The sequence below is a fragment of the Globicephala melas genome, chromosome 19, assembly GCF_963455315.2.
Source record: "Globicephala melas chromosome 19, mGloMel1.2, whole genome shotgun sequence".
NCBI classification, from domain to species: Eukaryota; Metazoa; Chordata; class Mammalia; order Artiodactyla; family Delphinidae; genus Globicephala; species Globicephala melas.
The window spans coordinates 10,462,232-10,606,410 of NC_083332.1; the positions used below are offsets into that span (position 1 = coordinate 10,462,232).

The 144,179-nt window shown below is 42.1% G+C and overlaps 4 protein-coding genes and 1 pseudogene across 20 annotated transcripts; all 5 read right to left on the reverse strand.

The window, feature by feature from the left end:
- Positions 1-47,207: 47,207 nt before the first annotated feature.
- LOC115862346 (recombining binding protein suppressor of hairless-like) lies at positions 47,208-48,904 on the reverse strand (annotated as a pseudogene).
- Positions 48,905-56,842: 7,938 nt separating this feature from the next.
- On the reverse strand, positions 56,843-72,434 carry ZNF233 (zinc finger protein 233). The gene is given in 6 exon segments (XM_030874023.2): positions 56,843-57,511; positions 57,514-59,253; positions 60,603-60,698; positions 61,237-61,363; positions 64,183-64,244; positions 72,355-72,434. Coding segments are annotated over 5 exon segments (2,007 nt in total). The 5' UTR covers positions 64,198-64,244; positions 72,355-72,434; the 3' UTR covers positions 56,843-57,482.
- A 2,955-nt stretch (positions 72,435-75,389) lies between these two features.
- Positions 75,390-89,944, reverse strand: ZNF227 (zinc finger protein 227). 6 transcript variants are annotated; one of them, XM_030873995.2, is made up of 6 exons: positions 89,814-89,879; positions 86,972-87,045; positions 84,255-84,316; positions 82,764-82,890; positions 81,722-81,844; positions 75,390-77,876 (listed from the first exon to the last, which is right to left on the reverse strand). In XM_030873995.2, the coding sequence occupies exons 3-6, from the start codon at positions 84,312-84,314 to the stop codon at positions 75,814-75,816; spliced, it is 2,373 nt and encodes a 790-aa protein (XP_030729855.1). In that variant the 5' UTR covers positions 84,315-84,316; positions 86,972-87,045; positions 89,814-89,879; the 3' UTR covers positions 75,390-75,813. The 6 variants fall into 6 exon arrangements, with proteins under 6 accessions (XP_030729855.1, XP_030729854.1, XP_060144966.1 ...); XM_030873994.2 differs by having other exon boundaries at positions 86,944-87,045; positions 89,814-89,877; XM_060288983.1 differs by having other exon boundaries at positions 86,968-87,045; positions 89,814-89,857.
- Positions 86,495-117,327, reverse strand: LOC115862336 (zinc finger protein 226). Of its 7 annotated transcripts, none has more exons than XM_060288986.1 (7): positions 116,869-117,327; positions 116,288-116,338; positions 113,880-113,922; positions 112,101-112,227; positions 105,491-108,791; positions 89,814-90,792; positions 86,495-87,045 (listed from the first exon to the last, which is right to left on the reverse strand). In XM_060288986.1, the coding sequence occupies exons 3-5, from the start codon at positions 113,892-113,894 to the stop codon at positions 106,603-106,605; spliced, it is 2,331 nt and encodes a 776-aa protein (XP_060144969.1). In that variant the 5' UTR covers positions 113,895-113,922; positions 116,288-116,338; positions 116,869-117,327; the 3' UTR covers positions 86,495-87,045; positions 89,814-90,792; positions 105,491-106,602. The 7 variants fall into 7 exon arrangements, with proteins under 7 accessions (XP_060144969.1, XP_060144971.1, XP_030729863.2 ...); XM_060288988.1 differs by having other exon boundaries at positions 112,101-112,224; positions 116,813-116,950; XM_030874003.2 differs by having other exon boundaries at positions 106,734-108,791; positions 116,813-116,950.
- Positions 117,328-125,091: 7,764 nt separating this feature from the next.
- LOC138842426 (zinc finger protein 234-like) lies at positions 125,092-143,226 on the reverse strand. Of its 6 annotated transcripts, XM_070044186.1 has the most exons (7): positions 143,136-143,226; positions 139,387-142,216; positions 138,742-138,812; positions 136,322-136,453; positions 135,457-135,551; positions 131,730-131,856; positions 125,092-126,980 (listed from the first exon to the last, which is right to left on the reverse strand). In XM_070044186.1, the coding sequence occupies exons 5-7, from the start codon at positions 135,469-135,471 to the stop codon at positions 125,113-125,115; spliced, it is 2,010 nt and encodes a 669-aa protein (XP_069900287.1). In that variant the 5' UTR covers positions 135,472-135,551; positions 136,322-136,453; positions 138,742-138,812; positions 139,387-142,216; positions 143,136-143,226; the 3' UTR covers positions 125,092-125,112. The 6 variants fall into 6 exon arrangements, with proteins under 6 accessions (XP_069900287.1, XP_069900288.1, XP_069900290.1 ...); XM_070044187.1 differs by lacking the exon at positions 136,322-136,453; XM_070044189.1 differs by lacking the exons at positions 136,322-136,453; positions 139,387-142,216 and having other exon boundaries at positions 143,136-143,195.
- Between the last annotated feature and the right edge of the window lie 953 nt (positions 143,227-144,179).

The window sequence follows — 144,179 nt, forward strand, 5'->3', positions numbered from 1 at the left end:
TTATCAAATCTGAAGAACACAGAGGAAAAAAAATCGCAGAAAAATTGGAGAGAACCTCTGAAATCTGAAGGATAATAAAAAGGTATAATGTGTGTGTATTTTGTTTTTGTTTTTGTGGTACGCGGGCCGCTCACTGTTGTGGCCTCTCCCGTTGCGGAGCACAGGCTCCGGATGCGCAGGCTTAGCGGCCATGGCTCACGGGCCCAGCCACTCCGCGGCATGTGGGATCTTCCCGGACCAGGGCACGAACCCATGTCCCCTGCATCGACAGGCAGACCCTCAACCACTGCACCACCAGGGAAGCCCCAATGTGTGTGTATTTATAGTCCCAGAAAGAGGGGTGAGGGGAGGGAGGCAGAAAAGACTTTGAAAACATAAAGACCAAAATTTTGCCCCATTTGGTGAAAGACATAACTTTACAGATTCAAGAAGCTCAGTGTAAAATGAACTTACCTACAAAACAGAAACAGACAGAGAGAGGACAGACTTGTGGTTACCAAAGTTTGGGGGAAGGGATGGATTGGGAGTTTGGGATTAGCAGATACAAACTCATATATAGAATGGATAAACAACAAGGTCTTAACTGTATAGCACAGGGAACTATATTCAATATCCTATGATACACCATAATGGGAAAGAATATGAAAAAGAATGTAAATATATATGTATAACTGAATCACTTTGCTGTACAGCAGAAATTAATACAACATTGTAAATCAACTATACTTCAATAAAATAAATTTTTTAAAAAGCTCAGTGTACTCCAAATAGGAAAGACAGACCTATATACAACTGTAGTCAAACTGATGAAAATCAAAGATAAAAGTCAAATCATGAAAGCAGCTAAAGAAAAATGATATTGCAGAGGGAAACAATGATTCAAATGACAGCGGATATTTGAAAAAAAAATGCACCAGAAAAAAAATCTAGGGCAGAAAAAAAGAGGAGCAATGTCTTTAAAGTGTTGCAAGAAAAAAAAAAATCAACCCAATCCTATTTTCAAAGAAAATGTTCTTTCAAAATAAAGGCAAAGTAAAGATATTTTCAAATAAAGGCAAACAGAGAATTCACTGCCAGCAGAACTGCACCATAATAAATGCTCAAGGAGTTTTTCAGTATGATCAGAAATGACACTGGAAACACGGATCTCCAGGAAGTAAGGGAGAAAGACAGAAATGGTAAATATGTAAACATAATATACTGTATTTCTTCTTCACTCACTAATATACATATGACTGATGATGCAAAATATATAATGTATGGTGATGCAATACATATACATTATTCACTTTACATGAAATGACACTTTAACTGTGAAAAATTATGAAGAACGTTGTAATCACTAAAACAACTGTTAGTTAAATGATGCAGCAGTACAGCCAAAAAGCCAATAGATAATTAAAATAGAACGCATAAAGATACTTAATTAGGACTTCCCTGGTGGCACAGTGGTTAAGAATCCGCCTGCCAATGCAGGAGACACGGGTTCGAGCCCTGGTTTGGGAAGATCCCACATGCCGCAGAGCAACTAAGCCCATGTGCCACAACTACTGAGCCTGTGCTCTAGAGCCTGTGAGGCACAACTGCTGAGCCCGCATGCCACAACTACTGAAGCCCACACACCTAGAGCCTATACTCTGCAACAAGAGAAGCCACTGCAATGAGAAGCCCATGCACCACAATGAAGAGTAGCCCCCACTCTCCACAACTAGAGAAAGCCCGCACTCAGCAACGAAGACCCAATGCAGCCAAAAACAAACAAATAAATAAATATATATATATATTTTAAAAGATACTTAATTAGTCCCAAAGAGAGAAGGAAGGGGAAGACAGAGGAACAAAAAAACAAGAGGGTAAAACGTAAATAGTAAAACAGTAGCCCTAAATATAACCACATAAATAATTACATTAAATCTTAACTATACAAAGGCAAGGGTTGAATGGATTAAAAAGTAACTATATGCTCTCTTCGAGAAATGTACCTTAACCATCAAGAGCCAGATGGGTTGAAAGTACACAGATGGAAGAGTCCATATGACTTTTCCCATAAGCATGAGAAGGCTGGAGCAGTTATATTAATATTAGATAAAGTAGATTTCTTTACAAAGACTCCTACAGAGCTGAAACAGGGACGTTCTTTCAGTGATAAAAAGGTCAGTACATCAGTAACATAAAAAAAAATCTTAAAAAAATTATGTGGACCATTTTTAAAGTCTTTATTGAATTTGTTACAATATTGCTTCTGTTTTATGTTTTGGTTTTTTTGGCCACGAGGCATGTGGGATTTTAGCTCCCGACCAGGGAATGAACCTGCACCCCCTGCATTGGAAGGTGAACTCTTTACCACCGGACCACCAGGGAAGTCCCAATAACATAATTTTTAAACGTTTATGGGACAGATCACAAAGTTTTAAAACACATGAAGCAAAACTTATAAAACTAAAGGGAAAAAAATAGGAAAACCCACCAGAGGTAAAGATTTTTAGCCTCTCTCCCAGAAACTGTTAGTACAACTACACAAAATCAGTGAAGACAGATATTGACAACATCAACCACCTTGATCTAATTGATATTTACAGAACCCTTCACCCAAGAACAGCAGAACGCTGTTGACTGTTAACTGAGAGTTTAAGAGAATAATTTGGTGACAGAAAAGGAACCTATATTAATTTGGGTATGAATTAACTTAGTCACTTCATATAAGAAGACCCAAATCATATTCTTTTGATAAATATGTAATAATTTGCAGTTTAATAACATTTCTTTCTTTTAAATCATTTTGACAGTTTATCTTGACTGAAGTGTGTGAATAACAGCTGAATGATTTTTGGGACTTCGCTGGTGGTCCAATGGTTAGGATTCTGTGCTCCCACTGCAGGGGACATGGGTTCGATTCCTGGTTGGGGAACTAAGATCCTGCATGCTGTGTGGCACACACACCCCCAAAAAACCTGATTTTTTAAATAATAAATCTCAAAAGTTTCACAAGGGTGGGGTGGATAAAAAGGAACTGGAACAGGAAAAATAAAAAGGGATCCAACTTCAGACAATTATGCAATTATACTGTAAAAGGCTAATAATGTTCTCTCTTCAAGAAGAGGGAAGAAAGTTTAGATGTAGAAAAAGATTTGGACATAGAATTATGTCCTTTGGGTGGGTCTATGTACATAGAATTATGTCCTTTGAGTGGTTGACCCAGTATATGTTTGGGTATAATTAATCTTATGTACCAGTAGAAAGAGAGAAAACAAGACCAAGGCTAAAGGTATTATTGGTTAAAAAAAAAAAAAAGCAGCAGTCACTCAGATCAGCCAGGAGAGGGGGAGGGTTGGTCATTTTTGTTTGGATAATCATGTATTGTCCCTGTTGAGACATGATTGCAGAATGGTCTTGTCTTTGCCTTGATGTATCATGGTAACAAAGTGGCCTTCTCTGACGTTGATTTTCTGTGAAACTGTTTATGTCAAAAAGACTCAGCCCGGGCTTCCCTGGTGGCGCAGTGGTTGAGAGTCCGCCTGCCGATGCAGGGGACGCGGGTTCGTGCCCCGGTCCGGGAAGATCCCACATGCCGCGGAGTGGCTGGGCCCGTGAGCCATGGCCGCTGAGCCTGCGCATCCGGAGCCTGTGCTCCGCTACGGGAGGGGCCACAACAGTGAGAGACCCGCGTACGGCAAAAAAAAAAAAAAAAAGACTCAGCCCGTCTTGCCCCTCCTCCTCAGGCCAGATGCTCTATATCCTAAGAATGTCTCCAACAACTAGAAACAAAGTGTGCCCACCCCTTGGGAAGTCCACCTAGGCAAACAGTGTTAGGGCAAGAATTTTGTTTTTTAAGTGCATACATAATATCTGAAATTTTGCCTCTTGGCCCACAAAGCCTAAAATGTTTGCTCTCTGATCCTTTTCAGAAAAAGTTTTCCAATATTGGTCTCAGGAAGAAAACACTTTATCTTTTTTTTTAAATAAATTTACTTATTTATTTATTTTTGGCTGCATTGGGTCTTTGCTGCTCACGTGGGCTTTCTCTAGTTGTGTCAAGCAGGGGCTACTCTTCATTGCGGTGCACTGGTTTCTCATTGCGGTGGTTTCTCTTGTTTGCGGAGCACGGTCTCTAGGCGTGTGGGCTTCAGTAGTTGTGGCACATGGGCTCAGTAGCTGTAGCTCACGGGCTCTAGACCGCAGGCTCAATAGTTGTGGTGCATGGGCTTAGTTGCTCCGCAGCATGTGGGATCTTCCCAGACCAGGGCTCAAACCCATGTCCCTTGCATTGGCAGGCGGATTCTTAACCACTGCGCCACCAGGGAAGTCCCTATCATATCATTTCAATTGACACAGAAAAGGCGTTTGACAAAATAAAACATCCAGTAATGATAAAACATCTCAGCAAACTAGGGAAAGAAGAGAACTTCCTCAACTTGATAAAAGGCACCTAGCAAAAACCAGCAGGTGACATCATACTTAATAAAGACTGAATGCTTTCCCCATGTGACTGGAAACAAAGCAAGGATGTCCACTCTCACTACTTCTATTCAAAATTGTACTAGAAGTCTTAGCCAGTGCACCAAAGCAAGAAAAAAAGTATACAGATTGGAAAGGAAGAAATAATTTTCTACCCAAGAAAATTCTAAGGAATCTACAAAAAGCTAGAATTTTAAGTAGTTTATCAAGGTCATTCGATATGAAGGCAGTACACACACACACAAAAATCATTTTTCAATATCCTACCAATGTACAATTTTTAATAACCCTAGTAATGTATAATATTTCTATGCCCTAGCAATGTACAAAATTTAAAAACAATGCCATTTACAAGTGTGGAGCCCTATATCGAGGGCACGGGACAAAAATCTCCGGAATTAACCAAGCCCCCATAGCAACCGTTGCCATGGGCTCTCCTGACCTAAACCGGACAGCCCCCAACTCCGTATCAGGTACAATATTCACCTTGTAGCATCCTGACCGATCACCTAATGCCATCCTGCCAGCAGGAGTTTTCCTTGTCTTGAGACTATAAAAGTTGGCTTCTAGCCCACAAAGGGGGTCGGCTCTCCCTGGTCTATCAGGAAGTGGGCCCGGTGTATTTGCAGCACCCCTCACTAACTCTTCTCTTTGTTCTCAATAAACTCACTCCCATCTAAAACACTTTGTGTCTGGAAATTCTTCTTCCAACCCGCACACGGACCACAGTATTTTGGTGGCCTGTACGGGGACGCTCAGGGGGCCCCCCTCCACACTCTCGTTTCTTTTTTCGAACCCTCTGTGAACAGGCGAGAGGCACCCTCTGGTGTGTTCTGAAGGCCTCACAACCCATTACGCCCCAGTAGCTGCCACCCAAGCGGGTGAGGCCTCTCCTTTCCTCTTTCTCTCTTGGGCTCAGGACCAGGCCAATTAATATCGTACGGGCACGGGTCAGGCACTTAAAAGCCATTAGGGCGCCTGCCGCGTGAAGACTCCCGTGAAAGGGAAAGGGGGTCACGGAACAGACCAGGCTGTTAGAGTGTCTGCCCCCAGCAAGACAACTTCCGTGCACTGTGAGGCGCGTATTGGTTCAAGCAGAACACTGAGCCCCCTCCCCTTGGCCGCCGCCTTTCCGGCAGGACTACAAGGCCGATTCCTCAGCCTGTCTTCTCTGTTACTTTCACCTTTTTCTCGGGCCAGATTGATTTACAGGAGCCTCGGTGTTGCCTCTGAGCCGTCCCAGGAGTGCTTTCCATGTTTCAGGGAATCGCCAAACAGGGAGTCACCCGGTGGGTCCTGGGAATCTCTGTCTCTTTTCTTTCTTTCTCTGCCTGAGCCACGCGATGCCTTAGTGGCATGGTTTGTGCCTGTCTCACGCTCAGGGGTCACCTCTCATGGTCGGACGCGATTGTTGGGACGGTCGGCCCATTTTGTGCCTTCGTCGCACGGAGAGATCACTGGGACAAAGGGGACGCCTGTCTGTCAGCCGGTGACTCTCAGTACCCCCCCCCCCTTTCTGTGGCATACAGGCTAAGAACGGGTTCTGGTATGTCTCAGGAGCCTCCCTCAGACTCACCCCTCGGCTGTATCCTCAGGAACTGGAAAACATTTGACCCTGAAAATCTCAAAAAGAAGAGGCTCATTTTCTTTTGTAACACAGCGTGGCCCCAGTATAAACTGGGGGACCGAGGACAATGGCCTGTTCATGGCACACGATCCTCCAACATGATCTCTTTTGCTGGAAACAAGGAAAGAACTCAGAGGTCCCTTATGTCCAGACCTTTATGGCCCTTAGTCAGAATCCAGATCTGAGGGGCTCATGCCGCATGTGTCTCTCCGTTGCCACCTTCTCCCCCTGCCCCCTCTGTCTGCCTCTCCATCAGATATCCTAGGCGACCCTCCACCTGACCTTTCCTGTCCCCCACCCCATCAACCCTGCCCCTGCCTCAACCCACAGCTTGCCATCAGCCACCCCCTTTATCAGGGTGAAAGCCCCCTCTCCCCTCCCCACACAAGATCAAGGACTGCCCAACGCCAGGAATTAGATTCTAATATGCTTCCCTTAAGGGAAGTAGCAAATGGAGACATGGGCACTATTTGAGTCCATGTTCCCTCCCATGTCTGACATTTCCCGAATTCAAAACAAGTTAGGTTCCCTCAGTCAGGATCCCACCACCTTTATTAAGGAATTTCAGGCCCTCACCATAGCCTTTGACCTGACCTGGCAAGACATGCATGTAGTCCTGACCACTTCTTGTACTCAGGAAGAGAAAAAACAGGATACGGGCATCAACCCAAGCTTGGGCAGACGAGGCACATGCTCGAAAATCCCAATGAAAATCCAATGGGAGCAGATGGGGTCCTGAGAGCGGATCCCAGACGGAGATACCAGGCAAATGATAATGGACCAGCAGGGGGACGAACCAGGAAAGACTACATGATCACCTGCCTTCTAGAGGGCATGAGGAAAGCAGTCATTAAACCTGTCAATTACAATCAGCTTAGGGAAGTCACTCGAGACCCTTCTGAGAACCCAGCCCTTTTTCAGGCCCGGCTAGCAGAAGCCATGAGAAAATATACCAACTTAGATCTGGATACTAACAAAGGAAGAGCAATATTTGCGGTCCACTTCATAAGCAAGTCAACCCCAGACATTAGGCAAAAGCTACAAAAACTAGACCAGGGCCCCCAGACCCCATTTCCTGTGCTACGTGATATGGCTTTTAAGGTTTTTTAACAACAGGGAGGAAGCCTCCAGGAACAGGAGGGAACAGAGAGAGAAGGAGAAATTAAGAAAGCATGCTCAATACTTTGCTCTTGATCTCCCCCAGTCCCGCTCTGGCAGGGTACAACGGGAGCTCTTCCTACCGGTCAAAAGCCACCGATGACCTGCTACCAATGAGGTCAGCCAGGGCACACCGTCAGAAACTGTCACGCCCCACCGCCTAATACCCCTTGTCCTATTTGCCAGCAGATGGGCCACTGGAGAAGGAGCTGTCCCTCCCGCCCTCAAGCCAGTGGGCCGGCACCCAAGGCTCCCGGTAACAAGGGTATGATGGGGCTCAATGCCCCAGGCAAAGTTCAGACCCAGCTGCCATTATCGGTGGTCGCTGATTACCAAGAACGGGAGCCAGACAGTCTCCCGGGTCTCGACATCCTAGAGGCGGACGATTGACGGTGCCCGGGGCTTAATATAGAGGCCCCTATGGTTCCCGTAAGACTGGAGGAGCCCCAGGTAACCCTGGATGTGGCAGGGGCTGCCATAACCTTTCTGATTGGCACTGGGGCCACTTATTCAGCCCTAACTTCCTTCTCTGGTCCTACCCGCTGTTCCTCGATCCTTCTAACAGGAATAGATGGACAACTTAGCCTTGGCCGATTTACACCTCCACTACCATGTTCCCTTGAAAATACCCTACTCTCACATTCTCTGTTGGTTCTTCCGGCCTGCCCCGTTCCTCTGCTAGGCAGAGACCTCCGACAAGACTCAGAGCCACCCTATCTCTCGCCGCAACCACTATGGCTTTAAACATTGAATCCATTCCGGACAATATTCCACCCGTATTTACCAACAGGCACCTCCAATAATATGGGACACTTCTACTGCTGGCAAATCTACCACCGCCCCCCACCCCGGTAGTTATTAAAAGACCCGAACTCCTTTCCCAGGGTCCCACAATACCCTCTTAAAGAGGCAGCTTTAAAGGGACCACAGCCCCTAATTTCTAAGTTTCTCAAAAACGGCCTTTTAATTCCCTGCAACTCCCCACGCAATACTCCGATTCTCACAGTAAAAAAAAAATCTGATAGCACGTACCGTTTGGTCCAAGATCTAAGGGCAATCAACCAGGCTGTGGTCCCCATCCACCCTCTAGTCCCAAACTGTCACATCCTCCTGAGTCACATTCCACCGGGGGACCCAATGGTATTCAGTCCTGGATCTAAAAGATGCCTTATTCTGCAGCCAGCCCAGTCCATTCTGACTCCCAATTCTTATTTGCCTTCGAATGGAGTGACCCAGACACTAAACATTCCCAACAACTCACATGCACGGTGTTACCCCAGGGGTTCAGAGACAGCCGTCACCTATTTGGCCAAGCATGAGCAAAAGACCTCTTCCCTCTACGATTGGAAGGCGAAGGCTGCCTGCCCCGACAGGCAAACCTCAGACAACAACACTGTTTTAGTCCTTAAACATTTAGCAGAAAGGGGATACCAAGTGTCCCCAACCGAAGCTCAGATTACTTCCCAGCAGGTTACCTTCCTAGGGTTAATATTAACCCCGCGGAGGAGAAGTATTTCTCCACGCCCAAGGACTCTAATCCTAAGTATGGCCCCGCCAGCCACTGAACAACAGCTCAGAACCTTCCTGGGTGGGGCTGGCTTTTGCTGGATCTGAATCCCCACCTACGGCCTGTTGGCAAAGCCACTCTATGAGGCCCTTAAAGGACCAGAAAATCTCCCTCTTGAGTGGACCACTGAGATGGACAGATGGCTTTTAGACAGATGAAGGAGGCTCTTGTTATGGCCCCAGCCTTAGGCCTACCAGACTTAACCAAGCCGTTTTCTCTTTTCACTCACAAGAGGAGAGGAATAACCCTTGGAGCGCTAACTCCATCTCTGGGGCCATCTCAGCGCCCTGTGGCGTATCCATCTAAAACATTAGATGCGACATCCCAGGGGTGGCCTCCCTGTCTTAGGGCACTGGCCGCCACAGCATTACTAACAGAAGAGGCTTCCAAACTCTCTATGGGACAACCCCTTACAGTTTATACTCCACATCAGGTCCTAGGTGTTCTCAACTCCAAAGCTTACCACTGGGTTTCAGACAACAGAATTCAAAAATACCAAGCTTTATTTCTGGAAAGCTCTGAGACATCAATTAAACCTTGTAATATATTAAATCCTGCTACCTTTCTGCCTAGCCCGAATCCTGACACCCTATTACACTCTTGTCTAGAAACACTAGACCAGAATGACAGCACTAGGGCAGATCTCTGGGATGCACCTCTGCCCAACCCAGATGCAGAATGGTTCACAGACGGCAGTAGTTTCATGAAGGACGGGACACAGGGTCTCAGGCTATCCCACTGTCAGTCAAGAAAATGTCAGAGTCGGGCCCACTCTATGGGGCTACCACTTCTGCCCAAAGGGCAAAACTCATTGCCTTAATTAGAGCCTTAAAACTAGGAGAGGGACTCCGAATAGATATTTACACAGACTCAACTTATGCCTTCCATGTAGTCCATGCTCATGCCTCCATCTGGGAAGAAAGGGGACTGTTAATAACACCCCAATTAAACATGGGCCAGACATTCTAGACTTGCTAGAGGCAATAAAATTCCCTAAGGAAGTGACCATTATCCATTGCAAGGCACACCAAAGGGACTCCTCAGAGATAACCAAGGGTAACAAGAAAGCAGACAGGGAAGCAAAGAAAGCCGCTCAAAGACTCGTACAAGCTCCCTTGACCCCAAATTTAAAGCCTCCCCACCCCAGTATTGTGATCTAGAGCTAAAGGAAGGGAAGAGGCGGAGATTCACCTTAACTCCTGAAGGACGGTTACAAGGCCCAGACAATACGCTCCTTCTACCAGCAGCATCTCAATGGAAGGTCTTAAACCATTCTCCACCAGGCCACCCACCTAGGGGCCAAATCTCTCTTTAAATTAGCCGAGACTGTCTTCTCTGGAAGAGGAATTCTCTCAGCACTTCAGTCCACATCACAGGCTCACCCGGTATGTCACCAGGTTAACACAGAGGGTGCCATAAGACCCCCCAACGCTGCTCAAGCCAGTCCAAAGGTGGGGGAACCAACCAGGGGAAGACTGGCAGGTAGATTTCACTCACATGCACACCTGCAAGGATTACAAATATCTCTTGGTTATGGTAGACACTTTCACAGGGTGGAGAGAGGCATTCCCGACTAAGACAGAAAGAGCCTCAGAAGTCACCGCGGCCTTAGTGGAACATATCATACCTAGATTCAGACTCCCAAGGTCTCTACAATCCGATAATGGGCCCACTTTTATTTCCAGCTTAACTCAGGGCAGAAGCAAAGCATTACAGATTAAATACTTTCTCCATTCAGCCTGGCACCCCCACGCGTCCAGAAAAGCACAGAGAGCTAATCAAACCCTCAAAAGGTATTTAACTAAACTGGCTATGGAGACCCATCAAACATGGGTTACACTTCTCCCCATCACGCTCTTGAGAGCCTGAAATAACCCCCAAATCTAAGACCCCTCTGAGCCCATATGAAATCCTATATGGAAGGTCCTTTTTAAACACAGATCTCCTGGTCAATCCAGAAACTCGCTACCTGGCTCAACACCTCCCAGTGTTAGGATTAACTCTCAAAAATATATGGGGAGGTGGAGTCAAGGTGGCGGTGTGGGAAGACGCGGAGTTAGCATCTGCCCACAACTAGGGCGCCTGCCGGCCACTGGTGGGGAACTCTGACCCCCAAGGAGACGGGAGGAACCCCAGAGTGAACCGGTAGGATGTAGGGGGGCCGAGGGGAGAGGAGAAGTGAAGGCCAGACAAGATCGGCACCCCTGAGGCCGGGGAGATCAGGAGAAGCAGGTGGGAGGGACTCTTCGGGAAGAGCGGGAGAGGAGCGGAGGGCGTTTGCCCCACCCACTTGGGCCCTGGGGAGCCTGCTGAGTTCGCAGGCGTATCCCCTGCCCTCCAGACCCCTCTCCAGGCCATGTGGGTCCTTGGGGGCATAGGAAGGAGGCCAAGGGGAGGACAGGAGAGGCAGGTGGGAGGAGCCCTCCAGGAGGAGGAGGAGAAGAGCGGAGGGCGATCGCCCAGCCCACTTAGGCATGGGGAGCCTGCTGAGCTCCCAGGCTGGTTCTCTGTCCTCCAAAGTGCCCACCCCTCCCCCCACCCCAGCCGCACTGGTCGTGGGGGCATAGGAGGGAGGCCGCGGAGATCAGGAGAGGCAGGAAGGAAGGGCTCTCCCAGACCCCAGACTGGAAGAGCAGGAGAGGAGAGGAGGGCGTTTGCCCTGCCCACTCGGGCCCAGGAAGCCTGCTGGGCTCTCAGGTGAGGTCCCCCGCCCTCTGAGACCAGGTTTGGGGGGTACGCCTGGGCCCCTTCTGTTCCTTGAGCCTAAGCCCCACCCCCCACAGTCCCCAGGGCCTTTCCCAGCCCTGTGGGTCCTGAGCATTGGCCCCGCCCACCACCGAAACTTGCCTTTGCTTAGGCCCCGCCCACCACAGCCAAGGCCTCCCCCCCCCACTTTGTTTTTCCTTTTTTTCTTTTCCCTCCTCTTCTTTACTATTGTGGTACTGATGTACCTTCTTGTTGTTAATTCATGTATATTTTTATTTTTACATTCTTTCTAACATATCTGTTAGTTTCCTAGTCTAGTATTATTTTTTACTTTTTTTTTTTTTTGCCACCCCACTCAGCTTGCAGGATCTTGGTTTGCGAGCCCGGAGTCAGGTGGAAGCTCCTGTGGTGGGAGCTCTGAGTCCAAACCACTGGACTAACAGAGAACTTCAGACCCCAGGTAATATTCATTGGAGTGAGGTCTCACAGAGGTCCTCATCTCAGCACCAAGACCCAGCTCCTCTACGCGATAGCCTACAAACTCCAGTGTTGGAAGCCTCAGGCCAAACAACCAGTAAAACAGGAACACAATCCCACTCATTAAAAAAAAAAAGAGAGAGAGACAGCAAAAAAAATATGTCACAGATGAAGGAGCAAGTTAAAAACCTACAAGACCAAATAAATGAAGAGGAAATAGGCAATCTACCTGAAAAAGAATTCAGAGTAATGATAGTAAAGATGATCCACAATCTTAGAAATAGAATGGAAGCACGGATTGAGAAAATACAAGAAATGTTTAACAAAGATCTAGAAGAACTAAAGAACAAACAGAGATGAACAACACAATAAGTGAAATGAAAAATACACTAGAAGGAATCAATAACAGAATAACTGAGGCAGAAGAACGAATAAGTGAGCTGGAAGATAAAACGGTGGAAATAACTGCCAAGGAGCAGAATAAAGAAAAGAATTGAAGACAACCTCAGAGACCTCTGGGACAACACTAAACGCACCAACATTCAAATTATAGGGGTCTCAGAAGAAGAGAAGAAAAACAAAGGGTCTGAGAAAATTATTGAAGAGATATAGTGGAAAACTTCCCTAACATGGGAGAGGAAATAGTCATCCAAGTCCAAGAAGCACAGAGAGTCCCATACAGGATAAACTCTAGGAAAAACACACCAATACACATATTAATCAAACTAACAAAAATTAAATGCAAAGAAAATATATTCAAAGCAGCAAGGGAAAAACAAAAAATAACCTTATGGGGATTCCTTTGTATGTTATCAGCTGATTTTTCAGCAGAAACTCTGCAGGCCAGAAGAGAGTGGCAGGATATACTTAAAGTGATGAAAGAGAAACACCTACAGCCAAGATTACTCTACCCAGCAAGGATCTCATTCAGATTCGATGGAGAAGTCAAAAGCTTTACCAACAAGCAAAAGCTAAGAGAATTCAGCACCACAAAACCAGCTTTACAACAAACGCTAAAGAAACCTCTCTAAGTGGGAAACACAAAAGAAGAAAAAGACCCACAAAAACAAACCCAAATCAATTAAGAAAATGGTAATAGGAACATACATATCAATAATAACCTTGAATGTAAATGGATTAAATGCCCCAACCAAAAGACACAGGCTGGCTGAATGGATACAAAAACAAGACCCATATATATGCTGTCTACAAGAGACCCACTTCAGACCTAGGGACACATACAGACTGAAAGTGAAGGGATGGAACAAAATACTCCATGCAAACAGAAATCAAAAGAAAGCTGGAGTAGCAATACTTATATCACATAAAATGACTTTAAAATAAAGACTGTTACAAGATATAAGGAGAGACACTACATAATGATCAAAGAATCAATCCAAGAAGAAGATATAAAAATTAGAAATGTTTATGCACCTAACATAGGAGCACCTGAATACATAAGGCAAATGCTAACAACCATGAAAGGAGAAGTCGACAGTAACACAATAGTAGGGGACTTTAACAACCCCACTTACAGCAATGGACAGATCATCCAAACAGAAAATAAATAAGGAAACAGAAGCTTTAAATGACACAATAGACCGGATAGATCTAATTGATATTTATAGAACATTCCACCCAAAAGTGGCAGGATACACTTTTTTCTCAAGTTCACGTGGAATATTCTCCAGGATAGGTTACATCTTGGGTCACAAATCAAGTCTTGGAAGATTTAAGAAAATTGAAATTGTATCAAGCATCTTTTCTAACCACAGTGCTATGAGATTGGAAATCAATTACATAAAATAAACTGTAGAAAACACAATACATGGAGGCTAAACAGTATGCTACTAAATAACCAAGAGTTCACTGAAGAAATCAAAGAAGAAATTTAATAAATATATAGAAACAAATGACAACGAAAACACAACGACCCAAAACCCATGGGACACAGCAAAAGCAGTTCTAAAAGGGAAGTTTATAGCAATTCAATCTCACCTCAAGAAACAAGAAAAGTCTCAAATAAACACTCTAATCCTACACTTAAAACAACTAGAGAAAGAAGAACAAAGAAAACTCAAAGTCAGTAGAAAGAAAGAAATCATGAAGATCAGAGCAGAAATAAATGAAATAGAAAAGAAGAAAACAATAGCAAAGATCAATAAAACTAAAAGCTGTTTTTTTGAGAAGATAAATGAAATTGATAAACCCTTAGCCAGATTCATCAAGAAAAAAAGGGAGAGGATGCAAATCAATAAAATTAGAAATGAAAAAGGAGAAATCACAACTGACACTGCAGAAATACAAAAGATTATAAGAGACTACTACAAACAACTATATACCAATAAAATGGACAACCACGAAGAAATGGACAAATTCTTGGAAAGGTACAATTTTCCAAGGCTGAACCAGGAAGAATTAGAAAATATTAACAAACCTATCACAAGTAATGAAATTGAAACCGTAATTAAAAATCTTCCAACAAACAAAAATCTAGGACCAGATGGCTTCACAGTCGAATTCTATCAAACATTTAGAGAAGAGCTAACACCCATTCTACTCAAACTCTTCCAAGAAATTGCAGAGGGAGGAACACTCCCAAATTCATTCTACAAAGCCACCATCACCCTGATACCAAAACCAGAAAAAGATATCACAAAAAAAGAAAACTACAGGGCTTCCCTGGTGGCGCAGTGGCTGAGAGTACGCCTGCCGATGCAGGGGACACGGGTTCATGCCCCGGTCCGGGAAGATCTCACATGCCGCGGAGTGGCTAGGCCCGTGAGCCATGGCTGCTGAGCCTGCGCATCTGGAGCCTGTGCTCCACAACAGGAGAGGCCACAACAGTGAGAGGCCCGTGTACCACACACAAAAAAAGAAAACTACAGACCAATATCACTGATGAACATAGATGCAAGAATCCTGAACAAAATACTAGCAAACAGAATCCAACAGCACATTAAAAGGATCATACACCATGACCAAGTGGGATTTATCCCAGGAATGCAAGGATTCTTCAATATACGCAAATCAATCAATGTGATACACCACATTAACAAATTAAGGAATAAAAACCATATGATCATCTCAATAGATGCAGAAAAAACTTCTGACAGAATTCAACACCGATTTATGATAAAAAGTCTCCAGATAATGGGCATAGAGGGAACCTACCTCAACATAATAAAGGCTATATATGACAACCCCACAGCAAGCATCATGCTCAATGGTGAAAAACTGAAAGCATGTCCACTAAGATCAGGAACAAGACAAGGATGTCCACTCTCACCACTCTTATTCAACATAGTTTTGGAAGTCCTAGCCACAGCGATCAGAGAAGAAAAAGAAATAAAAGGAATACAAATTGGAAAAGAAGAAGTAAAACTGTCACTGTTTGCCTATGCCATACTATACATAGAAAATCCTAAAGATGCCAACAGAAAACTACTAGAGCTAATCAATGAATGTGGTAAGGTTACAGGATACAAAATTAATGCACAGAAATCTCTGGCATTCCTACACACCAACAACGAAAAATCAGAAAGAGAAATTAAGGAAACACTCCCATTTACCATTGCAACAAAAAGAATAAAATACCTAGGAATAAACCTGCCTAAGGAGGAAAAAGACTTGTACTCAGAAAACTATAAAACACTGATGAAAGAAATCAAAGATGACATACACAGATGGAGAAATATACCATGTTCTTGGACTGGAAGAATCAATATTGTGAAAATGACTATACTGCCCAAAGCAATCTACAGATTCAGTGCAATCCCTATCAAACTACCAATGGCATTCTTCACAGAATTAGAACAAAAAATCTTGCAATTTGTATGGAAACACAAAAGACCCCGAACAGCCAAAGAAATCTTGAGAAAGAAAAACGTAGTTGGAGGAATCAGGCTCCCTGACTTCAAACTATACCACAAAGCTACAGTAATCAGGACAGTATGGTACTGGCACAAAAACAGAATGGTACAGGATAGAATGCCCAGAGATAAACCCATACACATATGGGCACCTAATTTATGACAAAGGAGGCAAGAACATACAATGGAGAAAAGACAGCCTCTTCAATAAGTGGTGCTGGGAAAACTGGACAGCTACATGTAAAAGAATGAAATTAACTACCTAACACCATACACAGAAATAAACTCCAAATGGATTAAAGCCTTAAATGTAAGACCAGACACTATAAAACTTTCATAGGAAAAACACTCTTTGACATAAACCATAGCAAGATCTTTTTTGACCCACCTCCTAGAGTAACAGAAATAAAAACAAAAATAAACAAATGGGACTTAATTAAACTTAAAAGCTTTTGCACACTGAAGGAAATCATGAACAAGACAAAAAGACAACCCTCAGAATGGGAGAAAATATTTGCAAATGAAACAACAGACAAAGGATTAATCTCCAAAATATACAAACATCTCATGGAGCTCAAATATCAAAAAAACCCAAATGATCCAGTTAAAAAATGGGCAGAAGAGCTAAATAGACATTTCACCAATGAAGACATACAGATGGCCAAGAGGCACATGAAAAGATGCTCAACATCACTAATTATTAGAGAAATGCAAATCAAAACTACAATGAGGTATCACCTCACGCTGGTCAGAATGGCCATTATCAAAAAAGCTAGAAACAATAAATGCTGGAAAGGGTGTGGTGAAAAGGGAACCCTCCTACACCGTTGATGGGAATGTAAATTGATACAACCACTATGGAAAACAGTATGGAGGTTCCTTAAAAAACTAAAAATAGGGCTTCCCTGGTGGCACAGTTGTTGAGAGTCTGCCTGCCGATGCAGGGGACGTGGGTTTGTGCCCCGGTCTGGGAGGATCCCACGTGCCGCAGAGCGGCTGGGTCCGTGGGCCATGGCCGCTGGGCCTGCGCTTCCAGAGCCTGTGGTCCGCGGAGGGAGAGGCCACAGCAGTGAGAGGCCCGCGTACCGCAAAACAAACAAACAAACAAACAAACAAAACACCTAAAAACTAAAAATAGAACTACCATATGACCCAGCAATGCCACTACTGGGCATATACCCCGAAAAAACCATAATTCAAAAAGGGACATGCACCACATTGTTCATTGCAGCCCTATTTACAATAGCCAGGACATGGAACCAACCTAAATTTCCATCAACAGATGAATGGATAAAGAAGATGTGGCACATATATACAATGGAATATAACTCAGCCATAAAAAGAAACAAAATTGAGTTATTTGTAGTGAGGTAGATGGACCTAGAGTCTGTCATACAGAGTGAAGTAAGTCAGAAAGAGAAAAACAAATACCATATGCTAACGCATCTATATGGAATTAAAAAATAATGGTACTGATGAACCTAGTGGCAGGGCAGGAATAAAGAGGTAGACATAGAGAATGGACTTGATGCCATGGGGTGGGAGGGCAAAGCTGGGGCAAGTGAGGGTAGCATCGATGTATATACACTACCGAATGTAAAATAGTTGGCTGGTGGGAAGCAGCAGCATAGCAGAGGGAGATTGACTTGGTGCTTTGTGATGACCTAGAGGGGTGGGATAGGGAGGCTGCGGAGGGAGGGGATATGGGGACATATGTATGCATATGGCTGATTCACTTTGTTGTGCAACAGAAACTAACACGGTATTGTGAAGCAATTATACTCCAATAATTATCCATTAAAAAAAATATATTGAAATATTAGGACCCAAATAGTCCCAAACCTGACCCTGACCTCACAGAAACATCTAAAAACTTACTACCGGGTAACTGAGTGTACGTTAAGACTCTCCCAAAGGACCGGAAGCCATTAAGTGGGATCTGGACGGGGCTACACCAAGTCCTGCTGACCAGCCCCATGGCGGCAAAAGTCCAAGGCTTCACCCCTTGGATTCGCATATCAAGACTGAAAGCAGCTCCTACCCCTGAAGAACGAAACCCCCAGGAGGTAGAAAAATTGCCGGACTCAACATATAGCTGCGAAACTCTGGAAGGTCTTCGCTTCCTTTTCAAAAAACAACCAGGCGATGTCTTCTCCTTGCTTTCTGGATCTTGAGAAACCGATTTACAACTTTTTCATTTTCCTTGTTATTTTCTGGGCCATTTCATTTCTGCTTGTACTTATCACCCTCCCTTGCAACGCGGTTCCCTAGTATTCCAGGGACTGCCTAGCTAGGATGGCATGGATCTAACGCCAATAACCTCACTTCCTTCTAATACTGATGTACACTTTAAGATAGCTACTAAATCTGCTCTTTCCATTGACCCCTATACACCAGCTTTCAATTTCCCCTTTTGGACTTGATTTTTACTGGGCATTGCTGAAAGACATAAATTCCCAAGAATCTCAGTTACACTTACGGCCCCCAAATTATCAGAGACAATACATATTACAATTATCGTGGGACAGAATCCTCCAAGGGGACTTCCAAGATTATGCACCACAACAGGTCCATTGCCTTTTAAACCTAGGCCCTCTGGGTACATGAACTCACCATTCCCACAGTTGGCAGAAGTAACAAGCCTACTGTACCTCCTGACTTTTCTCGTTGTGCTTGCCCTTCTCCTATTCTGCATATCGTCACAAAATGAATTCGCACAGTCTCTTACTTCCCTAATGTGGCATTTCTTCTTACAGTTACTGGACTTTGCTGTTTTCCCTTCATTTCTCTATATCCCCGTCACCCGCTGACACCATAAATCAAGTCGCAAAATTAACTAATAAAACCGACTGTTGGATATACCCCAGGGGAACTCAAAACTTAGAGGAACTCTACTTATTGGCCCTCCGTACCTCCATCGAACAGTTGTGTAATCTATAAGGCCAATATTATGGGATGGATTACCTTTTGTACAGAGGCCAAAGGCAGGTAGAACCTGACGCTTTTGGCACAGGTCTAGTTGTCTGTATAGGTACAGTTTCCAGGCTCTTAGGAAAGGCACAGCTCTGTTTCCAAAACCTAGATGGATGGGGACCCATTTTGGGCTGGCTAAATGACTCTCTGTAATTACACTCTTAGTTTTAATCAGACTAGCCTGGAATGGGATCCCTGGTCAGAGGAAGATGAATATAATGTACACGAAGGTAATTTCACTTTATGTTGGGGAAATTCAAGGAAAAATGTGACTAAGAAATATATTAATGAAGACCATACCCCCATAAACAGCTCGGCCCTGGGAACTAAATAGGTGGGGATTGGTGTGACCACGGGACACTTACTTAGTTTAACCTCCCCACAAGATTCTCCTCCAACATATAACATAATTCAGCTAATATTAAGAAATTTGTTATGCCAATTCCCCGGTCACACTCATAATCAGTCAGAGCCCGGATTCTCCCCTTCATGTATAGATGACTACTTCCGCAGAGTTTGGCCTTCCCAATATAATCCCAGGCCATGGGACCCCAGTCTATTTCCAGAGGAAAACTCCCAAAAGGTCAAGGCCTGGCTCTGGGGACCCACAACGGGGGTATGCTTGAGGTGCACTGGATTTTCGTTTCATTGTGGTAACGGGGTCTATCTAGATCTTCCCACACTTTGGAGGGGCTCCTGCACAATTATTGCTGCGGTCCCAGAGGTGACCATTACGACTACAAAGGATTTAGCTTCCTCAGGAGGCATTGCCAACCTTGGGTCCTTCCTCAAGGAGGCCTTAAGACCTGTCCTGGAGAGACAAAAATGAACCGCTGCTTGGTGGGGACATGCTTATGATAACCCAGTTCTTGATCAGCCTGAAGTAATACATAGCGACTTTAAAGGGCTCTTCCGGTTTGCAGGCACACCCCTCTTAGAGAGGAGCGTTCTCCATCTCACCATCACGGTCCAGGAATCTTGGAAGGCTACAGTAGCAGCCATTGAGGAACAGCAGTCAGCCCCAGGCTCTCTGGCTGCGGGGGTTTTTCAAAGTAGGAGGGCCCTTAATGTTATAACAGCTGAGGTGGGAGTGTCTGTGCCCAGCTAAATGAGACAGGCTGCTTCTATATTAATACCTCCGGCCAGGTTGAAGACAACCTTCAGATTCTAAAGAAAAACATCAAATTAATAGGAGATTTAAAAGAGACAGCAGGACAGGGCCCCAAGCTGGCTTTCCAACCTCCTCTCCTCTCTGGGGATCCAGATATGGACATGGCTATTGCCCTTGTTGGGACCATTAATCCTGATAGCCTTTGTTTTGTTGTATGGCTCCTGCATTATTAACACATTATCTAGGTTCATCTCCCGACAGGTTCAAAAGATTCAATTCCAGATGGTGCTACAACAAGGGTACCAGCCAGTTGGCACGTGGACTACGTTGGAACAAGCTGCCTTTTCATTCCGAGGGCTCTCATCTCCCTCCATAAATACACCCTGACAGAGAGTGGGCACTGGGACTCAGGGCCCCATGATGTCCCCGTCCAGCAGGAAGAAGCTAGGAATGGTCATCGCCCCTTTCCCCAGTGACCTGGGTTCCTATGGCCTGAGACAGGGATAGGTAGATAGTTAGTCATGAGTGGGGTGTTAAGGGGCCAAAGATTTGGTCCATAAATAAAAAGAGAGGGGAATGGGGATCCCTATGTTGAGGGCACAGGACAAAAATCTCCGGAATTAACCGAGCCCCCATAGCAACTATTGCCATAGGCTCTCCTGACCAAAACTGGACAGCCCCCGACTCCATATCAGGTACAATATTCACCATGTAGCATCCTGACCGATCACCTAATGCCATCCTGCCAGCAGGAGTTTTCTTGTCTTGAGGCTATAAAAGTTGGCTACCAGCCCACAAAGGAGGTCGGCTCTCCCTGGTCTATCAGGAAGTCGGCCGGCTGTATTTGCAGCACCCCTCACTAACTCTGCTCTTTGTTCTCCATAAACTCACTCCCATCTAAAACACTTTGTGTCTGGAAATTCTTCCAACCCACACACGGACCACAACAACAATCTCTAAAGAATGAAATGCTTAGGTATAAATCTAACAACATGTATAGAATTCGTGTGCCAAACATTACAAAGTACTGATAGAATGAAACCAAAGAACCCCTAAATAATTGAAGAGATATACAGTGTTCATGAATTAGAATATGAAACACAGTAAATGTGTCAATTATCCCCAAATTGATTTACAGATTTAATACAATATTAGTCAAAGTTCTAGAAGCATTTTATAGACTAGCTCATTCTAAAATTTATATGGAAAAGCAAAGGAACTTAAATAGACCCAAATTTTATTTTAAAAGTAGAATAAATTGGAAGAATCATAATACTTGATGTTAAGAGATACTCTAAAGCTACAGTAATCAAGATAGTGAAGGGACAGATACATAGATTAGTGGAAAATAGAAAGTCCAGAAATGTATGCATATAAATATGGCAAATTGACTTTGACAAAGATGCAAAAGGAAGGACATTCTTTCAACAAATGGTGTTTGAACAATTGACCCTCTGTGTGCAAAATGAAATGAGCCTTAACCTAAACATACACCTTATGAAAAAAATTAGCAGTTATTTATAGATCTGACTACAAAATGCAAAACTATAAAAATTTAAAAAGACATAAGAGGATATATGTATAACTGATTCACTTTGTTGTACACCTGAAACCAGCACAACATTGTAAATCAACTATACTCCAATATATTTTTTTTAATGAAGAAAAAATATAAAAAGAAAACATAAGAGAAAATCTTTGGAACCTGAAGTTAAGCAAAGAGTTCTTAGACTTGACACCAAAAGTGCAATCCATACAAAAACACATTAGTAAATTCAACCTTATCCAATTTTAAACCTTATGTAAAAGACGATATTAAGAGAATGAAAAAAACGAGATCTAGACAGGAATATTTGCAAATCACATATTCAAAAAAACTCTTCTCTCCATAATATATAAATAACTTTCAAAACTCAACAATAAGAACTTTAAAACTCAACAGTAACAAACAACCCAACTGAAAATTGGAGGGGGTAAGGGAGGGTGGGACAAATTGGGAGATTAGGATTGACATATATACACTACCATGTGTAAAGTAGATAGATAGTGGGAACATGCTATAAAGCACAGGAAGCTCAGCTCAGTGCTCTGTGATGACCTAGATGTGTGGGATGGCAGCAGGAAGGGAGGTCCAAGAGGGAGGAGATATAGGTATACATATAGCTGATTCACTTCATTTTACAGGAGAAACTAACAACATTGTAAAGAAATTACACTCCAATAATTTAAAAAAGACATCAACATACACTTCCCCAAGGCAGATATAATGATGACAAATAAGCACAAGAAAATATATACAACATCATTAGCAATTAAGGAAATTACAAGTTAAACTACAATTAGACTCTACTACACACCTATTAGAATGCCTTAAAAAATAGGAACAATATCAAGTTGTCATGAGGTCCCAGAGCAACTGGAACTCTCACATATTGCTGGTGGGTGGTGGGGGAATGCAAAAGGGTACAGACACTTTGGTGGAAAACAATTTGAAAATTTATAACAAAATTAAAAATACTCAAGTACTCTTCTCAGCAGTCTTCCCTAGAGAAATGAGAACTTATGCTCATACTAAAACCTGTACATGAATGTTTATACCAGCGTTATTCATAATTTTCATTAGCTGGAAATAACCCAAATGCCCTTCAATGGGAGGATGGATTAATAAACTGCAGTACATCCACACAATGGAATACCACTCAGCAATAAAAAGGAACCAACCATTAATATATACAACAACTCTGATGAATCTTAAAGACAGTATATTAAATGAAAGAACCCAGTCACATAGCACTAAGTACTATATGATTTCATTTATATGGCATGTTCTAAAAAGCAATACCAGGCTTCTCTGGTGGTGCAGTGGCTAAGAATCCACCTGCCAATGCACGGGACATGGGTTCGAGCCCTGGTCTGGGGAGATCCCACATGCCGTAGAGCAACTAAGCCCGTGCACCACAACTACTGAGCCTGCTCTCTAGAGCCCGCAAGCTACAACTACTGAGCCCACGTGCCACAACTACTGAAGCCCGCATGCCTAGAGCCCGTGCTCTGCAACAAGAGAAGCCACTGCAATGAGAAGCCCATGCACCGCAATGAAGAGTAGCCCCCACTTGCCTCAACTAGAGAAAGCCTGCACGCAGCATGAAGACCCAACACAGCAAAAACTAAATAAATAAAATTTAAAAATAATGCCATGGTGATAGAGAGCATATCATCGGTTTTGAGGGTTTATCAATGTGGTGAGGAGTGGCTATAAAGAGATAGTATAATGAAGTTTTTGGTGTGAAGGAACCGTTTTGTACACTGAAGTACAATGATGGCTACACAAATCTATACATGTGTTAAAATTCACAGAATTAAACACTAAAGTTAAAAAGGTCATTTTTATTGTATGATAATTTTTAAGTAAACTTTGAAGAAATGAATTGACTATTTGAAGCATAAATATTTTTTGAAATTTATTCAAAAAATTTTTTAATGAAGAAAAATATAAAAAGAAAACATGTAGGGTAAAATGTATAATGATAGCACAAAAGACAGAAGGCAGAAACTAGAAGTGTACAGTTGTAATGATGTGACATTGTACTTGAAGCAGTACAGTATTGCTTTAAGGTAGATTATAATGTTGCAAACTGTGTATTATAAAAAAAGTATAAAAGGAAAACAAGGGGGGTATAATAAGTCAATAATGGAGATAAAATGGAAACACAAAAATACTCAAGCCAACAGAAAACAGGAAAAAAGGAAAGAACACATAAAATATAAAGCAGGTAGGAAGATGATAGATTTAAATCCAAACATGTAAATAGTCATATTAAGTGTAAAAGGTCTAAACACCCAATTAAAAGGCAAAGATTCTAATACTATATTTAAAAACAAAGCAAGCCCCAACTGTATGTTGTATACAAAAACCTATTTTTAAATATAAAGATACAGGTAGGAAAAATAAAAGAATAGAAAGAGACATGTCATGCAAATGCTAGTCCAAAAAAGCTAGTGTGTCTATATTATTATAAGAGTAGACTTTAGAGCAAGAAATATTAACAGGTATAAATAAAGGTATTCTACAATGATAAAGGGGTAACTTTATCAAGAAGACATGACAATTGCAAATTTGTATACATCTAATAAGGGTGCTTCAAAATACATGAAGCAATAAGGACTTAAACATAAGACATGACACCATAAAATTCCTAGAAGAGAACATAGGCAAAACATTCTCTGACATAAATTGTACCAATGTTTTCTTAGGTCAGTCTTCCAAGGCAATAGAAATAAAAACAAAAATAAACAAATGGGACCTATCAAACTTACAAGATTTTACATAGCAAAGGAAACCATAAAAAAAAGATAACCTATGGAATAGGAGAAAATATTTGCAAATGACATGATTGACAAATGCTTACTCTCCAAAATATATAAACAGCTTACACAAGTCAACAACAACAACAACAAAACAACCCAATAGAAAAATGAGCAGAAGACCTTAATAGACATTTCTCCAAAGAAGATATACAGATGGACAGTAGGCACATGAAAATATGCTCAACATCAGTAATTATTAGAGAAATGCAAATCAAAACTACAATGAGGTACCACCTCACAAGGGTCAGAACGACCATCACTAAAAAGTCTACAGAGGGGATGGAGTCAAGATGGCAGACTAGGAGGACGTGAAGTTTGCATCTCTGCACAACTAGGGCACCTACCAGGCACTGGTGGGGGACTATGGACACCTAAGGGGATGGGAGAAACCCCCGAGGAACCAGGTAGGACATGACAGGGAGGAAGGGAGAGGAGTAGAGGCAGGACAGGAGTGGCACCCCTGAGGTATGGCTGGGGGAGTGGAGGGGTTCCCACGCCTAGAGGGACCCACCCATGGTTAGGGGATCAACTGGGACAGGGGAGACCCTCGGGAGAGCAGAGGATGGGAAGGGAACATGGCCAGTGTTTACCCTGTCCACTTGCGCCCCGGGAGCCTGCTGAGGTCCCAGGCAAATCCTCTGCCCTCTGAGGCTCCCTCCGGCTGTGCTGAACCTAAGCCCCACCCCCACACCCCACCCAGGGCCTTACCTCTAAACTCCACACTCCTGAGGCCTCCCATGGCTGTGCTGCCTTTCCTGGCCACAGGGGTCCTGAGCCTAAGCCCCGCCCCTGCCCTAAGCCCCGCCCCCTCCTAAGCCCTGTGTAAGCTCCACCCCACCCCACAGCCAAGGCCTTTTCCAGCCATTTTTTCTTTTAGATTGTGGTTGTTTTACCTTGTTGTTGTTTCATTTATGTATTTTTTCTAATACATTTTTTATTTTTGTAATTTTATTTTATACTTTGTTATTGTTCTGCTCCTTTTAGCTTGTTCCGCCCCCCCATTATTTTCTTTCTTTTTTCTGTTATGGCTCTATTTTACCTTGTTGTAGTTGTTTCACTTATATTTTTATTTTTCCTAATACATTTTAAATTTTCTAATTTTATTTCTTCTTCTTTGTTATTGGACTGCTCCTTTTTGTTTCTTTTCTTTTGCTGTGCCACATGGCTGGTGGGATCTTGGCTCCCAGGCTGGGGGTCAGGCCTGAGCTCCTGTGGTGGGAGCACCAAGTCCAAACCGCTGGACCAACAGAGAACCTCAGACCACAGGGAATGTTAATTGAAGTGAGGTCTCCCGGAGGTCCTCACCTCAGCACCAAGATTTGACTCAACTGTCTGCAAACTCCAGTGCTGGACACCTCAGGCCATACAACCAGTAAGACAGGAATACAGCCCCAATCATCAAAAAAAAATGAGACAACAAAAAAATATGTTACAGACGAAGGAGCAAGGTAAAAACCTACAAGACCAAACGAAGAGGAAATAGGCAACCTACCTGAAAAAGAATTCAGAGTAATGATAGTAAAGTTGATCCAAAATCTCAGAAATAGAATGGAGGCACGGATCGAGAAACTACAAGACATGTTTAACAAAGACCTAGAAGAAGTAAAGAGCAAGCAAACAGTGATAAACAACACAATAATTGAAATGAAAAATACACTAGAAGGAATCAATAGTAGAATACCTGAGGCAGAAGAACAAATAGATGAGCTGGAAGATAGAATGGTGGAAATTACTGCCAAGGAGCAGAATAAAGAAAAAAGAATGAAAAGAATCGAGGACAGTCTCAGAGACCTCTGGGGCAACACTAAATGCACCAACATTCTAATTATAGGGGTCCCAGGAGAAAAAGAAAGGGGCTGAGAAAATATTTGAAGAAATTATAGTCAAAAACTTCCCTAACATGGGAAAGGAAATAACCACCCAAGTCCAGGAAGCACAGAGAGTCCCATACAGGATAAACCCTAGGAGAAACACACCAAGACACATATCAATTAAACTAACAAAAATTAAATTCAAAGAAAAAAATATTCAAAGCAGCAAGGGAAAAATCAACAAATAACATACAAGGGAATCCCCACAAGGTTATCAGCTGATTTTTCAGCAGAAACTCTGCAGGCCAGAAGGAAGTGGCAGGATATATTTAAAGTGATGAAAGGGAAAAACCTACAACCAAGATTTCTCTACCCAGCAAGCATCTCATTCAGATTTGACAGAGAAATCAAAAGCTTTACAGACAAGCAAAAGCTAAGAGAATTCAGCACCACAAAACCAGCTTTACAACAAATGCTAAAGGAACTTCTCTAGGTGGGAAACACAAGAGAAGAAAAAGACCCACAAAAACAAACCCAAATCAATTAAGAAAATGGTAACAGGAACATACATTATCAACAATCATCTTGAATGTAAATGGATTAAATGCTTCACCCAAAAGACACAGTATGGCTGAATGGATACAAAAACAAGACCTGTATATATGCTGTCTACAAGAGACCCACTTCAGACCTAGGGACACACGCAGACTGAAAGGGAGGGGATGGAAAAATATATTCCATGCAAATGGAAGTCACAAGAAAACTGGAGTAGCAATACTTGTATCAGATAAAATAGACTTTAAAATAAAGACTGTTAGGGCTTCCCTGGTGGCTCAGTGGTTGAGAGTCCGCCTGCCGATGCAGGGGACACGGGTTCATGACCCGGTCTGGGAAGATCCCACATGCCGCGGAGCGGCTGGGCCCGTGAGCCATGGCCACTGAGCCTGCGCGTCTGGAGCCTTGCTTCGCAACTGGAGAGGCCCACGTACCGCAAAAAATAATAATAATAAAATAAAATAGAGACTGTTACAAGAGATAAGGAAGGATACTACATAATGATCAAGGGATCAATCCAAGAAGAAAACATAAAAATTATAAATATTGATGCACCAACATAAGAGCACCTCAATACATAAGGCAAATGCTAACAGCCATAAAAGGGGAAATCGACAGTATCACAATCATAGTAGGGGACTTTAACACCCCACTTTCACCAATGGACAGATCATCCAAAATGAAAATAAATAAGGAAACACAAGCTTTAAATGACACCACAGACCAGATAGACTTAATTAATATTTACAGGACATTCCACCTCAAAGTGGAAGAATACATTTTCTTTTCAAGTGCACATGGAAGATCCTCCAAGAAAGATCACATCTTGGGTCACAAATCAAGCCTCGGAAAATTTAAGAAAATTGAAATCATATCCAACATCTTTTCCAACCACAACACTATGAGATTAGAAATCAATCACAGGCAAAATACTGTAAAAAACACAAACACATGGAGGCTAAACAGTGCTCTGCTAAATAACCAAGAGATCACTGAGGAAATCAAAGAAGAAATTTTAAAAAATACTTAGAAACAAATGACAATGAAAACATGATGATCTAAAACCTATGGGACACAGCAAAAGCAATTCTAAGAGGGAAGTTTATAGCAATTCAACCTCACCCTAAGAAACAAGAAAAATCTCAATCTAACCTTACACCTAAAACAACTAGAAAAAGAACAAAGAAAACCCAAAGTTAGTAGAAGGAAAGAAATTATGAAGATCAGAGCAGAAATAAATGAAATACAAAAGAAGAAAACAGTAACAAAGATCAATAAAACTAAAAGTTGGTTCTTTGAGAAGATAAACAAAATTGATAAACCTTTAGCCAGACACATAAGAAAAAAAAAGACTCAAATCAATAAAATTAGAAATGACAAAGGAGAAATTGACACCGCAGAAATACAAAGGATCATAAGAGACTACTACAAGCAACTATATGCCAATACAACGGACAAACTGGAAGAAATGGACAAATTCTTGGAAAAGTACAACTTTCCAAGACTGAACCAGGAAGAATTAGAAAATATAAACAGACCAATGATATTGAAACTGTAATTAAAAATCTTCCAACAAACAAAAGTCCAGGACCAGATAGCATCACAGGTGAATTCTATCAAACATTTAGAGAAGAGTTAACACCTATCTTTCTCAAACTCTTGGAAAAAAGTGCAGAGGATGGAACACTCCCAAACTCGTTCTATGAGGCCACCATCACCCTGATACAAAAACCAGACAAAAATATCACTAAAAAAGAAAATTACAGACCAATATCACTGATGAACATAGACACAAAAAATCCTCAACAAAATACTAGCAAACTGAATCCAACAACACATTAAAAAGATCATACAGGGACTTCCCTGGTGGCACCATGGTTAAGAATCTGTCTACTAATGCAGGGGACACGGGTTCAATCCCTGGTCCGGGAAGATCCCACATGCCATGGAGCAACTAAGCCCATGCACCACAACTACTGAGCTCATGCTCTAGAGCTCACGAGCCACAACTACTGAGCCCATGTGTTCCAACTACTGAAGCCTGCACACCTAGAGCCTGTGCTCTGCAACAAGAGAAGCCACCACAATGAGAAGCCCATGCGCCACAAGGAAGAATAGTCCTGGCTCGCTGCATCTAGAGAAGCCTGTGCGCAGCAACAAAGACCAACACAGCCAAAAATAAAATTAATTAAAAAGAAATTTAGTAACCATTTCTCTCTTTAAAGTAATTCACCATGTTAATAAGAGACTAAAAAAAGACCATATGGCCATTTCAATAGCTATACAAAAAGTATTTGACAGAACTGAACAACCATTCATGATTAACACTCTCAATAGACTACGAATAGAAAGGCAACGTCCTCAAACTGATAAACCATATCTATAAGAACGCTACAGCTAGCATCATATTTAATATTGAAAGAATGAATGCTTTTATGATGTCCAATCTCACTACTTCTATTCAATATTGGACTGAAGGTCCAAGTTAGTGCAAAAACTAATAGGTGTACAAATTGGAAAGAAAGAAAACTACTTACAGATAACATGATCATGTTTTAAAATACAGTGTGTTAATAGAAAAGTTGAAGTACAGTAAGGCCAACAGATCAGGAGAAAATTGCCATTGAAAAAATATAGACAATTAACATCTTGGTGTGTTTCTTGGGTCAAGGTGGTAGGTATGGCAGGTGTGCTCTTGGAGGATATGAACTGATAGTTTGGTAAAGTATATGTAAAGATTCGAGATGTCTGTGTGTAACTGAGGAGGAGGTTTGTGTGCAACCTATTTCTGTTGCAAATAGGTTTTAAACCATATGGCCTGATTTGAGTGTATGTCGTTAACACATTATTGACCGGGGGATTTTTGCAGAAACTAACGCCGGTGGCCGTAATACGTCTCTGGTCAAAAATGTGTTAATGGGCTTCCCTGGTGGCGCAGTGGTTGAGAGTCTGCCTGCCGATGCAGGGGACACGGGTTCGTGCCCCAGTCCGGGAGGATCCCGCATGCCGCGGAGCCGCTGGGCCCATGAGCCATGGCTGTTGAGCCTCCGCGTCAGAGCCTGTGCTCCGCAACGGGAGAGGCCACAGCAGTGAGAGGCCTGCGTACCACAAAAAAAAAAAAAAAAAAAAAAAATGTCTTAATAGGGTGTCAGGTCATTTGCCAATTGAAATATCCAGCATTAGCCTGTAGGCAGGTCCTCTAATTTTGCCAGTTACTGTGGTCCCTTGACCTCAAGGGCAAAGGATTTGTTGGTGGTAGGCAAGCTTGCAAGGTCTTTGGATCATAGCGCCTGTATCAACAGAACTTGATGGCATGCAGGCCTCAGCATTTGTCACGTGTGGTTGAAACAATGGCTTCCTTGGAAGGTTTGAGTCTCTTGACTGCAAACCAATGAAAGCACCCAGACCCACAGTAACCAGACCCACAGTCAACAGTAGGGTGTGCAGCTGCACTCGATAGGCTTTGTCGTGTGATGTTGAGTTTCCTTGGCACATATAACTATCAAGGAAGGCTCATCTGGCTTCATCATTATCTGATATGGTGTTTTTATCGGTGTAATTGTGTTCACCCCCTTCCCAACAAATTCATATGTTGAAGTCCTAACATCCAGTACCTCAGAATGTGACCCTCTTTGGAGAGAAGGTCCTTAAAGAGGTTATTATGTTAAAATGAGGTCTTTGGTGTGGGAGGGGTCTGAATACAATATGACTGGTATCCTTATAAGGGGAGGAAATTTAGACACACACAGAGACACCAGGTATGCATCACACAAAGAAAAGGCCATGTGAGGACAGAGAAGAGGCCATCTGCAAGGCAGAGGGAGAGATCCCAGAAGCAGACAGACCTGCTGATACCTTGATCTCGGACTTCTAGCACCCGGAACTGGGGTAAGATAAATCCGTTGTTTAAGCCACCTGGTTTATAGAATTTTCTTAATGACAGCCACAGTAAATTAATAGTGTTGAATAAATTATGTCCAAACGTGTTTGTTTTTTTTTTTAAATGTACTAAGTGGAGTTTTCTATCTCCCTTTTTTGGTAGTCCACTCCGTCTGTGGGGATGGCCCTGGAATACTAATTTAATTTCCTGAAAAGGATCAGAGGGAGAACAAATATTATCTACCCCTTATAACCAGAACATTTAGCAAAGTTTTGGGGTGGTGGAATTTGAGGCTCAAATGGGTCCCAGGAGAGTATGCACCCTCAGTCTGGTTTCCAGCCCTTATTGGGTGGCAGGGCAAGATAAAACATTTATAAAGATGGGGGTGATATTATTAAAGGGCCTCATATATAATGAGCCTTTATATACATGGAGGTCAGACGTAACCCTTTTTTTTTTTTTTTTTTTTTTTTGGCCACACCACACAGCGTGTAGGATCTTAATTCCCAGACGACAGATTGAACCCATGCCCCCTGCAGTGGAAGCGTAGAGTCTTAACTACTGGACTGCCAGGGAAGTCCCCATAACCCACTTTAAACATGGGAAACGGCACTGAGAAAGGTGTTTAATGTTGGTGTGACCCAGCCAAGGAGCTCTGAATTAAGTAAGGTCTGGGGCGAGACAGAGACCCATTTAGGAATCCATTTGCTGAACTGGAATTTGAAAAGGAGTTGTCTGAGGTGACCTTTCTGTCTTTTAATTAAATGGGCTATCTGGGACCCATCAGGGACATGAGTTCCATTGAATGCCTTTTCCAAGAGCTAGCAATGCGTATTTCGGGAAGTGAAATACCTGTCTTGGTTTTTATCAGTAAGTTCTAGAATTCTGAAGATGAAGAGTACCCTGGCAAGGCCTCGTATCGTGGCTTTAGTGTATGTAGAGACACGTGTGATTCGATTTATGTCCTGGGCATCTGTAAGGCAAGAGATTCTCAGAGTCCTTTACCCTAGTGTGCAAACAATTTTTAGGCAGTGGTCCAGCGGTTTGATAAATGTGAAGACGGTTCCATTTGCTGGCCAGGGCATCCAGCACTGAGAAGACTGCCTGAGGTTTGACCAAGTGTGTTGATGCTTGGGTCCCATCCTTCATCACGGACTTCCTGGTTAAGGGATGGAAAGCAGCAGCATTCCCCTGAGCTCCGTCACATGGGTGGTGGCAGCACCCTCACGTAGTCCACCATCTCCCACTACTGTTCACTCAGTTTATCCCAAGGCAGCCAAGGGATCTGGCAGGTGATGGAGGATAGGGGAGGTCACCCCCTCCTGTAGGTGGCATACGACAGAACACTATGATCTATATTCTATGTAATACACCAACAGAACTTAAGACTAGACCTACGTAAATGGAGAGATGTCATTTTTCTGGGATAAGACAGATTGTTAAAACGTCAATTCTCCCTAGATTGATCTATAGCTGTGACACAGTCACCTTCAAAATCTCCTCAGGCTTTCCTGTAGATACTGACAAGTGGATTCTAGAATTTACATGGAAAAATTGGGACTTCCCTGGTGGTCCAGTGGTTAAGACTCTTCCCTTCCACTGCAGAGGGCACCGGTTCCATCCCTGTTCAGGGAACTAAGATCTCACATGTCGTGAGGTGTGGCCCCCCCAAAAAAGGTCATTGATTGTTGATTCATAAACACACAAGTCCAAGCTATGTAGGGGGCAACGTTGGGTGGCCCATTTATAGAAAAGACCACATCATTTACTAAATAAATAGGGCTTCCATGGTGGCACAGTGGATAAGAATCCACCTGCAAATGCAGGGGACACGGGTTCAAGCCCTGGTCCAGGAAGATCCCACATGCCACAGAGCAACTGAGCCCATGCGCCACAACTACTGAGCCTGCGCTCTAGAGCCTGTGAGCCACAACTACTGAGCCCGCATGCCACAACTACTGAAAACCATGCGCCTAGAGCCTGTGCTCCGCAACAAGAGAAGCCACTGCAATGAGAAGCCCGCACACCGCAACAAAGAGTAGCCCCCGCTTGCCGCAACTAGAGAAAAGCCCCTGTGCAGCAACGAAGACCCAACGCAGCCAAAAATAAATATTTTTTTTAAATAAATAAAAATTTATATGGAAAAATCATAGGGTTTAGAACATCTAACAATTTTTTAAAAGAAAATTAGAAGACACACTGCTTAATTTCAGGACTTACTGTAAAACTATGGCAATCAAGATAGGTTGATATTAGGATGGAAATAGACATATAGCTCAATGAAACAGAGTAGAAAATCCATAACTAGTATCACATATATACTGTCAGTTAATTTTTGACAAAAGTACCAAGGTAATTCAATGGAGAAAGTTGTTTTTCAACAAATGTTACTGCAATAATTGAACAACCTTAGGTTAAAATATATGAGCCTTGATCCTTTGTACCATATTCACAAATTTACTCAGAATGTATCATAGACCTACACGTAAAACGGGAGCTATAAAGCTTATAACATAGAAGAAAACCTTTATGAACATGGGTTAGTCAGATTTCTTATATTGGACACAGAAAGGATGAAATCAAAAGACACTCAATAAGCTTGTTAAATTCTATTTCATTAAAGATACTATTTCAAAGTTTAAAAGTTAAGATGCATAATGAGAGAAAATATTTATGAGACATAAATCTGATGAAGGACTTGTACCCAGAATATACAGGGAACTCTTGCAATTCAAGGAAGACAAATAATCCAACTTTTTCTTAATGGAAAAAATATTTGAACATTTTCAAAAGACACAGGAATAGGGCTTCCCTGGTGGCGCAGTGGTTGAGACTCCACCTGCCGATGCAGGGGACGTGGGTTCGTGCCCTGGTCCGGGAAGATCCCACATGCCGCGGAGCGGCTGGGCCCGTGAGTCATGGCCGCTGAGCCTGCGCGTCCGGAGCCTGTGCTCCGCAACGGGAGAGGCCACAACAGTGAGAGGCCCGCGTACCGCAAAAAAAAAAAAAAAAAAAAAAAAGACACAAGAATGGCCAATAAGCACATGAATGTGCTCAACGTCATTAGCCAATAAGGAAATGCAAATTAAAACCACAGTAGTATACTACTACACACCTATTAGAATGGATCAAATTGGAAGGGAGGGAGGACAGTTCATTATCAAGTTGAATAAAAAGTACCCTAAACCCCAGCAATCTCACTCCTAGGTAGTTACCCAAAAGAAATGAAAGCATACATCCAAACATCTGTATGCAATATTTATAGCAGCTTTATTCATAAGTGCCAACTGGAAGATCAGCTGGTGAATAAACAAATTGAGATAAATCCATACCATACTATAAAATAGAATTTTAAGAGGAATGAATATTAATGAAATATTGATGAATATCATTTGTTAAATGTAGTAAGTCATACTTGAAAGTATAATTCAATGATGACATTTCAATTGTATGACTCAGTTGATGTGACATTATAAAGATATGAATCATCTGGAAACCTCAAATGTTTGTATTGTAAATGGTACAACTTTGGGGGGAAAATGTCTGGCCGTTTTTAAAAAACCTTAATATACTATCTCTCCCGTGGCCCAGTGATTACCCTCCTGGGTGTTGATCTAGGACAAATGAAAAGATAAATCCACGAAAATACTTTTACAGAAACATTTGGCAAACATGGTAGGGTTAAGGACCTCTGAAAGTTCACTCTACGTAAAAGTAATGAAAAAATTGGCAGATACAGAATTGACTTTTTTCCCAGAACTCTGGAAATTAAACCAAAGGCTTGCAGCAGCCCAGGTGTATTTAGTCAAGAAAAAAACAGCTGAATCTCAGTAAGAAGAGCAAGGCCTGCGGTTTTAACTTAGCTTAGGTCCATCTCCCACTTCCCAGCTCAGCAGCAGCCTTGGAAGCTGAGAGGCTGCATTTCCATTCCTGGAGGAAGCAGAGTAGACCTAGGGCTCTTTCAAAGCCTCCTTCCCAAAGAATTATTATTGGGTCAATTGGTTGACTCCCTGGAAGGCCCAACCCGTGCAATGTTTTCACATCATGGTGGTCTGAGGCAGTTCAGCTGGGGCAGATAATGAACCAATCACAAAGCTTAAAAGGAAAAGCTGAGGAGTGAGATGTCCCTTAGGTGCTCCTGTCAACCAAAAAATAATGCAGGGGGCTTCCCTGGTGGCGCAGTGGTTGCGAGTCCACCTGCTGATGCGGGGGACGCGGGTTCGTGCCCCGGTCTGGGAGGATCCCACATGCTGCGGAGCGGCTGGGCCCGTGAGCCACGGCTGCTGAGTCTGCGCGTCCGGAGCCTGTGCTCCGCAACGGGAGAGACCACAACAGTGAGAGGCCCGCGTACCGGAAAAAGAAAATAATAATGCAGGAATCTGCAAATAAGTAAAGAGTTTATTTGGGGTCTTTAAGAACTGCAATGCGGGAGACATAGATTCAGGCAACCACGAAAGAGTGTTCCAAGGAAGAGAAAGAGTTATGGGCTTATAAAGACAAAAAGCCATGAAGGTTGTTAGAAGTTGCTGGGTGACTTGCAGCAACATGGATGGAACTAGAGATTTTCACACTAAGTGAAGTAAGTCAGAAAGAGAAAGACAAATACCATATGATATCACTTCTATGTGGAATCTAAAATATGACACAAATGAACTAATCTACAAAACAGAAACAGACTCACAGACATAGAGAACAGACTTGTGGTTGCCAAGGGGGATGTGGTTGAGGGAAGGAAAGATTGGGAGTTTGGGATTAGCAGATGCAAACGATTATATATAGGATGGATAAACAACAAGGTCCTACGGTAGAGCACAGAGAACTATTTTCAATATCCTATGATAAACCATAATGGAAAATATGAAAAAGAATGTATATATATGTATAGCTGATTCACTTTGCTGTACAGCAGAAACTAACGCAACTTTGTAAATCAAGTATACTTCAGTTTAAAAAAAATGGAGAAGAAAACGTTGCTGGGTGAGAACTGCAGTGGATTCTGACGTGAGCCAGAAAATATTTGTTCTTAGGAATCATGAGGGTTTTTTTTTTAATGTAAGCATTGGTAAGTCGACAGTCATGAATTTCTGGCAGAGGTTCTAGATAGCTGCATCAGATCAAAAGGTCAGATTCCAACCAGGCTGAGACGTGCTTATGACTTATGTCACTTCCTCAATGGCCTCCTGGCTCTATTTTAGCGAGTGCTCTTAGCAATACCAACTCCGTTTTTTGTTTTTTTGTTTTTTTTCTGGCTGCGTTGGGTCTTTGTTGCTGTACGTAGGCTTTCTCTAGTTGAGGCGAGCGGGGGCTACTCTTTGTTGCGGTGCATGGGCTTCTCATTGCAGTGGCTTCTCTTGTTGTGGAGCATGGGCTCTAGGCTCACAGGCTTCAGTAGTTGTGGCACATGGGCTCAGTAGTTGTGGCTCACGGGCTCTAGCACGCAGGCTCAGTAGTTGTGGCACACGGGCTTAGCTGCTCTCTGGCATGTGGGATCTTCCCGGACCAGGGCTCAAACCCGTGTCCCCCGCATTGGCAGGCAGATTCTTAACCACTGCACCACCAGGGAAGTCCCAAAGTCACTGTTTTCTGATATTAGTAATGAACACTCCAGCTCTCAGTTACTGTTTGCACGATGTCTTTTCACATCCTTTCACCTTCAGCCTATTTGTGTCTTTTGAAGTGTGAAAGGAAAATTAAAATGGAGTTGGGGGACTTCCCTCGTGGTGCAGTTGTTAAGAATCCGCCTGCCAATGCAGGGGACACGGGTTTGAGCCCTGGTCCGGGAAGATCCCACATGCCACAGAGCAACTAAGCTCATGCACCACAACTACTGAGCCTGCGCTCTAGAGCCTGTCAGCCACAACTATTGAGCCCATGTGCCACAACTACTGAAGCCCATGCACCTAGAGCCCATGCTCTGCAGTAAGAGAAGCCACCACAATGAGAAGCCCGCACACCTCAACGAAGAGTAGCCCCCACTCACTGCAACTAGAGAAAGCCCGCACACAGCAAAGACCCAATGCAGCCAAATTAATTAAAAAAAAAAAAGAAAACACCGGCTTTGACAAAAATTGTTACAAGACACAGAGAAGGACATTTTATAATGATAAAAGTGTCAATCCAACAGATTTTTCAACTTTACTGTTTGCAAACTGTAGTAAAATGAAAAGGGGAGACCCAAGAGACATAGAAAATAACAACAAAATCAAAGCGACATCACATCTAACTACAACAGCAAAAAAACAGAACAGGCAAATCTATTTTATGATAATACATCAGAACAGTGTTAATCTGGTTATGCAGGAGAGGAGCATGAGGGAGGAGCCTGGGAAGGGGCATTACAAACTCCCTGGGATAACCTTTATCCTGCTACAGGCTCCAATTAATTGCACACATATTCAGATTTTGGAACTCACTGAATAGTTCACTTAAGATATGTGCCTTTTGATGTATGTAAGTTTTACCTCCAAAGAAAAAATATCCATCCACAAATACTGAACTCTTGTTAATGATACGGACACTGAAATACTTGGGAGGAAATATCTTCAACTTACTTTGAAATGCATCAACGTAAGATGTTTGAAGGTTAGAAGACTCACACTTTCTAATCAAAACTTCAAAGCAACAGCAGTCAAGATAATGTGGTACTGGCATATGGATGGATATATAGATCAATGGGATGGAATTCAGAGTCCAGAGACAAAACCTTATGTCTGTGGTCAACTGGTTTTCAAACAAGGGCACCACAATCATTCAATGGGGAAAGAAGAATCTTTTCAACGAAGAGTGCTGGACAACTGGATAGCCACGTGTCAAAGAATGAAACTAGATACTTCCGATTTTATACAAAATTAGCTCAAAATTGACCTAAGACTTACACGTGAGAGTTAAAGCTAGAAATATTTCCAAAGAAAACAGGTGAATATGCATGACCTCGGATTTGGAAATGGATTCTTAGAACATGAGCAACAATGAAAAAGGATATCTTGGATTTCATCAAAATTAAACATTTTTGTGCAAAAGACATTATGAAGAAAATGGAAAGACAACATACAGAATGGGAGAAAATATTTGCAAATCATGTATCTGATAAGGGACCAGTATCTAGAACATAGGAGGTACTCTTACAAGTCAATAATACAAAGTCAAATAACTCAATTTTGAAATGAGCAGATTAGTTGTTAGGAAAAGGCAGATCGAAACCACAAATACCACTTCACACCCACTAGGATAGCTAGAATGAAAAAAAAATCAAGGAATAACCAGTGTTGGCAAAGATGTGGAGAAATGGGAAACATGGCTGGCAGGATTGTAAAATGGTGCAGACACTTTGGAAAAGAGTCTGGCAGCTTCTCAAACATTTAAACATAGTTACTACAATGTCAGGGACTATTTATGTCTATTCACTGTTCTAGTTTCAGCCCCTAGCAGCATTCTGGAAAATAGAGTAGGCAAATAATAAATATCTGTGGATGAAATAGCTAAAGGAATGAATCTCTCCGTATTTCCACATTCTTATTTTCTAAAAGTTTGGTTATCTTTGATCACCTTTTCATATGACAATGGTTTTATTATATTATTTTCTATATAGAGAATGAAAAAGTACTTTTTCTTTTCTGTAATCTAGTTATTCAATTTTTTTTCCTATTGCTAGTTTATGAAAAGTTTATTTCGGCTCCACAACTTGTCTTAGTAATGTCATATAAACTTTTAGGATCGTTGTCAAATTCAGGAAGTCCCCTACCAAGTTTCTTTCATGTATGAGGTGCAAGATTACAAGGCATCGGAAGGTCTCTTGTTCAGTGACAAGCCTTAAAAACTCTGCATTGTCAACATTCATTAACAGTTTGCAGAGGGAGAGTTCCTGGAAACCATTCCTGCACTGAGACAACAGGCAATAACTTAACTATGTATAAAAGTGATTGCAAACCACATAAATACATTTCACTAATCCATAAATAAATAAACAGAGTTACTAGATGACACAGCAACTCTACTTCTACCCAAGAGATATGTCCAAGACAAACGAAAACACATGCATGCAAAAACTTGTGTACAGAGGTTTACGGTAGCCTTATACATAGCAGCCAGAAGGCGGAAACAATCCAAACTGATGAATTAAGCAAAATGTGCTACATCCATAAATGGAATATTATTCAGTCATAAAAAGGGACGGAGTAGTGATACATGCCACACATGGATAAACCTTGAAAGCGTTACACCAAATCACAGTCATAAAAATCATAGCCAGTCATAAAGACTACATAGTATATGATTCCATTTTTACGAGTGGTGGAGGGGGTGTAGTAGCTAAAAGGTATAGTGTTAATTTGAGGCGATGAAAATGTTCTAAGATTAACTGTGGTGATAGTTGCACATATCTGTGCTTATATTAAAAACTTTTGGATTTTACACTTTAAGTGGGTGTATTATACAGTATGTGAATTGTATCTCAATCAAGCAGTTATAAAAAGTAAGTAAAGAAAGCACTATTCAAAATCATTTTCTATTATTGCAAATAGTTGTGAACACCTATTTTAAGAAGAGCATTGAAAACAACTGGTTTAGGAGAGGGATAAATTGGGAGTATGCGATTAACAGATGCACTCTACCATATATAAAATAGCTAAACAACAAGGATTTACTGTATAGCACAGGAAACTATATTCAGTATGTTGCAATAAACTATAACGAAAAAGAATTGAAAAAAGAATATAGATATATACATATGTATAACTGAGTCATTTTGCTGAACACCTGAAACACAATATTGTATATCAACTATACTTCAATAACAAATAAATAAAAATTCCAGTCAGAAAACAACTGGTTTGTAAGGCAAGTAGTAAATGTAGAAATTTTTAAATTCACTTCTACACTATTATTTGGGGAACAAACAAAACGAACAAATGAAAGTGCATCATAAAAGGCAAACGCCTGGGACATCACAAATAGTAAATATTGGGTGTCGTCTTTCACCCTCCAAGAAATCAGAAAAGACGCGGCCACTCACTGCAAAACAAGATACGAAAACGCAACTCACCTGGAACTTGGTTGTTTTCTCCTTTCTCTGGGGAAGGGCAGAGTCACGAGAAGACAGAGCTGGAGAAAGGAAATGAAGTCATAAGAAAAAGGCAGGAATCCCCTAGCCTGTTTGGCATCTTGGCGAAAGTTACAGGAAGGTTCCCCTTCCACCGAGCAGACACAGCCCCTGGTGAGCAGAGTGTGGGCTGGGGTCCTGCCGCCTCTAGTTCACCTCGGACAAGCACCGTCAGTGCCAACAGCTGGTCCTCAGAGCGCCCAGGCCAGCCATGCCACCCCAGGAAATGTGGGGCAGGGGAGGCAATAGAATATATTTTGGGGCTGGGGCAAAAATGTCCGTGTTCAGGGGACTTCCCTGGCTGTCCAGTGGTTAAAACTTTGCCTTCCAATGCAGGGGGTATGGGTTCGATCCCTGGTCAGGGAGCTAATATCCCACATGCCTCGTGGCCAAAAAAACAAAACGTAAAACAGAAGCAATATTGTAACAAATTCAATAAAGACTTTAAAAATGGTCCACATCGGGCTTCCCTGGTGGCGCAGTGGTTGGGAGTCCGCCTGCCGATGCAGGGGACACGGGTTCGTGCCCAGGTCCGGGAAGATCCCTCATGCCGCAGAGCGGGTGGGCCCGTGAGCCATGGCCGCTGGGCCTGCGCGTTTGGAGCCTGTGATCTGCAACGGGAGGGGCCGCAGTGGTGAGAGGCCCGCGTACAGCGGAAAATAAAAATAAAAATAAAAGGTCCACATCTTCAAAAAGAAAACAAGAAACAAAAACAAACCAAAAAACCCCCAAAAGGCCAAATCATGGCCGTGCTACTCACTGGTCAAGTAACTGGTTTATGTTAGTCATCTGCGTGTTGAGGATTCCAACAGAGGCACCTCTCAGGATAATTGTGGGGATTGACGTGTGGGCAGGTGCAAAGCTGTTCTAACTCTACTCGGGGGACCCTCTTTCCTGGTAGCTTCATAGAAGCAGATGCTATTCTGAATGGTAAAGCCGTCTTTGGCAATGTGCTTGTCAGACACCCGAGCATCAGACTGTAATCTTTGAAAAGTGTGAAATTCTGGTTGGCAGCTTTACTTATTTGTTGCCTAGTAAATGTTTTTATGTTCTTATTTGTTTTATAAAAAGGAATCATTGTGGGAATTCTCTGGCCGTCCAGTGGTTAGGACTCGGAGCTTTCACTGCCGAGGGCCTGGATTCGACCCCTGCTCGGTGCAAAGGAAAAAAAGAAGAATCATTGCTGGTGAACTTTCTTCCTGAAGCCAGAAGAGGCTCCATGACACATCCCTCTCCTATGTTCATGGACGAATGGACCTCTGACATATCCTAACTTGTGTTAGAACAAAACCTTTGCGAGTCTCTGTTTCATTTAATGGTACTTGAGTAGTGATGACAAAACCCAGCCCACATAGTTGTTTTGGAGATTTTGTGAGCTTATCTACGTGAGGCTCAGTGCCTGGCACATTAGATAAGTTCTCAATAACTAATGAGGAGCCGATGACTTTTGTTCCCATTTAATAGATAGGAAGGCTGAGGTTCAATGAGGATAAGGCACCCGGGTCACAGAGTTGACAATAGGCAGTGGCCGGGCCTGAATCCAGCTCTGACTCAAAAGCCGGTGCTCTTCTCCGTGTCTCCGTGCTGCTCTAAAGACAAATACAAGACAAGAAAGGGGGAATTCTCATGGAATCAGGAAAGGACAGTCGAGGAGTGGATTCATTTATCTATGGCTGCTGTGGAAAATTAGCACAAACTTAGCTTCAAACAACACAAACATATTCTCTTACAGTTCTGGAGGTCAGAGATCCAAAGCGAGTACGGCTAAAGTCAAGGTGCGGGCAGGGCTGATTCTTTCTGGGGGCGCCAGGGAAGGATCCATTCCTTGCCTCTTCCAGCTTCGAGAGGCGGCTTGTGACTCCTCCCACCATCCTCAAAGCCAGCTGCATGGAATGTTCTCTCTAACAGGCTGCCTTCCTTTTATAAGCCTCTTGTGATTACATTGGGTCCACCTGGGTCAGCTAAGATCATCTCCCCATCTCAAGACATTGATTACATCTGCAAAGTCCCTCTTGCCATATAAGGGAACACATGCATAGGTTCTGGGGATCAGGACGTGGGTGTCTTTGCGGGGGGCACTACTCAGCCATCCCCAGGGAGTGAAGGACAGACCCACGGAAGAGGGAGAAACCTCCTGCTGACATAGGGCCTGCTTGCCAGATAGTATAACGCAGGGAGGGGCGTGGTTTCAAGCCACATCGTTGAGGGTTTAACACGGACTCGTTACCTCTCTGTGCCTCATCTGTGTAAAAGGAAGATTGTAACCTCCTCGCAGGGTCATCGAGAGGCAGAACGCTGTGAATACACATAAAGCACAGCGCTAGGAGCCTGTGCTCCGCAACGCGAGAGGCCACAGCAGTGAGAGGCCCGCGTACCGCAAAACAAAACAAAACAAAACACAGCGCGCACACTGTAAGTATTTGAGACACGTTCCCTATTCTCGTTAGCATCTCCCCTTACTGGCAGAAGCATCCCCTCACAACTCCTAACTTCTCTGTGCCTCAGTGATCATCAGAAGCCTTCCTCCCAGTAACGGGGAGTTGCACGGAGGTCTGACAATTCTGGGGGTTTAGTGGGAAAACCTCACTGGACCAAATAAGGGTTTGGTTCACCTGGCTCGGTTTTGTCCGTGACGTCCAGCAGGGTCCCTTTTCTAGACCCGACTTTCCAGACTTGGCCTTTCCTGAGTGCTCGAGTCTTCACACCCCTTTATGTGGGCCATTGTTTCCACCTGGAAGACGCTCTTTCCCTTTATTTTCCTGGAAAACTTTCATGTGCCTTTAAAAACCTACTCAGCTGTGGCCTTCAGGAAGCCCTCCAGCACCCTCCAGGGATATTTTATTTTATTTATTTATTTTTAAATTTATTATCATTATTATTTTTTTGGTTGTGCCCCGAGGCATGTGGGATCTTAGTTCCCTGGCCAGGGATCCGACCCCCGCCCCCTGCAGTGGAAGCGTGGATTCTTAACCACTGGACCGCCAGGGAAGTCCCATCCAGGTATATTTGATTAATTAACCTCCTGTGTTGCCCGAGAGGCGATCAATTCTTACGCAGCTTCGTATCGCCAGTCCCTCAGATAAAAGGGTGGAATCCACAATGAATGGAGGAGTGAATGAACCCACAAGTGGACAGGGGAGCTGTGGCCCGGGTGAGAGTTGAGGTTTCCCGGTCAGAGGATTTGGAGAACCGCAGTTTTATTTTCTGGGTTTCTTACCGTATCTACTGTTCTCAAGCATCTTGAGGACATCCGTGGGATGTCTTTGAAGACAATAAACATTTCTCATTGAAGCCCTGATTTGGCCACCGGCTCCTACCTCACAACGTTCCTGCCAGCCTTTCTTACCCCGCCTTAGAAAAGCCCTTTTCTGTTTAAATTTGAGACACTTGCAGATTTCTGAAATCGGAGGGTTCTCCCTACGACAAGTGTTTTTTTTTTTTTAACATCTTTATTGGAGTATAATTGCTTTACATTGTTGTGTTAGTTTCTGCTTTATAGCAAAGTGAATCAGCTCTATGTATACATATATCCCCATATCTCTTCCCTCTTGCGTCTCCCTCCCACCCTCCCTATCCCACGCCTCTAGGTGGTCACAAAGCACCGAGCTGATCTCGCTGTGCTATGCAGCTGCTTCCCACCAGCTACCTATTTTCCGTTTGGTAGTGTATATATACAAGTCCTTTTGAATGAAGCCTGTCCTTATTGAGGTTCAGATGTGTTTTGATTTGACAGGGCTCAAAAGTGATGAATGCTGTCAGAGTGTGGATAAGCAGATGGTCTCATCTGGCAATAAGCCTTTCCTGTGGGTGTTTCCGTGTGACCCAGTGGGTCCAGAAACTTCCATATTTCTTTTCACTTTCTTTTTTCAAAAAAAATAAGATACAGGGCTTCCCTGGTGGCACAGTGGTTGAGAGTCCGCCTGCCGATGCAGGGGACACGGGTTCATGCCCCGGTCCGGGAGGATCCCGCGTGCCGCGGAGCGGCTGGGCCCGTGAGCCATGGCCGCTGAGCCTGCGCGTCCGGAGCCTGTGCTCCGCAACGAGAGAGGCCACAACAGTGAGAGGCCCGCGCACCGCAAAAAAAAAAAAAAAAAAAAGATATATTTGACTTACAACACTGTGTAGATTTAAGGTGTACAGCAAATTGATTTGATACACTTCTACTGCAAAATGATTGCCCTTGTGGTGTTAGTTAATATCTCTATCACATCACATAATTATTTCTTCAAGTGGTGAGAACAATTAATGTTTATAATACAGTTTTGTTGTCTATAATCACTAGATCATGTATTAGGTCTCCAGGACTTATTTATCTACTAGTTATGTGTACCCTTAAACAATAGCTCTCCCATATCCTCCACCCCCAGCCCCTGGTAACCACCATTTTACTGTTTTTATAATTTTTTTTTTTATTTTTAATTTTTTTCAGGTGGGGGTGTCCGGGTCTTATTTAAACGTATCTGAACTTTTTAATGACCTGTCTAATCAATTCTTTTTTCCATTTTCCTTTTTTAAATTTAATTTAAAAAATTTTTATTGTGGTATAGTTGATTTACAATATTATATTAGTTTCAGGTGTACAACATAGTGATTCAAAAGTTTTATAGATTATCCTCTATCTATAGTTATTATAGACTATTGGCTATATTCCCTGTGCTCTACAATATGTCCTTGTGGCATGTTTATTTCATACATAATCGTTTGAACTTCTTAATGCCCTACCCACCTCTCCCCAGTCCCTCTCCCCACTGGTAACCACTAGTTTGTCCTCTGTATCTGTGAGTCTGTTTCTTTTTTGTTATATTCACTACTTTGTTTTATTTGTCAGGTTCCACATATACATGACAACATACAGTATTTGTCTTTCTCTGTCTGACTTATCTCGCTTAGCATATGCCCCCCAAATGCACCCATGTTGTCCCAAATGGAAGAATTTCCTTTTTTCTCATGACTGAATAATATTCCATTGTATACATAACACCACATCATCTTTATCCATTCATTCACTGACAGACACTTAGGTTGTTTCCATATCTTGGTTATTGTGAATAATGCTGCAATGAACATGGAAGCACACGTGTCTCTTCAGTAACCTGTTTTCATTTCCTTTGGATCTATGCCCAGAAGTGGGAACATCCATGCTGTTTTGTCACAGTTTGGGGTCCCCCTAGAGGGGTGTCCTAAGTCTGCCACAGTTGCATAGTCTGAGCCAGTTTTTTGAGTGAAGAAATTCCATCCCATTTCAATTAAGCACAGCACGTGCTGGGGCTGAAACACTTAGGTAGACAGTCTCAGGTTTCAGCTCAGAGGCAGGTCCAGGCAGATAGCATCTGTGATTTCAGGATTTGCAAAAAAGCCAGCTGCTTTTCTTTGGCAGCAGCAAAGCCGAGACTCAGTAGGGTCAGACAGCTATGTTCTAAGTTCCAGTAAGGCTTTCCTGGAACCCCTTCCTCTTCATCATTCTTAGAGTCCAAACTGACCCTCTAGAAAACATGCACACCAGGCTGGAGAAGCATCAGCCTCTCAGGGTCAGACATCTGACTTCCCAGGAGCCCAATAACAACTGAAAAGGGCTTTTGAAACCTCCGAAAGTGTATCTCCATCTGGAGATTGCCTCCCTTTTCGTGTTGTCTCCTTTTTTCCCCAGAGGTTCCTATAGGCAAGACACATCTCTGTTCTTCAGAGATTAAGTTTCAACCTGCCCACTGGCAGCAGAAATCCAGAGCGCTGTGGCCCCCTGACACTTTTTCTTTGCAGCTTTCCGTGACTGAGATGATCCCACACCTAGGTGTATTAGCCACAAAATACAAACCCACGCTTTTAAAAGTTTCCCTCTTTCCCCCTCAAACCCCTGAGCAATAAATTCAGCACTTACAGGGTTAACATTACAGTTCGGGGGTTGAAGGGAGGGGCTCTGTGACAACTCTGTGAAGCTATCAAGGAGGCTAAGCATTTTCCTCCTAGGCCCTCTTTTTTTTCTCTGGTTTATCTAAAGTTTTGTTCCTTGGAGTAAAGTCTGGAGAAAACCAGTCTGACACAGTTAATTCCCTAGCAACAACTGTGACAACACGTGTGAAGTGTATCTACCAGGAAGGCCCGTCACACACACACATCGCCCAAGATTCCCACTGCAGGCTGGTCACGTAGTCACGCTCTGCAGAGCACGAACTCAAATTCCCGGCGCCCAGAAGGAAAGCAGGTGTTCAGCGTAAGCCGCATTATTTGTACAAACAGTCAAGGCACAGTGAATCCCCATTAACAGGAAATGGTGAGGGAACCCTACCAAAATCCAAGCTCCCAGATGTCCTTCATGACCTCGAAACAGGCCTTTCTACAGACAGTGGTCTCAGACCTGCTATTAACTCTTTTCGGCATCGGAGCTCTTTGCTGGGAAGGGAGAAAACAGAATGCGCCTGTGGTTTGGGATTAACTTTAGAGGTGTCAATTTATGCTTTTCAATATATACAGTTGACCCTTGAACAACTTGGGGGTTAGGAGCGCTGACCCTCCACTCAGTCAAAAATCTGAGTATAACTTACAGCTGGCCCTCCATATCCAAGGGCCCGCCATATTGGAAGTTCCCCATCTGTGGATTCAACCAACTGTGGATCGTGTATTACTGTACTATTTACTATTTTCTTTTCATTGATGACTGAATGGCCACATTTAATTCCAGGTAAATGTTAGAACCTCTTGGATTACAACTATAAATACATTTTTTTTTTAAAAAAAGGAACACACAGAAATAACTATCAACGGTGTCTGAGAATAGAGACTAAGTCAACGTACGTTGCATGTATTGCAGGCAAGGCAAAGGCATTTTTTTTAAAGCTTTTGCACAGACTTCAAATAATCTTAAAAGAAATACGCAGGCCTTTACAAGATTTGACTTGCTGAAATCACAACACCTTCCACTCATGAAAAGTCATAAGACTTCAGCTTTTAAAGAAAATAATAAAATAAAAAGAACAGTTCCAGCCTTAGACCAAAAAGACCTGGAGGAGTATGGTAATTAGATTAAACAAGCATGGTCAAGCTTGCCACCTGCATGCACTTAAGAGCAAACGCTCAAAGGGGGTGGGGAGGAGAACAACCTATTTGGTAACAAAGGTGTATTATATATACTGTGATATAAAAAAGGTATGATGGAAATGTACCTTTTGCTAAAGCTTATGCAAGTTCCTTGGTCCATAAAAACTATGTTAGATTTTCATCCTCTAGTTTGATTACCTTTTACTCCAACCACATCTCTATTTCTTGCCCATTTAAACAAAACCAAACACAAACCAACCAAACAAAAATAACAGCTGAAAAAAATCAATTTCCAAAAGTTTGTACATTTTGATGGGTTTTTTGTTTGTTTGTTTTACTGTGGCTTCTGCACTTCAAATCAGCACTTGCAGGTAATGGGCTTTTTGAATAGTATCACTGGGTATGAAAAGTTTTCCCAAGAAACCACAGAAGATTTTTCATTTTTTTCTTTCTTTTTTTTTTTTTGTCAACATTTGGATGCACTCAAGTCAGTGTACGTCCTAGCAAAAAGACGGCAGTTAGGACACAACTGTTGCTGTAGATGATGTGATATTGGTCGAATTTGTGCTGACATTTGTGTAATTCCCCTTGCTGTTTGTGTTTGACTCATTAGGGGGCACTTGGCTGGAGTTGGCTCGAAGGATGGCTCCCCGCACTGCAGTGTGGCTATGGCGCCAGTTCTGGGGTGTAGGGCCCTGGTTCTGGGGTGTTGGTGGAATAAATGATTTCATCATTACGGACCAAAGTCACTGGACGCTGGACTGGCTGCCGGACCCCTCTCCAACCTTCTCGGAATGCAGAAATGTCTGGGATAACACAGAGCATACTCTCTCCACGTCTGTACATAGTTTCAACTTCTACATCCCCAAACGACACTCATAAATTTGGAGTGAAATTCTGTCCTGTAAGTTCAAGCATTGCTACGTCCCCACCGCCATTCAACTGAAGACTGTCTACAACAGGCACGGGTATGACTGGGGCAAGGACAGGGCCCATCGCCTCGTAAAAGTTATACTCTGCCTTATCCGTACTATTGATTGTCCAGGAAGCGTCATCATTTATCATCTCTTTATTTGGTTCTTTTGGGCATGGAGTGGCCTGAAACTGAATTATTCTTTCTTGAGAAAGGCACAAGTACATTCTTTCTGTATCCTTAAGGTAAAATGCACATTTATGGAGCTGTGACACAGGATCATCTGCATCTAGTAATGCGGTCTGCTTATCAACTTTCCTAATTATCAATCTTGGGAGTGCCATGCCAGTAACCGAACACACAAGTTTGACTGTTTGTCCATAATGGATGTATCCATCGCGGTCTGTGAATTCTTCTCCTTCTGATTCATCATCATCTAAGAGATGAATGTAAAATGTTCCCCACTGCTGAGAACTGGCATGGAAATTACCTCCTTCTACATGCAAGGATCTGGTACTAACTGTCTGGGATCGAAGTCGATTTAACAGAGCCACCTTTGTTACCGAGGCGATGCATAAGTCAGCATTTTCCAATGACTGCTTCTTTTTGGAAGGTTTGGAGATGACTTTTATCCGCTTGCTGAGGAACCTACCAAAGCCATCACTATTGCCACAGAACATCTTTACAGACAGCACGAAGTGCTTCCTCTTGTCTGAATCAGATATATACAATGTTTTGGCCGTGCAATAGTTCTTTCCTTCCAAGTTCAGCTGCTGCATTTCTTGGTCACTATTTCCTATTCCAATAAATGCACATGGTTGAGACTCTTGTTCAGAACAACCATCACATTCCATTTGTTCTTTTTTTTCCCTTCCATCCACTGCCCATAAGATACACATAAGGAGGAGGGCAAAACAACCTTTTTTCATTTCCATATGACTTCTATGCAGCTTTTGCATGAAGAATAAGTACTGTTTGATCCCCTCGCTCTTTTTTTTTTTTTTTTTTTTTTTTTTTTTTGCGGTACGCAGGCCTCTCACTGTTGTGGCCTCTCCCGTTGCGAAGCACAGGCTCCGAACGCGCAGGCTCAGCGGCCATGGCTCACGGGCCCAGCCGCTCCGCGGCATGTGGGATCCTCCCGGACCGGGGCACAAACCCGTGTCCCCTGCATCAGCAGGCGGACTCCCAACCACTGCGCCACCAGGGAAGCCCCCCTTGCTCTTTTAAATAATTTCGCATAGCTTCCCTAGTAAGTCATTTAGATGGAGGCCGCTCACCAAATTTTCTTTTAATCCACGCCATGGTACTTCAAGAATATGTTCAGGTAGGGCTTCCCTGGTGGCGCAGTGGTTGAGGGTCCTCCTGCCGATGCAAGAGACACGGGTTCATGCCCCGGTCCGGGAAGATCCCACATGCCACGGAGCGGCTGGGCCCGTGAGCCATGGCCACTGGGCCTGTGCGTCCGGAGCCTGTGCTCCGCAACGGGAGAGGCCACAGCAGTGAGAGGCCCGTGTACCGCAAAAACAAACAAACAAAAAAACATGTTAAGGTAAGCCACAGGCTGGAACACTTCGATGCCCCTCAAAACACCTCAGCCAGTGTATCTGTATCATTCTCCTTTCCTTTTGAGATAATAATGGTTCCGAAGAACTATAATGCTTCCATTTGAATGATAGTTTCATAATTTCAACGACTCATTAACATAACAAAAGACACCTTGATCACTCAGGAAATTCCATGGGTTTTAGGAGCTGTGAGCCAGGAACCTGTCACAACAGGCACCATCTTCCACAAACTCTCGCCAAAACTCCAACCCTCCTGTACTATTTACTATTGAAAAAAAAATCCACGTGTAAGTGGACCCATGCAGTCCAAACCCAAGTTCAAGGGTCAACTGTATGAAGAAATATAGGGGAAAAAATGTGTATTGGGACTTCCCTGGTGGCTCAGTGGTTAAGACTCCTTGCTTCCACTGCAGGGGGCACAGGTTCGACCCCTGGTTGGGGAACTAAGATCCTGCATGCTGTGCAGCATGGCAAAAACCAAAAAAAAAAAAAAAAAAAAAAAAAAATGTGTATAAACACAATCACACACTCATCCCTTGCCAGTTCTGGGTATGAGAGAGCCCGGGAGCAGTGACTCCACAGTAATGAGTACACCTAGTACCCATATTTTGGCCTCTAATCACCATTCTCCACTACACAGAAGAAGGCCTCCTTGTTAAAAGGAGGGACTAAGTTGGAGAAGGTCATTTCGAGGATGTGACCACTGGTTGACCCATGAGCTGGACTTGGGCAATTGGAGGCTCCTTGCCCCCTCCCCTGTCTTTGGAATATGCAGTCCACTTGCCGGCTCCCCACTAGAAGCTGCCTCCAGGACACAGCCTTGAGACAGTAAGACGTCGTTAAGACCATCTGGATTGAATACATGACTGAACCCAGTTAAGGCCTCTATATAAACTTTTAAGATTCTGGCAGGCAGGTGCAGAGATCTATTTGTCTTGCAGTCACCAAAGACAAGCCTTGTATGTGAGTTCCCTTATTAAACCTGCCACCTTCCAACCTGAAGTGATCTGCCTCTTTCTTCAGTCTCTCCCTACCCTCTGTGTCTGGAGCTTCTGTTTCAGATTTCACCTAGGAGACTCCCAAGGGTGCAAATCAACAGGCTGGGAAAGTACAAGGTGAGCCTCACATGTCCTGTGCCAGAAAGTAAGGGGGTGATTAAAGAATGATGGGTACAAATTAAAAGGACACAAAAGCCAGCCTAAAGGGTTCCCATGGCCAAATCTGGGTTAATTTAAGGATCAAAATAAGTGACAGTAACTGATCATAACACATTGACTAGATTAGAAATCCAAGAGTCTAGATTATATTAATAAAACAGTTAATGAGAGTTTAATGAAAAGTAGATATTTTCATGAACTCAAAGTACCACTCCACACACTACTTCCTGATTATAATGGAAAAAACTAGTACCTTTACAGTGAAAGGTCTAGCAGATATCATATGGGTCCAGTAATCGAAATTAACATCCCCACAAATGGGATAAATAAAATTGTATGCCAAGAGAGCACATCATCACTTCTGTGATATTCTGGTCAAAGGTGCATAAGCTGAATCTAATCACGAGGAAATATCAGACAAGTCCGAATTAAGGGATGTTCTACACAAGAACAAAAATAACATGTGATCTTCTAAAGTGTCAAGCTCATGGAAGTCTGAGAAACTATTCCACACTGAAGGAGCCTAACGTGCTGTAATGACTAAACGCATTGTGTGATCCTAGATTAGATAATTTTGCTATAAAGGACATTGTTGGGGCAATTGATGAAATGTGAATGGAATATGTGGATTAGATGGTAGTAATGTACAAATATTAATCTCCTGATGTTGGTTGTTATAAAATGATTGTGTAGAAAATATCCATATTTGTAATAATATACACTGAAGTATCCAGTGGTGTTGGGACATCATGATAGTCTCAGAGTTCAGGGAAGGAAAATCCTTTGTTACTTCACTTGTAACTTTTATGTAAGTTTGAAAATAATTGTTTCAAACATTTAAGGGGGGGATTGTAGAGTTACCTTCCTGTGTAATTATGAAATTAGCTTCTACTAAGACTTTTGTACTGGTTAGGATAGACTTGATACTTCAGATAACACCTGAGATCTCAGTGTCTTAGTGCAAAAAAGATTTCTCACTCAAGTGATGTCCAACAGAGGTCAGGCATCCTTCATCTTGTAGCTACATATATGGAACAGGTGGCACCCATAATTCATGGCTAGAGATCACTGTGGAAGAGGAAGGAGAGAATCACCTGGAATATTTTTATGGGCAATGCCAGGAAGTGGTGCACATAATTTTTGTCCTCACTCCATTGGCCAGAATTCAATCATATGGCTCCGATCCATATTGGAGGATGTGAACATAATCTCGTGTGCCTGTAAAGAGAAAACAGTGTGTTGACCATATAGGAGTGTTTCTGTGATACTCTTAAAACATCACTTCGATACACTTTCTCTCATGTGGTGGAGACTAATGAATTTAAGGGCCTGCACACTGATTAAAGTTCTCACCACATTTTATTTATTTTATGAATACACTCTCTGATAACTTGTATGACCGGACATTAGAAAAAGAACATTAGGTTATTTTTCTAATACGGTCTGTTTAATAAATCTGAAGACACACCCCAGTTACAATTTTCTTCCCGTGTAGAAGGTATGGTAGCAGTTTGAGCATTGACGATAGCCGTGGCTACAACCATCACATTTATGGATTTTGTTCTGCATAGATGGTTAATGACTGGGGAGACCAGAGGTATCTCTGGAATCCTTGACATGCATGATACCAATAGAGTCCATCAACAGTGTAGGAAAACTGATGTCTTCCAAGAGTGGAGTGCTAACTGTAGCCCTTCCTGTAGCACGACCTTCATGGATTGGACATAAATAAGGGTGCATGCTGTTTACTAATACTTGAGGTGCAGATGAGGCCCCTACAACACTATGCTATATTGTCTGTTGGTCACATGGCATCATCACTTCTTTTTACGACTGAATCTGTTAAGGGCTCCTGTATTAAAAGAAAAGACAGGAACAGCATAGCTCAGAATCCCCTTCCCCAGATGTTTCTTGTTTATAGTTGGCCATTGAAAAGGCACTCACATGAGACTTAGGAAACAGAGGAAGAAAAGGCATTATTCTCCGGAGGCAATTGCAGGAGGAATCGTGGACAGGCATGAGCTTCCAAGCATCCAAGTGAGCTTCTTAAGAATCATCTAGGGAATTCCCTGGTGATTCAGTGGTTAGGAGTCTGTGCTTTCACTGTTGAGGGCCCGGGGTCAATCCCTGGTCGGGGAGCTAATATCCCACAAGCCTCGCCGTCCGGCCAAAAAAAAAAAAAGAGTTATCCATATTGATGCTGCTGTGAGTGCAACTGCTGTGTATGCTGAGCCACAGCTGTCATGCCAGCCAGGTGCAAAGGCAGCTTAGCTACTGAGGCTATTCTAGACGACAGCTTAGTTTCTTTTTCAGGCTCATTTCCTTTTGCTTTTTTGTTGAATGATTCCAATCATAAATAAAGCTTTTAATACTTAAAAAATTATATCACCCATATTGGTACCATAGACTGAGATAGCTTACGGGGCTCTCCGCATCTTCAGCAGCTTCAGAGAAATCCCTTGAGTATCACTCATGTTGCTGCTGTAGACTGAGATTCTTGAGACTGGCAGCAGCTTCTAAGAAAGCTCTTGAGAACCCAGTTTGGCGCTGCAGGCTGGTGTTGGCTTCCCTGATCAACGTTCCCTTAGCTCTTCTAAACGTGTGCGTGTCTCTTATTGCCTGTATTAAAAGCATTCATGCCTGCAGAAACTAGCACAACGTTGTAAGTCCACTATACTCCAATAAGAATTATTACTCCATGGGAATTCCCTGGTGGTCCAGTGGTTAGGGTTCCGTGCTTCCACTGCTGGGGGCACGAGTTTGATCCCTGGTTGGGGAACTAAGATCTAGCATGCCATGCGGCAGGGCAAAAAAAAAAAAAATTATTACTCCCCGCCGCCCCTCCCCCCCGCAAAAAAAAGCATTCATGCCTAGAATATACAGAGTGGCATCTGGTTCTCTATTGAACCCTGACAGGCCAAGTACTGACCATATGTATAGAATTTCTGTCCTTGCAGACTCTGATGAGTAAGAAGGTCTGAACTATTATTCAAAAAAATAAACTCTTCACATGTATATGGTTTTCTTTTCCTCATGCACCTCGGATGAATAAGATGAGTTTCACATGAAGCCTTTAATATCTTTTTCCTATATATGGAAGCTTCTCTCCCATGTGGGTTCTGAGATGGACACGAAGATGTGAACTCCAAATAAGCCCTTACTCCACTCATCCCATTCATGGCTGTTTTCATTCTTATCACATTCATTATATTTACAGGATTCATCCCCTGAGAGAACACTCAGATGAGTGTGAAAACTCAGTTATATGCAAAATCCTTTCCACACACATAGCACTCGTAGGGCTTCTCCTTATGGACTCCAGTGAATATGAAGGTATTTGCTCTCTCTGAAGCTCTTTCCACTGCTATTCACAGTAAGTCCTCCCTCCTGAGTGAAAACTAAGTGGACTTAGTTTATATCGCTTGAACTGAACTTGAAGAAACACTTTCCAGTCTCACGGCATTTTAGGATTTCTCTCCAATGTTCACCCTCTAGTGGACACGATGGGAGTTCCTGTCAAATCCCTCTCCACATTCCTCACTTGTTTAGAATTTCTTTCCTATACCGCTGAAACACAAATAAGTGACCTAAAGCCAAATCTCTTACCATGCACACTATACCTGTAAAACTATTATTCCCATGTGAACTCAATGATGGCTGTAAGAGATGACTCCCTTCTAAAGCCCTTACCACATTTATACTGTTTTCTCCCTGAGAGAACAAATTGATGTCTGGGAATATATGAGCTAATCAAAATCATACCAACTATATTCTCTGATCATAATGGAATCAAACTAGAAATTAAACTAAGAAGCAAAACAGAAAACTCTCCAAACATTTGGAAATGGAATGAAAATAAAAATACAACATATTAAAATCTAGGGGTGCTGAAAGGGAAATTCATGCCACTGAGTGTTTACCTTAGTAAAGAGGAAAGGTCTCAAAACAATAGTCAAAATCCCACTCAGATAACTAGGAAAAGAGAAAAATAAATCAAAAGTAAGCACAAGAAAGGAAATAATAAAGAACAGAAATAAGTACAATTAAAAACATAAAAATAAAGGAAAATCTATGAAACAGAAAGCCGATTCTTTGAAAAGATCCATAAAATTGATAAGCTTCTAGCAAGACAAAGACATTACCAATATCAAGGATAAAATTGGGGACATAATTACAGATGTTGCAGCCAATAAAAACTTAATAAAGGACTTCTATGAACAACTCTATCCAGGTAAATTCAACAACTTAAGAGAAATAGACCAATGCTTTGAAAACCAAACTACCCAAATTCACCCAATATGAAATAATCTCAATAGTCCTATAACTATTGAAGAAATGTAATCCATAATTTTAAAACTTCCAAAAAAAGAAATCTCTAAGTCCAGATAGTTTCACTGGAGAATTCTACTAAACATTTGAAGAAGCATCAGCACCAATTATACACAATCTCTTCCAGAAAATAGAAGCCAATATTATCCTGATACCAAAATTAGAGACAGTACAAAAGAAAGGAAGAAAGAAAGAATGAAAGGAAGAAAGAAAGAAAGAAAGAAGTTTATTTAGTCTGTAGCTAAGTGAAAACTTGAAGCAATCATAGAAATGTGACTGTTAATTATGTTAGGTGTGATAATAGCTTTCTGATCTTGTAAAAAATAGTCTATATTTAAGAGATGCCTATAGGTGTAAGAGATGCCATCAGGGATTTGCTTTAAATTATTTCAGCATGTAAGATAAAAAGGAAAAAGGGATAGATTAAGCAAATGTGGCAAAATCTTGACCATTGTTAAATTTGGGTGATGAATATATGGGGTCCATTGTATTTTCTCTTTTTGATTATTCTGGACGTTTTTCATAATTAAGAATTAAAATCTTGAATTTTTAAAGCCTGAATTTTACCAATACTGCCACTTGTATGAACTAGGGCAATGGTTTAACCCTTCCTCATGTTACAATGGGAATAATATCACTTACCTCACTGAGGCTTCAACATAGTAGGAATGGTGATCTTGAAGTATCCCTCAATGGATGTTAAGCTCTCTTTGTAAGAGTCATATCCCTTCTGAGAATGGACAAGATGTTTAACCAAGAAAGGAAATACTACTTTCTGGAATTTACTGAACTATCCCCCTTCTGGAAAAGGAGAAGGCAAATATGACAGAGAGCCCATAATACTAGGTCAGTGGGGATGAATGGAAAGCTGAATTCCCACTCCCCACCTCCCCACCTCACTCCCACCACCCACAGAGGTGAGGCAGTCCTAGGCAGTGCTCTAATGCCCCCTACTAGGCTGAACAGGGACAGCTGAACTTTCAGCAGCAAGGAGGTAGAGGCAGTTGGCCCTCTGCCACGCCCCCACCAGCGCCCCCACTCCCACACACACAGTGTCAAAAGGGCCCAGAAGGAAGGTGAACTTACATTCCCATTTGGACCTGTGTACTACACCTAAACAGGTGACTTCCTGACAAAAAAGATCAAATGGGATCCAAAGTCTTGCAACATTGTACCCCAAATATCCAGGATACAATAAAAAAAAATCACCCATCATACCAAGAACCAGAACAATCAGAACTTGAATGAGAAAAAAACAATCAACAGACATCAATACCAAGACAATTTAGATGTTGGGATTATCTGAAAAGGATTTTGAAGTAATTACATAATCCTCCTTTTTGTCTCAGCTAGTTTGAGTTGGGTTTTCTATTTCTTGCAACTGAGAACATCCTAACGGTTATAAACATCCATGAGCTCCGGTAGCCCACCCCAGTGTATGGTGTTGGCCCTGGATTTCTGATGGTAACATGAAACTTCAGATACCATAGAACTTAAGCAACGAGTGTCCTGGAAGGTAAGGTCCAGAAGAAAAAAAAAATGTGAACAACTAGGTCCTACAGTATAGCACAGGGAACTCTACTCAATATTCTGTAATAACCTATAAAGGAAAAGAATCTGAAAAAGAATATATATATATATATATATATATATATATACATATTATATATATATGAATTACTTTGTTGTGCAGTTGAAACTAACACAACATTGCAAATTAGCTATACTCAAAAAAAAACAACAAAGCAGAACAGCTGTGGGAAACTGTCCACTACCTCCAGTAAATATACACCTGAGTAAACGGTTCAAACAAGCAAACTTGAAAAATACAGAAGCATCTGAGAAGCATGGGGTGCTGTCCAAAACGCTCTGTGCCTTAACAGCTTAGTTCAACATCCAAAATGCATATTATAATATGTTCTCCCTTCTTTGTAGACCCCTTGACAGGAAGCTTTATGGAATGAAAACCAAGTTTTTCTTTTTCCATTCAGTCTTTTTCTGTCACCAAAGACCCAACAAAAGAAAAATAGTGAAACTTACACTATACACAACTGATGGTACACTGTCCAGAGAAAGTCTTAAATGATGCGATAAAAAATCGAGCCCTTTACTGCTTGAAAAGTGGAGCTGAGCAGGATAGGAGCCAATGGCAAAAATCTAACACTCAAATTGTAGACTGCATGATTTAACATATTTTTATTAAATTATCATTTCCTTGAATTAATTTTTAAGGCTTCTTCCAAGAATCCTTTTCCTAGTACAATTTATCGTGACTACTTGGGATTGAGCTCACTAACATTTTCAAATGTTTGTCCTATTCCTCTCCTTCAAGTGAGACAAAGTCCAGGGCACCTGCTCTGTTTGGCACTGGTTCCAGGTCACGGTCATACAAGCAGTAAACAGACCTCCTGCCCCCATGGAGCTTACATTCTAGTGGACATGGATTTTGTCATGTCCATCATTATACTTTTCCTGAAGTCCTGACGGTACTTCTCATTTTTAAAGCTTCTCCCCCATGTAGATTCTACTGAATGTAAAGGTTCTGACTGAAACCTACTGCACCATCCTTACAAGGTTTCTCTGCTGTGCATTCTCTTGAGAATTGTGACATTTGGGGCTCTTCTGGACACACTGGCCATACTCATACAACAAATAGGTCTCCTCCAATGGAATTCGGATGACTGTAAAAAAAAAGCAGCTCCCTCCTGAATGCTTAAAATACAACATTTTATAAACAGCCCCTGTTGTGGGCGTTTTCTGATGAAAATGAGAAGTCTAAATTCTGAAGAACACTTTTATCACACTCTGTGTGTACTGGATTGATCACCACTATGGACTCTCTGATGAACCTGAAGACATGAACTCTTGCTAAAGCCCTTACCACAGTCAAAACATTTGTAGGGTTTCTCTCCTGTATGGACCCTTTGATGGGCTTGAAGATGGGAGGTCTGACTGAAGCTCTTCCCACACATGCCACACTTATAGGGTTTCTCTCCCGTGTGGATTCTCTGATGAACGTGAAGGTACGAGTTCCAGATGAAGCCTTTCCCACATTCTTCACACTTGTAGGGTTTCTCCCCTGTATGGACTCTCTGATGGGCTTGAAGATGGGAGCTCCAACTGAAACCCTTCCCACACACATCGCACGTGTAGGGTTTCTCTCCAGTGTGGACCCGCTGGTGGTCTTGAAGATGTGAGCTCTGACTGAAGCCTTTCCCACATATGTCACATCTGTAGGGCTTCTCTCCTGTGTGGACTCTCTGATGGGCCTGAAGATGGGAAATCTGACTGAAATCCTTCCCACATGTGTCACATCTGTAGGGTTTCTCTCCTGTGTGGACTCTCTGATGGGCCTGAAGATGGGAATTCCGGCTAAAGCTCTTATTACACACATCACATTGGTAGGGCTTCTCGCCGGTGTGGATTCTCTGATGGGCTTGAAGGTTGGAGGCCTTACTGAAGTCTTTCCCACATACGTCGCATTTATATGGTTTTTCTCCAGTGTGAACTCTCTGAAGAGGACCAGAGCTCTGACTGAATATCCTGTCATATGCCTTCCATTTGGACGTTTTGTCTTGAGGGTAGGCTGTCTGATGGGCTTGAATTTGTGATGTCTCATTGAAGCCTTTACCACACAGCTCACATTTCCAGGATTTCTCGCCAGTGTTTTCTACACAGTGACTGTTGAGGTCTAAGCTATGACTGGAGCCCTTCCCACACCTGCCACCCCTACACAGATTCTCCCCCGGGTGAATGGGCTCATGAGTGGGAAGGGAGGAGTTCTGATTGAAGCTCTCAGCAGCACACACCCCAGATCTGTAGGGTTTCTCCCCTGGGTTGACTCTCTGATGGGTCTCCAGATGTGAGCTCTGACCCAAGTCCACCCCACACTCATCATTCCCACTGCGTTTCCCTCCTCTGTGAACACTGTAATGAATGTGAAACACTGAGTTATACGTGCTGCCCTTCCCACACTCACTACACACGTGGGGCTTCTCTCCTACACGCAACTGCTGATGAAGTTCAACATCATAGCCAAGGCTGACACCTTTTCCAGTCTCATCAGAGGTCTGCTCTCCTGAGTGGATGATACTATGCTGGGATGTGTTCTTCACAAAGTCTTTTCCATGATTATTGTGGCCACAAGCCTTCTCACTTTTGTGTACTTCCTGATTGCCATGGTGATGAGAGATCCTTCTCATGACACAGTGATCACACTGACACAGTTTATCTTTTATGTCAATTTGCTGACACCTACTCTGATAATTCTGTGACTCTCTCAGATACATTTTTCTCCAGAAATCCCAGGATGTCTGAGTTGGAGACACTTGATTTTTGATACTTGTGGAACTCTCTCCTTGAAGCTTTCCTACATAGTTCTCATCTTCTGGAAGCTGAGTAGATTCTCCTGACCATGCCTCACAGGAGGAATCATCTTGTTTTGGCAACTTCTTGCCTTGCAGATTTATTATTGAGTCCTGAGTTCTGGTTAATTTACTTGTAAACTGTTCCCATATCTGCCAGCACATAAGGCCTTCATGTAAAAGCTGTCTTAATCCTGCTTCTTGAAGAGTCTCTATCACATTTTGGTTCCCGTGTCCTGGAAGGATAAAGAGAATTCAGAGATGAAAGTGAGGACAAGTTCAGGGACAAAAAAATATTTCACAGGTCGACTGTGCTGGGAGACCCTATTCAACCAGTGGAGAGTTCAGCTGGACTCTGTCTTTGTTTTTTCATGCTTATGGAAACAGAGCTGATAAGTAGTAGCCTCCTATTCACTACGTGTTAATGAGACTCATTTAGAACTAATGTACCGAGACTTATGTATGAGGTCAAAATTAGAAATACAGTGCTACCGAGCAGGGGACTTGCTCAGCAAAAGTGAAAAGAAAAGATTTGCAAAGGGAAACATCTCCTCTGTCCTGATAATGAACCCATGAGATGATAACTTTATTTCCTTAATTCAGCCATTATATGCACATGTTAATACACAAGCTAGATTTGAGAGAATTCCTCTTTATTTCAATGATGTCCTAATATATAATTTTCAACTAGTGAACATTATAACTGGGAATAAAAACTAGAAAACTCATTCCCTTAACTGACACATCCTATGGGAGTAAAAAATCCTATGATAATTATTGCCACTTAATTTGGCTGAATTTTCTGATAAGCCTGAATGGCTAATATTATCTTCCAGGTTTTGTAGATATGAATCTGCAAATACCAAAAGTCGCTGTGGTAGCCAGCATCCAAGACAATCTCCAGGATGTATCCACACCCTATTGAAGTCCCCTCCACAACCTTTCAGGATTGGCCTGCAAAGCCAACAGGATATGGCAGACGTGATGGTATGTCACTTCCAAGGTTATGTCATAAAAGACACTTTGATTTCTGCCTTCTACTCCCTTGGGTGTAACTAGCTTGGGGAAACCAGCTGCCACGTTTTGAGGACATTCAGGCAGCCCTAGGGAGAGACCTGTTTGGCAAAGAACTGAGGCCTCCTGCCAACAGCCAGGGAAGAACTGAGGCCTCCTGTCAACAACCCTGTGAATGAGCCCATCTTGGAAGCACATCCCTTGAGGCCCATCAAGCCTTCAGAGGATTGCAGCTCATGCAGACTCCTTGAGATCTTATGAGATCATGAGCCAGAACTACCCTGCTAAGCTGCCCCCAGATTCCTGACTCACAGAAACTATAATGCCTGTAGCTCTAAACTGCAAAGTTTAAGAACAATTTGTTATACAGCAATTGATGGCTAATACAAGTACCATAGAAATTAAAATTAGATTAGGCATTCATCAGAAGATTAACAGTGTTCTGAAATAATCCTTTCATCATACTGATATATTCTCCACTCATGAGCTGTCTGCAGGAGGAGTGGGCAGTGAGATCCACTTAGCACCATTCTCTGTGATCTGCAAGGACTCAGACCTGCATGGTTCTCACCTGAACACCCAGCTCCTTGGGCTTCTGGCTCCATCACCCAAAGCTTCTTTTTTCTCCCCAGCTGTAGTATCATATCTAATTTGAAAGGTAGATATCCTGTGAAAAAGAAATGGCACATGTGTAAGGTGAGTACACTAAAGGCAAAATTTTTAGTTCCAATTCTCCAATCTTCATGCACTGTAAGTAGTATTTTTCCAAATTCTGATCATGACCTGTTGTAATAAATACCTCTTATGCTGTGATCTGGTAGACAAATACACAGATGTACATCACCGAATCGAGGAATCGAATGACTCGATCCTAACCACTATCTACTTTTATCGCATCTCCTTTCCTGTCTTTAACTCACAATTTCTGTTGCACTATATGCAGTTCCTGACAAGAAGCTATGCTATTCCGTCCTATTTCATTAAATGCAATAATGACGCAATTTGCTAATTGACTTTAAAACCCCACCAAGATGTCGCAACTACAATTTGAGAAAATAGACAAGGTACAGATGAGATGTCCCACTGGGATGAGGAAATTCAGGGCCCCAGATTCAGGGAAGCATTTCAAGAGCCCCAAGTCTTAAACGTTTGAAACCAAGGCACTTCTGAGGGTTGACACTGAGTCACAGGGTGCCTGTCCTCACCCACTGAGACCAGGTTCCAGAAGTTCTCCAGCATCACGTCTTGGTACAGCTTCCTCTGAGTGGAGTCCAGCAGCCCCAGCTCCTCCTTGGTGAAGGTCACAGCCACGTCCTTGAAGGACACTGGCTCCTACGACATCAAGCACACACACAGCCTCAATTTTATGATCAGTGGCCACTGGGAGAGGGACGGCACTTAGTGGGTGGAGAGGGTGGGTGGGAAGTTGTTCTAGATCCTGGGGACCTTGAGTCTACCTTATGTAGTTTCCTCCTCTTCTCCAGTCCGCATGTCAATGCCACATGCTAAATACTGAAATATATTTATGATCATTGACTTTTTTTTTTTGGCCATGCCTCGTGGCACGCAGGATGTAGGATCTTAGTTCCCTGACCAGGGATGGAACCTGTGCCCCCTGCAGTGGAAGTGCAGAATCCTAACCACTGGACCGCTGGGGAATTCCCTTATGATAGTTGCTTTAAAATCCTGATCAGATGGATGAAACTTGAAGACATTATGCTAAGTGAAGCCAGACAGTCACAAAAGGATTATGTGTATGATTCCACTTATATGAGATACCCAGAGTAGTCACATATATAGAGACAGGAAGTAAAGTGATGTTTGCAAGAGATTGGGGGGTGTGGGGGATAGGGAACTACTGTTTTAATGGGTATGAAATTCCACTTTGAGAAGATGAAAAAAGTTCTGGAGATGTGTGGTGGTGATGGTTGCACAACAGTGTGAATATACTTAATACCACTGAATTGTACACTTAAAAATAGTTTGAATGGTAAATTTTATGTTATGTATATATATATTTTGAAATTATTTTATTTTTGGCTGCACTCGGTCTTAGTTGTGGCACATGGGATCTTTCGTTGCGGCATGCAGGCTCTTACTTGCGGCATGCAGGTAGGATCTGCTTCCCCAACCAGGGATTGAACCCAGGACCCCTGCATTGGGAGCATGGAGTCTTACTCACTGGACCGCCAGGGAAGTCCCTGTTATGTATATTTTACCACAATAAAAGATGTCCATCAAGAGGTGAATGAATAACCAAATTGTGGTATATCCATGCAATGAAATACTATGCAGCAATAAAAAGGAACAAACTATTGACCTGTATTCAAAAACATTCTGATGAACAAATGAAGCCAGACACAAGAAGAGCATATACTGTATAATTCCATTAATGTGAAACTCAAGAAACGATGAATCTGATCTGGAGTGACATAAAGTAAATCAGTTATTGCCTACAGCCAGGGATGTGGGATTGGGATTAACTGGGGCACCAGGTAACCTTTTTGGTGATGGAAATGATCTACGTCTAGATTGTGGCAGTGGTCATGTGCGTATGTATACTTGTCAAAATTGATCAAATATATTTTTATATATATATTACATGTAAATTTCACCTCAAAATGATTTTAAAAGACAAAATTAAGAAAACAAATCGACAAATCACAGAATGGAAAAAAATTACAGTACGTATATCTAACAAAGGACTTGAACTCACAAAACATGAAGAACTCCTCAATAATAAAAAGTAGAAGCCACATTTTTAAATGGGCAAATGACTTTAACAAACTTTTCATAAAGGATATGCCAATTGCAAAAACCCATGAAAAAGTATTCAACATCATGTATCATGAGGGAAATACAAATTACAGTCACGGTGAGAAGTCACTTCATTAGAATGGCTAAAATAAAAAAGATCTACAACACCGAATGGCGGCAAAGAGGTAGAACAAACTGGAACTTTCATGCACCACTGATAAGTTGTTAAATGGTACAAGCACTGTGGAAAACAGTTTATATTCATCTACCACTTCTAGATGTTTACCCAAGAGATATGAAAACATATGTCCTCAAGACCTGCGCAGAATGCTCATGGGAGCTTTATGCATTAACAATTAAAAGCTGCAAACAACTCAAAGGTCCTTCAAAAGGATAAGCAAACTGATATATTCATAAAATGGAATATAATAAAAAAGGAATGAATTACTGACACCTGCAACAGCACAGATGAATCTCAAGAACTTTATGCGGGGTGAAAGAAGCCAGACACAAGAGTACATACACTATGATTTCACTGATTATATTTAATTTGAAAACAAGTAAATCTAGTGATATGATGACAGATCAGAACAGTAGATGCCTCCCGGGGGTAAGAAACTGTCTTGAAAGAGACATGAGAGAACTTTTTGGGGTAATGTAGGTAATGTAAATGTTCTATTTCTTGTTTTGTGTAGTGGGTTAATGCAATTATACAACTTGCAAAATGGGGTATACAACTGTCATTGATCTATAATTTTTGTAAGTAAATTATATTCCATTTTTTAAAGCCCTATGCAAAAGTGTTATGAATCAAAGCAAAACTTAGTCAGAGGTACAGCAGTCTGTATGCTTAACTGTAGCTTCTGAAATGTTAGACAAAAAATAGAAAGCCTTCTCAGACAATACACAGAAGAATGCTGAGTCATAAAAACTCAAGTGTTAACATTAAGTGAAAAAATAAAATTGAAAATTACACATATACTGTGATTATAATTATATTAAGTATAACTGATTCACAAGAAGTGTAGTAGTATGGGTTTTCAAAATTTCTTGATATCTATGGATTTCTGTACTCTTATTTTTGAAACGAAAATGATAAAATAAAACCAAAAATAAAAACTAAAACCAATAAAAAAGCAAGTACCTGGGAATTCCCTGGTGGTCCAGTGGTTAGAACTCAGCATTTTTACTGCAGTGGGCTCGGGTTTTATCCTTGGTCAGGGAACTAAGATCTCACAAGCCACGCATGACACAGCCAAAAAAAAAAAAAAGGCAAGTACCTGGCATATAACAAACACATGTTTTCTTCCTTTATCCTTCCCATGGGAGAGAAAAAGTACGTACCTAATCTTTGAGAAAAGAGATGTAATTTTAAGAGATAAAACTCAACTCACCTGGAACTTGATCATTTCCTCCAGCCCCTTCTGGGGAAGGGCAGAGTCCTGGGAAGACACAACTGGCAAAGGAGAAGGAAGCCATGAGACGTAGGTCCAAGCCCAAGTGGTGGCTCTGTGTGAATCACTAGCCCCCCAGCCAGAGGCTCCTGTGCAGTGAACAATCTGCTGAAGTCTAAGCAGTGAGGCTCACACAAGAGTCCCTTGTGGTGGCTCCCAGGGTTCAGGGTCATCATTCTCGCCCTGGGTATCAGGGGAAATGGAAGGCAGTGGAATGTGCCGGTATGAGAGTGCACTCTGGGGGCAACAGGTCTGGGGTCAATCCGGGTACTGCTACTGTGACATAATATACTGGTTTCGCCCCCAGCTCCTGACACGGGGCTCCTGAAATCCTCGTAATTTCCTGGTTGCTAGGAGTGTCTTTTGTTCTAATGAGGTAACTCTTCGGGGGGCTCCTGGATGGGGACTGGTCAGCAGAAAGGTCAAAGCTTGATTAGATGGCTTGGAATGTTCAGCCGCACCCCCTAGTGAGGAAGCCTCCATAAAATCCCAATAGTATGGGGTTCGCCTTATGTCATATCCTTTAACAAACTAGCAAATGTTAAGCGTTTCTTTGAGTTCTGTGAGCCGCACCAGCAAATAAGTGACTCCGAAGTGGAAGAGTCTTGCAAACCTCTGATTTGCAGCCAAGTCAGACAGAAGTTGTGGGTAACCTGGGGGCCTTCTACTTGCAAACGGCATCTGAAGTGGGGGAGGGCGATCTCGTGGGACTGAGCCCTTAACCTGTGGGATCTGAAGCTATCTCCAGGAAAAGAGTGTCTGAACTAAGTTGTAGGGCACCCAGCTGGTAAAGTAGAATTAATTGCTCGGCGTGGGGAAAAACCCACCCACATCTGGTGTCAGAAACGTTGTGAAGGTGCTAGGAGTGTGAGAATAGAGAGGAACACAGGAGGAAGACTGAATTGTTCTTACGGAGCTACTAACACTGCTTAAGTTAATTAACCTCCCTCTGCCTCAAATCTATCACCTGCAAAATGAGAACAGTGCTTCCTTACAGGATTGCTCAACTGTGCAAGTCAAACGTGTGAATAGATGGAAACTTATAACTGATTCCACTTCAGAAAAGCAGGTAAATATTATACATCACAAAACTGCTCTTGCAGTGGCTTCTCTTGTTGCGGAGCACGGGCTCTAGGCACGTGGGCTTCAGTAGTTGTGGCATGCAGGCTCAGTAGTTGTGGCTCGCAGGCTCAGTAGTTGTGGTGCATGGGCTTAGTTGCTCCGCGGCATGTGGGCTTTTCCTGGACCAGGGCTTGAACCCGTGTCCCCTGCATTGGCAGGCGGATTCTTAACCACTGTGCCACCAGGGAAGCACCAAGGAGTCTTTTTTAACATCCATAGTTCACCTTTATCTCTGACAAGTCCATAGTTCTGATTGGCTATATTACTTAATAATTTCTGGCCCTGTAATGATGATTCATTGATACCAGTATCTGGTTTTGTAAAAGGTATAAATACTTGTGAATTTTCTTCAAGCAGCCAGAAAAGTCTCAATGGCACATCCCCCTCAGCCATGCTGACTGTAGTAAAGAAAAACTTTTTTTTTTTTTTTTTTTTTTTTGCTGTACGCGGGCCTCTCACTGTTGTGGCCTCTCCCGTTGCGGAGCACAGGCTCCGTACGCGCAGGTCCAGCGGCTATGGCTCAGGGGCCCAGCCGCTCCGCGGCATGTGGGATCTTCCCGGACCGGGGCACGAACCCATGTCCCCTGCATCGGCAGGCAGACTCTCAACCACTGCGCCACCAGGGAAGCCCAGAAAAACTATTTTAAAATATGACTGCCAGTTTTTTTTTCATTTTAAACAAAAGTCCGACAGAATGTCTCAATGAACAATACTGTAGTGGCCATAACATATCCTGACTTATAAGGGTGCTTTGGGGATTAACCGAGCAAGTCCAATAGCCCCGAACAGGCAAGTCCATCCAGACAGAAAGTAAATTAGTGGCTGCCAGGGGTTGAGAGGGCAGCAAGTGAGAAGTGACAGCTCAGGGGCGTGGGGTTTCTTTTGGGGATGAGGAAAATGTTCTGGAATTAGCCGGTGGTGATGGCTGTACAGCCTTGTGAATATACTAAAAACCAGTGAGTTGTATAATTTAAGGGTGACTAAAGCATACTTCAGTATACTAAAGGGTGACTCTTATGATATGTGAATTACATCTCAAGATAAAAAATAGGGGGGAAAAAAGCCTTGGCTCAGTGCCTGGCACATAATACAAGCTCTCAGTAAGTGATGGTATGATGATTATTGCTCCCATTTCATGGATGAGGAAGCTGAGGATTCATGAGATTAAGTTACTGATAATCACAGAGCTGGTGAGGACTGACTAACCTGAAATCCAACTCTGACTCCGGAGCCCGTGCTCTTAATCCAGTCACTGTGTCTCTAATCACAAACACACAGAAGAGATGGGAGGGGTGTCCTTGGGGAGGAGAGAAAGGGGAGTTGGAGGGTACACACTCTGCTGAAAGTGACCTGCTGAGCGATATGGAGCCAGGGCATCAGGATTCTACCAACTCTTCTGACAGCTCTTTGCGTCTATTTCCACATCTATACAACAGGGATAAGGAGAATATCGAGCTTACAGGGCTGACAAGAGGTTTCAGTGAATACGTGCGAATAAGCGTTAAACGTATGATAGCGCCTCATGTTCGTGGGTCCTGCTGCTTTAGGCAGAAGCACTCCCGTAGGGATGAGAGCAATGTATCCGCTCCCCAAAGCTTGGAAGACAGATCATTCATAACCCCCAACTCCCTTGCGCTGGCCCTATATTTGCTGCACTCTCCTGCTCTGCTCTGCTCAGCAACACGGTTTTGCAAGCAGACCTGACATTTCGCCATATTTAGAAGGAGAAAGCAAGTGGGGTCTGGGGTGCCTGCCTCAGCTCTGCTCGCCTCTCACCCTTCAAATCCCAGTCCCCAGAAATCTTCTATCGCCTGAGGGCGGTTGAGGGGATGGTGAGCGGTGAAGCATCTGTTTTACTTCTGAGATGATTAACACACTTTTTAAATCCCAGCGCCTAGAATATAATGAGTGCTCAAAACACATGGACTCAAAGGATGACCGAAGACACACTTTGTCGGGCAAGGATCAGACTGGTGCATCTCAGAGGTTCCTCTGAGCTGTAAAATTCTGAGGCTGTTTCTGATTGGGAGGAGGAGAGGATGAATTGTATCTTCCAATTTTTTCCTCTGGTTTTCTTTTCTTTTTTTTTTTGGCCATGCCACACGCCTTGCGGGATCTTAGTTCCCCACCAGGGATTGAACCTGTGCCCCGTGCAAGTGGAAGCGCGGAGTCCTAATTACTGGTTTTGCTCAAGCAACACTAAGGTCATTCTTAAAAGTAAAATACTCAAGGACTTCCCTGGTAGTCCAGCGGTTAAGACTCTGCGCTCCCAATGCAGGGGCCCCAGGTTCAATCCCTGGTCAGGGAACTAGATCCCGTGTGCCGCAACTAAGACCCGGCACAGCCAAATAAATTAATAAAAAGTAAAATATTGATAAAAGGAATAATTATGGGCTCTGGATAAGGCAATTCGTATGTATTTATTTATTTTAAAACATTCATTCATTCAACATGATCAGGTATTTACTCAAATGTCACTGTCCTCAGAGTTCTTCCATGGACATGGTTTATATACTTTAAATCCCCTGCTCCACCACTTCCCTTCTTCTCCAGTTCACTGCCCTTTTATATTTAGGGTCATCCCTCTCTATCTTATTAATGTACATCTTATTTTTTTTTTTGTCCATGCCTCGCAGCATGTGGGATCTTAGTTCCCCGACCAGGGATCGATCCTGGGCTCCCTGCAGCAGAAGCACAGAGTCTTAACCACTGGACCAACAGGAAGGTCCCTAATGTACATTTTAGTTATTCATCTTGCTTATATCAATCCACATTTTTGCAGTGTAGGCCGCATTGTTTTAGTCTCTTTCTCCAGTGCCTAGAATAGTTCATGGCATGAAGCAGGCACTCAACACAGATTTGTTTAAAAAAAATAAAGGTGAATGACTGAGGGGACTTCCCCGGTGGTCCAGGGGTTAGAACTCCATGCTTCCATTGCAGGAGGTGAGAGTTCGATCCCTGGTCAGGGAACTAAGATTCTGTCTGCCACAAGGGGTGGCCAAAAAAAGGTGAATTACTGAATGAATAGTTGATAAAGATACATCCTGTATTATATTAGCTGAGCACTTCATTACTATTCACCAGGATCTTTCATTCATTCATTCAACAAATACTTACTGATTATCTAGCATGTACCAGGCACAATTCTATATATTAAAGATACAGCAGTGGATAAAATCCCTGCTGTCATGAAGCTGATATTATAGTAGAGGATGGGTAATAAGCCAACCAACAGATAAGTATATAATGTGCTAGCCACTGGTAGACACTGCTAAGAAAAATATGGCAGGGAAAACGGGGATGGAGAGAGATGGGGAGGTGCTATTTTAGGAAGGACGGTTTCAATTCTAGTGCTGTAGTTCCTGGGTGAGTGACGTTGTGCAGATCAATTATCCTCTTGTGCCTCATTTGTAATAACATGGGGATAGTAACAGGGATATTTCGAGGAATGAATGAGTTAATACGTGAAGAGCACTGGAAACTCTGCCTGACTCGTAATAAGCTCCCAATAAACTCCACCAGGTTATTGTTATGACTTTGTGATGAATACAGAAATGGTGCATTACTCCTGGTTTGTTCTAAGTAAATTTGTTTTAGGACATGAAAAGCATTACCAATAACTATATATCAACTTGTAAATACTCTGAAAAGCTGTGGCTTCTGAGTATAGCCAAGAGTGAGTGAGATAAAGGAGAAGTAATACCTATGTGGATCGTTTTTATTGTTTTGTCACTTAATCCATTTTCAGGAATTCAAATAACCATCTCTCAGAGCTGCAGGCCCCTGTAGCCATCTACCAACTGAACACCTGTACCAGCCACAAACACTTAACTGAATAACTTCTCTCTGTAAACCTTGTCACAGTGCTGGGCACACTAGAAAGAATACAACACAGTCCCCACAACATAGGAATCAAGACCGATTGGAAACCATGAGCAAATTAAATTCCAAATGAGAAACAAAATCCATAACCTTCTTTAACTGCAACTCTTTCAAGGGGGCCCCTAGCTTTCTCACTAGCCACCATTCTCCTAGTTACTATGTGAAAACTTTGGAACTGTTTAATGTCCTCTCTCTCTCTCGACCTCTATATATTTACGATAATCTAGTATAAATCCTCTTCACTCAAGGTCTGGATTTTGTATTAAAATACTCAAGCAAAAAAAAAAAAAGGAGGGTGGATTATGTAAGATTGACAAACGGTATACAACAGTTGAAGGTTTGACAAGGGTTGATGGCTATGTGAGAATTCATTATATTATTTTCTGTACGTTTTTGCTAGAAAATGTTCATAATTACAAGTTACCAAATATAAAAGTACTACAAGTACGATAAAATTTTTGAGAAGCATAGAAAAACATATATACAAAGAAATAACTAAAGAGAAATACATTAACATGTTTACAGTTATCTCTACATTCTGGATAATTATGGATAATTATTGGCTTTCTTCATCTATTTCTCGTATTTTCTATGAAGAGCACAAATTACTTCTATAATCAGAATATGAATGTAACATCATATAAAATTACAAGAAATTAATTAGGACTTCCCTGGTGGCGCAGTGGTTAAGAATCCGTCTGCCAAGGCAGGAGACACAGGTTCAAGCCCTGGTCCGGGAAGATCCCACATGTCACGGAGCAACTAGGCCTGTGAGCCACAACTACTGAGCCTGCGCTCTAGAGCCCAAAAGCCACAACTACTGAGCCCATGTGCCATAACTACTGAAGCCCGTGCGCCTAGAGCCCGTACTCCACAACAAGAGAAGCCACCGCAGTGAGAAGCCTGCACACCGCAACGATGAGTAGCCCCTGCTCGCTGCAACTAGGGAAAGTCTGTGCACAGCAACAAAGACCCAACACAGCCAAAAATAAATAAATACATAAATAAAGTAAATTAAAAAAATTAATTAAATGAGCACAGCCTTCAGGTCCTCTAAGATCCTAAATTATTACCAAACGACCCTCCCTCCTTCATTCACAGGGGTTATTTACCATGTTAGAACTGAAGGAGAGTGTTACCCAACCGACATGCAGCAAAGCCAGTCTACTGACACCAGGTGGTGGTGAAGGAAAGTATAGCATTTCCTGCAGGATGCCAAGCAAGGAGAACAGACAGCTCATGTTCAAAAGACCCAAACTCTCTGACAGATTTCAGCGAAGGGTTTTTAAAGACAGTGTGAGGGAGGGGATCACAGGTGTGTGATCAGCTCATGCACAATTATCTGACTGGCTGATGGTGAGGTAACAGGGTGCTGTTTTGGGAATCTCAATCATCAACCCGGTTCCAACACATCTGGGATATACCCGCTGGTGGTCAGCATGCAGTTAACTTCCTCCACGTGGTGGGGGGTTTAGTATCTGCAAAACAACTCAAGGAAGTGGCTCAGGGTATTATCTCTAGCCCTTGAGGAGGAACTAAAGGTCCTCCTTGACTTTGTTTTACGGCTAAACTATTATTTTTGTCTTGCTTGACTGTTTTCCTTTGTTTCTGCGTTTTCTCGCTTCTCTGACTAAATTTGCTCTTTGGAACTCAGGGAAGGCCTAGGAGACTAAAGCTTTTTTATAAACAAGAGGTGAGGGACACACGGTGGGTAGGGGAGGTCTGTCCCCAAGAAGGCCCCAGAGTGTCCCGCTCAGTTTCAAGAGTATGGCTTAAAGGTCAAGAACACAGGCTGCCTGGGTTCAAATTCCCAGTTCTGTCTCTTCTCTGTTGTTTGACTTTGAGAAAATTACTTAAATTCTTCACCTATCAGTGTTCTCATCTGTAAAATACAGATAATAACCACATCTTTGTTATGAAGATTAAGCTAATTAATGCATATAAAGGCTGTAAAAGAGTACCTGGCATTCACTATGTTAACAAATTACTATTACTCATTCATCAACACGTCTCATCCAACCTCCCATTTATTCTATAAACATTCGACATTTGCCCAGGAGTAAAAATCTGCTAATGAATGAAGGAAATCTGTTGCCCAACTGAGAGTAGAAATGACACAGCACGATAAATTCTCTCACTTTGGGACAATGTTGCCAGGAGTCATGGGTCATTCCCTCCTCTCTGCAACCTCTTTGAGAAATCAGGGTCGGGAAAGGAAAGATATCATAAGCGTGTCTCAGGTCCAGGATAAGTCACAGCGGACATCCCCAGGCACCAGGTGGGGGCGAGACCCACTCCTTCCTTTAAAAAAGGTCGTGGGGGGTTTCCCTGGTGGCGCAGTGGTTGAGAGTCTGCCTGCCGATGCAGGGGACACGGGTTCGTGCCCAGGTCCGGGAAGATCCCACATGCCGCGGAGCGGCTGGGCCAGTGAGCCATGGCCGCTGAGGCTGCGCGTCTGGAGCCTGTGCTCCGCAACGGGAGAGGCCACAACAGTGAGAGGCCCGCGTGCCGCAAAATAAATAAATAAATAAATAAATAAAATAAAAAAGGTCGTGGGGTCATTAGGAATCCACGGAAAACCCCTCTTCCCGCAGGGGTCAGAGAAGAGCCAGTGGCTCTGCAGCTGGAGCTCAGAACCCACCGCGGGCTCACAGAGGCTTTCAAGGACTGAGCGCTTCTCGAAAGAAATAAAAGACTGAGAACGACCGACCGCCTTTTCGCAGGTGCCAGCGACCGGTTCTAAGCATTTTCACATCACGTAAATCTCACCACATGCCTACTAGGGAGGCACTACTATTAACTCCACTTTGCAGACGAGAAATGGAAATGTGAGATAACTCTACGAAGAGTACATCCCTAAGAGACCGCAGAGCGTGCAGAAAGTAGGGGAGGCGAGGGAAACCGAGCGTCCGGAGACTCTCAAACCCGGAGATCGCGACCCCTGCCCGCCTATAACTCGGGTACGCGCGAACAGCCCCAAACACCGAGGTGACGAAAACCTTCGCCCCTGCCCTCCACGGCTTCTATTCCCCAAGGGCGAGGGTGGCACCTGCGGATTCCACGCCCAGGCAGACTCGGAAGGGACTCGGGTTCTAGGCACTGACTCACCTCCCAGCAGGTACTGATGACCGCGGCCTCTCACTCCTGAAGCGGAAGGGCCCGGACTACACGCCGTTCCTGGACCACACTTCCCAGAATCCCTCAGCGGAACAAGGGCTACACCTCTTCCCTTCGAGAGCGGAAGTGGCTCTGACTACCCGGCGCTGCTGGACTACACTCCCCAGAATCCTCGGCAAAAGTAATGCCACGGGCTTCCCTCCTGGCGCAGTGGTTGAGAGTCCGCCTGCTCACGCAGGGGACACGGGTTCGTGCCCCGGTCCGGGAAGATCCCAAGTGCCGCGGAGCGGCTGGGCCCGTCAGCCATGGCAGCTGAGCCTGCGCGTTTGGAGCCTGTGCTCCGCAACGGGAGAGGCCACAACAGTGAGAGGCCCACATACCAAAAAAAAAAAAAAAAAAAAGTAATGCCACTTTTTTTTGTTTGCTTTGTTTTGTTTTTAAATATAAGCCGGTTCAGTTCAGTCAGTTTGGAGACGCTATTAGCGCTTGATCTTTTTCTTTTCCTTCCTTCCTTCTCTTCTGGAGGGTTTTTTGTTGTTGTTGTTTTAATTACGTTACTAATAAGTGCGACTGAAAAGTAAATGTGGCTGTATAGCAAAGAAAGGCGAAGAGAGGATCTCAAACTCGGTTTATTGCCTTCTTTACTCTCCTTGTGCCTGGATACATGTAAACCCCTGACAATGTTTACCTAGCATGAGCTATTCATTCCAAGATGCTAAAGACTCAGGAGAAGGAAAAGTAACCTTTGATCAAGCCACAATATAAATAACGACTTTCCCACTTTTGTTGGTTTTAATTGCTCATTTTGAAATCTGGAGTTTTCCAGCAAACGAAAGAAGATGCATTAGCAAGAAGTGAAGGAATACTGTACTTTGAAAGAGAAAAGTCTAGAATACAGGCATACCTCGGAGATATCTGGTGTTAGATTCCAGACCATTGCAATAAAGCAAATATCGAAATAAACTTGAGTTGTATGAATTTTTTAGTTTCCCACTGCATATAAGTTTACACTATAATGTAATCTAAGTGTGCAATTACATTATGTTAAACAATAATGTATACAACATAAAAATAATGCTGTTGGAAAAATGGCACCAGTAGACTTGCTTGACACAGGTTTGCCACAAACCTTCAATTTGTAAAGTTACCATAACAAATAAAATCGCCATAAACACAATAGGAAAATAAGTAAATACAATAGAATGTTTTATTTTTCTTCAGGATGGTCTAAATCAATGAGCCACAATTATTCAAAACGTAGGTGCGTAAGTGGGGTATCTTGCTCAGATAACGGTAACAAATTCAACTTTTTTCAGCTTTATGAGGTATAATTGACAAGTAAAATTGTAATATATTTAAAGTATATGTGATGAATTGATATACATTGTGAAAGGACTCCCACAAGTGAATTAACACATTCATCACTTCACATAGCTAACTCTTTTGGAGGGAGAGGAGTGAGAACCTTTAATATCTACTCTCTTAGCAAATTTAAACTATACAATACTGCATCATCAACTGTAGTCACCATAGATTAGATCCTCAGACCTTGTTCATCTTAAAGCTGAAAGTTTGTACCCTTTTTATAACCAACCTCCCCCCATTCCCCAGGCAACAACCACCACCACACTACGTTTCTCAGTTTGACCTTTTTTCCCCCTTAGATTCCACATATAACTAATACCATGCATTATTTTTCTTTCTCTCTTATTTCATTTAGCATATGCCCTACAGTTTTATTCATGTTGTCACAAATATTTCTCCATATGTATTTCCTGTGTACCAGTGGTTAGAATTAGAGGTTCAATGTGATTCAGGTTTATTTTGTTTTGGAAAGCATATTTCATGGGTGGTTCTGTTTGTATCTCCTATTACCTTAACTGGAAGCTGCCAAGACACCTAAAAAGAGAGCAAGATGAGAAAATGTTTTCTACCAAATATCAAGACTCGTTGCAAAGCTATGGTAACTGAAGCAGTGTGGTATTGGTAAAATTATTGAAAAGTAGACCAATCAAAGGGAATGGAGAGTCAAGACATCCATCTAATCATATACAGATTACTGATTTTCTTCAAAAGTGGCACTGCATAGTAGTGGGGAATAAGGGAAATGTTCAGTAATTGGTATAGGAACAACTGGATAGTCATATGGTGAATAATCAAATTATGTGAAAGGCAAATATAGACCTTTCTTTGAAGATTTGTTAATAAATTGATTTTAATCCTGTCACCTACCAAAAAAATAAAGAAAAAGGAAAGAGAGAGGGAAGGAGGAGGGGGAGAGGGAGAGAAAGAGAGAGAGACAACTGCTAAAATTTGAATAAGGTCTGGAGGTTAGACGTTATGCATCAATATTCAATTTTCCTGAATGCTATACTTGTGCTGTAGATATGTAAGTGAATATCCTTGTTCTTACAGTATTACTTAAGTATTCAGATGCAAAGGCTAAGAGGTCTAGAACATACTCATGGTTAAAAAAAAGCATATGTCAATATGTGTGTGCATATATACACGTTCACATACATTAAGAGAATAATGACTCAAACATGTTAACTGGTGAATCTGAGTACAGGGTACATGAGAGATTTTATATAATTTTTATAATATTTGGAAAGTTTTAAATTATTTCAAAATGAAGTTTAAAGAAATGTAAAAATTTATATCAAGCAAAATCCCATCATTTAGAGATAAGTAAAAATAAATACTTTTTTGTTCTTTTTTAATGAGATCACACAAAAATTCCATGCTTTGTGTTTTTCCAGGTTAATGTATTCTGGACATCTTCCAACATCCATAGCAAAATTTGCACTGGATAAGTAAATCATAAAATACTTTGGCAACCCAACTGATTATTTCTATGCTTGCTATTATAAACAATAATGCAATGAACATTCCTTTATATACATCTGCGGCAGATATGTATTTACTTCTGAAGATCAAAGGTTCATCTCTGGGGATCTATTCCTTAATTTTAATCCGATGTATCAGATGAAATAAAGCAATCATATTACAAATTCTTGGCTCCAGGAAATTTTTAGTAATTTTATTCATTTTTCATAGTTTTACAGCTTTAGTAAAAATAATGGTCACTGTAAACAAGTATAAAATGGAAGTTGATGGAAAAATAACCCCAAAGGCCTCCTTGACATCCCCCCTCAAAAAAAAAAAACTAGTTAGTATATGGCAAATATCCTTTTCACACACTGTCTTTAGGCATATATTCACTTTGAGAGGTCATTTATATCACGTGGATCTTACCAAGAGGGTTACAACCTATTTCTCCCCTGTTACTATGTATGGTTCTATGTCACCATTTTAATGGATTTGCTGGGAAGATTCCATCTGAAGGAATCCCTTTCCACTCTCAATACTTCATAGAGTTTATCAGCAGCATGGACTCTCCAAAACCTTGAAGATGTGCATCCTGACTGAAGTCTAACAGACTTCTCACTTTTAAAGACTCTTGCCAGTGTGGACTTTCTGATGGTATGTAAGCCGTGAACGGTGACTGAAGTCCTTACCACATATGTCACACTTGTATGGTTTTTCTCCTGTGTGGACCCTCTGGTGGGCGTGAAGCCGAGAACTCTGACTGAAGCCCTTCCCACACTCCTCACATTTAAACAGTTTCTCCCGAGCGTGAACACTCAGATGGACTCTAAGATTGGAGGGGAGACTGAAGGCCTTCCCACACTCCTCACACTTGTGGGGTTTCTCTCCTGTGTGGACCCTCTGGTGATGGCGAAGATTCAAGCTCCGCCCGAAGGCTTTCCCACACTCCTCACATTTGTAAGGCTTTTCACCAGTGTGGCCCCTCTGGTGGTATATAAACTGTGAACTGTAACGAAAGCCCTTTCCACACATGTTGCATCTGTAGGGCTTCTCCCCAGTGTGGACCCTCTGATGGGACTGAAGACCAGAGGACTGGCTGAAGCCCTTCCCACAGACACCACACTTGTAGGGTTTCTCGCCCGTGTGGACTCTCTGATGGACCCGGAAATCTATGGCCTGACTGAAGCTCTTATCACACGCCTCACATTTGTAGGGTTTCTCTCCTGAGTGGACTCTCTGATGAGCATGAAGGTTTGATCTCCAACTGAAGCCCTTCCCACACTCCTCACATTTATATGGTTTTTCTCCAGTGTGAATGACTTGGTGCAGTTTAAGATTTGAACTGTAACTGAAGTCCTTACCGCACATGTCGCATCTGTAGGGCTTTTCCCCTGTGTGGACTCTCTGGTGGGTCTGCAGCTTTGACGACTGACTGAAGCCCTTCCCACACGTCTCGCATTTGAATCGTTTCTCCCCGGTGTGGACGTTCTGGTGGACTTGAAGATTGGAAGCCTGACTGAAGCCCTTCCCGCACTCCTTGCATTTGTAGGGTTTCTCTCCCGTGTGGACACGGAAGTGGATGTGAAGATCTGTGTTACGGGTGAAGCCCTTCCCGCACGCCTCACATCTGTACGGTTTCTCTCCAGTGTGGACCCTCCGGTGGCATATCAAAGGGGAATTGTGACTGAACCCCTTGCCGCAGACATCGCATTTGTAGGGTTTCTCCCCGGTGTGGACCCTCTGATGTATGTGATAATGCGCGGCCTGTGTGAAGCCCTTCCCACACTCCTCACACTTATAGGGTTTCTCACCCCTGTGGACCCTCTGGTGAACACGAAGGTTAACGCTCCAGCCAAAGCCCTTCCCGCACTCGTCGCACTTGTACGGTTTCTCTTCGGTGTGGACTCTCTGATGGCACTGAAAATTTGAACTTTGGCTAAAGCATTTACCGCACTCCTCGCATTTGTAAGGCTTCTCCCCCGTGTGTGTCCTATAGTGGATGATAAGGCCTGTGCTGCTACTGAATCCCTTGCCACAACTGTCACACCTATAGGACTTCTCTCCCGTGTGATTAGATTGACGGGGATGAAAGGAGTTCCTATTGAAACCATCGCCGGATTCACGACATTTATCGACTTTTCCTCGTGGGTGAATTCTTTGATGACTTTGCAGATGGGAGCATTTCTCTCCCAGGTGAACCCTCGGATGAACTGGGAGCACTTCGCTATCACTGAAGCTTCTCCCACACTCTCTACAGGGATACAGTGTGTCTCCTTTGCAGGGTTTCTGTTCTGTGTCAGTTGTAACAGGATCACTCAGGGGTGATTTCTTCATGAAGGCTTCACATATACATGGGTTGTTTTTCCCGTTCATTTGCTTACCTCTACTCTGATTCCCTGACTCACTCACATACATATTCCCACAGGAATCCTGGGTTCTCGAAATCAAAAACTCTTGATTTTCAAGGTAACTGGAACTATCGCCTTTGTGGTTCATCATATGGTTCTCATTTTCAGAAACCTGAAGAGAATCACCTTGTAGGAAATGGGAAGTCCTCCTCTGAAGACAGCACGTTGAATCACTTGCGACCTGTTTCCAGATTTGCCAGCAAGACGGCTCTTCACATGAAAGGTATTTTAATGCGACTTTTCCAAGAGTCTCCACCTCATCGGGATTCTTGCTGCCTAAAAGAAAAAGCGATATTCAGAGGTGAGGACAAGTAAATGCTTTGTTCAGAAACATCGGGATTTCACACTCAGGGATAAGGCCTTAAAAAAACCAGAGAAAGGGTCATGTCTGTACCACACCACTTATCCTTTTGTTATGCTTTTTCGTGTAAGTGGAAGCAAAGAACAGGGTCAAGAGACTTTTCTGTAAATGTGACCTATTTAGAACCACAGGTCTAACGGTTTAATAGAAGAGCTGTAGGTTTGAAATCGGATGGCTGCAGGGCAACAAAGACAACCCACCTTCCAACCTACAGCAACGTCAATTAAAAGCCTAATCACTTGTTCCTTAGCAGGCTTATGACAAGTGGGCTTCTACTGAATTAGGTTAGGAAAGCACAGACTGTAGACATTAAACAGTACTTTAGGTCCTGGTAGATATGATCTAAGAGTAAATTTGGGAAGCGGTTGGGATAATAACATTCATTTTTCTAAGCCTGGGAGTGATTCTGGTCTCTGTAAAAAGAAGGGGGAAAGGGAAAACTAACCTTGGACAGCTGAGAAAGAACCTGGGAGGAGAAGAAAGAGAACAGATTCTCAAAGGCAACCCTGAATGGAGGAGAGGGAGAGTTATGTGCAGCTTGGAAAGCTTTTGCCCAGGAAGCTGCAAACCTTGCTTTTTCTCTCATTCCCTTCGGGTCTCTCTGCTCAAATGTCACTCAACTGGGTGAGGCCTTCCTATCACCCAGTATAAGATAATTCCTCCCACCCCAACACACCTTCCACTCTTCCCATCTGCCTTACTCTGCTTTCTTTTCCCCCATGGCACTTATTATTTGATTTACTATGTACTTCTTAATTTTTTCCTGCCCATTTAGAAGAACTAGGATGTAACAATCATGAGGAAAACAAACACTTTGATTTCTTCATTGTTTCATCCCCACTGTAACAGAATTTCTCAAATTGCTGGCATATACTCGTGAACTGTGAAATCCATTCCATACATTGTGACACTTCAAAGAAAAAGAAGTGGGAATTCCCTGGTGGTCCAGTGATTAGGACTCAGCACTTTCACTGCCAGGGCCAGGTTCGATCCCTAGTTGGGGAACTAAGATCCCACAAGCTGCATGGTGTGGCCAAGGAGGGAAAAAAAAAACCCTCAATATTCTGTAATAACCTATATGGGAAAAGAATCTGAAAAAGAATAAATATGTGTGTATGTATAACTGAACCACTTTGCTGTACACATGAAACTAACACAACATTGTAAATCAACTATACCCAATATAAAATAAAAATTAAATTTAAAAAAATAAAAGAAATTATGTGGAAAAAAATAATAAAAATATGAAAAGCATATCACAAGCAGTAAGGATAACACTATATAAAATGCTTGTTTCAGCTGTAGACATACACATAAATACGCACGTATGTTACATTTATACTTGGTCGGGATGTAAAATATTTCTTATTGAGAGTCATAGTTAAAAACGTATGGAAGCCACTGGCTTAAAATGTTTAAAGTGGTGCCAAGTCCTGAATGATTAATTTGCTTAAATAGAGAGTTACATTCAAATAATATAAACTGAACAAGTCCCAACAGGTATGTGCATATTTCAGGGTATGGTAGGCTAACTGAACATCCTAAAGATGTCCATGCCCTAATCCCTGGAACCTGCGAACATGTTAATGTACACAGCAAAAGGGACTTCAGATCTGATTAAATTAAGGATCTTGAGATGAGCCCAAAGAAGTCACAAGGGTCCGTAAAAAAAGGAAACGCGGGACTTCCCTGGTGGCGCAGTGGTTAAGAATCCACCTGCCAATGCAGGGGACATGGATTCGAGCCGTGGTCCGGGAAGATCCCACATGCCTCGGAGCAACTAAGCCTGTGTGCCACAACTACTGAGCCTGCGCTCTAGAGCCTGTGAGCCACAACTACTGAGCCCACGTGCCACAACTACTGAAGCCCACGCCTCTAAAGCCTGTGCTCCGCAACAGGAGAAGCTACGGCGATGAGAAGCCTGTGCACCGCAACAAAGAGTAGCCCCCGCTCGCCGCAACTAGAGAAAGCCCATGCGCAGCAACGAAGACCCAATGCGGCCAAAAATAAATAAATACATTTAAAAAAAAAAAGAATCCCTACAAAAACAAGCTCTTTATTTTGCACTCCTGTGACCTATAAAGAACATTTTAGGTAGTATTTGTACTTGAAGCATGGTTGCAAAATCCTGAAACATGCGGATGCTGAAGAGGTCAAAAAAACCTTTGAGAAAGGGTGGCAGAAAATGCTACCAGATTTGTTAAAAAAAGACTTGGTCTATGACACAAAACTGAAGTGTAACAATACGTAGGATCATGATTCCTGAGGTTCAGTTTGCATATAAAAATGAACCCCAGTGAAACTAACACATCATTGTAAATCATCTACACTTCAATTAAAAAAAAGAAAAAGAGAATGAGACCCTTTCCAGTAATATTCCTGAATGCATCAAACGTGAAGCAACATGTAGACATGAGAAGGGAGATGGACAAATGCAGATGGTTATATCCATTAACCACTCTCAGAATTCAGGGCCTAATCTATCATGTTTGCAGATAAGCTTCTCTCCTTCGTTTTTCAGGCAGAGCGAGAGTATATACATTTACATTCCCTAGGAATATCTGATGTTTTTAAATGGGTAGAACTGAGGAATATGCAAATTAAAGAGACGGGAAGGAAGGGGAGAGAAAGGAAGAGGAGGTCAAACAGTGAAGTAAACAGTGAGGATCTGAGCAAAGGCAGGAGAACAGAGGGCCTTGAAAGGCTGGGGAGAAAAGTGAAACAATGGCTGGGGATCCAGAGGATGAGGTGGTCTTCACAGATGAAGAAGGCTGGGGTCATAGGTCAGGAAGAGCTGTGAGGAGAGCTTCCTCACTTTTACTCAAAAGAATAGGATTTTTTTTTTTTTTTCGGTACGTGGGCCTCTCACTGTTGTGGCCTCTCCCGTCACGGAGCACAGGCTCCGGACGCGCAGGCTCAGCGGCCATGGCTCACGGGCCCAGCCGCTCTGCGGCATGTGGGATCTTCCCGGACCGGGGCACGAACCCGCGTCCCCTGCATCGGCAGGCGGATTCTCAACCACTGCTCCATGAAGGAAGCCCAAAAATAGTAATTTTTAAAGTAATATCTTCATTCAACAATTACGTACTGAGCATCTACTATGCAGAAGGCTCATCGGAGGCTTTGGGTAGAGACAGGAAATACAATTGCCCAAATTCCTACTTTCAAGGGGAGACGGATGAGGAACAAGTAAATAAAGACAAGTTACGAGGTCAGGAGGCTATCAGTGCTTCGATACAAAATAAGGCAGGGTGAGGGCACGGAGAATGGAGAGAGAATGGCACTGTAAATGGGGCAGACACACAAGGTCTGTCTGATGAGATGAAATTTGAGCAAAGACCTGAGTGAGTAAGGGAGTGGCTGCGGGCCTCTACACTGAGGCAGAGAGCTAGTCGAAGGTTGGGAAACAAGAAAACACTCCAAAGGGGCCAGGATGACATGAATGATCTAAGAAAGGGTAAAAGGATGGGTGATCAAAGAGGAACTCAGTGAGGAGGCCAGATCAGGTAGGGCCCTGCAGTCCACTGTAAGGACTCAGAGTGAAAGGGGAGGCCTTGGGAGGGTTTTGGACAGAGGAATGGTATGATCTTACTTGCTTTCTAAAGAACCAGTCTGGCTACCATGTGGAGAAGAGGTTACAGGAGTGCAAGAGCGGAAGCATGGAGACCAGTTTGGAGGAAGCTGTCACAGTCCAGGCAAGAGATGACAGCACGTGGACAAGAGCGGTCATCACGGACGTGGAGAGAAGATTAGCTGGTACCTGAAATAATAGCTTTGCAGTTCTCACTGGAATGCCCGTTTCTTTGGGTTTCTCTCTCCATCATCCAAATCTTTTCTTCTGTCTCCAACTGGGACACCATATCTGGCTTGAAGGGAAGATGTCCTATGAAAAGGCAGATATATATATTTAAGATGAACACAAAGCTTAAATAGATCTTTGTCCAAGTTCTATAACCCTCAAGTGATCACAAACTGTAATAAGAAATGAATTCAGGGAACTATACTCAATATTCTGTAACAACCTATAAGAGAAAAGAATCTGAAAAAGAATATATATATAATTGAATCATTTTGCTGTACACCTGAAACTAACACAACATTGTAAATCAACTATACTTCAATCAAAAAAAGAAAAACAAATTGAGGTCACAACCTAGTTCATGTCTACATATAGATAAAATTAGATTTAACCAATGTCTGTTTTTATCATATTTCCCACACTCTCATACCACTTACTGCAAACGGTCACAGTTTTTGCTACAATGTGAGGGGATCTTGATAAGGAACTCTGACAGTTTCTATTCTTATTCCATTTTATTCTATTTCACTGAAAAAAAAAATAATGCCAGTACAATGAACTAAGTTGACTCCAAGATCCACCAAAGTATCTGAAAGACAAAGTATAGACGCTAAGCTGCCCGTTTATAGATCATCTAAAACAGGGTTTCTCAGCTGAGGCACTACTGATATTCTGCACTGGCTAATTCTGTGTGGTGGGGGGCGGTGGTCCTGTGCATCGTAGGACGTTTAACAGCACCACTAGCCACTAGATGCCAGCAGCACCCCTCCTTCAGCTGTGACAATCAAAACTGTCTCCAGACATTGCCAAATGTCCCCAAGGAGGCAAAATCACCCCGGATGGAATTTTGCCTGAGCAGAGAGGGACCAGAAAAACCTATGGATTGGAAAAACTTGTGTCTTCAAGGTCAAGGAACCACTTCACAAGGTCCAAAGCTTTGAACAGCTGAGGACGAGACACTCTCAAGAGACTTGAAGTTCAGGGTCAGAGTGCCCGTCCTCACCCACTGAGACCAGGTTCCGGAAGTTCTCCACCATCACATCCTGGTACAGTTTCCTCTGGGCAGAGTCCAGCAGCCCCAGTTCCTCCTCGGTGAAGGTCACGGCCACGTCCTTGAAGGTCACTGCCTCCTACGGCATCAAACACATGTCACCTCAATCTCACAACCTCCATTGGAAGAAGGGCAGCATCGAGAAGGATAAAGAAGATTAACCCAAAAAATGGTTACCGATTTGGAGGGACTCCAGGCAGTTTTCAGTCCCAACACTTGCCCCTCTCAGTGACAGTGATGTCACCTCCCCGCTGTCCCACTCTATCTCTGCTTTTAATATTCGCAAAGTTCACAGGCTTTCTGCAACCCTCCAGGACAGGTACACAGCTCCTCACCTATGCTTTCAAGGCAAAAGCCATAACCACCTGCTGCGACACGCACAGCTGGTGAAGGCACAGGGTGAGTTCAAATTTCAAGGTTTTAATGACAGGACCCTGGGCAAATTCCTTTACCTCTCACTATCTTAATTTCCTCTTCTCTGTAATGGTGTCTCAATCACAAGGTGTTTGAAAGGATTAGACGAATGAACATGTGTAAAGCACTTACAATGGCGCCTGGCACATAAGAAGTGCTCAATAAATTTAAGCAAGCAGTATCATTAAAATCTCTTTCATTCCATTTTGTGACTGCATAGTATAGTATTCCTTAGAACTGATGATGTAGCTTTAATCTATCCAAATAAAGCACAATTAGTTACAGATTTTTACTTATCATCATCTGCTGTAAAGATCCTTTCACAGAGATCTCAACCAAGAAGTAGCAACTGCACTTTAAAATTTTTGAAAGCATAATGGCAGATTTCCATCTCAAAAGGTTTTCCCAATTCACCTTTCATATGAGGGAGTACAAATGTTCCTGAATCTCTACATTGGCCAAATAAGACATAATTCCGTTTTTTTAAAAAAAAGAAAATCTTCAACAATCTAAGTGAAATAAATAAATAGAAAGCTTTCATTAACGTTTGTACACATTTAGTTATTAAATTATTTTCTTCATAAATTTACTTTCCATTATTGTGACGCTCCTTTTCCTTCTTTTATTCATATTCCAGTTGGGTCTTACTTTATTTTACTAATTTCGATGAGAATTAGAGATATTAAACCTTTATCTAATGTTTATAAGTATGTCCCATCAATTCAAATATTACAAATATATAGCTGTGAATGCCTGAGGGAAAAGGAATATGAGAAAGCAAAAAGAGGTAGTTTGTAAACAGAGTAGTAGGGTAAATTATCTTTCTCTATTCCAAGTTTCCACAATTTTTCAAAGATTGCTTTGTGAAATAAAGATGATAAAATAAACCAAACAAAACGCACAGTCTGGCACACAACGTGCACGCAAGGTGTGTCGTGTTCATTAACCTTTCCAAGGAAGAGAAAAAAGGTGTGTCCAATCTTTGAGAAATAAAATCCCTTAGGAGTCAGAAAGCAATGCCTTACTTACCTGAAACTCAGTCATTTTCTCCCACTCCTTCCGGGGAAGGTCAGATTCCTGAGAAGGCATAACTGGGGAAGGACAAAGAAGCCATGAGATGCAGGCCAGGGCTGTCAGGAGCCCATGTGGATCTCTGCAGAAATTACACATGAGCACTCGTACTCCCAGGCAGAGGTGCTCACATACAGCTTGGTAAGCAGAGCTTGGAGTAGACTGCAGCTACTAGCAGGACTGTCAGCCAGCAGCCACTGGACAGTGAACAAGCAGCACAACCAAACACAGTATCCCTACCATAAAGACTTCTGATCCTACCATAAAAAAAAATGAGAAGACGATCTATGGACTGGGAGAAAATATTTGCAAATTATGCTACTGAAGGGACTAATTTCCAAAATATACAAACAGCTCATACAGCTTAATATCAAAAAAGCAAACAACCCAATCAAAAAATGGGCAGAAGACCTAAATAGGCATCTCCAAAGAAGACATACAAAATGGCCAAAAGGCACATGAAGAGATGCTCAACACTGCTAATTATTAGAGAAATGCAAATCAAAACTACAATGAGGTATCACCTCACATCAGTCAGAATGGCCATCATTAAAGTCTACAAATAATACATGCTGGAGAGAATGTGGAGAAAAGGGAACCCTCCTACACTGTTGGTGCCAATGTAAATTGGTACAGCCACTATGGACAACAGTATGGAAGTTCCTTAAAAAACTAAAAACAGAGCTACCATAGGATCCAGCAATCTCCCTTCTGGGCATATATCCAGAGAAAACTCTAATTCAAAAAGACATATGCACAATGCTCATAAGTTATTTTTGTAATAAGAAATAACGGCCCAATAAAAATTACATAAAACATGGGACTTCACTGGTGGCACAGTGGATAAGACTGCTCCCAATGCAGGGGGCCCAGGTTCGATCCCTGGTCAGGGAACTAGATCCCACACACATGCCGCAACTAAGAGTTCGCAGGCCACAACTAAGGAGCCTGTGTGCTGCAACTAAGGAGCCGGCAAGCCGCAACTAAGGAGCCCTAGAGCCGCAACTAAGGAGCCCGCCTGCTGCAACTAAGACCCCATGCAAGCAAATAAATAAATAAATATTAAAAAAAGTATCCATCAACATAGGAATGGATAAACAAGATGTGGTACATGTATACAATGGAATATTACTCTACCATAAAAAGGAATAAAATAGTGCCATTGGCAGAGATGTGGATAAATCTACAGACTGTCATACAGAGTGAAGTAAGTCAGAAAGAGAAAAACAAATATAGTATAGTATCACTTCTATGTGGAATCTAGAAAAACGGTACAGATGAACTTATTTGCAAATCAGAAATAGAGACACACGTTGAGAACAAACTTATGGATACAAAGGGGGGAAGAAGGGGGTGGGATGAATTGGGAGATTCAGATTGACACATATACACTATCATGTATAAAAGAGATAACTAATGAGAACCTACTGTACAGCACAGGAAACTCTACTCAGTGACCTGTGGTGACCTAAATGGGAAGGAAATCTAAAAAAGAGGGGACATATGTATACGTATGGCTGATTCACTTTGCTGTACAGCAGAAACTAACATTGTAAAGCAACTATACGCCAATAAAAATTTTTAAAAAAATGATACATGCACCCCAATGTTCATAGAACTATTTACAACAGCTAAGACATGGAAGCAACCTAAATGTCCATTGACAGATGAATGAATAAAGAAGTTGTGGTATGGAATGGAATATTACTCAGCTATTAAAATGAATGAAATAATGCCATGTTCAGCAACATGGATGGACTTAGAGATTATCATACTAAGCGAAGTAAGCCAGACAAAGACAAATATCATATAATATCACTTATATGTGGAATCTAAAACAATGATACAAATGAACTTATTTACAAAACAGAAATAGACTCACAGACACAGAAAACAAACATGGTTATCAAAGGGGATAGTGGGTGGGGAAAAGGGAGGGAGGAGGAAGGGGGAATAAATTTGGAGTTTGGGATTAACATATAGACACTACTCTATATAAAACAGATAAACAACAAGGACCTACTGTATAGCACAGGGAACTATACCCAGTACTTTATAATAACCTATGATGGAAAAGGATCTGAAAAAGAATATATATAAAAAACTGAATCACTTTACTGTACACTTAAAACTAACACAACATTGTAAATTACCTATACTTCAATAAAAAAAAAGAATAATAATGAAAATAAAACCTGAAAAAAAAAAGATTTCTGATCCTGGGGGTGGCAGGAAATGAAACGCAACGTAACAACAATGTGGGTTTAAAAAAAAAAGAAAAGGGCTTCCCTGGTGGCGCAGTGGTTGGGAGTCCGCCTGCCGATGCAGGGGACACGGGTTCGTGCCCCGATCCGGGAAGATCCCACATGCCGCGGAGCAGCTGGGCCCGTGAGCCATGGCCGCTGAGCCTGCGCGTCCGGAGCCTGTGCTCCACAACGGGAGAGGCCACAACAGTGAGAGGCCCGCGCACCGCAAAAAAAAAAAAAAAAAAAAGAAAAAGAAAAGAATAAAACAAAGAGTTCTGGAGTCAAAGTCCTAGGTTTAAATCCTGGAAAAGATACTACGCACCCATGTAATGTAGGGGTATTACAAAAAACCTCTCTGTGCCTCTCTTCAGTCATCTACACAATGAGGATAGGATATGCACCTGGCCACTCCTCGTAAACCATACCCACCACGTAGAGTTGTTCCAAGGATTCAAGGAGTAGATGGAAAGTTCTAAAAATATAGGAGTCCCTTTTTCTTGCAGCTGCAAAAAAGCAGATGATCCTTTGCATCAGAAACTGTATCTGCCAATGTCTTTTCTAACAATAACAACAAAAGAGACCTAAAAGGCATCTGGATTTTGTATATGGCTGCTCTCCTATGAAAGTCACCTGTATTTTCTGAAAGCCCTGATTCTGACATAAAATTTCTCCTTACTTAATAATTTGTTGCCCAGTTAATAATATTTTACTCACACTTGTATTAGTTTTCTAAAAAAGTATCATTTCCTGACAATTTATTTCACTGAGGCCAGAAAAGGCTTACTGGTAAAAGCCTTTCATCCTATGTGCATGGAGATAAAGAAAAACACATAGAAAAGAAAAAGAGGCAAAATAAAAATCAAGAAACATGGAAGATAGATTGAGAGGCTCCAACATTTGTCTAATAGGAGTGTAAGAAGGGAATGGAAGCAACTACAGAGAGGTTTTATTTCAAGAGATAACTGCTGAGTTCACATATAGAAATTCTGAACAGTATAAATAAAAATACATATACTCCTAAACAAATGACAGTGAAACTCAGGAAGGCAAAGGATAAATAACTAAAAACAACAACAAAAATCCTTAAACCTCCCAGAAAGTATAATTTACCTAATAAAAATGACAATTAGGTTGACAGAAACAGGGAAGCAGAATGGAGATCTAAAATATATGAATATTTCCAAAATGAAGGAAAAAAATCGTGAATCTTGATTTCTATGCTCAACTAAATGGTTATTTATAGGAGAGAGGAAGAAAGACGTTTAGCTGCTTAAAAAAAGAAAATTTATAACGAAATGAATCCTAAAAGAACTGATGGTAAGGAAACATGTAAATATGTTGGTAATATCTTTGTTAGAAGAAAAAACAACCTAGAACGATATGACAAATTTTGAGGGTGGTTTTAATAAAAAGTAAACCTATAACCTAGCCTGCAGTGGAAAAAAAAAAAAAAAAAGGTGGTATGAGGGAGCCATCATCAAATATCAAGTGTATTTTTATTTAGTCTCTATATTTTTCAGAATGAGAATACATGCTGATTAAATCTAGTGATTGTTGAGGCAGATATCATTTTTAAAAGTTAAAACATAAGACCACACAATTTTCAAATGAGTTGAGGGTAAATAAAAGGAATAAACTGAACCGAAGATAATAAAAGAGAATAAAAGGAAGAAATGTAGAGCATAGTGATTTAAAAATAAATATTTTAAAAATATTTTACATAAATCAATGAAGTTAGAACACACCTCACACCATACACAAAAATAAACTCAAAATGGATTAAAAACTTAAATATAAGACAAGACACCATAAAACTCTTTTAAAAGAGAACATAGGCAAAACGTTCCCTGACATAAATCATATCAATGTTTTCCTAGGTCACTCTCCCAAGGCAATAGAAATAAAAGAAAAAAATAAACAAATGGGACCTAATCAAGTTTATAAGCTTTTGCATAGCAAGGGAAACCATAAACAAAATGAAAAGAACCTATGGAATGGGAGAAAATATTTGCAAATGAAAGGACTTGATAAGGGCTTAATTTCCAAAATATACAAACAGCTCGTACAACTCAAACAACCCAATCGAAAAAGAGGCGGAAGACCCAAATAGACATTTCTCCAAAGGAGACATACAGATGGCCAACAGGCATGTGAAAAGATGCTCATCGTCGCTAATTAGAGAAATGCAAATCAAAACTACAATGAGGTACCACCTCACATTGGTCAGAATGGCCATCATTAAAAAGTCTACAAGTAATAAATGCTGGAGAGGGTGTGGAGAAGAGGGAACCCTCTTACATTGTTGGGGGGAATGTAATTTAGTGCAGCCACTATGGAAAACAGTATGCAGGTTCCTCGAAAAACTAAAAGTAGAGTTGCCATATGATCCAGCAATTCCACTTCTGGGCATATACCCAGACAAAACTATAATTCGAATAGATACATGCACCCCAGTGTTAGTAACAGCACTATTTCCAATAGCCAAGCTTATGGAAACAACCTAAATGTCCACTGACAAATGAATGGATAAAGAAGATGTAGTGTGTGTGTGTGTGTGTGTGTGTGTGTATATATATATATATATATATATATATACACAATGGAATATTACTCAGCCATTAAAAAGAATGAAATAATGCCATTTGCAGCAACATGGATGGACCTAGAGATTATCATACTAAGCGAAGACAGAAAGACAAATACCATACATATCACTTATATGTGAAATCTAAAACACGACACACATGAACTTATCTACGAAACAGAAACAGACTCACAGACATAGAGAATAACTTGTGGTTGCCAAGGGGAAGGGGGCTGAGGGAGGGAAGTATTGGGAGTTTGGGATTAACAGAGGCAAACTATTATATATAGGATGGATAAACAACAAGGCCCTCCTGTATAGCACAGGAAACTATATTCAATATCCTGTGATACACATAATGAAAACGAATATGAAAAAGAATATAACTGAGTCACTCTGCTGTACAGCAGAAATTAACACAACACTGTACATCAACTATACTTCAATAAATTTTTTTTAAATATTTTAAAACATATTTTAAAGTAAATAAAACATTTTAAAAAATATTTTAAAAACACATGTACGTATGGTAGAAAAACACATGTACATATTAACAAGCAATTAAACATTCTCAGGTGTAGTCAACAGACAACTGATCTTTTTCCTAGTGGTAATTTACTAAGTGAAGGAAATCTGATTAACTGAAAACAGATGACGGACCAACAAAGACCTTTCAGTAGTGTGTACCTGGGGCTATGCTGTGAGGGGCCAAGAGGTCCGTCCTTCCTCCCGTTTCCGAATTCAGGACTGGCGAAGAAAAGGATGTGGTGGAAGAGCACGACTGTATCCGTCTGCCGGATACACTGCCACGGGACGTCCCCAGGCACTAGCGCGGGGTGACTCGGTGCTTCCTAAAAAACGAGATCAGTAAAAGCTCGGGAAAAGCTCGGGAAGGGCTGTCTCCCGATGTCTGACAGAAGGACCGTGCCATCGCTCCTCGCTCTCTCCCTTCACTTGGGCGTCCAGTCAAAAGGGCGGTCGTGAGAAAATGAACTGCGTCAACAGCGAGAGTCAACCCGTTATGTGACACCAGCGTTCGAAGCTGTTGACACGTATGGTCTCACTCGATTCTAATCACAACCCTACCCAGTAGTGACCGTCTCTCCCGCTGTCTTCCAGAGGAGGAAAGTAGGACGCACGGATAATCAACAACTCGCCATATATTGTACCGATAGAAGTAGCAGCTCTGCTTGGTAAGCGGGGGAGGAGAACAGAAGGATGCCGCACTTGCGCCCTCCACCTCTCAGCCTCCGCCGGCGGCCGCGACTTCTCCATCCTAAGACAGCCGGCTAGGTAGCGACTAGTCCCACGCTCAGGCCGAAAAGGCTCGCAGGGGTCTTGGGGGTGCAGGGCCGACTCACCTCCCGGATCGAAAAAATGGTGCCTGCCTCGCTTTCCCGGAGCGGAAGTGCCTCTGACTACACAGCGCTCGGAACTACACTTCCCAGAAGCCCCGGACACACGCCGCAGCCCCTCGTTTCCGGATAGAGTCCAGGGGAATACACTTCCCAGAGCGCCAAGAAGAGGAAGGGCCGTGTCCTCCCCGTTGGAGCTTTAAAACAAAACAAAACAACCCCAAACTCTTGGGAGTTCTCGGCCAACGACTTCCAGGATCCCCTTCGTGTGAAGCAGTTCTCTGACGCCGGTAGAGCTTAGCTTTATCTCACTGACAAACAAAACATGATAAATATTTGAAGAGTCAGAATCTTAAAAGACTGAAAGAAACAGATCAGTGTAATAGAACTGTACCCCCTCTACCAGAGGAAAAAAAGGGGGGGAGAAGGGAAATGATAGGCTTAAAATGCAGTTTTAGGCGATTTTTAGATGAGTGAAAGACCCAAAAAATGCACCAGGGGCAGATTGTATTGTCGATTTCCACTATTGTTAACAGAACAGTCAAATAATTCAGAACTTGGCTGCTGAGGACACCACCACATGGAGTGAAAAGACAAGCTTCAGCATGCACTGTGTGATCAATTTCTCAAATCAGGGCCATTGTAATCAATCCTCAGGGAGTTTCTTAACTTGAAAGACAAGCACGTTGTTGTTAATTAGGTGTTTATACAATAGTCACTACAAAGACTGTTGTTTGTTCAAATATATTGATGGAAGAAATTTGCACATACTGAGGTATGGGGAAGTCATTCTGGCTTTTATGTAATTTAACTTTACACTTTACGCTAACTAAAACAGCCTGTTTTGTGGCCTAGTAAACATACATCTGCTTTAGCCATTAAGGAAAAGGGTGCAGGACTTCCCTGGTGGTCCAGTGGTTAAGAATCCACCCGCCAATGCAGGGGACATAGGTTCGAGCCCTGGTCTGGGAAGATCCCACATGCCGCGGAGCAACTAAGCCCGTGTGCCACAACTACTGAGCCTGTGCTCTAGAGCCCGCGAGCCACAACTACTGAGCCCGCACGCCACAACTACTGAAGCCTGAGTGCCTAGAGCCCGTGCTCCGCAACAAGAGAAGCCACCGCAGTAAGAAGCCCGCACACCGCAACGTAGAGTAACCCCCGCTCGCCGCAACTAGAGAAAGCCCACGCACAGCAACAAAGACCCAATGCAGCCATAAATAAATAAATAAATAATAAAAATATATTATTTTAAAAAAATAAAAATAAAAAGTGTGCAGTGTCCAGAAGTAAAGAATGCCTGTTTTGAAGAAAGAAAAATGCCTCCCTCTCTGGGATGTCAATGCTAGCTTTCCTTCAATGATAAGGCTCCCTGGAGCTGAGGCCATGCTGACTCGTAATGTGAGTGCTAATGTCTTTTTTGAAACCTTGAAAGAATATACTCCTGTCATGTTTGATGTTCTTTGTTCTGACAAGATATAAAACTGCTGAAAACTATGCTTCTTTGGAACAGTTCCTCAGAGCCATCTGAGAGGCTGCCTCCCAAGCTACAGTCTTCAGTTTGGCTCAAATAAAACTCTCATCTATTCTTATTATAGGTTGATTATTTCCATTAACAGTATGACAGAATTGATGTTTCAAAGAAATGAGACTGGAGAGAAGAGAGGAATACCTAAAACTATCCATATATCCATGACAATATATTTTTGCATTTCTCATTTCTGAACATATATTCCTTTTTCTGTTATTCTTAGCAGCTATCTCTTATGGAGCACTTAGTGTGTGCCAGGGACTACTCCCAACTCTTTAGACTCTGGGATCTCACTTCATCTTCACGACTTTTTTTAGGTAAATACTATTATTTCCTCTATTTTACAGTTTACAACAGAGCCAGAGGCAGAGAGAGTTAAATAATTTGCCCATGTTACTAAATTAGTAAGTACTAGAGCCAGGTTTCAAAATGTGGCATTTGACAACCACAGCCTGAGAGGTAACCATTACACTAACCACATCTTTTTTTTTTTTTTTTTTTTTTTTTGCGATACGCGGACCTCTCACTGTTGCGGCCTCTCCCGTTGCAGAGCACAGGCTCCGGATGCGCAGGCTCAGCGGCCATGGCTCACGGGCGCAGCCGCTCCGCGGCATGTGGGATCTTCCCGGACCGGGGCACGAACCCGTGTCCCCAGCATCGGCAGGCGGACTCCCAACCACTGCGCCACCAGGGAAGCCCATAACCACATCTTTTATAATCAACATGAACAGAATGTTTAACTTCAATCAATTTTTTCTCCTTCCTGATGCCAGAAAGCTGTAGCCTAACATGGAAATTCAATCCTTTTCACATGCGTGTCTATCCAGTGCCCTTAAGGGAAGGTCCAAATACTTTGGCCAGCCTCACAAACAGGAATCTTCCATATGCTTGTTTCCCTCTTCAAATCTGCTTTCCACACTACATGTCCAGCTGTGGTGAATCGCTTGTACTCCTACAAAAAGCTTTTTTGTATCTGCTGTTCCTTCTTGTCATATACTGCTGCTCTCTTCACTTCTAGGTCATAGCTTAAATATTCCCTGCTCCAGTAAGACTTCTTGTGAGTTCTTGTCTTGCAGACTAATACAAACCACGTATGATAACCATGATCACAGACTTGGACTCAGGCTGCCTAGGTTAAAATACTCGTTCTGCCGCTTACTCTGTGAACTCTGTCCCTTCTTCTTCATTTGTAAAATGGAAATAATAATAGGATTGATGTGAGGAAGATACATGTAATAAATACATGTAAAAGCACTGGAAACTCTGCCTGGCTCACGACCACCTACAACAAGTTAGCAAATATTCTCAGATGATAAACACAGGACACATAAATTAGAGACAGTTGGTTTCTAAATAAGTTTTCTTTAGATCATTAAAATATTATCAATAATTAATGTATATCAACTTTTGAATGCTGTGGAAGAAATTAGTAGATACTGCAACCCATTGAAAGTGAGATAAAGGATCACTAAAGTTTATATTTTTCTCCTTTACTGTTTCCTAAGTCCATTTCAGGAATTTTGAATAAAATCTAACTGAGCTGCAGGCCTCTGTTTCAGGATGTTGGACAGCTACACCAGCCACAAATACTGAAGAATTTCTCCCTGCCAGTCTTTGGTGCTAAGTACACTTTAAAGAATATGACATTCTCCCTGAAACAAAGTAGCACACAGCCAAAGGCAGAAGCAGATCAGAAACCAAGATTTAGAAGACTGGACTGTTTCAAGTCAAACTGCAAAATAGAGAAACCAAATTCATAATTATTCCTCTCCAACTTTCAATGTTTCTATGTCCCTAAACTTTCTTACCTACATAACTACCATCCTCCTGGCTGCCAGGAATGAAAACCGTGAAGTTAACAGTTGCTTTCCTTTACTCTTCATATATAATCAATTTATGTTCATGCATTTTCAATTCTAGTGACTCCATGATTGGGGTTTGTTTTTAGTTTAAATTATTCCATCTTCTCTTCCTCCCAATCTCCCCAAAAGTATTTTGTGTGTGAAGGGGAATGGACACAATTAGATAGGGAAAACTTTGACAAGGGTTGCAGACGACTGATGGGGTGGTGGGCAGGTTTCATTACACTATTTTCTCTGTTTTGTGTATGTTTGGGCCTTTCCTTAATAAAAATTTAGGAAGAAATACCATGAGTAGTACAGCTCCAATGCAAAATGCATTAAAAATTTTAACAGTGTTATCTCTAAACCTTGAGATTATGGGTAATTTCGTTTCTCTCCTTTTTACAGTTCTGTATTTCCTAATCTCTCTATAGTGGGCATACATTCCTTTTATAATGAGGATATAAATTACAAAGCCCCAAACCACTTCCAAACCTGATAGAAAAAAAGACTTCTTTAAACCATTCACATGACTATTTCTGATGATTTTTTTTTTTTAAAGTACAAAAGTACAGCATAGATATTAAAAACCCAGATTTGAGACTTCAACTCCTCAGGTTCAAATGGTAGTTCTGCCTCTTACTAGCTATTAAGTCTTGGGCAAATAAGATAAACTCACAAGAGTAAATGTTTAAAAAAAAAGAATTTTTCCTTGTCCAAAGGGTCTGTTTTTCCTGTCCTTTTTCTTAGAGCAACTCCATAAAAAACCCAGGGCTTTTGGATCCTTTCTTTAACTTTTCCATATGCATGAAAATCTTGTTAGAGGCTAAGGAAGCCTCTTACCAAGTTTACAACCCAGAATCGTTTTTCAAAGTCCTGGCGTTTTTCCCTTTAGAATGTAAACATCTTAGAAAATAACCCAGCGTCCCAGTCACTGTGGGAGTGTAACAAAGGTGCCTTTCAGTGAGTTGTAAATCTGCTAGCAGGGGAGATCAGATATATTTTATTATTCCTTCAGAGAAAGTCAATTAACAAAACATTCCCAAGTAAATTTAAGATGAATTTATCAAAGAATTTGCAGTAAATGGGGGCAGTCACTTCCTCTTATAGGAAAATAAGATACCGTTAACCTTGAGAACGTATGTACCAAGTCGTCAAAAATAGACTAGCACGTAATTGCTTGACTGTATAAATAGCGTTAAATTTCTTCCTCTGTAATCTATTTCCACAGATTATCTACAACACTGTACTCTGGAAATGCTTATTCAGTAATAAGATTGCTTTCTTTTCGACACTTTGTAGAGAGGACTTTGTGTGTTAGGCGGGTGCTTTATTTCCCCCAAAAAATACCTCCGTTTCCTTATCTGTTAAAAAAAAAAGAAAAAAAGCCTAATAGCTTTACCTACCTCATAGGGCTGTTGCGGTCATTTAATGAAGTTAATTTGTATAAAATGATAAGGGACTTACCAATGATTAATGACACTAGTGATGAGGATGAGACCAAGACAGATTAAGTAACTCACATAATGTTATACCGCTAGGAAGTGGCAGAGCTGACTGGTAGGAGAGGGAAGCCAGTTGGAGTGACGGGAGACCTTCAAACCAGGCGACGAGCGACTTGGGCTGCCCCCAACACACGGGAGGCTCAACGGTGGGGAACACAAACTTCCCCCAATCCCATACTCTGTAGCCGGCAGCAGCTTCTCTTACTCTCCCCGAGGACGAGGGCCAGGGCCTCGCTGGCTCCCCGCCCAGGCTTGGAGAGCCCAGGCTTGGAGGGGCCCCGGGGATTGTAGACCCATTTACCTGAGGGGAAGGTGGGCAGCAGCCCACCCCTCCTACAGCGAAAGCGCCGCCTTCCCACTAGAGGGAGCCCGTTGACCACTTCCCAGAATTCCCTAGCCCTGCCGTCCAGAAGCGGAAGTGCTCTGGGCTGCACGGACCTCAGACTACACCTCCCAGAATGCCCGAGAGAAACTGCGGCCACGGTCCCGCCCTCTAAAGAGGAAGTACTTCCTAGTACCCTGAGCTTCTAGGCACTGAGTTGAGTTGTTGTAGAGGGTTCCTGAAACACTCAGGCTAGAGGAATTTTAAGAGCTATTTTTTGTTGTTGTTGTTATAAAATTGCTTTAATTCAGTTCTCTCCGTATTACAAGCCGGCAGCGGCCTGCCATGCTCCTTACAATACTGAGCCTGTAATTGCTGTTATCAAAATATACATCTGTGTCACCATTAAAAAAACCGCAATTGCTGCCCCTTACGCCTTACAACAAGAAATGCCAGCGCGGAGTGTGGCAAAGTTGTCCAATTTGGCGCTGCTACTGTCTTTCTTGGTGGCTCCTACCCATTCTGTTATTGAAAGCTAAGCATCACTTTAGCCATGGTCAAGGGGCTTGAGAGGAGGTCAGGGTAGGGAGAAGAGGAGTCTGTAGTAAAACCTTAAAGAGCTGCCTATAGGAATAAGGATAAAAGGGTAATGGATCGCCTTTGGGGGAGACTGAAACCAAACTCCAAATTACCTCAATTACTTGAAATTGGATTAGAGTGAAGCTTTTTTGTTAGTATCTTCAAGCATCTAAAGGAAACAAATGAAAACTCTCTAGGGGAGAGAGCATCATCATAGGCTTCAAATTATTTCTATAATTTAAAAACATATTAATATTGGACAAAGTAGTCCTTGAAGAAAAAAGCATTATAAGATATACAAAGAAACAATAAGTTTCAAATTATCATGAATAACAGCTTCACATAATGTAAAAGCAAACTTGAAAAAGCAAAATTGACAGAACCACAAGGAGAAAAGCAAAATTCTCAGTTAGAATGGGAGTTTTCAATACATATTTAGGAAGAAATGTGGAACTTTAAAAGCATATACTAAAACAGAAGAGAAGCTGAATCTGAAAATTAAAACATCCCCCTCGGGAATTTAATAAACAAATGACAAAAAAATACAGTAAGTATATGGAAGGAAATGAGACTCATGAAATAGAAAACAAAATAAGTGGATTTTTTTAAAAAAATGGCCAAAAGAACATTCTGTGACTAAAACAATAAAATTGACAAAGTCCAGTAACAGTGATCAAGAAAAAGAAGACAGAAATGGCATTATTACCAATTTCAGAAGTTAAAAAGGGAACATCACTAAAGATTTTAACAGAACATTTTGAGGAATATTATAATGATAAATTTGAAAATGTATGTGAAATGGTTATAAATTCCTAGAACGATCACATTTAAAACTAAAATAAAATTACACAAAAATTACACATAATACCTAGTGATAAAATGTTGAAATTTTTACCTCCAAGAATGAAAATCAGGAGCATTCCCTGGCAGTCCAGTGGTTAGGACTCTGTGCTTCCTCCGCAGCGGGCCCGGGTTTGATCCCTGATTGGGGAACTAAGATCCTGTAAGCCACAGCCTACTGATGGTAATGCTCTTAGCTACAAATGCCTGAGGCACTCATCTGGGCTCCGAATTACTCACACAGAGCCCCACAGACATTTCCCCCACTGGGGCCAGTGTTGTGGCTGGGCCAGCCTTTATGGTTCTTATTATTATCACAAGACACACTTCAGCAAAAAACCATTAGGGAAATCATTGGGCTTCCCTGGTGGTGCAGTGGTGAAGAATCCTCCTGCCAATGCAGGAAACACGGGTTTGAACCCTGGTCCAGGAATATCCCACGTGCCACGGAGCAACTAAACCCGTGCGCCACAACTACTGAGCCTGCGAGCCACAACTACTGAAGCCCATGTGCCTAGAGCCTGTGCTCCACAACAAGAGAAGCCACCGCGATGAGAAGCCTGCGCATTGCAACAAAGAGTAGCCCCGCTCGCCGCAGCTAGAGAAAGCCCATGCACAGCAACAAAGACCCAATGCAGCCAAAAATAAAATAAATAAAATAAATAAATTTAAAAAAACATTAGAGAACTTTGAAAAACAAGATCTATTACTCACAGATACTCTCTACTTTCTACCTTGCTGTGTGGCCTTTGGGCATGCAGAAGTCACTGATCTTATACCATGTTCCCGTTAAAAGTTCCACTTCGGTAGCTGGATATGCCTGGATTCTCAGAATTCCTACTTGGTAGAGAGAGCTCGGCCCTGGGGCCCTGCCTTTATTAGGCTTCAGGGGTGGGGTGTGTGGGGTTTCACGCAGGTTCAGTCATTATTGTGAAACATAAGAGTGAGAATTAAGGTGTGGGAGAGTGGAGGCAGGTTCTCTCAAGTGGTCAGTTATCTAGATTGCCAGGGGCTTCTGAAATGGGAACTTCATGGGTGTGGGTGGCCTAGTGGTTATCCACTTGTGGTTATCCTTATCTGGTTGCTTTGCTAGCAGCTGTGTCATACAGCGGCAATATGTTTATACAAAATGGATGTCTTTTCATAAATCGTAGTAATATTCTCTTAGGTCAGTCCCCCAAGGCAATAGAAATAAAAGAAAAAAATAAACAAATGGGACCTTAATCAACCTTATAAGCTTTTGCACAGAAGAGGAAACCATAAACAAAATGAAAAGACAACCTACAGACTGGGAGAAAATATCTGCAAATAATGCAACCGAAAAGGGCTTAATTTCAAAAATATACAAACAGCTCATACAACTCAATAACAAAAAAAAAAGAAAAAGAAAAAAAAAACCCAAAACAACCCAATCAAAGCATAGGCAGAAGACCTAAATAGACACTTCTCCAAAGAAGACATACAGATGGCCAATAGGCCCATGAAAAGATGCTCAACATCACTAATTATTAGAGAAATGCAAATCAAAACTACAATGAGGTATCACCTCACACCGGTCAGAATGGCCATCATCAAAAAGTCTACAAATAATAAATGTTGGAGAGGGTGTGGAGGAAAGGGCAACTCTCCTACACTGTTGGTGGGAATGTACATTGGTGCAGCCACTGTGTAAAACAGTATGGAGGTCCCTTAAAAAACCTAAAAATAGAGTTACCATACAATCCAGCAATCCCACTCCTGGGCATATATCAGAGAAAACTCTAATTCAAAAAGATACATGCACCCCATCGTTCACAGCACTATTTACAGTAGCCAAGACATGGAAGCAATCTAAATGTCCATCAACAGATGAATGGATAAAAAAGATGTGATAGGGCTTCCCTGGTGGCGCAGTGGTTGGGAGTCCGCCTGCCGATGCAGGGGACACGGGTTCGTGCCCCGGTCCGGGAAGATCCCACGTGCCGCGGAGCGGCTGCGCCCGTGAGCCATGGCCGCTGAGCCTGCGCATCCGGAGCCTGTGCTCTGCAACGGGAGAGGCCACAACAGTAAGAGGCCCGCGTACCACAAAAAAAAAAAAAAAAAAAAGATGTGATATATATATATATATACACACACACACACACACACACACACACATATACACAATGGAATACTACTCAGCCATAAAAAAGAACGAAATAATGCCATTTGCAGCAACATGGATGGACATACAGATTATCATATTAAGTGGAGTAAGTCAAAAAGAGAAAGACAAATATCACAAGATATCACTTATATGTGGTCTCTAAAAAAATGATACAAATGAACCTATTTAAAAAACAGAAACAGACACAGAGAACAAACTTACAGTTACCAAAGGGGAAAGGGGGGGAGGGATAAATTAAGAGTTTGGGATTAACAAACTACCATATATAAAAGAAATAAATAAGGTCCTACTTTATAGCACAGGGAACTATATTTACCTTGTAATAAACTATAATGGAAAAGAATATGAAAAATGATATATATAACTGAATAACCTTGCTGTACACCAGAAACTAACACAACATTGTATATCAACTATACTTCAATTAAAAAACAGAAAAAAATAGATGTCTTTTTAAATGGATGTCTTGGCAATCAAAAGCTTAATGTCAGGCATTTACTCTACAGGGTTCAATACCAGTCAGGGTTCACTTAGGAAAGCCACGTCACTATGATTTTAGAGATAAGGGAATTTTAAAATAGGAATTAGACCATACACAAATGTGGAAGGAGAAATCAGAGCTTGTCGGAATTCTGAGAATGCAGGCATATCTAAGCGGAAGTATGGTACGAGATCGGTGAATTCTGTGAACACAAGCCCAATTGCCACAATTCGTTTTTTGTAAAATGACTTCCCGGGTCACAAGCAATGATGGATGGAATACAATGACAGAGAATAAAGCATTCTGTAAGGTCCACAGATGGTACTTTTATCAGAAGCGCTGGAAGAGGAAAGGCAGTTCCATATCTACAGCAACTGGTTTTTCCACTGAAAAGAAAGTGCTGTCCCTTCCATGATGGGAGCGGCCTCATGTAATCAAATTCCCAGCAGGGTTGGGGAGTCTCCTTTGGAGAACAGCACCCAAATCTTCCTCCTCATTCAACTGATCACACAGAACTCCTCATGAGGTCACAGGCATGGGCTGTGAGATGGGAGTCGCTGTAGAAGGAACTGGAGCTCTGGGAATTTGAGCCACTTGCTTGTGCAACTCACTTGTGACTCTGAGCCCAGTCTCATACGTATCACTTCCACTAGATGATGAAGTGCTGCTGGTATGCCCAAATTTATGACTTCACTGCATAACTTTCTGACTCATGGCCATGTATTTAGTTTTCACTAGGGACCAATAAAGCCAGAAGCTGCTTTCACAGAAGGAGTAATGTCACATGCAGAGGATGACATAGCTCTGCTCCCCAAATCCTAAATATTTGTGTTGTGATCTCCATGCAGCATCCCTACCTGTCACAGACACTGCCTACATTACCAGGTACAAGCAACACAGACATTATCAGGGATCATAAAATTATTTTGGTAAAGACCCATGCAGCAAATGGTTTAGGCTTTGCAGACCAATCTTGGTCACAACTACTCAACTCTGCCATTTTAGCACGAAAGCACCCGTAGGCAATATATAAGAGTGGTCATGGTTGTTCCAATAAAATCTTATTTACAGAAACAAGTGGCAGCCAGATTTGACCCATGGATTGTAGTTTGCCAATCCTTGAACTACACTGTGAAACAAGATTGGACAGTGATGTAGCCCGGAGCTGGGTCAATAAAAATGTATTGATAGCCCTACCAGATGAAACTGAACTTCAATGGATGATATTTGCTAATAGGTATAGAGAAAAAAAAGCACATGTCAGTTCAGTAGCTGCACATGAGGTGCCAGCAGATGCGTTCTCTAGCAATAAAGCCACATCTGGAGCTGCAAATGGCATTAACTCCTAGTTAAGTTTACAATAATCCCATGTCATTCTTCAAGATTCACCTGTCTTCTGCACAGGTCAAATGAGTGAACTGAATGGGAATATGATGGAAATCATGACCCCTGCAGCTTTCAGGATACTGCTAGTGGCACTAATCTCTTCAGTCCTTCCAGTAATATAATACTGCTTTTGGTTGTCTGTTTTAGTACGTACAAGACAGTTATCATGTTCACTTGCCCTTTCTTATCAAAATTGCCCTTGTACCATGGGCTAGAGAACCAAGGTGAGGATTCTGCCAGCTGGTTATTCCAATTGCAATTCTGCATTCTGGAACTTGGTAAATAACCAGAGGATGAGTGCAGGGATCCATTTAGACCAGCTCATGTGGATGGACCCAAGCAAAAACATCCCTTAATTATTTGTCACTTATAAGTCCCTGTACTAACCAGTAAACCACAATGCCATTTGGGGGTCCAGGAGTTAATGTCAGCTCTAGTGTCTAGTGCTTCCTTCATCTTCTGGTGATTTCCACTTACCTAATGCACAACCTCCATAAAGTGTGGCTGGAAGTCATGTTGAAGAAGTCTAGGGATGATTTATGGTATCGGTAGTATACCAGGGTATATCCTCCCTCAAGGGGACCTGGCCTGCCCTTCATTCAAGATGCTATGGAAATGGGAACTGACTCATGTTATGGAATTGGCTGAGGGACCACAACTCTCATGTTGATTCAGGTCACACATGTTCATCAGACCTAGAGCTTTTCTCCTGATTCAAATCAAGCAGGGTATTAGTAGACTTCCCATTTATTTCAGCCCTAGAGATAGCACATGAGCAAATGTAAAAAATCTCTGTGTACCAAACCATTCTAATGATCCCTTTCATTTTGCTGTTCATTGTGAAAAACACGCTCACTTTATCTCTGCCAATGAAGTGTTTCCACTTGACCAATGATGCCCCACGATCCCATTAGCCTCACTGAATTTAGGGAGCCCATTATGACGACATAATTTCCCTCTCTCATTCCTGGCCTGCAGAGAAGAGTAGCTACAGAGCATTCCAAGACTGCTAACGCTCCCCTCACCAATACGTTTCTTAAACCTCTGGCAAAGGAAGTGTCCTCTGAGCCCTCCCAGGGCACATAGGGGGTTTGGGTGAGCAGATCTTATGTGATAAATCCACTCCAGCGGTCTGGCATTCCTATGCCTTTGTAAACCTTCTACAGCGGTGGTTCTCAGCTGGGGACACTTTTGGTCCCCCCTCCCAGGAAACATGTGGCAGTGTCTTGAGACTTTTTTAAGGAGCTGTGTTATGAATGAGCCCCATGTGGCTGGTGCACACGGAGGTATCAAGGCACGTTTTTTTTTTTTTTTTTTTTTTTTGCGGTACGCAGGCCTCTTACTGTTGTGGCCTCTCCCGCTGCGGAGCACAGGCTCCGGACGTGCAGGCTCAGAAGCCATGTCTCATGGGCTCAGCCGCTCCGCGGCACGTGGGATCTTCCTGGACCGGGGCACGAACCCGTGTCCCCTGCATCAGCAGGCAGACTCTCAACCACTGCGCCACCAGGGAAGCCCTCAAGGCACCTTTTATTGTTACAACTAGGGTGGCAGGGAAGAATATGTGCCACTGGCCCATCTTACATTGCACAGGACAGCTCCCAACAACAAAGAGCTATCCAGTTCAAAATGTCAGTCATGCCAACGTCAAGAAATTTTGCTACAACATACTTAGAAAGTTCTGGCATTTTGACTTCAGCACACGCTAACTTTGGGTACAGGTTTCAGTCATTTGAGCAAACTGTTGAAGGCATTCCCAGGTACCCAAGCTAACATGCTGAGTCTGGAATGGGTGTTGAATGCACTCGTATCAACAAATCCAGCCTAATCCAATATTACATTACTTCCACCTGCTTCAATACCTACAAAGTTCACAATCACACATTATTTCTGAGGTTTCTATTGATATAAATTATAAAATTCCTTATTTTAGCAGATACAGTGTCTCCTCATGGTCATACTTTATACCCGGTGGGTACCCACCCCTTCCCTGCTCCCTTCCCCATTTCAAGGACTCTAGTCTGATCACTAGGTCTAGAAATACGAAAGGTAGTGGGGGCAAGTCTTGAGGATCTACAGTCCCCTGCAAGGAAACTATCTCAGAGTAGAGGCAGACTTTCTTCTAATAGCACAGGAAGCTCAACTAAGAGGTCACAGGTCAGAGGTCATAGGCCTCAGCTTTGTTGGAATCTGCCCATATATTTCCACCTCAAATTTCCAGGATTCTACTCCTTCCCACTGATGCCCTATGACATTAAGAGAATCTACAAGGTTGTGAATCAATGTGTTGTCATTCAGCCACTGACTGAATTTGACTTTGGATCCCCTTTAAAAAAAAAAAGGAAGGAAAGAAAGAAATGCTGATTATAACAAGTCCCCCAGAGTGTTGCTATGTAGCCAAGCTCAAAGCTAAGACAGAAAATCCCCAGCGGTAAAAATAGATTTCGAGCTCAAGCTATCAAGTGGGAGTTGAAACTGAAGGCCCTACAAAGGCCAATGGAACTGGATACAAAGCTAAAGATTTAGTCTTTAGCATAGATGGGAGTCAAGGTTAGTTAGAGGAAGCTATGCACTGGGAGTGAGTAGTGTACTCAACACTAAGAATGGAAGAGCAGCTCTTTCATTGAATGTGAAGAAAGAAACAGGTAGTCCCTAGTTGCTACCACTGTCTTTGAACCAAACTAAAGAACAAGGTCAACCAGAAGGGCAGATATGAGAATCAAAAAGGAAACCTCTCTGGAATCCTCACTGAACCAAGTCTAAGTTCTGCTCTACTTGTGGTCTTTCACTTACAGAGACAAACCTTTTGGGCTTACCACAGGGATCGACAGACTTTTTCTCTGAAGGGCCAGAAAGTAAATACTTTAGGCTTTGTGGGCCACAGTGCTCGTCACAACCACTAAACACTGTCAGCACAATGGGAAACATTCAAAGATGGTAAATAAATGGATGGGCCAATAAAGAGCTTTTATGTTCCAACAAAGAGCTTTTATGTTCCAATAAAGCTTTAAAGGCAATGAGCCAGATTGGGCTCACAGGAGGTAGTTTTCCAGCCCTTGACTTAACTCACTAAACTACAAATTACCTTGAGAGTTGGTGGGCTACCCTGATATCTACCAAACAAAACAAAACAAAACATGAAAGGCCTAGGATTTCTGACATCTAATGCAATGCAATTTGCAGTAGCATGGACTTTACATACACATGTGAAGGTGTGGTCTAGGAAACCAATCTTGGAAACCTGCCTCTCACATCAGATATACCTTTTGCTGAGTAAAGCCCTTTAACCAAGTAAGTGTTAAACATCAGTGAAATGACTAAGAAGTAGGAAATGGTATGCAAACCTCCTCCTTAACAACTTGTTCCCATCATTCTCGGTTTCTTCCCTATGCACATTTTTCCTTAGGGAATCGTTGATAAATTTTACCTCTAAAACTTACCTATTTCCACTCTCTATCTTCAGGATTTGCCCAATCACTGTTACTTTGTAAACAATTAAAAAAAATTTGGGGGGGGGTAAATTCCTTTTTTCCCACAGCTAATGGTTTTCTGTGTCATAGTGTCTGGAATTACCCAACTACTTCCCCAGTCAGACCAAGCACTTGAAAGGACAAGCTGGTACCCCAGGCTCTCCATTCACCCAGTAAGGAAGTCTGACGGGGAGAACTAGGATGTGTAAATTTCTACTGTTGGAATTAAAACAGAATATTCTGGGCTGCATGGATTTATGCTAAACTTCAAATGCATTAATTATAAATATACAGTTACACTGACTAATATTCTGTATCTCTGAATAACCATATAAATTTTTTCTTTTTATAACTGATTTCTAGAGGTCTATTCCTTAATTTTGTCCATATATATATACCTCATGATGATAGGATTTCTTACTGAGGGATTAATATGTTCTTAGTAATTTTTAATATATTTTACATTATTTTACTACCTATGTTACTATAAAAATAACAGTATTTTATTGGAAAATTGATGCTCAATGAAAAATTTAAAATATGGAAGTTAAATGTGGAAAAAATCCCTGAAAATCTTGCCACTGTTTACATAAGGGTGAATATCCCTTTACAGATGATAGGATGCATTAACACACACACATACGTGTTTGATTAAGGTATGTGATGTACCTAAAATACATTAAACTGTTACATGCTTCTGTCATTAAGTTTATGCCATCATTTTAACAGATCTGTTATTACATAAGTATCTTAAAATATAAAGAAATTCCTATTGAATATTTCACTTTTACAAAATTTAGTAACACTGACGTGCTACTCACCTTTTCTATTTGAATTTCCTAATTATAAGGTCCTATTTTATGATTTCTATATTAAAGGGACGCACATTCTATATTTTGATATGTACTCACCAACTTCACTTTGAAAATCAATTTTTCAATCCACCGCTAGGAAAAAGTGTGCACGTCAGTCACTGAATAAATATGTTTGATGAAATTACCAAATTTCAACAAATAATTTTTTTCTTTTTATCTCAGGCCAGAGAGAAGGAGTAAAGAGATACAGAACTTGACAAAAGTAATCTACTTCAAACAGCCTCTTTTCTCTACTTAAGAAGTCTTGATGAAAGTAATGCTAAAACCCTTGGGAGACAATCACATCAAAACCTAGATGGAAATGTGGTGAATAAGAAACCAACGATCATTTCATTTACTAAGAAATGTTTGTCCTCTGTCACTGTCATTAGTAACTCTTTCTGACACTTAAACCTCTGCCTTGACATTCTTGATAAAAGGGTCAACAGTATGTTTTCTGTATTGCAAGATGAACAATCCATTTTCAGTAAGTCTATACTGTCACAAAAGGTAACTGAATTTGTACTGTAAAAAATTAACAGAATATTAGACAAAGTCCAAGATAAGATCCAACTTGAAGTGAGGCTGGGGGGAGACAAATGGAGCTAATCATAACAGGATGATGCCACATTCATATTACAAATTGCAATACTGAGTGGTTTTCTAACACTTCAACTTTTTGTCTCCCTGGATTACTTTTAAGGCCACATTTAGGTTAACTGCTCTGAATACAAATTTTTATGAAATTTTGGAGGGGATTGCAACATAATTTTCAAGAAGTTTTTCCTCATTAATTGGACAAATATCGAGCACCTACGAAGTAGCTGACAATGTTCAGACTGTAGATTCAGAACAAACGTCTCTGCATTCGTGGAGTTTATGTTGTAATGGGCATAAATTTTGGCACGTCCATCATACTTTTTTTGTACAAGCCCTGCTAAAACTCATACTAAGGCTTCTCCCCTGAGTAATATTTGATAGAGGTCAAAGTTCAAACTTACTACACCATTTACCAGGGTTCTCTGCTGTGTGGCCTCCTGACTACTGGGACATGTTGAGCTATGGTTGAAACACTGACTTTAATGAAACAAATGATTTGTTTTTCTTTTGAACTTGATGACTGGAAGAATTCACATGACACCTGAGTTGTTTTTTTTGTTTTTTTTAAATCATTTTATGGAAATTTTTTCGTGTGTGGGCTCTCTGATGGTCTTACCACTCCTATCACTTTTATAGGATTTATCAGCAGCATGGATTCTGTGATGAATTGTTAGATTGGAGCGCCAACTGAAGCTCTTACCACAGGTCTCACATTTGTAAGGCTTCTCCCCTGTGTGCACTCTCTGATGAGACTGTAGCTGTGAAGACCGACTGAAGACCTTACTGCATCTGTCACATCTGTATGGCTTCTCTCCAGTATGAACACTCTGATGAAGCTGAAGACTTGAGGCCTGACTGAAGTGCTTCCCACACTCCCCACACTTATATGGTTTCTCTCCTGTGTGGACTCTCTGATGCATGTCGAGGTTCAGGCTCCACTTGAAACCCTTCCCACACTCCTCACATTTGTATGGCTTTTCTCCAGTATGGACTTTTTGATGGGCTTGAAGGTGTGAACTCCGACCGAAGCTCTTCCCACACTCTTCACATTTGAATGGTTTTTCTCCACTGTGGACTCTCTGATGGGCCAGAAGATTTGAGGCCTGCCTGAAGACTTTCCCACACTCCTCACAATTATACGGTTTCTCTCCGGTGTGGATTCTGCAGTGAATTTTAAGATCTGCTCTACGACTGAATCCCTTCCCACACTCTTCACATTTGTATGGTTTCTCACCGGTATGGATCAGCTGGTGGATCTGAAGTCGTGAACTCTGATTGAAGCCCTGCCCACACTCCTCACACTTGTAAGGTTTCTCTACACTGTGGGCCTTCTGATGGATTTGAAGATATGAACTCTGACTGAAGCCCTTCCCACATACCTCACATTTATAGGGCTTCTCCCCTGTGTGGACAACCAGATGAACTTGGTAATGGGAGTTCCTCCTGAAGCTCTTCCCACACTCATTACATTTGTATGGTTTCTCTCCTGTATGGACTCTTTGATGTGCCTGAAGGTTTGAACTCAGAGTAAAGCCTTTACCACACACATTACATATGTATGATTTCTCTCCAGTGTGGACTCCCTGATGGGCCTGAAGACTTGAAGGCCGACTAAAGCCTTTCCCACATTCCTCACATTTGTAGGGTTTTTCTCCTGTGTGGACTCTCTGATGAATGTATAGATTTGAGCTACAAATGAAGCCCTTCCCACACTCCTCACATTTGTATGGTTTCTCTCCCGTATGGACTCTCTGATGGGACTGAAGGTGTGAATTCCGACTGAAGCTCTTATCACACGTGTCACATTTGAATGGTTTCTCCCCAGTGTGGACTCTCTGATGGTCCTGAAGGTGAGAGGCCTGACTGAAGGCCCTCCCACACTCCTCACAATTGTAAGGTTTCTCTCCTGTGTGGACTTTACAATGAATAGTAAGTGCTGACCTACGACTGAAGACTTTCCCACATTCCCCACATTTGAATGGTTTCTCTACAGTGTGGACTTTCTGAGGAGTCTGCAGCTGTGAGCTCTGACTGAACTCCTTGCCACACTCATCACACTCACTGTGTTTTCCTCCCATGTGAACTCTCTGATGAATATGAAGAACCGAGCTGTAACGGAAGCCTTTTCCACACTCACTGCACATATGAGACTTCTCTTTTGAGTGTAACTGCTGGTGAAGATCAAAGGTGGAGAGATCAGTGAACGTTTCTTTACATTCATTACACTGGTAAGGTTTTTGTCCTGTGTGAATCATAGTATTCTGATCCAGTGTTGAAACCCTCATGCTATCTTTTCTATAATCACTGTAGCCGTAAGATTTTGGACACTTGTGTACTCCGTGAGCATCAAGGTGATGTGAAATCCAACTGATGGTGTCAACATCCTCTTTACACTGACACAGTTTATTTTTCATGGAAATTTGCTGGTGTCTATTCTGATAATTCTGTGACTCGGTCAATGAAGTTTTCCTCCAAGAATCCTGGGCTCTCAAAGTTGCAAACCTTGGATTTCCAGTATTACTGGGATCACCTCCTTTATCATTTAATATATGGTTCTCATCTTCAGAAATTTGAATAGAGAGTCCTGCCCCAATCTGGCAGGGGGAATCAACTTGTTTGTGGAACTGACAACTATTTATCATGGAGTCTTGGCATCTGGTTAAGTCATTTGCAATTTGTTGCCAGATTTGCCGGCAGGAAAGCTCTTCACGTGATCCTCTGTCTTGAACGGCCCTCAACTCACTTTGATTGTTTTCTTCTATAAGGACAGAGAATTCAGAGATGTGGACACGTGAAAGCTTTGTTCAAAGATTCAAGATTTTACACTTAAGACACAGTATGAGACTTTAATGAACCTGAGGATGGTTCAGCTTACCTTTCACATGACAAATGAAGTTCTCTGGTTTATATACTAACAGAAACCAAGAGACGGTCCATTAAACTCCTAAATACTTAGCATTAATGAAACCCATTTAAAACCAAATGACTACCATCTGACATACTATTTAAATCATCTTTCAAAAATTACATGTCATTCCTACCACAATACAGTATCAATAAAGACAAGCATTTTCCTGTGCTCACAGCTTTAACAGTGCCTGGCAGTTAGTCAGGGCTTAAGAAATGCATGCACAGGTGAACTCAGTTTGATTTCTAGGATTCTCTACAATTCTGAATCCCAGGTTAAGTTTGAACCAAGTCAGAGAAGCGAAAGAGCTTTTACAAGTCAGGTATCAGATACAGGAAAAGGACTGGAAAGTACAGTTTTGCTTAAGTTGAAAGGCTGCACCAGAGGTGGCAGTACACCAAGGGGGTTAGTGCTGAGGAGAATATGAAAGGTGCTAAAAATCGGGACTTCCCCAGTGGCACAGTGGTTAATAATCTTCCTGCCAGTGCAGAGACACAGGTTCGAGCCCTGGTCCGGAAAGATCCCACATGCCGCGGAGCAACTAAGCCCATGAGCCACAACTACTGAGCCTGCACTCTAGAGCCCATGAGCCACAACTACTGAGACCGTGTGCCACAACTACTGAAGCCCACATGCCTAGAGCCCGCGCTCTGCAATAAGGAAGCCACTGCAATGAGAAGCCTGCGCACCACAACAAAGAGCTGCTCCCACTGGCCACAACTAGAGAAAAACCCGTGTGCAGCAACGAAGACCCAATGCAACCAAAAATAAATTAATTTTAAAAAAAGGTTATAAGAATCAGTGGGGGTAAAAAAAAGCATGAAGACCTATGCACTGGATCCTTCTGGGGCATTTGTGCTGCCTAATATGTTCCCACACTCCCCCTGCCAAGTAGGAGTCAAAATTTAGAGGCTAGGGAAGAATGCTGTCTCTTTAAAAACAGCATGGAAAATTTTTGGACACAGATACATTGGTCTTTAACAAGAATGAGTTCCGAAGTGAAGAATGGGGTTTATGAGTGAGCTGGGAATAAATTCCATAGCTTGTGAGAAGTATTGAGAAGAAACAGACTAGAAACTATTAAAGAATGATCAAAGCACTCAAGGTGACATTATCTAAAATGCCTTCTACAAGATACATACAAATGCACACACACACACACACACACAATGTTTGTAGAGCTAAGAAAGATCGATTTCTTATTAGTGAGGTGGGCTTTGGAGGAAGCAAATGGGACGCATCCGGGCAAATCTTTTAAGGGAAAGGCTAACTCACCAGCTGGCTGTTTTCTGAGACCTGTTCTCCCCTGGTATAAAGGATAAGGAAATAGAATTTTCTTTCCTTCTATGGGAGAGCTACCTAAGAAGTAGACATAAGAATCCTCATTCAAAACAGTATTTCCTCCCCAAATGAATATGCTCTGCTACTACGAGCTCAAGGAAAGTCACAGGGAAAGCATTTTACTCAGTTTGGTTATAATTACAGGTTCTATACATGTTTTTTGTGCAAGTTGATGAGGGCCAACTTGTACAGAAAGGCAAACACACACATACACACATCATGGGCACCTGAGAAGTTAGAATTAGGCTAGGAATTCATTTGAAGACAAAACAACATTTGGCAATATCCCTTATTCACTCAGATTTGTTCACTGCCTACTAGCTATTTTCATGGAAGGCTAATTTCTCTATCCATTAACTCATTCGTTTATTCAAGAAATATTTAAGAGTCCCTGTCATGTACCAAGACTATGCTAAGCACTGAGGCTAGTGAGCAATAAACATAACAGACCAAATTCCTCCTCCACTCCTGGATTACCCTCCAGTGGAAGAAAGAGAGGTGAGAAACAGGTGAACAAAAATGTACATGAGTGAAACGCTTAGAGACAAAACAAAGCAGGGCAGAGAGAGTAAGAAAGAGAGGACTGTATTTTCCATAGGGTGGTCAGAGGACAGCCCTCTCATCATCTTTAAGGTGACTGACTGAAAGAAGTAAAGAGGCCTAAAAGATTACAGGTGAAAGAGTATTCCAGGCAGAGAGAAGGACAAGGAAAACGCTCTGTGGCAGAAGCATCCTTTGCAGGTCTGGAAAAGACAGGGTAAGAGGGAGGAGAGGTGATGTATTCAGGGAGGTGGTTGGGAATGAACAGCAGCCCACAGAAGATTCTAGAAGCCACTTTAAGTTGTTTTTATTCTAAGTAAAAGAAGCCACAAGAGAATTTTGAAACAAGAACATAACCTGACTTAAAGTTACAAAAGATCACTTTGCCACTTAAAGAACAAACTGTGGGAGGAGAAGGGTGGGAACAGGTGACCAGTACAAAGATTATGCAATAATCCTGGAAAGAGATTTCCAACTGGGACCAGGTGATGGACAGCACAGGGCTGGTGAGAAGCAAAACAGATAGCGAGCTAACCACAAGAACTCACGACTGCTTGGTTCTTACCTAGATTTCTATCTGGGTTGCTGAATTCATCAACCAAAGCCTCTCTTCTCTTTCTATATTTTTTGTATCTCATCTGAAGAATGAGAACATGCAAAGTCACAAGTTAACATGAACGGGCTAGAGCTAAAGTTTACTAGAAATTTGAGTTCCAACTGCATATTCAAGATATTGAAAGCCGTGTTTTTCAAACTTTGTATCATGACCCATTGAAGAAACAGCATTTATTTCACAACGTAGATACACATGTAGAAGTATACATTACTAAAACGAAGCTTGAATGACCTATTTCTAACCAATGTCTATTTTCATGAAATCTGTTCCCACTGGCTCTCACACCACTCATGCCATCGCCCAGTTTTTGCTGCAATGTGTTGTACTCTTCCTAAGAAACTCTGATATTTTCTATACTACTTTATTTCATTAAAAAGTCACACGTAGGGCTCAATAAATTGGCTTTATAATCCACTAATGGCAGGGAGGGAAATCTGAAAAAGAATACACAAGGTACAACAAGATACTGTCGATTTACAGTTCTTTTACAAAATAAATGAAAAGGACCTGAAACACACTGTTTAGAAAGACCAGAGACATCCTCTCGTGTCCCACAGGAATTGTAAAAGTCTGGTCCCCAAACTCAGGGAACCATCTCAAGAGGCCCAAAGCCTTGAAACACCACGGTCACAAAGACACTCGCAGAGAAAGGCTGTCCTCACCCACTGAGACCAGGTTCCGGAAGTTTTCCACCATCACATCCTGGTACAGCTTCCTCTGGGCCGAGTCCAGCAGCCCCAGCTCCTCCTCTGTGAAGGCCACGGCCACGTCCTTGAAAGTCACCGCCTCCTACGACAAACAACACCACCTCAATCTTATACCCAGTGGCCAGTGGAAGAGGGGCAGCCCCGAGGAGAGGAGGAAGGTGGGAAGTTGCTCTGGCTCCTGTGCGGTGTGCAGACTCCCCAGCACCCCCTCCCTTCCATCCTGCCAATGCCACACACTGACTTTTCTCAGCCTCACCGGACGTGCGGCTATGAAACAGAAAGCGTTGTGTATTTACCTGGGGCTCTCAGACAACTCATGAGTAAACTCCCTAGAATTCTAACCACTGGATCCTGAACTAAAAAGCTTTCACTTTTTAATTATTATTGCCAAGCGCCCCAGAAACAGTTACCAATTTAGTCCCGGCAGTATTTCATGGCACCTGCTTTCTCATTGAGGTAGGAACCAGATGAGAAGGAGTGTTATACGTGGAAATTAACCAAAAGGCCATGCCAGGTCTCTGAATGAAAACTCTCTCTTTCCTCGTTTCTGTCTTTTGCTTGAATGCAATCCTCTGACTCCAGACCCTTGGTTTTCTGGGTGAGTCTGAGTTGGTTCCTCCTTTTTTCACAACCCCTATTCTTTATATTTAAAACAAAGATGAAACCAAGCACCTCTTTATACAATTGTTCTGAGGTGTCTATGCAGTGACAAGTGCTTTAAGTACCACTGGATTTTTTAAATTAAGGTCATGTATTACTCTGATTAGAAAAAAAAATAAGATGGAAAAAGAAAGAAACCAGTAAATAAAATACACAAAGGGTCTGACTCAAACATGGGGAAGACTGAATCTAACTCTGGTCATGAAAAAACTTCTAACAATACGTTATTTTTTCTGCGTGAAGCAGCAGTTTGATCCTGCTGTGCTGTGCCGTATTTGGATATTCTACCAAAAAACATCCAAGGCACCACATATAAAACATACCTCTTCAATTCTGAATACCTAAACCTAGTATGTTAAGGGCAAAAAGAGGCAATATTCTTCAGAACAGATATTTTGGTAAAAAGGTTAAATCAGGAACACTGTCACTGTAGTTTTCCTAAAACAGTAAAAGTCTTTAAACTAAATGTCTGTGAATAAAGAATAGTTTAAAAAATAGGTGCTTAAGTTTGTGGGAACAGGATAAAGCAATTAAAAGTGAATGTTAGCTAGTATTAAATGAAAAAAACAATTTAAAACTGTATCTATGTTATAAATACAAATACACAGCTATGAATACATATGATGAGGAGATTACAGAAATATAAAAGCAGCTAATTTGTAAGCAGGTAAGCAGTAAAGTGGAAGATGTCCTTCATTTCCCTTAATTTTTCTTTTACTTGTGAAATAAAAAAATGATGAAATAAAACAAAAATTAAAACTGAAACCAATTAAATGTAACAGGAATTTTTTAAAAAGCACACATGGCATACTCAGGTCCTCATATGCTTAGACTCTCCTTGAAAGAGAAAAACCCATATGGAACTATACCCAATATTTTCTAATAAACTATAAGAGAAAAGAATCTGAAAATATATGTATATGTATGTATAACTGAATCACTTTGCTGTACACCTCAAATTAACACAACATTGTAAATCAACTATACTCCAATCAAAAAAAAAGAGGAAAACCTGTGTCCAATCTGAGTACAAAAATGGCGTTTTTAACAGCAAGAAAGGCAAGCTCTACTCACCTGGAATGTGCTCATTTTCTCTCTCCTGGGGAAGTGCAGAGTCCTAGCAAGACAGACAGGAAAAGAAGAAAGAAGTCAATGGAAACTGGTTAAAAAAAAAAAAAGTCACTAACCCACATGGTGCTTATTGTGAATTACCAAGGCTCCCAGTCCTCGGAGTGGCTACAGCTGATTATGCTTGATGAGCAGAGCCCCACACGGATACCAGATGCCCCCGTGACCCCTCTCAGTGGCTGTGTGAGGAATGACCTGCCCATCCACACACAGTGGCTCCCTCACAGTGTGCCTGCAGCTTCCATAGTGGTTATTCTTATTCTGGGTATGGTGTAAACAGAGACCATGTAAGTAAGAGTAGGTTTTGGAGTCAATATGCATGGGCTGTGATCAGGCTACGCCATTCACTAGCAGTGTCATCCTGGGCAAGTTATTAACATCTCTTCGCCTCAGTTCTGTCATCTGCAGGTGGGGGAGAACAATGGCATCCACCTCATGAGATCGTTGTAAGGTAGAAAGCTCTGAGAACACCATCGTCAGGGTTTCTTATTTCTTAGCAACTGTGGTGAAGCAGATGATATTTTAGTTAGAAATTATCCTTAGAGATGTGATTTCTACCAGCAGAACACTGTCAGACATGTGGAGGTCATGGTTGTTGCCCTGTTATGTGAGAGTCTTTAGACTTCTGAAAAGCTCTGCTTGTCTTCCTAAAGATTTTGTTACTGCAACAATAATATTTAAATTGACATGGACAACTTTTCACAAAAGATATAAAAATACGTTGTTTCTTTTTAAACAGGAAGTACCGTTTTGACAATTATGCACAGAGGTAAAGAGAACTAATAAAAGCCAGGATTCTGCAACAACAATAAAAAATAGTTTGATAGTCCATACCTAATTCAAATTAAAAGAGACAGGAATCTGAATTGTAATTATATCATAATAAATATAGGAAAGTTTAAGAAATAAATGGGAGTTTAAGAAATAAGTGGATAAGACTCCACATTCCCAATGCAGGGGGCCCGGGTTCGATCTAGTACAAAAGATGGTAATGATTCCACTCCCCAAAGCCTGGGAGAGATATATCTTCACAACTTCTAACGACCTGCATTTTGACTCTACGCTTGCTAGCTGTCTTCTGCTCAATTCAGGATTTTGAAAGGGGCCCTGACAGTTGACAATAACTAGTGGGGGAATAAAATCATTGGACTAAGTAGGGCTTTGGTGAATCCAGCTCAGTTTTATCTGTGACATCCAGCAGGGTCAATTTGCTCGGCCTCAGTTTCCAGAAAAGACCCTCTCTTGAGCTTCTCGAATTTTCACGTGCATGTGAATTACTGCGGGATCTTGTTGGAACGCAGCCTCCTGGGCCCCCTATGCAGAAATTATAAATCAGAAGGTCTTGAATGGGGCTCAAGGCTGGGCATTTCTATCCAAGTGATGCCAGTGCCGCTGGTTTGTGGACCACAATTTGAGTAGCACTGCAGTGTAACATCAGTCCCACACAAAACAGCCTCCACTACACAGAAACATACACAAAGAGTAACCAGACAAAAAGGCACTAAAACATTAACAACTGTTATCTTTACATCCTAAAGTAATAGATAATTAAAATTTTTCTTTATGTATATATCCGCATTTTTCCATAATGATTATGCTATTTCTATGATATACATATTATTTGAAATAAAATAAATGACCCAGTTGAGAAAACTATCTTAAAAACTCATAAAATAGGGCTTCCCTGGTGGCGCAGTGGTTGAGAGTCCGCCTGCCGATGCAGGGGACACGGGTTCGTGCCCCGGCCCAGGAAGATCCCACATGCTGCAGAGGGGCTAGGCCCAGTGAGCCATGGCCGCTGAGCCTGCGCATCTGGAGCCTGCGCATCTGGAGCCTGGGCGTCTGGAGCCTGGGCGTCTGGAGCCTGGGCGTCCGGAGCCTGGGCGTCCGGAGCCTGTGCTCCGCAACAGGAGAGGCCACAACAGTGAGAGGCCCGCGTACCGCAAAAAAACCCCTCATAAAATAGCCTAAATCTTGCTCTCAAGGTACCAACCTACTTTCATGATATGATTCTAGCCAGTACCCTATGCTCAAAGAGAATGTACCAAAGGGATTAGCAAACTCAGGTGCTGGACTCAAACTGCCTGGGTCCCAACCCCAGCTCTGCCTCCTACCATCTGGGTGAGGATGGGCCAACAGGGTTGTGTTCCCTGCCCGCATCTCCTCATAGTTAAAGTAGAGAAAACAGCAGTACCAATTCACAGAGCCACTGCCTGATGGAAATGTGTTCATTTGCATAAAGCTTTTAGAATGGAAATTAGTGACCAAGGCTCAGTTATAATCGTTACCCATGTCCCATACGTTCTACAATTTATATGAATATCTTAAGTAGAAGAATGCCAAGTCCTACTCACGTAGGGCTCTGTTGCCTCTTCCTCCGTGCAGTGCTTTTTGAGAAGTCAGGGCTGGAGAAGGGAAGGAGACTGTGAAATACCAGGGCTGTGTTTCCATCCCCAATAATTCATACCGCAGCCCCTTCCGCCCCCGTACCAGCTAGAAGTCCTCTCCTTCCAAAACAGGCCAGGAGTCCAGGACAATTCAGCTTCCTGGGCTCACAGAATCCCGCTGCGAAATGGGTGCCTCCCTTATTAGAGTAGTATTAATAAAAACAATGTATCAGGTAGTTGTAGACCTTTTACTTGTGCTATCTCGTTTTTTCTCACAACACTATATTAAGAAGGCATTCCTTTTTTCTCCCTTTTACCGAACAGCAACGGAGGCACAGAAGAGTTAAGCAACTCACCCAATGTGACGTCGTATGAAGTGGTAGGGCTAGCTCATACGTGGGGGACGGGGTCAGGTTAGGGGTGAAGAAAACCGGGGAGACCCTAAAACCCCAGGAGGCACGACCTGAGCCCACCCCATCCCGAGTACGTTACCAAACGCAAAGAAGCTCCGCCCGGGGGACGTATATCACCACTCTAGGCTCTCAAACCTCCGCTTTTAGCCTCTCCTCTTTCTCCACAAATGAAAGGTCTGGAAAGGTTGGCCCCAGGCGCATGTCGCGGAAGCTTAAATGGGTCGTGAAGAGCCGACCTGAAACACCATAATCAGGCAAAAGATGGCTGCTACGTTGTCCTCCTGGGGCGGAAGTGCCTGCGACTAACCCGGAGCTCCTGGACCACATTTCCCAGAATTCCGCGGGGAAACGTTTACAGCGAGGCGTTACTGTAGCTGCAGTATATGGGACTACACGAGTTTACGAGCTCTGGACTACATGTCCCAGAATGCAAGGGTGGGTGTGGGTGTGTCTACCGGCACGAGCTCTGGACTACATGTCCCACAAGGCTGTGTGTGTGTGTGTGCGTGTGCGTGTGTACGTACGTATGTGTACCGGCTACAGTACCGCCTTTCTGCACTACACTTCCCCCGAAGTTTCGAGGGGAAAACGGACAGAGCCTTACCCCTCTGATGCGGAAGTGCCCAACTTCCCTGGTTTTCACTTTCCGGAATCCCTGAGAAGGTCTCAGGCAGTCTTGCCGTTCTACTGTGTCGGCCTCAGAAGAGTGTAGATTCTGTTCATTGAAAGGCGTACAAGCTCAGTAGAATTTTGGACGTCTTCAAGAGGCTAAGCGACATAAAGGCATTACCAGCCACAGAGGCTTCCTGGTAAACCCCAAAGAGTTTCACCATTGGAATAAGGGGAGAAGGAAACTGGGCTTTCTTTGGCAGGGACTGAAGCCAAACGCCAAAACACCTCATTCCCTGAAATTGTGTAAAGGTGAAGGTGTTTTGTTAGCATCTTACAACCCGTGCAGAAGCAAGTGAAAATCCTTTCTAGAGACAGACATCAACATCCTAGGTCTCAAGTTATTTCTGTAATTATAAAGTCTGTGACATTGATATTTGACCAAGTGAACTTTAAGGGGGGAAAAAAGCATTATTTGACATACGGAGGGACACTTCACAGTCATAAAAGTTTCAAGTTATCAGAAACTAATAACTTCAGCTCATACTTTATAAAACAAAAATTGACAGAACCATGAAGAGAAACATTCAAATTCATAATTGGAACTGGAGATTTTAGCACATATATAGAGGGAAATGTTGAGCCTTAAAAGCATATATTAAAGTAGAAAGGAAGTTGAAAATTGATTCGGAAAACATCCATCTCAGGAAGTTAATAAATGAATAATAAAACTGAAGAAGGCAGACGGAAAAAAATAAGATCAGATTAATGAAATACAAAACAAAATAAAGTAGATCTCACACACACCCACAAAACAAAAATTAAACAAAAAACAAAACAAACAAAAAAACAAAACAAAAAAGATCATCCATAGTATAAACAATGATTTTTCCAAAAATTTGTTCCAAATTCTTTCAGGAAAATATCCTCCAAGAACTATTCCTGACTTAAGCCAACATAGCACACAGGATTTCTTTCCACTACAAGTAAATTGAAATCTTGGATATAGAATGATGAAATGTAACATGATTAAAAGTTTTATTTATTCACCTCCTGTTCCCTATGGCACCCTCCACTCCCTTCTCTACCCCGTAAGCTACCATTCTAATTTGTTTGATGTGTTTTCTTTTGGGTGTGTTCTTGTGCAAAATGTGCACTTGTGTATATTTTCAATTTATATAAATAATATTGTGTCATAAAATTCATTCTGGTGTTTATTTCCTTCATTCAGGAGTGTATTTTTAAGATTCACCCATCCATCTAATTTGTTTTGTAGAATTCCATTTTCTGCACCCACATTTTACCTGTACTCTTCCAAATGCCATGCCAATAACAATAAAATAAACATCTTCTTACATTTCTGTTTATAGACGTATCTGAGAATTTCTTTGGAATACATACCCGAGTGAAATTATTTCATAGCAAATGTGTATACTTTAATAATATAGCCAGATTGACCTCCTGAATGGCTACACCAAGTCCAGATTACCAAGAGTTGCACGTCAGGTTTTTGTGCAACCACTTACCTTCATTTGGACGACTCATCACCCTGTTTTGCTAGTGTATTAAATGTATAGTAGTATCTTTAGTTAAATTTCTCTGATTTCTAATAAGTTTGATCTTTTTTTCAAATGCTTGGTAGCTTCATCTATGTCTACTTAAACCTTTTGCCCCATTTTCTAATGTGGATGCTATCATTTTCTTCCTCATTTCTATTACATATTCTGATTATTAATACCTTTTCAGTTTTACCAATTACAAGTATCCTTTCCTAATTGGGCACGTGTTTCTAAAATTTTTCTATTGTGTTCTTCATGGAATAGAAATCTTTAATTATAAGATATAAGATAATAAAAAAATAATTTCTTAATATCTGTGCTTCTGAAACTCCTCAGATGAAAAAATATATTTCTACCTTTTAAAAATTAACTTTCTAGACTTACCTTTCACATGTAGGTCCTTTAAATATTTTGGAGTCTATTTATGTACATTTTATTACATGGGATCCACTTTAATTTTTCTCCAAGAGAAATTCTTAAAAATAATGATATTCATGGCTTGAAGATTCAATATTACAAAGATATCAGTAATCCCCAAAATGATCTATAGGCTCAATCAAACCCCAATAAAAATATCAGCATTTTTTCCCTTGGAGACTGATGAGATGTCTATAAATATTATGTGGAAAAGCAAAGAGCTAAAAGAAGAGCTGGGACAATCTGAAAGAAGAATGAAAAGAAAGATATTAGTCACATTAAATCTTACTATAAATCTACAATATAAGATAGTCTGGTGTTTGCTCAAGGACAGACAAGATAATAGACATCAAAATCCATGTTGAAACAGACATTATAACAACGTGTAAAAAGAAAACACTGCAAGGAGTTCCCTGGTGGTCTAGTGGTTAGGATTCAGCGCTTTCACTGTGGTGACCCTGGTTCAATCCCTGGTCGGGGAACTGAGATCCTGCAAGCCACGCAGCACGGCCAAAAGAAAAAAGAAAGAAAAGAAAATACTGCAGCAGAGAGGGAAAAGTCTTGTTAATACAGTTGATCCTTGAAGTAGGGTTCAAGGGGGTTAGGGGTGCCAACCCTCTGCTAAGTTGAAAATCCAAGTATAACTTATAGTCAGTCCTCTGTACGTACATGGTTTCTCCATAATTGGCAATTCTGCATCTGAGGATTCAACCAACCTTGGATCGTGTAGTAGTGCAGTATTGACTATTGAAAATAGTCACTTGTGCACTTGTGTAGTTTAAACCCATGTTGTCCAAGGGTCAACTATTGGTTCTCAGTCAGCTGGATATCCATATGGGAAAATATTAATCATTACAGCATAGGATACAAAAATATAAATTCCAGAAGATCTGCAGACTTAAATTTGAAATGTATACAATGATGCTTTAGGAAAGAAACGTAAGATAACAGCCTTTTTGCCTTGGAGTAGGAAGAATTTCTTAAGACCAAAAAAATCACAAACTGTGAAAGAAAAAATTGAAAAATTGGACTATTTTAAGGTTAAGAAACACTGTAAATCCAAACGCACCACTAATGGGCCAAAAGTGAGAGATATTTTAAAAACATCTATGGAATAAAAGACTCAGATGCATCCCTCATGCCCATGCATTCTTCAAGGGTCAACTGTATCTACCAAAGTTGAACATATATAACCCTTTGGTTCCACCCACAGAAATATCCCTCAAACAAGTGCACAAAGCATGTTCTAGATTGCTCACATCACCACTGTGATAGCGAAGAATGGGGAAGTACCCAATACCCACCAATAATAGGATTAATAAATAGATTTTGATATGTTTACACACTGCAATAATATCCACCAATGAAAATGAATCAAAGTTATCCACTCCCAACAATATGGATAAATGTCATGGATATACTGTTGAGCAAATGAAGCCAACACAAAATAGTACCTATTACATGACTCCATTTACATAAAGCACAAAATAGGCTAAGTGAATCTACACCATTACAAATTAGTGGCTACCATATGGAAAGGAAGGTTACTAGAAAGAGCCAAAAAGGGATGTTTCTAGGGCTTGGGGTTTGTCCTGGTCCTCCAAGAACTAGATGGCAAAGTGCTGAGAAAGACTTTAATGAACAAATATTTTATTAGGGAAAACATCGGAGAGAAAAGGGCAGGGAGCTCTGGAAGGCTGACAGAACCGAGCTCATAGTGCAAGTCTGACCCTGAGTGAAGATTTGGAAGAAAGATTTGGTAAATCATCCTAGACTGCCTTGTAATCTAAGTAAAATCCTTCAAGGCTGTCAGGGAGTCCTTGAAAAAAGGTCACTGGACAGAGGAATCCTGGTCTCCAAGAAATGGCCTGCCTTAGGATCCCTGCTGTGTTGACTAGGAGCAATCGGGGCAAGACTGGCCTCCATGCGAACGTGGTGACGGATTTAAGAGCAGCAGCTGGGACCTTTGGTCAGTTATGCTCCCTGTGGTCATAACTGTGAAATAGGAGACTCTCAACTTGGATGCTTCCTTGTGATAAGATTTGGTTGTTTATTTCTGTCAGTAATAATACTGAAGCAATGTTGCGTCCTTCTCAGTACATCGTATCCCAGAGATCTAAAATGTTGGTTTGTTCTGTTATTGATAATGTTCATCTCTTGGCTAAGGTAGTGTTCACCAAATTTATACCTACTGTATTTCCTGTTGTGATTAATACTACTTTGTGGAGAGATATTTTGGGTTTTGTAGCATCCTGTTCCTCATAAACTTTGAACCAGTAGTTTTATAATTCATTGATTATTCTTGCCAGAACCTATAATTACTACAATGGTTGTAAATAATGATTTTTACATTACATCTTTCCTTCTATATATTTATGGCTTGGCATTCTATTATGAGAGCCCTTCCTTCCCTCCCTTCCTCTTTTTTATTCATATTCTGTATGATAATTATTTATTTTATGTTCAAATTGCTCAGATTTACCCAGTGTGAGTCTCTTCAAGCTGGATCTTTTTACATGTCCCACCACTCTTTCCTACTTTCTGGCACAGCAAATTTTCTCCAAGATCATTCTATACTTTCCTTGCTCCAGCCCTGAAATAGAAACGTGGATATATATGCTTATATACACCACACACACGTGTGTGTTTGTATATCCTCACACTTCCATATCTACTTCTGTAAATACCTAGCACGTGCACTCACTCCCTCTCTCTCTATAGATGGATGGACGGATGGATGGATGGATAGACAGATCTATATAAATAACTTATGGTCAGACTTCCATATGCGTGGTTCCTCTGTATCTGCAATTCTGCAACCATGGGTTCAACCAACCACAGATCATGTAGTACTGTAGTAATTACTATTTTTAAAAAAACCCTGCTGGGCTTCCCTGGTGGCGCAGTGGTTGAGAGTCCGCCTGCCGATGCAGGGGACACGGGTTCGTGTCCCGGTCCGGGAAGATCCCACATGCCGCGGAGCGGCTGGGCCCGTGAGCCATGGCCGCTGAGCCTGCGCGTAGGGAGCCTGTGCTCCGCAACGGGAGAGGCCACAACAGTGAGAGGCCCGCGTACCGCAAACAAACAAAACAAAAAAATCCTGCATATAAGTGGACCTGCCCAGTTCAAACCCATATTGTTCAAGGGTCAAGTGTAACTTGCTAAATAAAGCCCTTTATCCAACTATACTAAAAATACCACCATTGGTCTGAGTATGGAATGGCATCCAAACCTGCTTTGTCGTTACTGGTTCCACATGCTGAGGGTCCTCTGCTATTATGCTCAGTTCTCTCCTCATGCACATCTTTTCAACAAGAGAAATTTTTTTTTTTTTTAACCTCCACAATGTAGGTATATCTACTTTTGTTTCTAGCTCCAGGATTTTCCCTCTCCCTATTACGGATCTGTAGTTAAAGCACAGCATAAATAATAAAGCTTCAATTGTTGAAACGCATCAATTTTTCTGTGTATGCAAAATAATCTGAGAATTGTTTTGCTTTTGAAATTGGCTTCCAGAGTTCATACCGTAATTCTGATCTTATATGCCTTATGACAATATAGAACAATCATATTATGAGGTCTTAACTGCAAGGGATAATTAGTTAGTACTTTTTCAAACTCTATTGTAATAATTTCCTGCTTTGGCAATATTCACTATTCAATGAAAAAATATAACATGAAGTTATAAAACGGAAAAATACCACAAAATGCTCCTTGCCTAGGAAAACCACTCTGGAAGAGTATCCCTTTACACATGATCTTATGCATGTACACATACATGTGTGCACACGCACACATATACAAACACTAACAAAGATTTATGGTTGATTATACTATGAAGGCTACAATCTGTGATCTCTCAAAGCCCATATTGTGTATCTCCTGCCATTATGGTATCTGTCATAATTTTCTTTTTTTAAATAAAATTATTTATTTTTGGCTGCGTGGGGTCTTCGTTGCTGCGTGCGGGCTTTCCCTAGTTGCAGTGAGTGTGGGCTACTCCTCGTTGCGGTGCGCGGGCCTCTCATTGCAGTGGCTTCTCTTGTTGCGGAGCACAGGCTCTAAGCACATAGGCTTCAGTAGTTGTGGCACAAAGCCCCAGTAGTTGTGGCGCACGGGCTTAGTTGCTCCACAGCATGTGGGATCTTCCTGGACCAGGGCTCGAACCCCTGTCCCCTGCATTGCCAGGCGAATTCTTAGCCACTGCACCACCAGGGAAGTCCCTGTCATCATTTTAATGGCTACAGATTAATATAGGAATATATCAAAACTCAAATTCTTACAGCTGTACACTAATTTCCATTAAAAAATTCAGTGACATCATTGAGGTGGTGCTCATTTTTTGATATTTTAATCTCATAATCAATAACTTCCAATTATATGATTTCTAGATCAAAGGGATGTACAATCTAATATATTCTGATATATACTCCTTTCCTGAAACCGTGCTTTACTGCTACCAGTAGGGAAAAGCACATAAATGTTAGTCTTGTCTCAATAATACATTTGATAATTTTATCAAATTCCTACAAGTTTTCTGGGTATTTGCCTCATGGATGTGGGGGAAGAATATGGCATGGCCCCTACCTGAGAAGTTTTGATAGAAAAAATGCTACAATAATTAGAAGGCAAACATTTCAAAGTCTGGATGAAAATGCAGAGACTTAGAAATCAGTAAGTTCAAGGTCAACTAAAAAATTTTTTTCTAGGGACAAACAATCTTTGTGACACTTTTAAAGTGTTACAGTAAACCCTGCCTTAACATTGACAGACAAAAAAATCAATTGTATACTATGCAGTTACTGTTGTTGTAAAGTTAATCATGTTTTCTCAGTCTGTACCGTCAGAAAAAAAAATCACAAGATAGTTCAATTTCTACTGAACACAGTCCTTGGAAAACTAGACGGGGCCTCAAAAAAACACCCAACTTGAGAACAGAGGCTGCAGGAGGCAAGGAGCCAGTTGCGATAGGCTAATAGCATATTAATATTGAAGATTCGGGGGCTTCCCTGGTGGTGCAGTGGTTAAGAATCTGCCTGCCAATGCAGGGGACACGGGTTTGAGCCCTGGTCCAGGAAGATCCCACATGCCGCAGAGCAACTCAGCCACATGCCACAACTACTGAAGCCTGCATGCCTAGAGCCCGTGCTCCACAACACGAGAAGCCACCGCAATGAGAAGCCACGCACCACAATGAAGAGTAGCCCCTGCTCACTGCAAATAGAGAAAGCCTGTGTGCAGCAATGAAGACCCAACGCAACCAAAAATAAATTAAAAATATATATATATTGAAGATTGGTTTTCTGCAGTGGTTTTCAGTATTTCAACAAATGGTCACGTCCTGAATTAATTTTATTTTGCAGGTTTCCTCCTCTGAATACAACTTTCATATATTATACATTTCCCCCTTTTGGTTTATTTAAAACACAAGTACTGAGCACACCTAAAAGCGCTAGTCAATGTTAAGGTTGTGTAGATTGAGCAGCCAAGTCCCTGCCCTCATGGAACGCACATTCTCATGGACATCAATTTTGACTAGCTAATCCTTACACTTTTATTAAAGGCCAGACCAAACTCTTTTCCTTTCTAAGTGCTATCTCCTAAGTGACATCTGATAAATGTCAAAGTTCTGAATGCAGCCCTTACTGCACCACTCAGAAGGGATCTCTGCTGTGTGGTCTGGTGAACACTAGGATCTGTTTAGCTACTGCTTCAACACCAACTAACCTAAAATACTTTCTCTCCTATGAGACCTGACGCTTGCAAGAATTCACGTTGCACTTTTTTGAAAACATCATTTTGTAGAACTTCTTTCCTCTGACAGTTCCTTGATGTTCTTACCACTCTCGCTGCTTTCATAAAATGTATCCCCAGTATGCATTTTGTGATGACTTACAAGATTGGAGCGCCAACTGAAGCTTTTACCACACGTCTCACACTGGTAAGGTTTCTCCCCTGTATGAACTCGCCTGTGATACTGAAGCTGTGAAGACCGACTAAAGACTTTACCACACACATCACACCTGTACGGCTTCTCTCCAGTGTGGACACTCTGATGAAGCTGAAGACTTGAGGCCTGACTGAAGTGCTTCCCACACTCCCCACACTTATATGGTTTCTCTCCTGTGTGGACCCTCTGATGCATGTCGAGGTTCAGGCTCCACTTGAAGCCCTTCCCACACTCCTCACATTTGTATGGCTTTTCTCCAGTGTGGACTTTTTGATGGGCTTGAAGGTGTGAACTCCGACTGAAGCTCTTCCCACACTCTTCACATTTGAATGGTTTTTCTCCACTGTGGACTCTCTGATGGGTCAGAAGATGAGATGCCTGACTAAAAACCTTCCCACATTCCTCACAATTATATGGTTTCTCTCCGGTGTGGATTCTGCAGTGAATTTTAAGATCTGCTCTACGACTAAATCCCTTCCCACACTCTTCACATTTGTATGGTTTCTCACCAGTATGGATCAGCTGGTGGATCTGAAGTCGTGAACTCTGATTGAAGCCCTGCCCACACTCCTCACACTTGTAAGGTTTCTCTATGCTGTGGGCCTTCTGATGGATTTTAAGATATGAACTCTGACGGAAGCCTTTCCCACATACCTCACATTTATAGGGTTTCTCTCCTGTGTGGATGACCAGATGAACTTGATAATGGATTTTCATCCTGAAGTGCTTCCCACACTCACTGCATCTGTATGGTTTCTCTCCTGTGTGGACTCCCTGATGGGCTTGAAAACTTGAACTGTAAATGAAGCCCTTACCACACACTTTACAGACATACGGTTTCTCTCCCGTGTGGATTCTCCGATGGGCCTGAAATTGTGAAGGCTGAATGAAGCACTTACCGCACTCCTCACATTTATAAGGTTTCTCTCCTGTGTGGACCCTCTGATGGATATGAAGATTTGAGCTACAAGTGAAACACTTCCCACACTCATCACATTTGTATGGCTTCTCTCCAGTGTGGACCATACAATGACTGTTAAGGGCTGATCTACGGCGGAAGTTCTTACCACATATATCACATTTGAACGGTTTCTCCCCAGTGTGGATTCTCTGATGTTCCTGAAGATGTGAAGCATGAATGAAGGCCCTTCCACATTGGTCACAATTATAAGGCTTCTCTCCCATATGTAATTTACAATGAACAGTAAGTGTTGACCTACGACTGAAGCCTTTCCCACACTGCTCACATCTGAATGGCTTCTCTACAGTGTGGACTTTCTGATGAGCTTGCAGCTGTGAGCTCTGACTGAACTCCTTGCCACACTCATCACACTTATAGCGCTTCTCTCCCGAGTGAACTCTCTGATGAATGCGAAGTGCTGAGCTGTAACAGAAGCTTTTTCCACACTCACCACATGTATGAGACTTCTCTCCTGGGTGTATTTGTTGATGAAGATCAAAGTTGGAGACATCACTGAAAGATCTTGTACATTCATTACACTGATAAGGTTTCTGGCCTGTGTGAGTTTCAGAGAATCCTGCCCCAACCTGGCCAGATGAGTCACCATGTTGGTGGAATTCAGAACTTTTTATCATGGAGTCTTGACACCTGGTGAAGTCACTTGCAATGTGTTGCCAGATCTGCCAGGAGGAAAGCTCTTCATGTGGTCCTGCTTCTGAAACAGTCTCCATCTCACTTTGGATCTTTCCTTCTGCAAAGACATAAAGTTCAGAGATGTGGACAACTGAAGGCTCTGCTCAGTGCTGTCAAGATTTCACATTTAGGAGACAGTGTGAGACTTGAATGAATCCAGAGAATGTTCAGTTCGCCTCTTCCATTGTATGTCATGGGCTCTGGTTTGCGTGCCAAAGGAAACCAAGAGGTGGTCCAGCTGGCTCCTATCCACTAAGCATAACAAAACCCACTGGTGCAAATTTCCTATGTGAGGCGCAAGTTAGACATCAAAACCTTAACTTAAAAAATTGATAACTAGATTCAAATTGTTCACCTATGGCCATTTCTACTGAATTTCAAAGGCGGCCTAGAATCTTGGATAGTAAACTATATAGTTAATAAATGATGTAGATAAAAAAGTTATATAGATAACAAAATATGAATCAACTAGAACTTTAAGGAAAAGCAATAACTTTTCCATAAACAAAATTTGGAAGCAACCAAGATGTCCTTCGGTAGGTGAATGGATAAATAAATTGTGGTACCTCCACACTGTGGAATATTATTCAGTGCTAAGATGAAATGTGCTATCAAGCCAGGAAAAGAAGTGGAGGAAACGTAAATGCATATTATTAAATAAGAAGAAAGAAAGAAGCCAATCTGAAAAGCCTACATACTGTATGGTTCCAACTATTTGATGTTCTGGAAAAGGCAAAAGTATGGAGACAGTAAAAAGGTCAGTGGCTGCCAAGGGTTAGGGGGAAGGAGGGATGAATAAGCAAAGCAGAGAAGATTTTTAGGCAGTGGAAATACTCTGTATGATATTAATAATGGTGGCTACATGGCGTTATACATTTGTCCAAATCCATAAAATGTACAACACCAAGAATTAACCCTAATGTAAAGTATAGTCTCTGGATGATAACGATGTGTCAGTGTAGGCTCATCAGTTGTATCTGGTAGGACATGTCAATGATGCTAAAGCCTGTGAGTGTCGGGAGGGCAAGGGATATATGAGATATCTCTGCACCTACCTCTCAATTTTGCTGTGAGCCTAAAACTGCTCTGAAAACAAAACAAAACAAAACAGGCTTTTTTTTTTTTTTTGCTGTGGGATCTCAGTTCTCCAACCAGGGATCGAACCCAGGCCCTCAGCAGTGAAAGCACAGAGTCCTAACCCCTGGAGCGCCAGGGAATCCTCATATACAAAAAAAAAGAAGAAGAAGGAGAAGAAGAAGGAAGAAAATACTTGTGAAGAAATTTTGACACGTTTCAAAGGAGAAATTCACTCCCCTCCCTTTAAGGTGCCTCCTCTTTGATCCAGTAGGCATATGATAAACAGCCTCTCTACAACTCTGCCTTGGGTCACTTTATTGGAAAGTTACTTTAGCGTTGAGGTGATTGGAATGCTTAGAATGACTTGCAGATTTGGCAGCAAATATATAATCACACACCGACTAAAACACAGTGAAAGCAGAGGACAGAACTTCAGCTCCTACTGGCAGGTTTTCTCCATTAGGACAAAAAGGAAACCAAGTTGAACAGATAACATACACTGTCCTAAACCTGATATTAATTCAGACCTCTAAGAAGAAAAGTAAAAAAGTGGAAGGTAATCTTTTACTCAGAGACAGATATTGAGAAAGGGAAAAGGTGAGGTCACAGTATAAACTCTGAAAGCTAATCCTAAAACGGGAGTTAAATTCTGCCAGGAAGTCTTCTCAGACAGACACCTGGGTGACTTCTCATGTCTTTTAGGCCTCTGTTCAATGTCAACCCACCACCGAGGCCTCTTTACCACCTAATGTAAAATAACCAATCCTGCCCTCACTCAGTCTACCTGTGGCAAGGTCCATCCTCCTTGAATCTGTTTATGTTCTACACAGCACTTTTCCCCACATGACTCACTAAATCATTTGTTGTTTAATATGTCTCTTTCCCACTGCAATGCATCAAAGTGGGAAGCATTTCACACTTTGTACATGGAACACATTTTTACACATTCCTACTTTATAATCACTGTCCAGAATCATGCCTGGAGTACAGTGAGTACCCTACAAATGCATGTTGAATGAATAAATGAATCTCGCTTTGACTTTTTTATGAGAGCTTAAGCCAAGTCCTACAAGGAAAACATCTTTTCCAAGTAAGTTATTTGAAATATCAAAGGGACAGAGAACTCAGTTTTGCTGGAAAGCTGAAAAGCTGTCCCAGAGACCAGGGTACACCAAGCATGCTGTTAATAAAGAAAATCAAAGGTGGCAAAAATCCCTTGGGGTGAAAAGAAAGCAAGAGGGCCCATCACTAGTTCCTTCTGAATCTTTTGGACTATCTCTTTGAAAACAGAATGTGGGGGACTTCCCTGGTGGTGTAGTGGTTAAGAATCCGCCTGCCATTGCAGGGGACATGGGTTTGAGCCCTGGTCCGGGAAGATCCCACATGTCGTGGAGCAACTAAGCCCGTGCGCCACAACTACTGAGCCTGCGCTCTAGAGCCCGTGAGCTACAGATGCTGAGCCCACATGCCACAACTACTGAAGCTCACGAGCCTAGAGCCTGTGCTCCTCAACAAGAGAAGCCACGGCAATGAGAAACCTGCGCACTGCAACAAAGAGTAGCCCCCGTTCGCCGCAACTAGAGAAAGCCCATGTGCAGCAACGAAGACCCAACTCAGCCAAAAATAAATAAATAAAAGACATAAATTTGTAAAAAAAGAAATTAGCACAACACTGTAAATCAACTATACTTCAATTAAAAAAGAAAGTAATTGAAACAGAAAGTAATTGGAAAAATAAAATAAATAAAAATGAAATTAAAAAACGAATAAGAAAAAAAAAAGTAATCGGATATACATTCATCAAAAGACAAAAATGTTCTGCAACCTCCTTCATTCACTCTGGTTTGCACATGACTAACAGTTATCTCCATGACCCTCGGAGACACGGGGGTCTCCTGTTCCATCCATCAACACGCTCACTAAGTCAACAAATATTTACAGACACCTGCCACATACCAGGATGCTCTGGGTACTGAGGACAGAGCACTAAACAGGACAGACAAAACTCCTCACTCCTGTGGATCACACTTCAGTGCAGAGAGAGAAGTGATAAGCAAGCAAACCAAAGTCTGTGAGACCCAATAAAAGGCAGAACAAGCAGAGTACAGGGAGGATGGGATTTTAGACAGGGTGGTCAGAGGAGGCCTTTCGCGTGCTGTTAGAACGGAGCGGAGACCTGAAGGCAGTAAGGGAGGAACAGGAGGATCTGAGGTAAAAGGAAGAGAGAGAGCAAGGTGAGGGCTAAGAGGCAGAAGTCCCGGCAGTGGGCAGAGTAACTGTCCCCCAAGGAACTCACGTCCTGATTTTTGGAACCTAAGATATGTTAGGTTATGTGGCAGAGGGGAATTAAGGTTGCAGATGGGGTTGAAGTTGCTGATCCGCTGACTTTAAAAGGGAAGATGATCCTCTACTATGGGGTGGGCGTGGGGTCTCAATGCAGTCAAAAGGGCCCTTCAAAGAGGAAGTGGGATGCAGAAGAAGAGCGGGAGAGGGGTGTGCAAATACACAGCAAGGGGCAGAGAGAAGCGATGTCACTGGCTGTGAAGATGGAGGCAGGCGGCCACAGGCTAAGAGATTTGGGTGACCACTAGCAGCTGGAAAGGCAGGTTCTCCCCTAGAGCCCCCAAGGAGAAACGCAATGGTGCCAACACCTTGATTTCAGCCCCGTGAGAACCACGGTACAGCTCTGACCTCTGGAAGTGTAAGATGATCAACATGCGTTGTGTTAAGCCATGAAGTTTGTGGTGATTTATTAGGGCAGCCACGGGCAATACAGCGTCCCGGACAGGTCTGAGAACACTGCGGAGGCCGGCAGGGGTGGGAGGGATGGAGCGAGAGAGGAGGGCAGAGGAGAGGAATTGGAGAGGCAGCAGGGGCCCATGAGTGGACCCTGGAGGACTCCAGAAGCCACTTGAAGAGGTTTTAACTTTGAGAAAAATAAGCCATAAAAGGTTTGGAATAGAGGAATGGCAATCTTTCCTAAGCATCACTTTTGGCTGTGACGGGGAGAACAGACTATAGGAGGGGAAGGGTAGGAGCAGGGCAACCAGTACAAAGGCGTGTGAAAGAAGGGGTCTGGCAGTTTGGACCAGATGACAGCAAAGGATTGGAGAAAAGTAAAAACACATAGAAGAGCCTCCCCAAGGACTCTTATCTGCCTGGTTCTTAGCTGATGTCCCTTCTCTTTGGGTTGCTGCGTTCACCACCCAAAGCCTTTTTTCCTTTTCTAAGTGGAATATATCATGTTTGAAGGGGTGACACCCTGTGAACATGCAGAGTCACATACTTAAAATGAACACACTAAAGGTACAATTTACTGGAAATTTAGACTCCTGAATGAAATGTTGATCAATGAATCAAAACCAGTGTATTCAAAAAAAAACAAAAAACATGACCTATTTGAAGAAATACCAGTATTTCAAGACCCAGACACATATGCGTAATAAATATTACAGAAACCGATTTATTGCCAATGTCTGTCTTCATTAAATCTCCTCCCATCGGTTCTTACATCACTCACGCAATTGGCAAGAGTTTTTGCTGCAACATATTCCATTCTTCCCAACAAGTATTTTTCTACCTTATTTGATTTCGTTAAAAAATTGTTGGTACAAAAGTGAGGTCTCCAAATGCAGGTGACCGTTTCAAGACCCCCAAAGCCTTCAACACCTAAGGACACAAAGCCAAACCGGGGAGCTGACATTAGGTTAGAGAGGGTGCCTGTCCTCACCTACTGAGACCAGGTTCCGGAAGTTCTCCAGCATCACTTCCTGGTACAGCTTCCTCTGGGTGGAGTCCAGCAGCCCCAGCTCTTCCTCCGTGAAGGTCACAGCCACATCCTTGAAGGTCACCGCCTCCTACGACACCAAACACATGTAGCCTCAATCTTACAACCAATGGCCACTTGAAAAGGGACAGTTGGGGCTTCCCTGGTAGCACAGTGGTTAAGACTCCTCGCTCCCAATGCAGGGGGCCCGGGTTCAATCCCTGGCCCGGGAACTAGATCCCACATGCATGCCATAACTATGAGTTCGCATGCCACAACTAAGGAGCCGGTGAGCCACAGCTAAGGAGCCTGCCTGCCACAACTAAGACCCAATGCAACCAAATAAATAAATAAATATTTTAAAAACAAAAAAGAAAGACAGAAAAAGGACAGTGCTGAAAAGGTGGAGAGGATGGGAGGGAAGTGACCCCAGATTCTGAGGGACTTCAGTCAAATCTGTAGACTTCCCAGACCTTCTCCTTTCATCCTGCCAATGTCACACACTGATTTTCCTCAGCCTCACTGAAAGTGTGGCAGTGACAACCGTCCTTGTATTTATTTTGCGCCCTCATTGGGTCTACTTACCAGTAAGCCTCCCAAAACCCTAAATATATGTCCTGGACTACATGCATTTTACTTTTTGTTGAATATTGCCAACTGTCCCGAGAAGAATTTTGCAATTTAGTCCAAACATATTTGACAGCAATGGCCTTCTTCCTCTCACACACACGAACCCTGTTGTGATAGAAAAGCTACCACTTTTCTTTATTGTCTGCCAAGCTAACAAGCTTTTGGTAACCTGTGTGGGACATCGATGTAGTTCACCCTATGTAACCTCAAGGTACACTTTTTTTTTTTTGAGAAAAAGCTTTATGGCGAGGTCAACCAACAAGGAGACAGGAAGCAAGGCTCTCAAGTCTGTTTCCTCGATCCAGGGTCTGGGGCAAAATTTAAGGGGTCAGGGGAATTTCAAACTTGGAAGCTGACTGGCTAGACTTGAATTAGAGTGCATATAAGCTACTCATGCTGCTAGAAGCCAGATTTTCCTATTGAAGGACTTCTTGCTTGGTAAAGGGCTCTGGTAGCAATATTTCTATTCTCTGAGTTCCACAGACTGAAGAGTCTTGGTTCCAGGATCTTCCTAGAGACATGGGTTCCCATCTTGCACACACTACATCTCTTAATTGCAACATTCAGTGTCACGCTCTGGATCCAACATGACTTGGCATGATTCCCAAAGGTCTGCATGGCCCTTAACCCTTACTAGCTGCGTGACTTGGGACAAGCTTGCCTATGTGCCTGAGCTTCCTCTCTGTATAATGGTCCTTACATGACAGAGTTCTTTCAAGGATTAAACAAGGGAATATCTATGGCATTTGGAAGAGTATGTGGCACAGAGTAAGTGCCTGATAAACATTTGCTATTACTTTTATTATTCCGTCATATTATAACACCTATTTCATCGCATTTCGTGGCTGCGTATTATTCCAGAGAACTGATTACCTACATTTACCTGTTCTAAATAAAGCATATTTAATTTTACATATTTTTCTCTTTATAATCCATCCTGCAAAGAACATCATTTTTATAGACCTTATTTCCCTCATTATTTAAAAATATTTGCAGGACTTCCCTGGTGGTGCAGTGGTTAAGAGTCTACCTGCCAATGCAGGGGACACAAGTTCGATCCCTGGTCCGGGAAGATGCCACATGCCATGAAGCAACTAAGCCCGTGTGCCACAACTACTGAGCCTGCGCTCTAGAGCCCGTGAGCCACAACTACTGAAGCCCGTGTGCCTAGAGCCTGTGCTCCGCAGCAAGAGAAGCCACTGCAATGAGAAGCCCGCGCACCGCAATGAAGAGTAGCCCCCACTCACCACAACTAGAGAAAGCTTGCACGCAGCAACGAAGACCCAACGTGGCCAAAAATAAACAAATAATTGCAAAGGAAAATTAAAATGTCAAAATAGGCATATTTAAAATTATATTTTTAATTATATATTAAAATTATATAATGGCAGGTTTTCTTCCCAATTTCTTTTCCTACTTCCCTAATCTTTGAAGAGAGTACAAGTACCCTGAATCTCCATATATTGGCCAAGAGCAAGTTATAAAGTTTCCCACGGTTTTTGTAATCTGATTTGGAAGAACAATTTGCTTTAGTATTCCCACTTATCTGATTATAAATTAATACTAATACCTTTCCAGATGTTTATTAACCATCTGTATCTGTCCTCTTTAACATACCTGTTCATGTCCTCATTCATATTCCGCTATATTTTTTCCTTTGTCCTATGTATAAGATTCTTTATTCTGGATTTTGTCTTTTTTTGGAATCCGTTTGGTAAATACTTTTGCCCCAGGTTGCTATTTTTTCTGGTAATACCATGTAAGGTATCTTTTGCCACAGAGGAATTTAAAGATTTTATACAACGACTGTGCTAACTTTGTGTGCCTGGAGCGCTAAGCATCTCAGAGTACCTGCGGCGGTACTCAGGTAGAGGAGAGATGCAGAAAGAGAAGAGACGCAACCCAAGAAAGGGGTCGGGGAGGAGCAGCGCCACCTACTGACTGTGGAAATCATCACTCAAAAGGCCCTCCAGACAACAACACTACAAGACACAGGTCTCAAATGAACTCTTTCTTTCTTCTTGTTTATCTTTCACTTAAGCAGACTGCTTAGCATTCCAGACCCTTGGTTTCCTGTGTCAACGTGAGCAGGTGTCTCATATTTCAAGTGTTTGAGAAGAAAATGAGACAAAATCTCCTCACGCAGCTGCTCTAAAGAGTAAATGCAGAAACAGAAGTCAAGTTACTGGCAAATCTAGTATCACTGGACATTTTAAGCTAAGGTTACATACTACTTTAGTCAAACTGGTTAATACATAAAAGAACAAAAAAGGACCAGTAAATAAAATATACACAAGCCATGACTCAGGCCTGGGAAAGTCAGAATCCAGCTCTTCCTGTGTGAAAACCTCCAAATATGTTTGTGCAAAGCAAGTTAGGGCTGCGCCATGCTTGTATTTGGATATTCTACCTAGAAAACAGCCAACATGACACATATCAAATGTACTCTTTCTATACTGAGCTCATGGTACAGTAAGGAGAAAAAACTGAGACTGTTTTCAGAACTGATTTTGGGGGGGGAAGTTTTAATGTAGGAAAGCTGTCATTGCAGGGTGGCTTAGAACAGTCAAATTCCTAAACCATCTAAATGGCTACAGGTGGGAAGCAGTTATAAATAAAAGGGTACCAAAAAAATAAAATAAAAACGTACATCAATTCAATGACAAATATGTTGTATCCATTAAAAAAATGAACGTTATCTAGTATTAAAGGAAAGAAGTTACAATTTAAAATTAAATGTACATCATAAATACAAAAGAGTTATGAATGCACATGAGAAAAAGAGTAAGAGAAAATAAAAACAGTTTGTCAGGAGGGAAGTAGTGAAGTGAGAGAGTTGTTCATTTCTAGTCATTTTTCTACTCTATAAAATAAATAATAATAACACAAAATAAACAATAAAAACAAATGCAATGAACACTCAAAAGGGACAACTTAAGAGCTGGGAGAAGAACAGGCCCTCCCATGTCTCTTGTTCTGCTTGAGTCATCCCAAGACAAACGTGCAACAGTCTGAGTAATGAGATGGCACTTTAAAAGTGAGAAAGGCAGGCCCTACTCACCTTGAACATGGTCATGTTTCCTCCTGTGTCTGGGGATGGGCACAGTCCTGAGTTACACAGATCCTGGGAGGTCAGAACTGCACCTGGCAGAGTGTCTGGGAAGGCAGAAAAAAGACATGAAAGAGTGACCTGGGTCGCCGCTCACCCATGCAGATGCTTCTTGTGAATGAGCATATGAATGTTCACAGCAGCATTATTCATAATAACCTAAATTTGGAAACACCCAAAATATTGGCCTATGCATGAAAGAACAGACAAATTGTGGCATATCCATACAATGGAATATTATGCACCAATGAAAAGGAATGAAGTCTTGATTATGCTACAACATGGATGAACCCTTGCAAATGTGTGGGAAAGCAAAAGAAGACTGACACAAAAGTCTACATATTGTATTGTATGATTCCATTTATATGAAATGTCCAGAATAGGCAAATCTATGGAGACAGAAAGTAGGTTAGTGGTAGCCTGGGTATCTGGGGAGAGAATGGGGGTTAACTAAGGAATCCAACTGGGGAAATGAAAATGTTCCAAATTATTATGGCAATGGTTGCACCACTCAGCAAAGTTACTAAAAAATCATTGATTTGTACATCTTAAGTGGGTGAATTCTATGATATGTACAATATACCTCAAGCTGGTAAAAATAAATGTTTATTAATCTACATGTCATTTAGAATACTAATTTATGGATCCTGAGTCCATACTAATATTTACATTTAAATGAATAAATAAATAAGTGGGAGAGAAGAAGCTTCTCTTTATAGTAGAATGCCCACTAATATATGTATCTCCCCATAATAAAACTTTATTAATTCCAAAAAACAAGAGTAACTTTACAATGGAGAAATCTGACAGACATTACCTTAGCCTAGTAAACAAAGTTGAGTTTACCAATATAGGGACAAACTGATATCCTTTGGCTCCTGTTATGTTGCAGTGACGAGGACACTTCACCACTTCTGTGGAATCCCTGCCAACAATGCGTAATCTGAAGCTAAACATGGAATATATCAGATGAACCTCAAATGGTCCTCCAAAATAACTTGCCTCTATACTCCCTAAAAGCATCAAGAACAAAAAAGACAAAGGCTGTGGAATCATTCCATGTCAAAGAAGAACATTATGAAAAGTATGAAAAAAATTTTGTAAAATGTTTATAAACAAATATACACCTTAAGGCAAGGCATAAAATTGGAATTTTTTTTTAACGATCAAGTGTATGAGCTTTATTATTGCTTTTTAAATTGAGGTATAATTGGGTTATAATATTAATTTCAGGTGTACGACATAATCATTCTAGTTTTGTATATGTTGTGAAATAATTACCACAATAAATCTAGCCAACATACATCACCATACATAATTACAAATTTATGTATTGTGTGTGATGAGAAATTTTAGGATCTACTCTTCTAGAAACTTTCAAATGAGCAATACAGTATTATTAACTAGAGTCATAATGGTGTACATTATATTTCCATGATTTATTTACTCTATTCAAACTTGCAAGTTTGAACCTTTTAACCACTTTCATCCATTTCACCCACCCCCGCCACACCCTGTCTCTGGCAACCACCAATCTGTTCTCTGTATCTGTGAGCTGGGTATAAAATTGGACTTTAAACTGAGGGGAAAACCAGTTATGAAGACTTCCAATGAAAAACAGAACAAAATACAGGACGTGGATTATATAACAGTATGTTACCTAATATGCTATCTGGCATTATCTACTGTTACCTATTAACTATGATTAGAAATAACTTAATAGATATCTAATATATAAACACTATTCTCTAGTATAATATCTAGTATAGGGGCTTCCCTGGTGGCGCAGTGGTTTAAGAATCCGCCTGCCAACGCAGGGGACACGGGTTTGAGCCCTGGTCCGGGAAGATCCCATATGCCACGGAGCAACTTAGCCCGTGTGCCACAACTACTGAGCCTGCACTCTAGAGCTTGCGAGCTACAACTACTGAACCCACGTGCTGCAACTACTGAAGCCGCGTGCCTAGAGCCCATGCTCTGCAACAAGAGAAGCCACCGCAGTGAGAAGCCCGCGCACTGCAACAAAGAGTAGCCCCCGCTTGATGCAACTAAAGAAAGCCCATGTGCAGCAACAAAGACCCAACGCAGCCAAAAACAAATTAATTAATTAATTAATTAAAAAATATATTTAGTATAATAGTCTAATATTACCAAGTATGTGATGCTAAAATCCTATAGTCAGCCTTTCCTAAATCCCTCTTACCAAGACACCCCCTGATTACTCATGGTATGTGGGCTTCCTTCATGCAGAAAGCTAAGATGAGCTGTCACTGAATATAGGTACATTCCTGATGGAGGAACAGAGTAGATAGGCAAAATGTAAACAATTGGTGAATTTAGGTAACAAGTATAGGAGAGTTCCTTATACTACTTTTGCAACTTTGCTATAGGTTTAAAATTATATAAAAATAAAACTTTCTTAAAAATCAGGAAACAGTCACAGGAATAACAATAATAATGAAAATAGTAAGACTGATCATTAAATTACATGGAAGTTCATTAGTTTATTCTTTCTTGTCAGTGTTTGGAAATCTCCATACTTAAAACACATAAGGGAAAAATCACTGAGAAAGGTAGGATAAAATAATCTGTAAAATGTTTATAAACAAATACACAAAAAGAATCACTAAACAGAAATGCATTAGAAGCTTAACTGTTGCTATCTTTACACCCTGAATTAATAAGCAATTAAACAATTTTTTCTCTCAAATTTCTTTAATTTCTGAATGTTCCACAATGATACAGTTCTATGAGAATAATATTATTTGTAACAAGTGAAACAAAATAGTTGATGATATTTTGAAAAACTCATAGAAAAGTCCAAGCCCATTTTATTTGATGTTAAGGTCCCTCACAATCAAGTTCTGACTAAACTGCTTGATTCCACCTAGTTCCTAAAGCTTAAGGAGAATTACATCCAAAAGATTATGAACTCAAGCTCTGGACTCAGACTGCCTGAATTCCAACCCCACCTCAGCCTCTTACTTGGTGGGTGACTATGGGCAAATAACTTTCAGCTCCCTGGGTCTCAATCTCATTTTTCAAAACAGGAAAAGAGCAATATTTCTTCACGGAGCCATGGTGTGACATAATGTATTTATTTGTGTAAAGCCCTCATCACTTAAGTTAACAGTTAAGGATTAATTACTATCAATACTCATGTCCAATTACACATCCTACACATTCTCTGACTGATGTGAAGATCATTGTAAAACAAAACTGTCAAGTCCCACTCACGTGGAGCTTTGCTATCATGTAGCTCAGGGTCACTCCCTCTACCTCCGTGTGGTCCTTTTTGAGAAATCACGCTGGAGAAAGAAAGAATGCTATGAAGTGCCACGATTGAGTCCCCGTCCCCATAAAAGTTAAAGCTTCCCCTCCCTCCGAGCAATCTAGAAGCAATCCCGAGCAATCCGGAACCTTCCCCTCCAAAAGAGTCAGAAGGGGTCCGGGATTATCCAGCGTCACGCAGAGATAGAGAGAAGGGCAAGTGTCATTGAAGCTGGATTTCTGACCCTAACCCGGGGACCTGACCGCTCCTCGAGAAATTAACACTAAGGAGAGATCATTCACTACGTGCCAGGAACTTAAGATTTCTATTTGTACCACCTTTTTCAATTCCCAAAACAATTCTTCTAGGAAGGTCCTAACATTTTAAAGAAAAGCAACGGGAGGCACAGGGAGATTAACTCCCCACGCGAGGAAGTGGAAGCGCGCGTGGAAGGTGTAGGGAGGCGGACTGGGCGAGGTGAGAGCCGCGGAAATTCCCAATCCAGGGGATACGCGAGCGTAGCCAGTCGCCTCTTGGGGTTTCGAGAACGCCCCAAACGCACAGAGGCTCCGCCGAGGGGCACGTACACGGCCGTCCTCGCCCCTCCGCACCTGCATTCTCCGCCGAGGATTCTTTTCCCCTAAATCGATTGCCAGGTGGTTGCGCGTCCCAAGTGGAGACACAGGAAGCTCGCAAGGGCCAGCGAGACGCGGAACAGACGCACGGGCCCACAGAAAATACACCGGCAACCCGCCCACTCCGGGAACGGAAGTGCCTACGAGTCCACCGGGCTTTCTGGACTACACTTCCCAGAATTCGTCAGATCCGCCTCCCTGAGCGGAAGTGCGAGCGACTACACAGTGCCTGGACTACATCTCCCAGAATGCCGAGGAAAACAGTCCAGAGGCTCACTTTCCAGGAAGACTACGGGAAGCTCCTTGACTACGGTTCCCAAAATGCCAGAGAGAAAAGATTCCGCCAAGTCCCAACTTCCGGGGTGGTAAGGCGGCTTCCTACACTGAGAGTCTGCATTACGTTTCCCTGAGTCCTCCAGCGAAAATGTTCCATAGACACGACTTTCTGAAGTCGAAATGCCTCCAATTATGGCAGGAGTATTGTTGGAAAGGGAACAAGTGAGGAGATGCAATCTTCAAGAAATTAATAGGGTGGGGGACTTCCTTGGCCGTCCAGTGGCTAGGACTGGACGTTCCCACTCCAGGCCTTGACAAGGGTTTGATCCCTGGTTGGGAACTAAGATCCCGCATGCCGCAGGGCGCAGCCAAATTTTTTTTTTAAATAAAAAAGAAAGAAGTTAAGGGGGGATGACTGTTTAGGGAACACTAGGTGATTGAAAGTAGTTTGATTTGAATATAATCTGACAATATGAGGCTAAAACTGAGAGGTCAAAGAATAGGCGAGGTAGAATGATTTGGGAGGGACCAGGAGGATCGAAGAAGGTACCAGACCGGTGGTACCACTGGTTTTTCAGGAAAAATAACTTGAGAGGGCCAAAGTGGAAGCTTGTCCTCATGGAAAAGTGCTCTTCCCTCATTTACACTTTTCATTGAAGTTATGATCCCTCTTTGGAGGTGAAAACACCAAATTTCAGAGACGTTAAGAAACTGTCTGCTATCTCAAAGCAAGCATAATGAAGGCTGAAGAGCTTGGCATTGGAGTCATTCTGACTCCCAAAGCCAAAATGCTAGAGCACTGGGGAGGATTCTATTGATGGAGGATGTTTTGTACTGAGTTTTTTCCTTTATATTTTCTGGTTAAAATATCTTTATTATAGTGAGCAATTTAAAAACACATATGTTGGGACTTCCGTGGTGGCGCACTGGGTAAGAATCCGCCTGCCAGTGCAGGGGACACAGGTCCGAGCCCTGGTCCCGGAAGATCCCACATGCTACGGAGCAACTAAGCCGGTGCGCCACAACTACTGAAGCCGGTGCGCCTAGAGCCTGTGCTCCACGACAAGAGAAGCCACCGCAATGAGGAGCTTGTGCACCAAAATGAAGAGTAGCCCCCGCTCGTTGCAACTAGAGAAAGCCCGCGCACAGCAACAAAGACCCAACGCAGCCAAAGATAAATAAAATATATTAAAAAAAATAAAAATAAAAACACATATGTTATTGGAAGCCAATTAAAAATTGTATAAAGCAAAATGGGGGAGAGGGGGATGCACCTAGATTCCTTCCCCTTGAAGATAACCAGATTTTTTTTCTCTCTGTAAACATGTCAACACATATGCCTATCAACATACATCTTTGTTTTTTTAAATGAAATCTTGTGTTCTGTATCTATTTTTCTAAACTCAGTATAAGCTAGTCATTTTCTAATGTCAGCCACTGAAAATCTAACTCCTTCCAAAAGATGGCTGTATAATGGTGTGTTGAATGTAATGAGAATTAAAAACAAAATACTCCTGACATCTGAAAGCTGACATGGCACTCACAGGCCAATAGTATTCTCCTTTGGGACATAAATCACAGACTACCATCCTCAAATGAGGTTTCTCTGAGACCACGGTAAAGTGAGACAAAAGAAGACCCCTTCGTAATTTTTAGACAGACAAAAACAAGGTCACTGTGCCACCCACACAATGACAAACATCCTCCTCTTGGCTAAAAGAGTGATGCTATTTCTTTACCACTTAGAGCTTTATCTTTGTTCTAGTCTGCTCTCCCCAAATATAACATTTATTGAGATACTAAATCTTAAAATTGCTTCTGCTTTCTGGCAGCATCCAATCCGGAGTGAACCCTGCGTCTTAGGCCCTCTCCCAAAACACTTAAATGAAGCCCAAATCCTGTAATAGATTTTTTTCCTGACACCCTCTTACCGTCGTGGCACCTCATGGTTCCCCAAGGTGGGTGTAATCTCTCACCGCAATGAATAAACCCGATTTATCAAACCACTGCTGTGTTACTGGATGAATTAAATAAGCATTTTGGCACAATCCCTGATGAGTACTAGATTTGCCATTATATAGGAAGCTGCAGTGAACACGGTTTTATGTTGTTCTGGGAAAGATACTCAGGTAGAGGAGAGATGCAGGAAGATGCCACAGGAAGGGAGTTATTTATCCTTATCTTTGAGATGGATAGTCTTTACCTCAATGGTTAAAGCAGATGTGCTGTGTGTGTGTGACAGGCCATGAGTCAGGCTGCTTTTGCTCACACAAAGTTCAGGCCGAACCATGTATAAGCTAAAATGACTGCCCCATACCTCGATATGTGAACATTTTCTCCATCAAGACTTTTATTCATACCATCCCATTTAATTCTCAAACCACCGTATTAGGAAGGTAGTGTTAAAAAAGAAAGAACAGGCCCGGTACTTCCCTGGTGGTCCAGTGGTTAAGACTCCGTGCTTCCAGTGCAGGGGGCAAGGGTTTGATGTCTGCTGGGGGGAACTAAGATCCCGCATGCCCGGAGGCGGCTAAAAAAAAAAAAAAAGGCCCAAAATGGAGTCATTTGCTACACCCCGCCCCATGACAGCAAACCAAGACTTAACTGCAGTTTCCACCTTACATAGAAATATAATGTTAATCAACCAGGCTGGTATTTTCTGGCCAGCACTAACGAGGTAATCTATTACAAAGCCCATTTCCATCCCCCAGAGAAGAGGCAATCTTCACGATAAAGCCCTTGCCATTCCATTCCCCACAAAAAGAGATCTTGACCTAAAAATAATCCTTTCTTTTCTTTTACTAATAATTCCTTTGCCCTACTTTTCTGCCTAAAACAAAACAAAACAAACTTTCCATTTTGTACAACCCTTATATTTACTAGATGGGATGCTGCTCAATTCACCAACTGTTGCATAAAGCCAATTAAATCTTCAAATTTACACAGCTGAATTTTGTTTGATTTTGCCTTTTTTGTTTTGTTTTTGGCCCCGCCATGTGGCTTGTGGGAGCTTACCTCGCCCACCAGGGATTGAACCCGGCCCTCGGCAGTGAAAGCTCGGAGTCCTAACCACTGGACCTTCGGAATATTCCCTGAATTTTGTTTTTTAAGAGTAGTAATGTCATCCCAATTTTACAAGAAACCATCAGAGACAGAAATTTAAGTAATTCATCCAATGTTCTACTGCGGGAAATGACAGAGCAGGGTATTAGGTGCACGGCCTAGGGGATGGGTCCTCAAGGCGAGAGCCCTAGTGCCCCTCCAACCAGGCCAGGAACGATCCCATCCGCCGCACCAAACGCAGAGGACTCCGCCCAAAGGAACAACCGCCCACGCCCCAGCCCTCAAACCATAGCTCTCTGAAGCAGCTCTTTCCCCCAAATTGATGGCTGGGTTGGACAGGTTCCCAGGGAAATTCCCACGGGTCGCAAAACGAGGAAGCAACTCACCAGCGCGAGGGAAGAGAGGGAGACTACCTGACCGCCCAGAGCTGCAGGGCCTGAAACCCCGCCCCCAGGCTGCGCTGGGGATACACTTCCCACAATTCCCCTGTCCCAGCGGCGCCTGTGCGGAAGCGTCTGAGTCTCTACGGAACTTGTAAACTACACTTCCCAGAAAGCCAGAGGAGAACACAGCCCGAGTTCCCACCCTCTTCCGCCGGAAGTACTTCAGCCACTTCGGAGCTGTTGGACTACAGTTCACACAAATCCCTTGGGGACAAAGTTCATATTGCCGAGTTCCTGGGCAGTAAGGTGGTTTCGTACTGGGGCTAGTGTTACCTTAACCTGAATCCGTGAGCGAAAACTATTGTATGTTGTTTAAACTGCTGTTCGTTTTGTCTCTGTTAGAACAGCAAACCTAGATAATATCATTGGAAAGTTTAGTTCAAACTCCATTGGTGAACTTCAGATCCTCTGAAGAATGCACAAGATGAAGGCTCAAATAGCTGCGCATTTGGAGATCTACATAGCAGAACTGTTGATAAAATATTTTAATTTAAAACTGTATTACAAGGAGTTCCTTGGTGGGCTAGTGGTTAGAATTCTGTCCTTTCACTGCTGTGGCTGGGGTTCAATCCCTGGTCGAGGAACAGAGATCCCGCAAGCCATGCAGCGTGGCAAAAACAAAACAAAACAGAAAAACTGTATTACAACCTTCATGGGCCCAAGAGAGGTAGAGTAATTTGATTGATTCTTTATTGTGTCTCCTACATGAGTCTGAGTCACCCAAAATCAGTGAGCTCCATTCTGGCAGCGCACTGTCAGGCCATGGCCTGCAACATTTGGTTGCAACAATTCATTTACAATAGTCTTTTTAAAATCTATTGACAGGGCTTCCCTGGTGGCGCAGTGGTTGAGAGTCCGCCTGCCAATGCAGGGGACACCGGTTCATGCCCCGGTCTGGGAAGATCCCACATGCCGCGGAGCGGCTGGGCCCGTGAGCCGTGGCCGCTGAGCCTGCGCGTCCGGAGCCTGTGCTCCGCAACGAGAGAG

Bases quoted from the DNA above. Each gene is read 5' to 3' on its own strand.
- LOC138842426 (XM_070044187.1), bottom strand. The intron at 126,981-131,729 runs GTGAGGACAGGC...ATGTCTTTGCAG, and splicing joins CCGGAACCTGGTCTCAGTAG to AAGGAAAGATCCAAAGTGAG.
- LOC115862336 (XM_060288986.1), bottom strand. The intron at 108,792-112,100 runs GTGAGGACAGCC...CTGTCCTTATAG, and splicing joins CCGGAACCTGGTCTCAGTGG to AAGAAAACAATCAAAGTGAG.
- ZNF227 (XM_060288982.1), bottom strand. From the start codon at position 84,395: ATGTGTAATTTCTGCAGAGATCCACATGGGCTCCTGACAGCCCTGGCC. The intron at 81,845-82,763 runs GTGAGGACGGGC...GCCTTTTCATAG, and splicing joins CCGGAACCTGGTCTCAGTGG to GACATCTTCCCTTCAAGCCA. The intron at 77,877-81,721 runs GTACCAGCTAAT...TTTTTCTTTTAG, and splicing joins CTGCAAAGCTATTATTTCAG to GCAGCAAGAATCCCGATGAG.